The sequence below is a fragment of the Mercurialis annua genome, linkage group LG3 (genome assembly GCF_937616625.2).
Source record: "Mercurialis annua linkage group LG3, ddMerAnnu1.2, whole genome shotgun sequence".
Classification (NCBI taxonomy): Eukaryota; Viridiplantae; Streptophyta; class Magnoliopsida; order Malpighiales; family Euphorbiaceae; genus Mercurialis; species Mercurialis annua.
In genome coordinates this window covers 57984410-58128588 of record NC_065572.1, presented here as the reverse complement: position 1 = coordinate 58128588, position 144179 = coordinate 57984410, and the positions used below count along the sequence as shown (strand labels likewise).

The window sequence follows — 144179 nt, the reverse complement described above, 5'->3', positions numbered from 1 at the left end:
CTTTGAGAGAAGGTTAATTAATTAGATAGATTGATTAGGATCCTAATTGATGACACCATGAGAGTGGTTAGAGATTAGGAAACCATAGAGTGGATAGTTAATCACTAATTGGCTTGTTAATCATGTTTAGTGCCACGAGAGTGGGTTAGGCTTGGTTGGTTGGCTTGTTTGTGGTTTTGTAGCTCTTTGAGACTCGAGAGAGCGGGAGTTATGCTTTAGAAACGCATATATTCACTTATCTTCTAACTCATTAATCCATTCTTTTATCTATCCAAATTTATCCCCGTATCCTTACGAAGATCATTGGTTATCCTTATCGCAAGCATAAACATTCTTTACGATCTTCCAGACATGCTGATCCTTGTAAGCACTGTTATATTCAAATCTTGTTGCCATACCTGGTACTTTAAATCTCTTCACATCAACCTCCTTTCGATACTACTTCCTCCTTTTAGTGAGTTTCTCACTATACGCCTCATCGTTATCCATCTTTTGGAACTTCAATATTTGACTTTAGTATTAACACTTAGGTTATAATTGGCGTTCATCTCTTATTCACCTTTATCTTTTCTGATCTATATCCATCTTGTTCCTTTAGCATCTTATTGACATCGTTCATCTTTCGGTCGTCAATATGCTTTTAGCATCTATCGTCTTAATCCGCTATTCTCCATCTATTTCCTTTCTTCAATCATCAATCCTAGTTTGGTTACTAGTTTCCAAACTATTTCTTTTTTCTATCTCGTGGTTTGAAGTTCACTTTTCCTTCCTATCCATAGTCATACTATTCTCATTCATTGCGTCTTTCTTTGATCCATACTGTAGATGTATTTCTTCATAATCTTTCTTTGACTTCTTATTCATAATCAATCATTAGGGTTAGTAGTTTTGGTGCTATAATCCTACGAAGCTCCTTTTTTGTATTCCATGTCTTTACTCTTATCATATTTATCGTCCATCTCCTATTACGCTTCTTGTATTCATCTTCGTATCTCTGTTATTTCTTGTTTTAGCACTCATTACGTCAATCATCGATAAAGAGTTGTAGTCCACTTCACCTGACTTCCTCGACGTGGTGCATTCTCGGTTGCTTGCATATCGTCTTATCGTATTTTCACTAACATCTTAACTACCAGTGAAGCCGATCTTATATTTATATCATCTTTATCCCTTTTGTTTCTATGTGTCCGTACCCACATAGGGCTCGATCCATCTAATCTTCTCGTCAACTCTTCACGTGATTTTCTCTTTTCTCTCCTCGTTCGCTCTTATCGAGTTCCACGTGACATACGCAGGTTATTCAAACTTTCTCTATATTGATTGCCTTAACTGACTTCTTTACATCCTTTCACGTATTTTAATGCACGAAGTTTCAATCATATGTCAGATACGTTCGATGCTATATAATGCATCTTAACCCTCCATATAGTGTCTACGTCTTCATTCAAGGATCACTATTAATTCTCCATGTCGATCACACTATGCTTGACTCTTTATTGATCTAATCTGAAATTTAAGGTTCGCCACTTCACAAACATCCATTACATTTATACCTCTCGTGCTTTACTAACCCGCTTCATAATCGCAATCTTGTGCTGGAAGTTCCAACTCCTAATTCACTTATTGCAATATTTATCGTTTATCTCTTGACCTTTCTTTCCATTCACTTTTATTAGGGGTTGATGTTAGCTTTACATAGCTGGCCAGATCTTATACTTTAAACTACTTAATTCCATGCCCCACACTTCATATTATCCTCGCACGTCTCCTTGGCTCGTCGCTTTTACTCGCATATATCCATCATTGATTTTCTCATAAAAATCACTTCTAGTCCTTCGTTTGACAATCCCCACGGTCAATCCTCAAGTAACCGTCTTAGGAACGTCGTGTTCCAATGTCAAATCGATCCAACGATTCATTTAAAAGATATCCTTGTTCTACTAATTTGACGATCTTCTGATATGGCGTAAAACTTGCGTCATCCATTCGTGGAGACCATCTTCCATCTTTAACATTTAAGCTACGAGTTGATCATTATATTCAACTATCATCTTTCGTGCTCCTATTGTCTTATCTCATGGTGTCCTAATCATTTCATTAAAGATTCAGGACATCATAGTTCATCGTTCAATCGATTACACCGTGCTATTCCCGTACACATTCGATCTTTTGCTTATGTCCTCTTATACACTTTTCCTCTTATCTCGTAATTTGACATCCTTGACATCTCGGTCAAAAGGGAGTTTACGTTATAGCTTATCACTAAGCGGATATGCATTACTATCCGAACACATATGCTATCCTGGTCGTATTCTAGTCTGTTAAATCAAGGTTAAGTTCATATACTAGAAGCATAAATCATATGTTCTCGCGACTACACGTGTTCGTTCTTCTCGTGGCCTTGATCGTAGCTCACTCTCGAGCATTTCACTTCTGTTACAGAGTTCTGGTCTAGGTATACTTACATTAAAAGAGAAATTCTTGAAAATTCTCTTCAAATAAAACGATTCATTTTGAAATTTAGCCCAAAATTCCATTCAAGTTTTAGCAAAATTGTGCACTAGGGTGATGACATCTCTCATCCCCAGAGAGTTGTCATAGGTCACCTTTTCGTCGGAGCATAATGCATATTGTGAGCGTTCAATTTTACACTTTATAAAATTAAGTTTTATTATTAAATATAAATTAACAATGTTTATATGTGAGAATAATTGAACTTTTGTCAAATTACAATTTACTTTCTCATTTTTTTTTCTAATTTTTATTTATTGCATGCGTGAACTTATTGTAAGTAATAATAGTCATTTATTTTTGTTAAAAATAAGGGTCATCAAATATTTTATTAATTTCAAATTAAAAATACAATGAATAAAAAAACAAAAATTTTTTTTTGAGCCCAACAGGCCTGAGCCTATAGCCTAAATCATGGCCTGCTGCAGCCTTGCTCAAGCCCGGAAAAACCTCCTGCTGTATACACCAGCCAACACCTGATCCTCTCTCTTTAGCTCCTTAATCTGCAAGTAAATGAACCTAACTCAGCATCCAATCAGACGTTAATAACCGTTCCTATAACCAATCAGAAATCTCCTATTCCTCTATATAAGGAGCACAACCAATAGCAAGAAGGGGGAGGAGAAAAATAGATACTCCCTCCGTCCCGTTTAAGAAAGGACATTTTCTATTTTTAAATTCAATAAAAAACTTAATTTTATGAATAGTAAACCACCAAAGTTGCAAAGAGTATTAAAAAAGGGGGGGGGGGGGTGGGCATACGAGAATACACAGCTTCTAGGCTTTGAAGTTTGCTTCAATTCATCTGCTTCCTTCTTTAGAATTTATCAATTTTCTATTTTTTTGAAGTCTCCCTGTCCAGCTAACTCCCTATTCTTTTTTTATTTGATCGAGTCGAATCGATTCAAACCCATATATATGGGAGAATAAAATTCAGAAGAGACCCATAAAAATGAGCATATAATAAACGTATCAAACCCCTGGTTCTTGTCTAATTGAACTAAATCACCCCTTTTCGATTTGAGTAAATCAAACAGAATAGGCAACACTGAGATGAGAAAGCAAGAAGTTTTGATTTTTGATAAAAAATAATAAAAAAAGAAAATACCCTCTTTTCATTTCCATTTCTTTGAGGAAATGACACAATATACCCTCGTCTCTCCAAAGTTTGCATAAATACTCACTACAAAACTTTAATTTCAAGTGTGCTTCTTTTTAGTTTTCTTTTTTCATTTATACGCTATTTTTCATTTGCTATCTTCTTCTCCAAATGATAGCCTTTCTAATATATTTTTTGGTGCTTCCTCTTTAACCCATAAATAATTGAGCAGATCCATTCTCTCGGAGAAGCAAGGACCCATAAGCACTTTAAAAACGAAGATGAACGAGCTGTGGAGGACGTGAAAAACGATTAAGATGCCGCCGCTGACGAAGATGCCGCGCCAACAAAGATGCCACCAACGATGATGATGATATGAAGGACGATGAACCTCCGTTGCAAATGGGAGTTAAAAGTAGAGAGCAGAAGTAAAAAGAAGATCTATGAGATTTTAAAATAGATCTTAAAAAATGTTAGAAAGATGAGATTACAATTTTTTTCTCTCTTTCGATGTCCAAAAATGAGTAGTATGGTGATAAAGAAAATGTACACAAAGAGAATGGATTGTCAAACAAAGAAGATAAAGAAGTAAATATTGCTGGGTCTTTTTCTTCTTTTGAAGGCAAAGAGCTAGCTTGGAAAATCTAGTTTGATTTTTTTGCTTTGGAAATTTTAATTTATTTCAACTACTTGTGGTCATTAATTTTGTCAGCCTTCTTGTTCTATAATACAAATTTATTCTAAAAGCAATTGCTAGAAAAAAAAGTGCATTATCTTTTTCTTTTTTAGATGCAGCGATGCTAGTTATGTTCAAGTATGAAAAACAACTCTGAAAATATAGTGATCCACTTATCTTAGTTTTAAAATTTAAATAACATAGATGTCATTTTAAGGAAAAAAAAAGAAAAGAGATCAAATACATGAGATATATGTCCAAATTTAGATGATAAATTTTTATATGTGAAAAATAGATATCGAACAACCAATGATCAACTAACGAGCAACCAAAAACAACCAATAAGCGTCAAAAGAGCAACCAATCAGCAACTGGCGAGCAATAAAAAAACAATCAACGAGCAATAAAAAACAACTGACAAACTAAAATCAAATCAAATTTAATTTTTATACATATCTCTTTTTATATATTTTGTTTATATTTTATAAACTGTTAACTTTGAAATATATTTATAAATTTTATCTTTTAATTTGTTTAATTTTTTTATAGAAAAAACATTATATTTGAGACGAAAAACACAATTGTTTTATTAAAAAAATTTTCAAGAAGTAACCAATCAAAATAGGTCACTGTTAAAATTTGATTGATAATTTTTTTAAAGAGTAATATAACATGTATAATAAAATAGGAATAGGTTTGTTACATAAATGAAAGAGCATGTGTTTGGTAGGGCACAAAAGACAAACAAAAATAAAGAGTACCTTTATAAACTAAAAGAGAAAAAAAATGTATAAATGCTATCTTTTTATATAAGGCGTATCATTGCTATATAAATCCCCTTATTCAAGTATTTTCGACAAAAGCCCCATTTCTTTTACAATGAGGGCCTGGATAGGCCTTTTTCATTTATATAGTTAAGCCTATTGCCATTTTAAATTAAAAATTGTGGTATCTCCTCGTTTATATTTTTTTATATATACCGATGATAATTTATAATTGCTTATTATTATTATTATCATTATTAAATGTTTGTTGTAATATTGGTTAGTTTCTTTTCTTCCGTTATCTCTTCATTTTATCATATTATATTGTTATTATTATTAACGAGATCTAGGATTCTGGATTTCATTTTCCGCATAATATAAAAATAATTTTAACTATGTCATGGATAAGACATTCAAACGGTGAAATTTTAAAATAACAAATTTATTTTTCAAACAGTTTTTTTTATAGTCTCCACAAACTACGTGGGTTTCGACAAATCGGATACGTAGGCGTCTCAGAACACATACGAGATTAAAATCCACTTTTCAAAAAATATTTATATCTTTCTGAAATACAGTTCAAACTAGCTACGTGGGTTTTAATCCCAATACGCTGGGTACGTAGGCATCTCGGAACACAAACCGAGACTCAAATCCAATTTTTCAAACACTTGCTTTTTTTTTTTTATAAAAGTTCTCATTTGAACTACGTCGACTTTGATTCCGGCACACCAGATATGTAGGCATCTGGGGACCCAGATTCAAGTCTCGCCTTTTTAAATTTTATTTTATTTTCATAAAAATAATAATTTATTTTATTTCTCATTTATAATACAGATTCATATTATAATTGAAGGTAATTTTATTTCAATGTTCAATATATTTTTGCATTAATTTATATATGAGTTCTAATCCGCCCTTGTATAATTTTTTTTATCTCTCATTAATTTACCATAATGTTTTTATCTGTCAATTATAATATGGATTCATATTATAATTGATGTTGATTTTATTTTCATGTTTAATATATTTTGCGTTTATTTATATATGCTCAAATCTAGTGTTTTTATATTTAAGTTTATTTTAGCACTGAAATTATAAATTGTTTTAGTTTGCAATATAACACGGATTCGAAATATAATACGTGTTACTTTTATTTCTGGATTTAGTTTAGTTAGTCTAGTTTAGTTTATTTACTTATTCATTTTAACCTCACTAGTTACACACACTCACAAAATGGAATGGATGATCCATTCACCCTGTTTTAGGATAGACGAAAATGAGTACCATCATCTTCAAGGGAAGCTCGGAGCTCTGCGCGAAAGTTTTCACTCAAAACTAACTCCTATTAAATTCGGATACGATTAGTGACGGTATATTGGTTTTGAGACCCCTTTGTCTTAGAATGAAATCAAAAAGTTAACTCGTAATTATCAGTAAATAAACGATGGATTGAATAAAATAGTATTTCCGAACCCGAATCTCTGTAGAGGTGAAGATGGTTATAATGCTTTAACCGTCTTTTCCTTTCCGGTTAACCCCGGGTGGCGACTCCATATTTATTTTCACAATTCATTTGTTTTATACGGAATTCGCCAAAATCGTGTGAGCCCACATTAAAAATGCAAACCTAAAAACACATGCTGTCAATCACAAAGTGCTATCATATAGATAGACATTAAATAAACTCTGTTTATAGACTATTCTATAAACAATGCCTATACACTAATCTCAATATTCAACTTCTTGTTCGATAAATAATACTGTTCTCCGTATGACCCTATAGTCTATAGTCCTTTTAACATTAATTATTTTGATTAATATAGAGTTTTATTAAAACCTAACATTGTTTTAATAAACCGGCAATCCTCAAACGTCCAGGTTCTTTTTAACCTTTTAAACATATCAGCTTACGTTTGGGAAGTCCCTTGAATCAACAATTGAGTATACAACTCAAACTAAGACGAAGACGTCCAAATACCGGACCTCCGACTCGATGGGCGTCAAAGAGGGGCCTGTGTCTGCGCCCGCACAACCTTAGCCAAGGCTCTGCGCCCGCACAACGCACAGCCACATGGACACTCCCTGGGCCAATTCCGACGTGCTTACACGCATTAAACGCTCCGAACGACATAATATTCAATTCAATCCTAATCCGCAATTAAAACGTTTAATCGATTCGAATACGGTCGACAATATAAATTTAATTATAATCCAAATTAATAATAATCGACTTCAAATTAACGATTATTACCTCGAATATATGCGGATTATCGAAGAAATAGGAGTCGGAATCGCGAAACGGATCGCGCTGCGGCGGAACCTAATTTTACGCGCGTCCTCTGCTCCTCCTATACCTAGCAAGCACCTCAATTTTTACAAACAAAGGTGATTTGGGCGTACCTCCTCTCCTCTATTTATAGGAATTTGATTTGGCGAAAGTATCATTTGGTACTAACTAAATCATACACTTTAACTCTGATTTTTAGTATGCGTTTGTAGTCCAAACGGAGACTAAATCATACATTTGGCTAAAGTATCGTTGCTATATATAATTTTTATTCGCATCCGCCTTATATTTTACTTTTAATAAATCCTAGAAGATTTATTAGGTCCAAATCAATCCCACTTGAATAAAATTACTACGTCCAATTTTTTTAAAAATTTGACGGTAGCTTCATTTAAATTATTCTACGAATATTGACATCATATTTATTTGCTCGGGACTTATAAATAATTTTATATTAATTTGGACTAACTAATAATATTTATTAGTTAATAACTGAAAACTAATTGAGGTAAAAGTTTAGGGACTAAAACGTATATGTTTTTCAAATTTTTAATTTCTCCACACGCATACTCCACCGCCTCATCCATTTCTTTCTTTATTTTTATTTAATACACACACACACACACACACATATATATATATATATATATATAACTTATATTCGTTAATTACACGTCGAGATTTTTGAGTTTCGACATTTTAATTATGGAGTTTTGTCTGAAATAATAAATTCTCCAATTAGAGTGGTATTGATATATCAATTATCAATATATTTTTATCAACGACGTCCAGTCGTATTCTCTATTATATATATCCCGTTCATATCCCTTGATTAAAATTTAAATTCCCGATTTAAATTTTAAACTCATATTATTATGATACTTTTTTACGGATACGTATAAATTAAATTTACGTTTAAATTTAATTTACGTATTCCGACTTTATTAAATCACTTCTCGTGATTTAATTTAATAACCTTAAATAGTCAAACCTTACTATTATTCTTTGGCTATTAAACTTAGTCTTTCCAAATATTTTTATTAATATTCAAAACCTCAAAGTATTATTTTTAATATTTTGATTACACCAATTTGACCTCGTGGCATATTCTATACTTAAAATTACGGAGTATTACAGATAACCAATTAATACACATTGAATAGCTCTTGAATCAAATTTTAATCTCGAATCAGAAATAGTGGATGCATATGCCAAACAGCCAAAGGTTTTTAGATTATCAAACCTCGGATACCATATTAAGTTAATAAACTCTGATTCTCATTGAAAAGAAAATGGAGTACAAAGCTAGTATTTATACTAGTTACACTTAGCAGCTTAACACACAAGTTAAACATGTACAGCTCATACTAACAAACTATAACTAACAAACTCCAGCTCATCCATCCATGACATTCATCAACTATCCAATGAGAATAACCCATGTGTGCTCATGAGTAGAAGATGAAACATAGCTGTAATAAGAGGGAAAAGAAGAGGAATGACAAGGGTGTGCCCAGACAAGAAGGGGATGGAAATTCAGCTAGTGATATGCATTGGATCCCACCAGATAAAGGAGTGTTCTTTGCTAATGTTGAGCATGTGTTCTCTACTTGTGTAGTCATCAGGGATCATCAAGGTTGTAAAGGTGCCAAGCTGCAAAAGATATGAAGGAAAACCTGCGGTGAGTGCATGAGAAGCAGTGGCTATGAGGGATGGTTTTTGTAGAGCAATCAAAGAAGGTCTAACTCCTTTTATAATCTATTCTCATTTTAAAATTGTTATGGGTCTCTTCAACAACAAAGAGTTGGTCTACAATATTAGAATCTCAGAGAGAAAGCTTAGAAACCTTTATTGATCAAAATTTCAGATTAAAAACTCAAGACTCTTGAGCTATGAATTTATACTAAGCTAAGGAAAATAACTACTCTCATAACTAACTCACTAACAAATCTTATTGACTAAGTAATACACTATCAGCATGCTCACGCACGAGCAAATGATGTATCTTGGATTCCAGCCTTGATTGCTGACATGTCATATTCTGTTAAGAATAACTGCCTTCAGCTTCAGCTTCAGTAACTGCCTTTACTGTTTTCTGATAACTAACTTCACACGTGTCAGTTATAGGATTTAATATCCCCCCCCACAAGCTGGAGCATACAAATCAAGTAAGCCCAGCTTGAAAATAGCTGTTGAGAAAAGAGTAGGAGGTAAAGGCTTGGTAAAACAATCTGATCTGATGATGAAACAGGAAGCAAATGAATGACTTTCTGTTGTAGTTTGTCTCTAACAACATGACAATCAATGTCAATGTGTTTGGTCCTTTCATGAAATACTGGGTTGTGAGCCAATTGTATGGAAGATTGGCTGTCATAGTAGATCACAGCAGGTTTAGCAGGAATGACTTGTAAATCACGCAACAAATAAAGGAGCCACTGAATTTCACAAGTCAGTGTTGCAAGAGCCCTATACTCAGCCTCTGAAGATGACCTGGATACAGTAGTTTGCTTCTTTGATTTCCAAGATATTAAGGAATCACCAAGGAAAATGCAAAATCTGGGAACTGACTTTCTTGAATCAATACATGCATCCCAGTCTGAGTCTGCAAAGCTCTTTAAAACAAGAGAAGAATTACAAGGAAAGAATAAACCTTTTCCAGGAGAAGCCTTAATGTATCTGAGAACTCTATGTGCACATTTCATATGACAGTCAGTTGGACTAGCCATGAATTGTGATAGTTGCTGGACAGCAAAACTAATATCAGGCCTTGTAGTACAGAGATATAAAAGTTTACCAATCAGTTGTCTGTAAGTTAAAGCATCAGATAGAGGTATTCCATCAGTCTGACTAAGCTTGTTGGAATTCAGCATAGGTGTAGGAACAAGTTTTTCTGTCAGAAAACCTGATTCTGAAAGCAAATCTAAAGTGTACTTTCTTTGACTGAGATTGATTCCAGTTTTGGAACGAGCCACTTCCAAACCAAGAAAATATTTGAGTACACCAAGGTCCTTAATCTTGAATAAATTGTGCAGATATTACTTGACAGATTGAATTTCTGTTTGAGAATCACTAGCAAGAATAATGTCATCCACATAGACTAGTAATGCAATGAAGGAATCTGCAGTAGACTTTATGAACAATGAAGGATCAGAGGGAGCAGCTTTAAAACCAATGGAGAGAAGAGCAGTAGTCAACTTTGTGTGCCATTGCCTACTGGCCTGTTTCAAACCATAAATGGATTTGATTAATCTGCAAACTTGTGAGGACTCTGCTTTAAAACCAAGAGGTATTGACATATATACTTCTTCTTCAAGGTCTCCATGTAAAACAGCATTATTTACATCAAGTTGATGTAAATGCAAGTGTTTGATAGAAGCCATAGCTAACAGAGTTCTGATTGTACTCATTTTGGCTACAGGAGAAAAAGTCTCCAAGTAATCAAGACCAGGTTGCTGTGTGAAGCCTTTTGCAACTAATCTAGCCTTAAACCTCTCAACTGTGCCATCTGCTTTGTATTTGATCTTGTAGACCCATTGATAGGTGCATTTTACACCTATGATTAGGAGTTGTTTTCGCTTGCTTTTAGTATACTTTGAAGCGTTTTTCCCACGTATTGGTGTAATTAGTTTGTGTATTGGCATTTCAGGTAAAATGAAGCAACGTGAAGTGTTTTGGGCTTAAATAAGGAAGAAATCAAGCATCGGAATAGGAGCGAGTTGAAAGAGCGAAGAAACGAGCAAGATTTGGGCATTTAAAGGAGGGGCTCGATCGAGCCCTTCACTTATGAAGGAAGGCTCGATCAAGCCCTATGAAGAAATGTGTCCAGAAGTTTCTTGAAGGCTAAGGCTCGATCGAGGCCTCACTCTTAAGTGGATGGCTCGATCGAGCCCCTTAGAAAGAAACTCAGAATTTGAATTTCGAGAAAAGACAAAACTCAAGGGCTCAATTTCCTTTTTAGGCCCAACACTCCTTAGAAGGGTGTCCTTTGTTTACCTCAATTGTAACCCATATAGATAGCACCTTATCTTTTTTAGGTTAGAGGACAAGTTGTAGACATTTTAATTGTTCTCTAGTTTTTACCTTTTTAGATTAGCTATCATCTTCTTGGAGATTCCTCCATTGTTAGAGCTTGATTACAAGTTTTATTTCCTTTGTGAGAACAAGATCTTCATTTTTATTGCAAGTTTACTTATTGTGAATCTTCATTATCTTTATGGTTGTTTGCTCTACTTATTTAATCAAGGTAATTCTTCTTACTTTAATGTTCTACTTTTCTTATTCCTTAATTGCTTGTGTTAATCTTAGTATGTATAGCTAATCCCCCATGTTTGGGGGTTGAGATGATTTCTTTCATGATGTGTTAATTGGTATGTTTGATTGGTTAAATGCTTGTTCTAATTCTAGTTTCTAATGCTTGTGTTAGCTTAGATATCTAATGCATGATTTAGTATTTGCTTGACTCATTGAGAAATGGTTAGGTGAATAGACTTTGGAATTAGAAGCCTAGATTGTAATACCACGAGAGTGGGTTAGGATTTAGGTGACCTTGAGTTTGTTGATTAATTGATGTTGAGTAATTGGTTTTGTTTAGTATCACGAGAGTGAGTTAGGCATTAATTGATTACTTGATTATTGATTTTGTCGTTCTTAGAGGCTCGAGAGAGCGGGAGCAGTGCGTTAGGCACAACTCGGCCCTTGCTAGATACTGATTCATCCATTACTATGAATGCATGACCTAGGAATAATTTCAACCCCTAGACACCTTTTACTTATTGATTAAACTTGTTATTATTATAGTTGCTTGAATTGTTAGTTTAATTGTTTAGTTGTTTAGTCCCATATTTAGTTTAATTCTAAATTAGTAATCGGATACTTGAAACTTCAACCATTTGTGTTTTGCTAAACGAATTGAATCATAACTAAAATTCATTCTCATCAATTGCTCCTAATTCACTCCTTGTGGGTTTGATCTCGTATTTACCGAGTATTACGAGTTGGGTTTTTGCTCAACAAGTTTTTGGCGCCGTTGCCGAGGAGTGACGAGTATTTATTGATTGATCGAAATTAGTTATTGTTCGGTCGAGTTAGCTCTATTTTCTGTTTTTATTACTTTTGTTGTTTTTGCTTCTTTCCGGATTTACGCGTGGTTTGTTTGTTGTTGTTTGTGTAGGAGAACGACTATAGTGTATGCACAATACACGAAGGGCCAATCTTCCGCTAGAACCATTCCAAGACAACCTCGGGAGATTTGAAAGAAGTGTGAGAAGAGAGAATCGTAGACCCGTTATCATGGAACATGGGGAAGATAATTATGAGGAGGAGCAATATCACCCTCATGACGATGGAGTGAGGCAACATCCGCCTCCTCCACTCGATGAGAGAAATCGGCAAGAGCAACAAGGGGACAATAACCCTCAAGTTCAAGGCCATCAAGCACAAAGACAAACTTTGGGGGATTTCTTCCTCCCGGATGTGGATAACGCCACCTATGGGTGCTTTGCAAGGCCGGTCACAGCGGCTACTTTTGAAATCAAGCCTAGCACGATTCAACTCATAGAGAATCGGTGCCAATTCTATGGGTTACCAAGTGAGGATCCGAATGAACACATAGCCAAGTTCTTGGGAGTGTTGGACACATTCAAGCTCCATAATGTCACCGCCGATCAAATCAAACTTCGGATGTTTCCATTCTCACTAAGAGATAAGGCAAGCTTGTGGCTTCGGTTATTACCTAATGCATCAATCCACAATTGGCGGGATCTTGCTCAAGCTTTCCTTCACAAGTACTTTCCGATGGGGAGAACCGCAAAGTTGACAAAGGACATCATTGATTATTACCAATATGAGGGGGAATCTCTCTATGAAACTTGGGAGAGGTTCAAGGATCTCCAAAGGCACGTACCTCATCATCGACTTGTAAGGGAGCATGTGCTTCAAATATTCTATAATGGTTTGGGTGAGATTACAAGATCTACCATTGATTCGGCCGCGGGAGGTTCTTTGATGCAAAAGACGCTTGATGAGGCTAATGAGTTGATTGAAAAATTGGCTATGGTTAGTAGCACGTGGTCCTCGGAAAGGAGAAGACCACCGGCTCAAAAGGCATTAATGACACTTGACCAATCCAAGGAGTTTGAAGCGATGAAAGCCATGAATGCCTCTTTGCAAAGTCAAGTTGATGCCTTGAAGAAGCAAGTGGGTCCACGGAATGCTCCGGTTGCGTATGTCCAAGTAGGTTGTGAGCATTGTGGGGATTTCAATCATGGAAGTAGTGAGTGCTATGCCACGGGTCAAGCGTGGAGCGAACAAGTGAATTATGTGGGAGGTCAACGCCAAGGGAATGATCCTTATTCGAATACCTATAATCCGGGGTGGAGAAACCATCCTAACTTCGGATGGAGGAATCAAGAGGGCCAAGGCAATGTGCAAGCAAATCAACAAGCGGGTCCTAGTTTCCAAGGAGGAAATAGGCCCCAACAACAAGGTCCTTATCAAGGCCCTTATCAAAACCATCAAGGGCAAGGAAACAACTATGGTGGTAGACCTCAACACCCTCCGGGATTCCAACCACAAAAGAATACGGATGAGGGAAATGTGCTTTCAAGGCACTAGAGAAGTTAGAAAAAATGGAGCAAAGGGAGAAGAATCAAGCTTCTACTATCCATCATTTGGAAACTCAAATTTCTCAAATGGCGATTTCGCTTCAAGGAAGACCTCAAGGAGTTGCCATCCACTACGGAAAACAACCCTAGAGAGCAAGTTAAGGCGGTAGAGCTCTGAAGCGGGAGAAACCTTGAGAAAGCCAATGGGAAAAAGCATGTTGTTGAGGAGGATGAGCCTCGAGTGGTTGTTGATGTAGCAAGCTCAAGTCAAGAACTACCAACGGAATGTGAGGAAGTGGTTATCGAGGTTGAAGAGCCCTATGTGAGGCCACCACCGCCGCCACCGTTTGTACCACCGGTTCCATTCCCAAGCCGGTTAAGGAAAGCTCAAGGGAACGAAAAATTTCACAAGTTCCTTGAGATCTTCAAGAAATTGCAAATCAATCTAAGCTTGGCGGATGCGCTCCGTGAGATGCCACAATATGCCAAGTTCTTAAAGGACATCATTACCAACAAACGGAGTTGGGATAATGGCGCAACGGTTCCCATTCCAGAAGTGTGTAGCTCAATCATCTTGAATGACCTACAGACTAAGTTGAAGGACCCAGGGAGTTTCTCTATACCTTGTACTATAGGCACTATGAATTCAATAAATTGCTTATGTGACCTTGGCGCTAGTATTAATCTTATGCCTCTCACTCTTTTTAGGGCGTTGTGTGGAGATCAAACCGTGAAAAGCACCTCGATGGTACTCCAACTCGCGGATCATTCGTTGAAGAGGCCGTTTGGGATTGTAGAAGATGTTCTTGTGAAGGTGGATAAGTTTATATTCCCGGTAGACTTTGTTATCTTGGATTACGCAGTAAGGAATGCCCAATTATCTTAGGGCAGACCTTTATGAATACCGGGAGAGCTTTAATTGATGTACATGGTGGGAAATTGACATTGAGAATTGATGAAGAAATGGTGGAGTTTGATATGAAGAGAGTGATGCGGAATACCATCGAGGAGGAGGATTGCATGAGGATAGACTTCATTGATGAGATTGTGCAAGAACAACTTCAAGAAAATGTGCAAGTGTTGAATCAAGCAAAGGGGGAAATTTCTGGAAATTTTGAGTTGTCAAGCTTCTCAGAGGAAAAAATTCTTGCTTCATTTAACACTAAGGGCTCGATCGAGCCCTCCCTTTTAATGAAAGGCTCGATCGAGCCCCATGAGTTAAAGGGAGCAGAAAGTTTTTCTCAGTACATTTCTCAAGTTTCGTTTCATTCCGGGTCGGTGGATGATGAATACACTAGAGAGGATGAACCGAAGCCGGAAAGTTTAAACAAGAGCAATGGTGTGACTCCACCGTCTTCGTAGTTGCCCCCGAAGGTTGAAATGAAGCCGCTTCCGACTCACCTCCGGTATACTTTTATTGGAGAAAATGAAACTTTACCGATAATCATCTCAAATAAGCTTTCTAAGGATCAAGAAAGGAGGGTTGTGCAAGTAGTGAAAGAGCACATGCTAGCAATGGGGTGGCAAATCTCTGATATTCGAGGTATAAGTCCTCAAATTGTGATGCATAAGATTAATCTCGAAGACGAGTCAAAGAAATCAACTCAAAGGCGACGAAGATTAAATCCAAACATGAAGGAGGTAGTGCACAAAGAGATCGTCAAGCCCCTCGACGCCGGAATAATCTATCCGATTTCGGATAGTGAGTGGGTTAGTCCCATTAAATGTGTGCCTAAAAAGGGAGGTATGACAATGGTGGAGAATGAAAAAGGCGAGCAAATCTCCACAAGGACGGTAACCGGTTGGCGAGTATGCATCGATTATCGGAAGCTCAATGAGGTAACCCGAAACGATCACTTTCCGCTACCATTTATCGATCAAATGTTAGAAAGGGTAGCGGGACACAAGTTTTATTGTTTCCTTGATGGGTACTCCGGTTACAATCAAATATTAATTCTCCCGGAAGATCAAGATAAGACGACCTTCACATGCCCCAACGGTACCTTTGCATACCGGCGAATGCATTTCGGTTTATGCAACGCACCCGCCACATTTCAAAGATGTATGACCTCAATCTTTAACGATATGGTTGAGGATATCATGGAGGTGTTCATGGACGATTTCTCCGTGTTTGGTGATTCGTTTGAGGGATGTTTGGCAAATCTAAACCGTGTGCTAGCGCGATGTGTCGAGACTAATTTAGTACTCAATTGGGAGAAATGCCATTTTATGGTGGATGAGGGCATTGTACTCGGGAATCGGATATCGGAAGCGGGGATTGAAGTGGATAGGGCAAAAACGGAAGTTATTGAGAGATTAGCCGCACCAACTACGGTCAAGGGAGTCCGGGCATTTTTGGGCCATGCGGGTTTTTACCGGCGGTTCATTAAGGATTTTTCATCTATTGCAAGACCCTTGACGAGTTTACTAGTGAAGGATGCACCGTTTGAATTAACAAAGGAATGCCAAAGTGCTTTTGAGAAGCTAAAGGAGGCGCTTGTGACCGCTCCTATTATCTCATCTCCGGATTGGAGTTTGCCCTTTGAGCTAATGTGTGACGCTAGTGACCAAGCATTGGGTTGCGTGTTGGGGCAAAGAAAAGACAAGCGGGTGCATGTGATCTATTATGCTAGTCGGACTATGGCGGGCGCGCAACTCAACTACACCACTACCAAAAAGGAGATGTTGGCGGTTGTCTTTGCCCTCGATAAGTTTAGACAATATTTGCTTGGGTCAAAATGCATCATATACACCGACCATGCCGCCTTACGGTATCTTTTCACTAAGCAAGATGCGAAGCCAAGGCTCATTCGGTGGATTCTTCTCATGCAAGAATTCAATATAGAAATCCGAGATAAGAAAGGTACAGAGAATGTTGTAGCGGACCATCTTTCGAGGTTTGAAATTCCGGAACCAATTCCTATCGGTGAGGAAATCAAGGAGTGTTTTCCGGATGAAACACTCATGATGATTCGGGAAGTAGAAACACCATGGTATGCCGACTTTGCAAATTACCTCTCATCGAGAGTCATGCCTCCGGACTTGATATCTCACAAAAGGAAGAAGTTCTTATCCGATGTTAAAAGGTACTTGTGGGATGAACCTTTCTTGTTTAAAATATGTGGAGATGGGATGTTGAGACGATGTGTGGCTTTGGGGGAAATGATGCCCCTTTTGAGTTCATGTCATGAGACCGGACATTATGGTTCGGCAAGAACCGCCGCTAGAGTGCTTGAGAGCGGGTTCTTTTGGCCAACTTTATTCCGTGATGCCAAAGAGTTTGTTGACCATTGTGATCGGTGTCAACGTGTAGGCAATATCTCAAAAAGAGACGAGATGCCTTTGACTTCGGTGCAATAAGTAGAGATATTTGATGTATGGGGCATAGATTTCATGGGGCCTTTTCCGGTGTCATTCAAAAATCAATACATTTTGGTACGTGCGGACTACGTTTCAAAATGGGTAGAAGCGGAGGCTTTGCCCACTAATGATGCTAAAGGGGTGTTGAGTTTTCTTAAGCGGCTAGTGAATCGGTTCGGGACCCCTAGAGTGATCATTAGTGATGGCGGTTCGCATTTTTGCAATCGGCAATTTCAAGCTCTTATGAGGAAGTACAATGTGCATCACCGGGTCGCCACACCGTATCATCCCCAAACTAGTGGCCAAGTAGAAGTCTCCAACCGCGAGTTGAAAAGAATTTTGGAGAGAACGGTAAATGGATCCCGGAAAGATTGGTCCTTGAAGTTGGATGACGCATTGTGGGCATATCGGACGGCCTACAAGACTCCACTCGGCATGTCACCGTTCCGTATTGTTTATGGAAAGGCGTGTCATCTTCCTCTAGAGCTTGAGCATAGAGCGTATTGGACTATTAAGAAGTTGAACTTTGACTTCAAGAAGGCGGGGGAAAAGAGATTGCTTCAATTGAATGAGTTAGATGAATTCCGATTCATGGCATATGAAAATGCCAAGCTTTACAAAGAGAAAACGAAGCAATGGCATGACGCCCATATTGTTCCCAAGGTGCTAGAGGTTAGTTCATTTGTCCTTCTCTATAACTCTCGTTGAGGTTGTTTCTAGGAAAGCTTAAGTCCCGTTGGAGTGGCCCGTTTAAAATCCGAAACGTGGCAAATCACGGTGCGGTAGAATTGGAGAATTCTAAGGGTGAGACCTTCAAGGTCAATGGACAAAGATGCAAGCCATATCTTGGGCCATTGACCAATCGGGTGGAAGATGAAGTTTCTTTCACCACTCCTACTTGAGTTCACCGCGAGATAGTCGAGCTTTCGACTTTAAACAAGCGCACTCGGGAGGCATTCCCGAGAGGTTCAATTTTCTACCTTTTATCTTATGTTCTTAGCTTTCAATTTTGTGTTTTTATGTTGTTATTTTTTGTTATTTATGTTCGATTTGATGCCGGGTATGTTTCGTTTTTGGTGTGTAGGAATCAAGTGGAAAGGAAAAATTTTCTGCCCCCTTTTACACATAGGGCTCGATCGAGCCCTCCTTCTTAAGTGAAGGGCTCGATCGAGCCCCCTTTGTAATTGAAGCAGGGATTTTTCCCAACAAAGGGCTCGATCGAGCCCTCCACTAAAAATCAAGGGCTCGATCGAGCCAAGCTATTAAAGGAAGACATGGATTGTTTTATTTTGATTGGTTCAAAGGTGGAGGCTTGGATTGATGATGTGGCATGATCTCAAGCCATTAAAAGAAAACACATTTCACATGGATAGATGAGGTGGCTTCATCTTGAGCTTACAAATTCAAATTTTAAAATCAAAGGTGTTTCCCCCTCATTTTTACCATATATGTCCACATTCATTCATCTTCTTCCTCATTCTTTTTACCCCATTTAGAAAACTCCATAGCTTTCCTTCTCTTAACCAAAAATTCGGCCACCACCTTACCCCCACCACCCTCCGGCGAAACTCAAATTTGACCACACTTTCAAACACCCTTTCCCTTACTCTTCTAATGGGGAAATCCGGAAAATCATCCAAGGCCGCTCAAGAGCAACCACCTCAAGAACAAGCTCCACGCACCACCACCATCCGCTCTCGCCGGAAAACTACCGCCTCCGGAGCAAAAGAAGTAGGAGTTAACACTCCGGCTTCTCTCACAAGACGTTTTAAGGCGCCTTTCCAAATCCGTTCCGAAGAGGAAGGATTGCTCTACGTGAAACTCAAGGCAAGAGGAATCACAAAGCCATTTCAAATCGATTGGGACACCATGAAGCGATTGGGAATTGAAGCAAAGGTGAAGAAACTTCTAGAGCATTTGGATTTTCTCGAATTGGCGGAACTCCCCCATGAATATTGTGAAGCGCTAACCTATGAGTTCTTCACAACTTTGAAAACAAGTGGGGAATCGCTCACCAACTTTGTGTTTAGATTGAATGGCGAGGAAGCCGATTATGATTTGGATGAGTTGACATGGGATTTCTCAATGAACAATGAAGGATTGAAATGCATTTCGGGGGGTCGGTTTTGATGAGCACGCAATATGGAAAGAGCTCTCCGGGTTGGATCATTACAATTCCAATACCTCCAAAACCAATGAAGTGATGGATACCGCGCATGTCGTAGTTCTCAAATGGTTCGGTCACACCTTTTGTGGTCGAAACGAGTATAGTAAATTGGCAAAGGAGGATCTTTTGGCTTTCAACGCCATGCTACACCCGGAGGTGGAAGCGTACCGAGTCAATTCGGCTTATCGGCTCATGCGCAATATCGGTGAAATTCCCGAGCTAAGTACCAAGAAAATCGGTTTTGGGTGGTTTGTCACTATGCTTGCCAAGAGGGAACAATTAGAGATGGATAACTTCAAATGGAAGAAGCCGAAAATGCTCAACATGGAACACTTGCGGGCATCTTCATACGTCAAGAAAGGGGAAATTGTGCCTTATTATAGGAGAGCCGCATATGTAAGCCGACATGGTGCGAGACCACCAACTCCAAGTTGAGGCACCGAGCAAGAGCAAGAAGTTGAGGCACCGAGGCAAAGGCCTCAAAAAGAACAAGTGCGGAGGAGAGACAAGGGTGTAGCGAAGACAAGCGCTCAAGGAGAAGAGCAAGGTGCCGAATGGGAAAATTGGCCCGAAACCGAGTTCCAAGGGGCCCAAGCTAGTCACCAACAAGCCCAGAGTGACTTTGAGGCGGAACAACGCCAATTCATGAAGGAACAAAGATATATGATGAAATACCTTCGGGCTAGGCAAAGAAGGCAAGAGGAGAAATTAAGGGATTATCTCAACGCCCAAGGAGGGCCGCGCTACCCATCGCCTACACCATCTCCGTAACCCCCGACATTCGATTAGCAAGATTTGATTTCTCCAACTCTTACTTATTCAATTTCACGCTTTATTTTTCACTATTTCATGCTTCGGGACTAAGCTAGAAATAGTGTGAGGAGGATTGGTTGTGAAATTGTATCTTGCTTTTATGTCTTTCTTATGTTTATGCTTTGTTTTAGTTTAAGTATGTTTTAGTGTTTGTGCTAGTTATTTTGGGTTGTTTTGAGTCGCCTTAGGCACATAATCTTTAGCTTGAGTTTGTTGTAAGCATGATTAGTGGCCTTGGTGTACTTTTGAAATTTGTCAACTAATGTATCTCCCGATCGATGAAACCATCAAGTGTGTTTTCTAGTTTAATCAATCAAATGTTGATGCTTGCCTAATGAAATGCAATTTGTATGACATGCATCAATGAGATTAGGGTGAATTCAATTAGTTGGTTGTTGTGATTTTGACATTTTCGTAGTTACTTAATACGGATGCATGATATGTGCTTTAAGTTGTAAAAATTGTGCAATTTTGAAATTTTGGGCATGATTGGCATGTGTTCATAGGAGTTAAGTATTTGGCATGACACCACTTTTATTTGAGCGTTTGTTGAGCCTAATTGTTTTTGGTGAGTGTTGTTTGCATGCTAAATTCCTAGAACTTGCTTGGTGTCCGTTCAAGACTACATGGTTGAGTGTCAATAGCTAAATGAGTATGGCATTAGGACTACACAAATTTTGAATTAGACCACTTTAAAAGCCTCCCCTCACCCCTAGATTACACCACTTGAGCCTAAACCCTTCCTTGATACACACCAATTATACACCATTAACCTTCAACAATTTACCTCTTAAAGCACCCAAAAATTTGACTTGAATAACTTAATATTGAGAAAATTGTGACACTAGCTTGATGATTAGGAAGAAAATGTGAAAGTTCTCTAAAAGAAAATTTGTCTAAAGAAAAAGAAAATCAAAAGAAAGAATAAAGAAAAAAAAGAAAAAAGAAGAAAAAGAAAAAGAAAAAAAATGTGAATAAAGGCAATATAAAAAAAATAAAAAAATGATGATGAAAAGTTCACAAGTGTGGAAAAATCCGAGCTAGGTCAAAAGTGCATTATATGTTAGTTGTTCAAGTCAAGTTTTTAGCCAATTACCCAAATTTACCTACCCCTAACCCCTAGCCAAGTTACAGCCCTTACTCAAGTCCATATGATAGTTGTTGATTACCGAACTAAGTAGTGTAGTTCGGGACTAAGAGCAAGCTTATGGTGAATTTTTGCATATAGTGAGCTTATTTGTTTACCCGAAACACTTGTGTGTTGGAGTGATATCTTGTGAGAATTAAATCGCTTTTGCTTAATGTCTATGAACAATATGCCATGAATTGCCATCTCTTTTTTGGACCAATGTGTGCATGTCCCGTAGATGATTGTAACTTCGAAATTTCTTGAGATAATGCCATACCATTAGTATCCTCTATATCATTGGATTATGTCATTATAATTGCATTCGTCATTTGTTTGCATCGCTTGTGGTTGATAATGCTAGATGATTATATTTGTGTCTTCATTGATTGGGAGCTCGATCGTTGACATGTGTTCATACTCACCAAGGTTGTTAATGATGTTTTGATAGTAAGATTCAATTCTTGCTTGAGGACAAGCAAAGGGTAAGTGTGAGGAGGTTTGATAGGTGCATTTTACACCTATGATTAGGAGTTGTTTTCGCTTGCTTTTAGTATACTTTGAAGCGTTTTTCCCACGTATTGGTGTACTTAGTTTGTGTATTGGCGTTTCAGGTAAAATGAAGCAATGTGAAGTGTTTTGGGCTTAAATAAGGAAGAAATCAAGCATCAGAATAGGAGCGAGTTGAAAGAGCGAAGAAACGAGCAAGATTTGGGCATTTAAAGGAGGGGCTCGATCGAGCCCTTCACTTATGAAGGAAGGCTCGATCGAGCCCTATGAAGAAATGTGTCCAGAAGTTTCTTGAAGGCTAAGGCTCGATCGAGCCCTCACTCTTAAGTGGATGGCTCGATCGAGCCCCTTAGAAAGAAACTCAGAATTTGAATTTCGACAAGACAAAACTCAAGGGCTCAATTTCCTTTTTAGGCCCAACACTCCTTAGAAGGTGTCCTTTGTTTACCTCAACTGTAACCCATATAAATAGCACCTTATCTTTTTTAGGTTAGAGGATAAGTTGTAGACATTTTAATTGTTCTCTAGTTTTTACCTTTTTAGATTAGCTATCATCTTCTTGGAGATTCCTCCATTATTAGAGCTTGATTACAAGTTTTATTTCCTTTGTGAGAACAAGATCTTCATTTTTATTGCAAGTTTACTTATTGTGAATCTTCATTATCTTTATGGTTGTTTGCTCTACTTATTTAATCAAGGTAATTCTTCTTACTTTAATGTTCTACTTTTCTTATTCCTTAATTGCTTGTGTTAATCTTAGTATGTGTAGCTAATCCCCCATGTTTGGGGGTTGAGATGATTTCCTTCATGATGTGTTAATTGGTATGTTTGATTGGTTAAATACTTGTTCTAATTCTAGTTTCTAATGCTTGTGTTAGCTTAGCTATCTAATGCATGATTTAGTGTTTGCTTGACTCATTGAGAAATGGTTAGGTGAATAGACATTGGAATTAGAAGCCTAGATTGTAATACCACGAGAGTGGGTTAGGATTTAGGTGACCTTGAGTTTGTTGATTAATTGATGTTGAGTAATTGGTTTTGTTTAGTATCACGAGAGTGAGTTAGGCATTAATTGATTACTTGATTATTGATTTTGTCGTTCTTAGAGGCTCGAGAGAGCGGGAGCAGTGCGTTAGGCACAACTCGGCCCTTGCTAGATACCGATTCATCCATTACTATGAATGCATGACCTAGGAATAATTTCAACCCCTAGACACCTTTTACTTATTGATTAAACTCGTTATTATTATAGTTGCTTGAATTGTTAGTTTAATTGTTTAGTTGTTTAGTGCCATATTTAGTTTAATTCTAAATTAGTAATCGGATACTTGAAACTTCAACCATTTGTGTTTTGCTAAACGAATTGAATCATAACTAAAATTCATTCTCATCAATTGCTCCTAATTCACTCCTTGTGGGTTCAATCTCGTATTTACCGAGTATTACGAGTTGGGGTTTTGCTCAACACCCATTTACAACCAATGGGTTGTTTGCCAGTTGGAAGACTGCATAATTTCCAAGTGTCATTGTCTGTTAATGCCTTAAGCTCTTTAGACATAGCATCCTGCCATTCAGTGTGTTTTACAACTTCATTGTAGGTACATGGTTCTTTAAGGGTGGTTATTTTAGAAGAAAAGGCTTTATGAGAATCAGAAAGGTTTTTGTAAGAATGAACATTGGCTATAGAGTGTGGTGAAGTACCAATATTCTCTGTGAGAGAATTTGGTAAAGAACAATGATAATCCTTATGATTGGTAGGCAAATGTATTGTTCTTGTACTTCTTCTTAATACTGGAAAATCTGTTTCAGTAAAAAGAGGTATTTAAGGTGGTGCAGGTATTGGTATGGGTGATGTTGGATTGGGAGGAGTTTGTATTGAAGCTGTATCTGTCATTGGGTTTATGTTGATGGAAAAAGATGGCTGAATAGAAGTCATTTCAGCAATTCTTTTATCAACAGTTTTTAATAAAGGAAACTGTGTCTCATAGAAAAACACATTTCTAGAAATAAAGACTTTATTTAAAACAAGGTCAAAAAGTTTATAACCTTTGACATGAGCAGGATATCCAATGAAGACACATTTGATGGCTCTAGGATCAAATTTGCTTCTGAGCTCAGGTGTTGTTCCAGCAAAAGCTAAACAACCAAAGACTTTGATCTGCTGATAACTTGGCTGTTTCTTGAACAACATATTGTAAGGAGTATCATCTTTGATTACAGGAGATGGAATCCTGTTTATAAGATATACAGCATGTTCAATGCATTGATTCCATAAAGAAATCTTCAAGCCTGACTGAAACTTCAAAGTTCTGGCTACATTCAGTATGTGCTGCTGTTTTCTTTCAACAAGACTGTTCTGCTCAGGAGTGTAAGTGCATGACTTCTGATGAATTGTTCCCTTAGAATCAAAGAATTATGGCATATTAAATTCAGCACCATTGTCTGATCTCACAATTTTGACCTTTAGAGAAAACTGAGTCTCAACATAAGAGAAAAATTTTTTGTATGTAACTTCTGGCTTGAGATTTATTCTGCAAAAGAAAAACCCATGTGTATCTGCTATGACCATCAACTATAGTTAAAAAGTACTTATGACCATTAACAGAAGCCTTTTTAGTAGGTCCCCATATGTCCATATGAATCAAATCAAAAATACAATAAGTTTGTGATTCATTAACGGGAAAAGGGAGTTTACTTTGTTTCCCCATATGACAGATTTCACAAACAATTTTATTTGGACAAGTAATGATTGAATCTATACTATGAAGCTTCTTTAATCTCTTTTCAGAAGGATGCCCCATTCTAAAGTGCCATAATTCCTTAGTAGATAGAGATGCAGTTGTGCATGAATTGCGGTTAGAAGCAGGAAACATCTGCAACTCATATAATCCCCCTTTTTTACTAGCTGATCCAATCATCTTCGAACATGCCAGATCCAGAATGAGGCATTTATTTTGATATAACATTAAGCATAAGTGAGGATCATTGGTCAACTTACTAGCTGAGATGAGATTGAAACTGAAATGTGGCACATATAACACATCAATAAGCAACAATTGAGGAGTAATCTGAATATCCCCAATACTATCAACAGGAACCTGATGTCCATTTGGCAATTTTACAACCATGTTATTGATTGGTTTTGAGTTTTTAAACAACTCTGGTCTGCAGGTTATATGATCTGTTGCCCCTGTGTCTATAATCCATTCAAAAGACTTTGAACTATTAGACAATAAGCAGTAGGAGAATGTGTTACCTGAGTGTTCTTCTTGTTTAAAATGTGCAGAGATATGATTCACATGAGCAGTGTTGCCATTCTGCTGAATCATAGAAAAAAGTTTTGAGTACTGCTCTTTTGTAAAAGGAAAAGCTCTAGAATCACTTGTCTCAACTTGCTCATTTCTGTTGCCAGTATTATGACTCCTGCTGTAGTCAGATCTCTTATTGCCACTTTCATTTCTGCCATAGTACTCATTGCCATTTTGATTATCCATTCCAGCATCATCATCATTAGATTCTTACTGCATCTCAACTTGATTTGCTGAACTTGATCCTCCTTGAATGCTCTTTTTGTATTTTGACTGAAAATTTGGAGGGAAACCATGCTTTCTATAGCATATCTCAACTGTATGGCCTTCCATTCCACGAAAAGAATAGATAGGTTTCTTGTTTTGATTGTATATGAACTTTCTTGGCTTAGAGTTAAAGTTCATTCCTCCATTGTAATTCTGGTTTCCACCAAAATTTTGATTTCCTCTATTGTAACAAACACTTGATTCATATGTAGAATTATTCTCACAGTTATTGTAATTGATCCCTTTAGCAGCAAAAATCTGTGAATCTACATTTGCAGAACTCAAACCAAGTTGTCTTTCATGTTGAACCACCATAGAGAAAACTTTATTGATAGGAGGCAAAGGTTCCATCATAATAATCTGAGTTTGATAACTCCAAAATTATCATTCAATCCTTTCACAAAACGAATCACTTTATCATTTGAAAAATAATCCTTGATTATTCTTAATAAAGTGCAAGAACAAGCTGGGACATAAACACAATTAGGAATTGGTTTTAAGATTGACAACTCATCCCATATAACATTTTCAAATGAGTATAGTAATCATTAACTATCAAATTGTTCTTTTTGAAAGAGTAAATTTCTTCTTGAAGTTCAGAAATTCTCACAGCATCAACTTGAGAAAAACGTTCCTTTAAATCTTCCCAAATATCAATTGCATTGTCTATACAAGAAACACTATTAGCTATAGAATGACTTACTGTTGTTGTGAGCCATGAACTGACCATAGTATATCACCTTTCCCATGCTGAAAATTAAGATCATTCCTGTTTGGCACATTGATAGATCCATCAATGAACTTCAGCTTATTTTTCAAAATCAGTGCTTTCTTCATAGCACGACACAAGGAATGGTAGTTACTTCCAACAAGAACATTTGAAACGAGCAAAAGTGAAGGATTTTCACTAGGATGAACATAATACGTATTGGAGGGCTGATCTTCAGGTCTTAAGAAATTATCCGCCATTGTTGACTGAATCAAAAGCTTCTATTTATCAAGAATTAAAGAAAGAACAGAGATTGATTGAAGAAGACGATTAAGAGCCAAAGCTCTGATACCATATTAGAATCTCAGAGAGAAAGCTTAGAAACCTTTATTGATCAAAATTTCAGATTACAAAATCAAGACTCTTGAGCTATGAATTTATACTGAGCTAAGAAAAATAACTGCTCTCATAACTAACTCACTAACAAATCTTATTGACTAAGTAATACACTATCAGCATGCTCACACACGAGAAAATGTTGTATCTTGGATTCCAGCCTGGATTGCTGACATGTCATATTCTGTTAAGAATAACTGCCTTCAGCTTCAGTAACTGCCTTTACTGTTTTATGATAACTAACTTCACACGTGTCAGTTATAGGATTTAATATGCAAGGAGGCGAGCCTTATGATCAAAGACTGTCTTTTTTGAATGCGAGTAAGATGTGTAAAATTGTTTTGTACGGTAACAGGAAAACTAATAGGGTAGCCTATCTTTTGGCCACAAAAGCTCTTACTGAGACCTCGATTGCTAGAATTTTGAGAGAATCATGTTCCTCATGATATTCTTCAATTTATAATGGATGACATTCAACTTATGGATTAATGCATATCCATTATTTTCTTAAAAAAAATTCCAATTAGTCTGCTTCAGAGGCCGAGTAGTGTCCTAACTATCCCGACTCGGTTCAAATTCTTTTAATTAAAATTAAGCTTAATGTCAAAAAAATAAACTCAAACCTTTACAACTTGTTGCAATTAAAACCAAATCTTTTAATTTTTACAATAACAGTCAAATTGTATGTTTTTTATTGCAATAATAAACAAATCACACTTTTTATGTGATTTTTTTTGAGTTTTTGGCCACTTCTTGTAACTTATAGTATATTAATATACATTAAAAAATAATTGTTTGCTAAAGATTATCCCTAATTTTGATGATTCACAACTTTGATTAAGTAAACTTAATATTTTGCTTCTTAGTGTTCTTGAGAATTGCAGAAGCTAATCTGGAAGATAGCAGAGTCAGTTTCCAATCAGAAGGCTTTGGAATTAAAGAACCCAATCTAAAATATGAACCAAGTTGGGCCGTTAGTTAATACGGAATAGGCCTTTTTGTAAAGATATGTGGGTTTAATAAATTCCAAATTGAAGCCCAAAATGTTTTACATGCATCTAGAACATCCTTGTTTAAATTTTGTTAGAGGGTATTTTTGTAAAACCTACTGACATCAGCTTGATTGTCTTGTAGTCTGCACATGTGCAGAAAAGGACAAGCTGATTGTACTGGAGAGAGAAACTATTTTTAGCAAAAATTGAATTACGGTTTTCTCACATGATTTCTTTTCCTTTACTCTTTCTAATTGTTTCTTGAAGGTTTTGGCTTGTCTTGTAGCCCAATAAATTTGGATAGAAAGGAATCTTTTTGAGAAAATATCTTAGGGCCATTTTGGACCATTTGTTTTATAAATAGTACATCTTCTTCTTCATCATTTTTTAAGAGAGATTTTTCTGAGAAAAACTCCTTCAAGTGAGAGAAAGCTTTTCATACATTACTCCATCTTTTAATCACTATATTTATGAGCTTCATTCGTTGGTGTTTCTTAAACTCAAATACCTATTAGCTTATATGTATTTTTGAGTGTTGTTGAAAGGTTTTGTAAACACCTAGGTGATAAGTTTACTGGTTGTAGAGTTTCTGGATCTTGGGAAAACCAGGGGAGGGAAAATCAGGCTGAAAAGGGTAGTTTTTAGTGCTCTTTTTTCAAGGCTTTTGTTTCTATCCCGGAATAGAAACTGATAGTGGAATACTCAAGGTGGGGATACCTTGGGGAGTGGATGTAAGCGGGTGCTGAACCACTATAAATCTCTGTGTCATTTATTTTCCAGCACTTTACTTATTCTGCCGATTAGCTTATACTTTGTTAGTATTAGCTTCACATTTCTGGAATCTGTTAAAGTAAGTCTTATTAGTGTATTTTTCGAAAATCTCAATTCACCCCCCCCCCCCCTCTTGAGCAGCCTTACAGGACCAACAATTGGTATCATAGCAGGCTCTTCTTGCTTCTTGCTATTTTTAGCACTTTTTCAGAGTTGATCTATGGCTACTCATGGTGGAGCTTATTTCGGTGTCTCAAGCTTACCGGAAGGAAACTCTATTACAAGGCCTCCTTTGTTCAATGGGTCTAACTATGATTATTGGAAGAATAGGATGAAGAACTTCATTCAGTCTCAAGATATTGAATGCTGGAAAATCATCCTCAACGGAGTTAATCCTCCAACTAGACTCAATGTTGATGGAACTGAAGTTAGGAAGACTGAAGCTGAATACAATGAAGCTGATTGGAGAGTTGTTCAGACTAATGCTAAGGCAATCACTATGATTCATTGCTCACTCGACATTAGTGAGTACAACCGAGTTAGAAACTGCACGACATCAAAGCTTGTATGGGATAAGCTTCAGGTTACATATGAAGGAACGGATCAAGTAAGAGAGACGAAGGTCAATATGCTTCAAAGAGACTATGAGCTATTTCAAATGAAACCCGATGAAAGCATTTCAGAATTTAGCTCTAGGTTCTCTGATATTCTGAATGGGCTTAAGAGTCTTGGTGAAAGTCTTACGAATAAGATGTTGGTGAAAAAAATCTTGAGATCTCTCTCTGATAAATGGGAAAGTAAAGTCACGGCTATTATTGAGGCAAAAGATCTGAAGAAATATGGTTTTGATGATCTCATGGGATCTCTCATGACACATGAGATGGTCAAGTACAAAGAAAAAGAACTCTTATCAAGAAAGAAGGGAGAAATCAGATCTGGCTTTACGAATCAGCTCAAAAAGTGATGAAAACAGCTCAGATGAAGAATTAGCTTTGGTGACAAGGAAGTTCCAAAAGATGTACAGAAAAGGTGATCAAAGGTATCGGAAGAACATGAAGAATTTCATCAAAGGGAAAACAGAAAACAATATGGAGAATGTCGAAGGGTTGCGCTTTGGTTGCAATAGGTCGAGTCACTTCAAAGCTAGTTGTCCCAAGCTAAAGAGGACTACCAAAAGTGACAAGTAAAAGAAAGCCATGGTTGATGATAGGAGTAAAATTACTCCTATGTTCCGAGTCGTTTCTAAGCGTATTTAATCACTTTTATCGTATTATGCATACATTATTTAGTATTTTTATGCTTTATGGTGTGTGTTAGTGTTTCAAGGATTATTTAGTGATTATGGAACATTTTGAGCAATAAAGAGTATAAATCGTGGATTAGATCGAGGTCGTGAAGCTTGGGAATGAAGAAAGCACATTTGCACACATGAAAATCTGACCCCGGCGCATTCATTGGCAATTTTGGAGCAGATAATGACTTCAAATGACTTTATGTTCTTCATAAGAAATAAAGTAGACATCCTAAGCTTTCCAGCGGTTCAAGAACCGACTCATTTGGAGTTTTCTACATCGAGTTATGAAGTTTTGAAGTTAGTAGTTTCGCAGCTGAAATTGTGTCTCGAACGGGAAAGAGTGTCCCGAACGAGAGCTTTGCTCTCGGTTACAAGTTTTTCGAACGTAACCTACGTTCCCGTTCGAGACCATGTGAAAATTGGCTGTGTCTCGAACGGAACCAAGGGCTTCCCGAACGAGACAAGAGTAAAACACGCATGCTTCAGGATTTGAATTGGACTAAAATTCCTCCTCCAAATACAATTACAATTCCTATTACAAATTGATTTGTAATACGAATTAGAAGACTCCGGAACTTCTCCTACTATATAAAGACCTTGTACTAGACTCAATTTAAAATGTAGAATAATGTAGAATAACGTAGAATAATTTAGAATACATTAGTTTTAATTATTTTCTCTTAGATTAGCGTTTTAGTTTTCTGTTTCTCAGCAGTTTATAAGTAGTTTATAATTAGTTTCTGCAAGACGATTGTTGAAGATTTCAAGCTTAATCAAGACGATTCTTTCCGAAATTGACAACTCCGGTATTTATTGTTCTAATTATGCTTTCTTCTTCATCATCCTTCTTGTTTTGTTTCAGTTTTATTATGAGTAACTAAAACCCTTGTTCGAGGGTTGATATGAACTTATAAATTGGTAATTACTTGGATTGGATGGATTAGTTTTAATTCGTGTCTTAATTATTAATCTTATTGCTTGGATTAAATTAGCTACTTAGTTCATGATTTTGTGTTTAATTAACTAATTGAGAGATTGTTAATTAAATAGACATAGATAATTAAGAACTTAGAGAAAAACGCCGTGAGAGCGGGTTGGAATTTAGGTAGTCGTTGAGTTTGCTTCATAATTATAATTTGATTATTTAATTCAGTTTTAATATCGTGAGAGCGAGTTAATAATTGGTTAGTTAATTAGGTTGTGATTTTATTCGGATCTTTGAGGCTTGAGAGGGCGGGATTCGGTGCTTTAGAATAGCTCGATTCGCGATAAAATCACTAAGAAATCCTATTCCATAATTTTGCTTATTTATTTGGGATTATCAATCCTTGAACTTTTTAATCTTATTGTTTTAAACCCTATTTTATTATTTGTTTTCAGTTTATATTAGTTTAATTAAATTACAAAACTCTATTGATTTTTCTAGCTAGCCGATTAAAGAATATTTGAATTTAGTGATTAAGTCCATTGTCTCTGTGGGATCGATACTTGGTCTTCCAAGTTATATTACTTGAGCGATATCGTACACTTGCGATTATTTGCCAACAAGTTTTTGGCGCCGTTGCCGGGGAGAATTGTGTACTTAATAAATTAAGAGTATTATATTCTTGATTGTGTTAGCTTTTATTTTCTGTTTTTTATTTTTATTTTTTTTTCGTATTTATTGGATTTTACGTGGGGTGTTCTTGTTTTTGGGTGTGCAGGAAATTTGATATTTGTTGGTTTATCCTCAATTTGTTTTTGGTGTACCTATTTTGGAAAGAGTAATGGCATGGAATCAAAATTATATGCAGTACCAAAATTTTCAGTATAATTGTGAAATTTGTGGGGATTTTGGTCATACTCGAGCTGACTGTCATGTACTATATCCAGATTGGAATGGACATGCCAACTATATGGGTGATCAATGGCAAGCTAGTGAAACTTATGGTTGGAACGATACTTGGGAGAACTTCAATGAAAATTTGAACTTTAATTCAAGTTATCACCCACATAAAAACGAATGGGATTTCAATTCCAACTTTGATAATGAACCACAACAATCACCGGATTTTCAGCAAAATTGGAATGTGGATGAAGGAAGCAAGATTGACGAATTCATTGAGGAGATGAGAACCGGTTTCCAAAATCAAGCCGCGGTCAACCACCGTCTTGAGACGCAAATTTCTCATTTGGCTATTTTGATTCAAAATATAGCTCAAGATGGTCTACCATCTACAACAGAATCAAATCTAAAAGAGCAAGTAAAAGTAATTGAGCTTCGAAGCGGAAAATCACTTGACAATCCGCATGTTACGAAGGTGGTTCAAGTTGACGATGTGCCGATCAATAGTGAGGATGAGATGGCTGAAATTCCATATGTCAATGCTTTAGTTGGACATCATCCAACAAAGGTACATGTAGAGGTCGAAAAAGAACAGTGTGAGGATGGTGAACTTGAAACTCCGATTTTCCACCCAATTACAACATCCATGAGCTTAAATGATGAAAGTGGAGAGAAATTTGGTATTACAGTACTCTACGAGGAATTTAATAAAACCTTTGATTTCAAAGATCCATTCTTAGAAGGGTTTGATTCCGAGTATGATGGAAATAATACTAAATATATGAATATGCTTCATACTCCTCATGTTCCCTACTATAGAGTACAAGCATACTCTATATCATGCGAGTTTTTCTTAAAGGAGCCAACAAGAAAGAAAAGGGAGAAGATGCTACCAAGACGGCTTCCTCATGTTAGGTTTTATTTTTAGCAACCTTATGCGAAGAGTCTAGCTTTAGACTCTAACTAAAGCGCACTTGGGAGGCAATCCCAAGAGGTATTATTTTCCTTTCATCTTACACTCATGTTTTTCAATTTTTTTTATTTCATTACACTGAGGACATTGCATGAAATAGTGTGAGGATGGGGGAAAAACATATCGTTTAGTTAGGATTTTTATTTATTTTATTATTGTTTGTTTTCTTAAGTTTAGTTTGTGTTTTTTTTATTATTATTGTTTTTCTTGTGTTTTTGTGCTTCAGTAGATTGTATTAGGGTGTTTTAGGATATTCTTAGTTTATTTCAAGGTCTTGTATCGCTTTAAATCTTTGTCTTTTAAATATGAAAGTGTTAGTTGATTTGGTGTGTATCTTAATTAATTTGTCAATCTTAGATTTCCCCGAATCAATTGATTTGGTGTGTATCTTAATTAATTTGTCAATCTTAGATTTCCCCGAATCAATGAATGTATGAACGCGACTTCTTAATTCGACAATTGATAAGTGATGCTTGCTTCATGACTTAATAATTCGTTGACATAATCCGATGAAATAAGGGTGAATTCAAAATTTAGACTTGTTCAAATCGTTGAAACATAATTGAATAACTTGATGCGGATTCATGACATGTCGATTGTTTATTTGTATAGTCGTTTTCAAACTTTTGGTATAAGTAGCATAATTCTTGTAGGAATTGAGTTTATGGCATGACACTACACACTTTTGAGAGTTTTGAGCCTAATTTCCTTGTTGTGAGTGTTGATTTCATGTTTTATTCCTAGAACTTGCTCGGTGTCCGTTTAAAGTTACAAGATTGAGTTTTCAACAATTAGATGATTATGGCAATTAGGTATAACCTTTCTTTTAGACCACTTAAATAGACTACCCTTTATCCCTTAGATTACACCAATTTGAGCCTTAAGCCTTTTTATTATTTTTACCATATTTTACCCTTTACCGTTCTATGTTTTACCTCTTTTATTTACCTTATCGACTTGATATATTATTTGTTATGACTATGATGAATATAGGTGATTAAAAACTCAAGATTAGTGAAAAGAGAAAGTGAACTACATTGTGCTTAAAAGATTAAGTTTGCGCCTTGAAAAAAGATTGAAAAAAAAGAGATAGAAATTTGCAAGTAAAATCTCAAAAAGAAGAAAAATTCTGAGATTGTAAAAAGCAATAAGAAAAGCGTATTTCAAAAAGAAAAGAAAGTTAAAAGTTCACATAAACGCAAAACCGGAGTTAGATCAACCTAGAAGTTAATAGTAGTAATAAATAGTTTATTAAGTTGATATTTAGCCTTTATTTTGTCCCTTTTACCTACCCTTTACCTTAGCCACGTTACAACCTCAATAAAAGACCATATGATTTTTGTTGATTACCGAATCAAGTAGCGGAGTCCGGGACTATGAGCAAGCTTATGGTGAGTATTCATGTTTTCAATTGTGAGCTTTCTTTGTTATATACCCTACTTGTTGAAATATTGATGCCATTAGCTTAGTTTTTACTAAATTGTGCTATGATTTGCCTAAGTGAGAAATCGATTATTTTCCATGTCCCGCAAGTGATAGTAAAGCTTGAAGTGTGATTCAATTTGACCTTGTACTAATGAGTTAGTAACCGTTGTTATATTGAATTATGTCATAAAATTATTATTATTATTTGATTGCATCATTATTTAGTTGTCGGGTTTAGAAGTTTGTTTTTCATATTGTTCATAGGTTTGGGAATTTCTATTATTGATATATTTTCAAGATTGTGCTAAGTTTTCTAACATGTTTTGTAGAGTAAGATTTATTTCTTGCTTGAGGACAAGCAAAGGGTAAGTGTGAGGATGTTTGATAGGAGTAAAATTACTCCTATGTTCCGAGTCGTTTCTAAGCGTATTTAATCACTTTTATCGTATTATGCATACATTATTTAGTATTTTTATGCTTTATGGTGTGTGTTAGTGTTTCAAGGATTATTTAGTGATTATGGAGCATTTTGAGCAATAAAGAGTATAAATCGTGGATTAGATCGAGGTCGTGAAGCTTGGGAATGAAGAAAGCACATTTGCACACATGAAAATCTGACCCCGGCGCATTCATTGGCAATTTTGGAGCAGATAATGACTTCAAATGACTTTATGTTCTTCATAAGAAATAAAGTAGACATCCTAAGCTTTCCAGCGGTTCAAGAACCGACTCATTTGGAGTTTTCTACATCGAGTTATGAAGTTTTGAAGTTAGTAGTTTCGCAGCTGAAATTGTGTCTCGAACGGGAAAGAGTGTCCCGAACGAGAGCTTTGCTCTCGGTTACAAGTTTTTCGAACGTAACCTACGTTCCCGTTCGAGACCATGTGAAAATTGGCTGTGTCTCGAACGGAACCAAGGGCTTCCCGAACGAGACAAGAGTAAAACACGCATGCTTCAGGATTTGAATTGGACTAAAATTCCTCCTCCAAATACAATTACAATTCCTATTACAAATTGATTTGTAATACGAATTAGAAGACTCCGGAACTTCTCCTACTATATAAAGACCTTGTACTAGACTCAATTTAAAATGTAGAATAATGTAGAATAACGTAGAATAATTTAGAATACATTAGTTTTAATTATTTTCTCTTAGATTAGCGTTTTAGTTTTCTGTTTCTCAGCAGTTTATAAGTAGTTTATAATTAGTTTCTGCAAGACGATTGTTGAAGATTTCAAGCTTAATCAAGACGATTCTTTCCGAAATTGACAACTCCGGTATTTATTGTTCTAATTATGCTTTCTTCTTCATCATCCTTCTTGTTTTGTTTCAGTTTTATTATGAGTAACTAAAACCCTTGTTCGAGGGTTGATATGAACTTATAAATTGGTAATTACTTGGATTGGATGGATTAGTTTTAATTCGTGTCTTAATTATTAATCTTATTGCTTGGATTAAATTAGCTACTTAGTTCATGATTTTGTGTTTAATTAACTAATTGAGAGATTGTTAATTAAATAGACATAGATAATTAAGAACTTAGAGAAAAACGCCGTGAGAGCGGGTTGGAATTTAGGTAGTCGTTGAGTTTGCTTCATAATTATAATTTGATTATTTAATTCAGTTTTAATATCGTGAGAGCGAGTTAATAATTGGTTAGTTAATTAGGTTGTGATTTTATTCGGATCTTTGAGGCTTGAGAGGGCGGGATTCGGTGCTTTAGAATAGCTCGATTCGCGATAAAATCACTAAGAAATCCTATTCCATAATTTTGCTTATTTATTTGGGATTATCAATCCTTGAACTTTTTAATCTTATTGTTTTAAACCCTATTTTATTATTTGTTTTCAGTTTATATTAGTTTAATTAAATTACAAAACTCTATTGATTTTTCTAGCTAGCCGATTAAAGAATATTTGAATTTAGTGATTAAGTCCATTGTCTCTGTGGGATCGATACTTGGTCTTCCAAGTTATATTACTTGAGCGATATCGTACACTTGCGATTATTTGCCAACAGTTGACACATGGAGCGAATCAGACAAATCCAATTCATGTGATGAGGATAATGCTAGTGAAAAGGCAAACCTCTGTTTGATGGTTCTAGAAAATGGTGGATCAAGTGGTCAAGCTAAATTTGACAAAACAGAAGCTGATGCATCTGACAATAAGGTAAGCATCCATAAATCTCAAAATCATGATGAGCTTCAAAATGCTTATAATGATATGTTTGAGGAATTCACAAAGGTTTCAAAGAAATATGTTAAACTGAAATCTAAATATTCTAAAACTGTTGTTTCTGAAACTAAGTTGAATGTCCCTCAAACTAATTTTCTTGAAAAAGAAAATAAAATGCAAAAAGACTTTGATCAGCAATCTGAGAGATTGTTGAAAGCTGAAACTGAGATTTCATTTCTGAAAAAGGAATTGGAAACCTTAAAAAGTCTTAGAATCATTCTCTTGCAACAAAATGATGATTTGCAAAAGAAGATTGATCTTCTTGTCAAGGACCTTTCAAGTTTTACTAAAGGTAAACATAACCTTGACATGCTTTTGGGAAATCAGCGCCCTTATGGAGAAACAAGTGGTATTGGATGTCAAGAGTGTCTTTTTGAATAAGTATCTCAATGAGCAAGTCTATGTGGAACAATTGCCGACCTTGAAGAGAATGAACACCCAGATCATATTTCAAGCTAAAAACGGCTATGTATGAGCTAAAACAGGCGCCAAGAGCTTTGTGCGAAAGATTGAGCAACTTCATGCTCAGGAATGGTTTTACCAGGGGTAGAGTGAACAAAACTCTTTTTATCAAGAAAAAATTCAGAGACATACTCTTTGTGCAGATCTATGTTGATGACATTATTTTTTGGTTCAACCAAAATTAGCCTCTGCAAAGAGTTTTCTGATATGACAAAAAATGAGTTTGAGATGAGCATGATGGGTGAGCGAAATTTCTTTATGGGGCTCCAAAACAAGCAATGCCAAGATGGAATCTTCATAAATCAATCGAATTCAAACTAATAGCAAAAGTACCTTGGGAGCATGCAAATTTCTTGGACATTCACTAATTCTTAGTTCAGCACAAAGCCAACTTCAGTAGCTCTATCAACGGCTAAAGCTGAATACATTGCGACTGAAAATTGTGTGGCTCAAATTATTGAGATGAAACAAGAGCTAGAGGATTACAACTTAAGGTACACAAAAATTCCTATCATATGTGATAACACTAGTGCTATTATTTTGATCAAGAACCTTGTCATGCATTGTAGGACAAAGCATATTGAGATCATGCATCATTTCATTAGAGATCTTGTTCAAGCAATAATATTGAGCTAATTTTTGTTCCTACTGAAAAACAGCTTGCATACTTTTTCACAAAGTTACTCAATGAGGAAACATTCTGTAGAATTTGAAAAAGAATAGGACTCATGCATTTAGAACAATAAATGTCATGCATTGCATCTTTCTTTTATTTTTATGCATGTCTTTTTGTTTTTTGTTCAGATTAGCTTCTCCCTGGATTTTTGAAAATTGATATTGGTTTATTTGATCTTATCTTGTGCTTGATTTGCTGTTTATTTGATTCATGATTATCTATATCTTTTGCAACCGAAATACTTGTGTACTTAATTGTTTTTGAGATTTCAATTCGATGCAAAACTTTATTCAAGTGTTTATCTTTCTTGCAAAAATAAAAGAAGGTCAGTCTAATATGTTAACTTTTAGGTGGTATTAAAATCGATTCATGGTCAGACTCTTAATAATGAATAAGCTTTAATGACTTTAAAACTAATTTCATGACTTTATAAGCTAAACAGATTTTTTTATTTAAGGCAAAATAAAACAACTGAAGATAATTTTTGAGTACTCTCTTTGCCTTGTGTCAGCCTTACTTGTTTTATTATACATTTTGTTGACTTGTGCATGGATCAGCTTCTTACCTTGACATTATGATAAGATTTTCTTTTGATTCAAACCTTGAAAACTTCCTAAAAATCCTACGCATCACACTCTCGTATTCTCTCTCTCTAGTAACCCCAATTCAAACCCTAAATCTTCTCTGAAAATCTGAAAGCTCTATAACAATGGTTGAAAAGAGAAGGAAGCTAGTTGAAATTAGCTCGGATGAATCAGACTCAAAGAAGAGGAAAAGTGATATATATAAAAAAATTAAGAAAAAAGGGGAAAAGAAAAGAAAAGAAAAAGAATACTGAGAAGAGAGCAATTGAGGCAAATAGAGATTTTTGAAGTCAAAACAAAGCCCAGTTGGGGCTAATCTTAAGCAAGAAGATGAGATCACTCAGAAAAAGACCTGAACTGAAACGTTTACATAAGAGAAGACTCGATCTGAGTAAAAGAAGAACTTGTAAAAGGAAATGCATAAAGTGTTGATGAATCTACCAATGTTATTTGAAGATCAAAACTGAAGCTAATATGGAGAGCAAAAGAGCTAAAATCATACAACAGTTTGAGCTGACATTAATTCTAGTGCAACTGATTCTGCTCGACCATTAAAGGGAGTTTAAGAGATTCAGAAAGAAATAGGGGGAGGAAAGGCTAAACCAGAGGAAGAGAAAGCTGCTGATCTTGCACCTTTGACTAAAAGATTATTGAGGCTAAAATCAGTGACCTTGAAGCTGATAAAACATTTCAACCCGCTAGTCTCAATTTCTAAAAGACCAACCCATCCAAACATAAAAAATCAAACCTTTCGCACATGGCAAAGTGGGCTCTCAAGAAAAACGTGACGTAATTATAATTTTTTCTAAAATCTAAGAATCTTTAAGCTTATTTAGTTTTTGAACTAGTTTGCTTCTTTAACTTGATTTATTATTAGTTATGTTGACCATGGTTGATCTTTGATCTCTACACCTCCAAAATTATCTCTTTTTGATGCTAGACAAAAAGGGGGAGTAGATATGCTTGTCCTAATCTTGATTTTTTTTAATGTAATTCTTGATATTTTGCAGTAAGCTAATTTTGCCTTGGTTTAATTATTACTCGATCTACTGCAAGTTCTCTATCTTATTCAAAATTGCTGATTGACTTTGAACATTCTATGCTTCACTTTGCTATTTATGTATGTTCAAGATTATCTAATCAAGTATGCAGCAAATTGGTTCAAGAAACAGATTAAAGAAAATAAATTAGATTGGCACAAACTCAGGGGGAGCCGATTTGGCTAACAGTCAAGCTAATTTTTTAAAATTTTCTTTTATTATGCGTTTTCTGCATATCATGCATTCATAGTAAGCTTTACTTATCTCGCATTACTTCTCAAAGTTTTGTCATCATCAAAAAGGGGTAGATTGTTGGCTAAAGGTTATCCCTAATTTTGATGATTCATAACTTTGATTAAGTAAATTTAATATTTTGCTTCTTAGTGTTCTTTAGAATTGCAGAAGCTAACCTTGAAGATGGCAGAGTCAGTTTCCAATCAGAAGGCTTTGGAATTAAAGAACCCAATCCAAAAGATGAACCAAGTTGGGCCGTTAGTTAATACTGAATAGGCCTTTTTGTAAAGGTATGTGGGTTTAATAAATTCTAAAGTTTGAAGCCCAAAATGTTTTACATGCATCTAGAACATTCTTGTTTAAATTATGTTAGAGGGTATTTTTGTAAAACCTGCTGACATCAGCTTGATTGTCTTGTAGTCTGCACATGTGCAGAAAAGGACAAGCTGATTGTACTGGAGAGAGAAACTATTTTTAGCAAAAATTGAATTACGGTTTTCTCACATGATTTCTTTTCCTTTGCTCTTTCTAATTGTTTCTAGAAGGTTTTGACTTGTCTTGTAGCCCAACAAATTTAGATAGAAATGAATCTTTTTGAGAAAATATCTTAGGGCCATTTTGAACCATTTGTTTTATAATAAGTACATATTCTTCTCCATCATTTTTTAAGAGAGATTTTTCTGAAAAAAAACTCCTTCTAGTTAGAGAAAGCTTTTCATACATTACTCCATCTTTTAATCACTATATTTCTGAGCTTCATTCGTTGGTGTTTCTTAAACTCAAATACCTATTAGCTTATATGTATTTTTGAGGGTTTTATACACCGAAAAGAACAAACTGTTGTTGAAAGGTTTTGTAAACACCTAGGTGATAAGTTTACTGGTTGTAGAATTTCTGGATCTTGGGAAAACCAGGGGAAGGAAAATCATGCTGAAAAGGGTAGTTTTTAGTGCTGTATTTTCAAGGCTTTTGTTTCTAGCCCGGAATAGAAACTGATAGTGGAATACTCAAGGTGGGGATACCTTGGGGAGTGGATGTAAGCGGGTGCTGAACCACTATAAATCTCTGTGTCATTTATTTTCCAGCACTTTACTTATTTTGCCGATTAGCTTATACTTTGTTAGTATTAGCTTCACATTTCTGGAATCTGTTAAAATAAATCTTATTAGTATATTTTTCGAAAAGCTCAATTCACTCCCTCTTGAGCAGCCTTACAGGACCAGCAATAATAATTGCCTAATAAATTTTAATTCAAAACAACAAATTTGCCCATCAATTTGGCTATTATTGCAACAAAAAAATATAATTTGGTTATTATTGTAAAAATTAAAAATTTTGATTTAAATTACAACAAGTTATAGAGGTTTGGGTTATTGTTTACAATTAAGCCTTAAAATTAATATGTAATCAAAATGAATGGAATGTGTCGAGCTCCATTTGAAATGACAAAAATTTAGTTACATGCATGCAGTTCGATTAGGCAAAATAATGAAGAAATAGAAACGACAATATACACTTCAATTACATTTGCTTATAATTAAGCAAATATACAATTTAATATAAACCACATCAAGCTATGTTTTCCGATTAATCTGAGAATTAGTATTAAAGTTCCAACTTCAAGAAGTTACCTATAAATGTTAATAATCATTCATTCTTCAATCAATATACGGTTGTTGATCTACTCATGCTAGAGAACTGAAAATTATTAAAATCCTAATAATTATAAATAGTGAATCACACTCAAACTTAAAACTTAAAATGATAAATATTATCATTATTACACCCTTATTCAAACATATTTCAACAAATATTAACCCACAGATTACATAATTATTGAAGATTAAAATTGCAGAAATAATTATCGTACATCTGCAATAACACCCATTGAATAAATATATATTTTAGCATTTAGAGCTTTGGCTTCAAAAACTCTAATGGAGGGATTCTGGAAGGTGGAAGTTTCAAATACTTCCAGTCATCATCATCAATACCAGCAAAACAACGGTCCACCATTTCTTCGCTCACCAATTCTAGTTTTGATGGCTCCCACTGTTGTACAAAGTTCAAACTTCATCGTAAAACAAAACTAATTTATCTATTTTATTTTGGCTTAATTTTTCCAAAAATCACCAACTATTACGTGTTTTTAGTATTTAACTCCACTTTTAATTTTGGCATAAAAATACACTAACTATCTGATTTTTGTAATAATTACACGGGCACCATTTTGGACATTGTTTTTTGAAAAACAAAATGCAAACTTGGTCTTATATGCAAAAATTTGATACTTCATGTACTTTTATGCCAAAATTAAAAGTCGTGTTGAATACCAAAAACACGCGAAATTTTGTAATTTTTGGTGCATTTAACCCTTTTATTTTTAAGTATTCTATTTCTTTGCTTAAGTAATATTATAGATTAAATTTATATTCGATATTCCTTATTTTAATTTTTTATATAAATTACTAGTAGTAATTTACTATAGACTTACTCGTTAAAAATAAATTTTAGTTAAATTGATTTCATGATACAAAGTTATGGATATGTTGGGCATTTTGTTTTTGCAAAATTATACCTTAGTAGAAGAATCAACACGCTCCTAAATGTTTGTGACATGCATGCACAATATGGTGACTATGCTAAAAACATTTAAATATAACGAAAAAGTTAAATTTAAGTTTATAAATGGTTATTATCAAAGATGAGGTATGCAAGTGACTAACTTGTTAGAGTTTAAAGACATAAATGAATAATTGGTCAGTTTATTGAGGATTAATCACTCATAAATATCCACCTTTTTGTTTTTTTTTTATTTTGTTTATGCCCTCATCTTTTAATATTTTCAACTTTGGCTAATTTTTCAATATTCATTTTCAATTATAGCCAAATGTCCAAATTGGAGTGAAAAAAGTTCAAATATTTCGTTTATATTATTTCATTTGCTCTAATTTGCATTTTTATTATAATAAATTCTAAAAATGAAGCAATATAAGAGGTTTATTTGAATTTTTTTGAACTCGAACTTAGACAAAGGGCTATAATTAAAAGTGAAAATTGAAAATGAACTAAAATTAAATTTTTAAAAAATAAGGTCATCAACTAAAAGATGAGATATTTTGAGTGACTAGGCTATTTATTAAATATAATTTGTGTATTGGTTATCCTTTAAACCCAGCTTTACTCATAAACTAGGCTAATCCCCTGAAAAACCCCTCACCTTTCAATTTTCTTTCATTTGCACCCTCACCTTTCAAAATCCCCAATTTTACCCTAATTTCCACCTTTCACTTTCAATTACACCCTTAAATATTAAATTGACCTATTTTTACTGCAAAAAGTTCAAATTAATACTTTATATTTCAACAAATATTATAAATGGTATCTAATTTAATTAATTTTATGGAATTAAAACGGTAAAATTAAATAAAAGTGAATGTAAAATTTAGTAATTTTTGAAATATTATTTAGAGAAGATGCTTTTATTGTTGAAATTTTGACATTTAGTACTATTTAGAAAATGAGTAAAAATAAAAAATATTGATTCGAAATTTTTTGAGTGAAAAAAGGTTAATTTAATATTTCGAGGGTGCAATTGAAAGTGAAAGGTGGTAATTAGGATAAAATTGGGGATTTTGAAAGGTGAGGGTGAAACGAAAGGGGGTTGAAAGATGAGGGGATTTTTAGAGGATTAGCCCCATAAACTACTATCAAAGTATGCACATATATACATATACATACCTTTGGTTTTTTATCCTTATCAAATAGCATTGCCCTTGATCCCTATATTTAGCGAGCAATAGAAATAATGAAACATTTCTCAAAAAAATTAAAATGAAACAAATATAATTATATTAAAGAAAATCACAATTAAGATAACTAATCTACCTCATAAATATCCTTGCTAACAGTTGCTCTGATTATGTTGCAAAGAATTGTGTAATCACGAATTAAACATGGCTTTAGGTCCTGCTTTCCTGCTTCTTGTGATACCCCGTGTTTTCAAACTTGATTTGTCAGTTTGGTTATCCGTTACAAATTGGTTGTTTTCTTGCATTCATTATTATTTTGCATTTCAACATTTTTCTTGTTATGTTTCGAACTTGATTCTGAACTTGATTTTGAATGGTTATATGTTAGAAGTAACACTTGTGATACCTTGGTTGTGTCTTTTTGAGTGTCTTATATGTATCCCATGATCTCGTATGTGTTTGATGTTGATTCAATTTATTTTCGGGTATATATCAAAACAGCATTCGCATGTTTTCCAGAACTGTCCTGTTTTAGTAAAACGTTGATATCTCCCAATTGACATATCGGATCAGGCCCATTTTTTTATATGTTGTTCATAAGAGTATATTCTAGCATGTTTTAAATTTTCACGTTTTTTTGGATGCTTCTAACTCTCAAAATGATAATTAAATCGTGGTTTTTATCAAAGCCCATGTAAAGCCCGCATAAGTCTATAAGTAGACCCATATTTTCATGTGAGCAGTCCCCTTTTCTTTTCCACAAACCCTAAAACGAATATCTTCATATAAAATACACATTTCCTTTGTTCTAACAAGCCCGGATGCGATTCATTACGCTAAGAACTTGATTTTTCATCATACTCGCAAGATCTACGCGATTTCTACGTTGTGTTCTTCGCTGGTGGCTTGTGGATCCAATTGATTTCGGTCCAGCCCTTTGAACCTTGGGTTAATACATCAATTATAATCTTGTCCATCATTCTTAGGTAATGTTTTTAATCCTAATTGATTTATGGATTCGTTGTTGTGTGATTTTGCCTAGAAATGCATAATATAGGATTTTGATGGATTGAATCGTCGTTATTGATATGCTATGTTTAAACTACTGATGTTATATGATTAAATGATGGGTTATACATATATGATCTGATGTTATAAGTTTTGGAAAGTGTTTGGCATGATTCAATAACGAATTGGTGTAATTAAACAATGAATAGGCGATTTCTAGACTTGTGCGAATTGGATTCGTTTAATGAATTATTTAATGGTTGAATCCAAATTGATTGATTATTAAGTGTTCTTATATCAATAGCTACTGATATAAAAAGTTTTTATTTGTAAATGAGAATTGAAATTGGTTTGTGTTGTAAAATCTCTACGATTTGCGAAATTGACAATTCTACGAAAGTTAAACGCAACGATTGCAAAATGGTTTTCAAATGCTATATCTACTGATCTAATATTTTCTATATGATGTTTTTATGTTTTTAAATCAGTAGTAACATATTTTGGTTCATCGATTGTTGGTTTTGAATCGTTTGGCTAGTTTAGGCAATTTTCGGCAAAATTGCCAAATTTGATTATTTGAGTGCTTTGGCTTAATTTTGATTTTGATCAAATTGTTAATGGCTGGAAATACATTTTATAAACTATTTTGGACATTTATAAAATGATAGTTTACCTTGGGTCGTTTTAAAAATCAGTGGTTGTTATGGTATATAAGTTATGGTGAATTTTACAAAGGTGCTATGGCTATCTAAGTTAATATTTTAGATTTGAGTTTAAATCTTTAAAAGGTGTTTAAATCCTATTAATTGAATTTAAGATGGCCTTTTTAAGTGATGTATACCTTGGGTGAAACTTGTCAAGTGTTGGCAAGCTATATGATTTATTGCTTTTAAGGTTGGCATTGTTAAGCTATGGATTGAGTTCTTATTTTCAAATGACTTTGGTTTTATTTAAGGATTGGTTTTATACTCTGGTTTTCACTTTGGCTTATGGTTGGGTCGGGTTAGACTTGTGTCGCCCGACATGTTGTGTTGAGCTATACTGCAGTTAAGGCTAACACACTACTCTGGGAAACTCTTTGGTTTAAAAGAACTATTTAAGTTATGAAAAGGACTTCGGTTTTGTTTTTATGGATACGAACTCATCTAAGCTAACTTGCCTAAATTGTTTAAAGTGAATGATATGAATTCTTTGGTTTGTTTGATACATAGATGTTTACCTTACTTGTGTTGTACTTTGGTTGTGTTCAAGATGCTAGTCCTATGTGGTGTCTAGTATTCTTAGAGTTAGGGGTTGTATGGATTTTAACTTATACATTGTTTTAGACCCGTCGAATGCTCGTGCTTCGGAGTCTACGCAGGGTTAGCTGTTTGCCAAGATTTCACGTGGATAAGCAAGCAGTGAGTTTGTAGTGCTATTTACCACTTTATTAAGTACCGCATCATATTTTAATATTATAAATGCTTTTGAACTGTTTTTACGGATTATGGATCTGGATTGAAACGAGCTGCTCGATAGGCTTGTATCGAGACTGTGTGCACCAGTAAGTACTCTGGGATCGGCAGACTAAAGTCTTGCTTACGCTGGTATATGACGAGGATATGTTCCCGTCCACTCTGGGTTTATCAGTATGCTATGTCATACTTACGCTGGGATCATTTCAATACTGTTTTCCATAATCATATTATATTAGTATAAAATGTTTTGATTTAAGGGTTTTAAACTTAATAAATGTAAATAGTATTGCGAACTCATCTCAGTATATCTGACCCCGTTGTTTTTCCAAATTTTCCAAGTTTATGATTTGAAAGCTGGTCCACTCCGATTCTTGATTCTTGGAGGTTTTTATGTCAATAAAACTAGTCTGTTGTTTTAAACTCTTAGACCGCAGTAGCACTAGTATAGTGTTTGATTATTATACTTTGGTTTGTCGTAGTGGTACGACTTTTATATTATTATACTTTGGCATGTTACATTGGATTATTATATTTGAGGCATGATTCACAGTTTCGGATTATTATCAAGTTATGATATTAGAACTGTTGTATAAACTGTTAGACTTAGGTTGGAGTCTCGGTTTCCCCCGAGCAGTGGTTTTCTTGCAGGTTTATTTGTATATAAGGTTATCCGCGAGGCTTGCTACGGGTTTTGGTACGACCATACCCATACCCTAGCGCCGGTCGCGATCCATGAAATTGGGTCGTGACAAAGTTGGTATCAGAGCTTTAGTTTCGAACTAAGGCCAAATAATTGCATGTTATGCGTTTATCGCTTTGAGGCATGTTAAGTGTTTTTTTTGTCATGTCATAGGATCTACTGCGGAATTAGGATTCAAGTCTTGTCTTTTGATACGTCATCTTTTGTTTTTAAAATTTTCTACCTTCATCTATAGGAATGTCGAGGGTCGGTCTTATGTGTTACTGATGCTTTACTTTATAATGTTTATTGCTTAAACATTGGGTGATCCGTTGGCCGTTGTGCCATATATGAGATATACTTTGGATGATTTTTTGGTTGGCTGTTGTGCCTTATATGGTGTTTACTTCGGGTGATGCTTTGTTGGCTGTTGTGCCATATATGATGTTTACTTTGAGTGATTAGTTGTTAGCTTTTAGACCTTGGATGATTTTGATTATATTTGGGTTGCTTTCACCTCGTTGGTGAGTACATTTGTTTTGGCTGTGTTTGTTGGGTGCTAAATAGGTTGGCACGTACTATGATACGTTAGGCGTTGGCCTTATGTGGTTTTTAAAGGATTTTGTGATAAATCTTTAAGCATGTGTTGTGGCTACACGTTGTTTGGTCACGCGTTGGTTTTATGGAAAAAATATTTTGATTTGATTTGTGTTTTGACACGAGAATCGGAAGAGAAGTCTGGTTTTAAAAACATATGTGTGTGATTTTTTTTATTTCTTTTCAAGTAAAAAGAATTTTTCGTATCTTAGAATCTTACGTTTGACTTGGTGTTGACAAACGATTGTTTACAAAATAATATTATTTATGAGATTTTCCCACCGTATTGAAAAATTAATATTTTTGGATGTTATTTTACCATGTTGTGGTATGTCGACGTTTGAAGCGTCGTTTGGTCATATGTTTGGTAACTATGTTTGGCTTGCTTAGGTGCTTACAGAATGATTGTTTGAGATCAAATATTTTCTCACTTAAATTTTTGAGATAATTTTTGATACTTGGGTTGCTTGAGCTCTTATTTTGAAAAGATTGTGTTTTTATTAAAAAACGTTTTTCGGATTTACAAATGTTTTGGATACGTTTTATAAAAGATTATTTCGAGTTTAACTTGGGTCACCCAAATTTGGAAGTTGAGCTTGGTAGTTGTAATGACTCGGCTAACTTGATGGTTTTGTGGATTAAGATACACTGGAAAATTTTAATTAATTGGTTTATAGAAGGAAGTTTTCCGAAAATCAATTTGTTTTAAACCGTGGGGCTCAGTTAGACTTGAAACCTTTTGTGGGTGATTTTATATTTCAAAATGAATTTTAATACGTACTCTTGATCGATGATTTATTACATGTTGATAATATTTTTACGATTCTGAGTATGCTATGGCATGTTTTATTTTAAGATTTGAGATCTAATTAGGTTATATGGGTTTTGTATACCATGTCGGTAGATATATAATGATTAATTGGATGTTGCATGCTCGTTTCTTTTGATAGCATGTTAGTTGCCTACAATGTTTATGATTTGTTATATGGCAAGATGTTTGGGTTAAATACGGGTTAAGGCATGCTTGGGTGATTTATGATTAGGTGGAAATCACATCTTTTTTGTGTTGCTTCGTGTTAGTATGCTTCGTATATTGGCTAAGTTTTCTATGTTAGTTGTTTTATCTTGTTTGTCTCATTGTGCGGATAGCATATGAGGTCGTTGCTATCAGGTGTTTGTTTGGCGTAACCTCGATGTTGGTTTTTAATTGTGAGTAGGACCTTCGTTTAGACCCTGTATTGCTTTAGTTTCAGTTTCGGATTACGCTGGATCTAGTGTGTTGTTTTGTGGATAGAAGTCTTAGGGTTTTGATATGAGTAAGATGAAGAAAACGTTTCCTTGGTGGTTTTTGATTATTCTGAACAAGGAGGTTGGAAATCCTTATTCGAAGAGATAGATTGGTGTATTAATACACTGGTGTTTTTCGTCAAGATTGGATGATGCGATGCGGGAATTGGTGGTTTGTTTTGTAAAAACGTATGTGATGTATTGTTTTTCCTTGAGTTAAGTTTAAGCTTATTGGGAGTTTATTGTCTTATAAGAGATTTTATAGTAGTTATCGGTTTGAATTATGATGATAGTATTGTATGATTAGTGAATTGCGAGAATGGGGTTTGAGAAATATTTTGAGGCTATCGAGTGCACATCTCACAGAGGGTAATGTCTAGCAAATGTTTTATCGAGTAATTGATTTCATATGAATATTTGTTAGAGTATTTGAAATGTTTTTATCACGTAATTGTGCCCAGACATACCATGAACATGCATTTTTGTATGTCACGAATAGGGAATTACATTGAGCACAGAGTATGTTCAATAAAATAAAAGAAAATTAACAATTGATACATGCATAATAGTACATGCATCACGTGCATAGAAATGATTAGAGTAGGATGCAACTCTTTGGGGATGAGAGATGTCATCACCCTGGCGCACAATTATGTAAAAAGAGATTTTACCGATGAAATATTTTTAGAATAATGTTTTGAAACGAACTCGCGAGTCACATTGTGATAAAATTTATTTATAAAGTTGATGGATTTCAAATAGTATTAAAATTTACCTAAAGGTAGCTAGACAAATACTCTGTGATGATAGTGGTGAATTACGGACGATTGCGTTGCCATGATCAGTTTTATGTTATTTGAATAACTGTGTTTCATGGGAATTTGTATTGGATATAAGGTTGCGCTCGGTTATTGTTGCTATAAGTGTGGTAGGATTTTGAGGTCGGATTGGAAGGCTTACGTGTTAGCTTCTAATTTATGATTTGAGGATTGTTGGATTAAAGGATTTGGTTATGCTTCACGTGTGTATACGCCGTGATTTTAAAAAGTTTGTTTTTACATAGTCTACTTTGTTTAAATGTTTTGGTATTACTCATGTAAAATATTGTGTGAACAAAGAAATTTTCTTTATAAATATTTTTCCATTTTGACAAAAGGATCAAATTTTATCAAGTTTGAATTAAAGGGGATAGTAATTTTGTCAGTTGAACGAATTTTTTTTTTTTTGTAAACTTATTAAAAAGTAAGGTGTAACTAAGATATTGAAAATACAAATATTTTGAATGTCACGACCCAATTTCATGAATCGTGACCGGCGCTAGGGTATGGGTATGGTTGTACCAAAACCCGTAGCAAGCCTTGCGGAAAACAATTAAATATTTAAACCTGCAGAAAACTGCTCGGAGGCAACCGAGACTCCAACCAAAGCATAGCAATTTATATTACAGTTCTAATATAAATAATTTAAGTATCTGAAATATTCCACAGCATGCCTTAAATATAATAATAAAATATTCCAGTGTAAACATGCTAATAATAAATAATCAGTCTAATTGACAATCCTAATGTAATAACAAATGTAATATATAAACTAGTTCTACTGCGGTCTAAGAGTTTGAAAACAGAAACTAGTTTAATAACAATAAAACCTCCGAGGAATCAAAAGAATCGGAGTGGACCAGCTTTCAAATCATAAACCTGGAAAATTTGGGAAAACAACGGGGTCAGATATACTGAGATGAGTTCGCAATATTATTTACATTTATTAAGTTTAAAACCCTTAAATCAAAACATTTTTATACTAATATAATATGATTATGGAAAACAGTATTGAAATGATCCCAGCGTAAGTATGACATAGCATACCGATAAACCCAGAGTGGACGGGAACAAATCCTCGTCATATAAATATACCAGCGTAAGCAAGACTTTAGTCTGCCGTTTCCCAGAGTACTTACCGGTGCACACAGTCTCGATACAAGCCTATCGAGTAGCTCGTTTCAATCCAGATCCATAATCCGTAAAAACAGTTCACAAACATTTATAATATTAAAATATGATGCGGTACTTAATAAAGCGGTAAATAGCACTACAAACTCACTGCTTGCTTATCCACGTGAATCTTGGCAAACAGCTAACCCTGCATAGACTCCGAAGCACGAGCAGTCGACGGGTCTAAAACAATATATAAGTTAAAATCCATTCAACCCCTAATTCTAAGAATACTAGACACCACATAGGACTAGCACCATACCAAGTCTCGCATAAGCATAGCCAAAGCAAAAAGAACAATTAATGACATAATGACCCGAGTCAAAATACGATCCACCTTGAGTAAACACAATACCCAAAATTAATAAGTCAAGTCTATTGGGTTCCCGCTTTAAAATCTGTTTCGAAAAAATATTACTTAAATAATATTTAAATAATAATTTAAATCCATTTCCTCAATTATTAGGTTAGCCGAGTTACCAATAACTACCAAGCTACCTCACATGTCGGGTGACCCAAGTCTAACTCGACCCAAAATATTTTATCAAAATATAAACCAGAGTTTATAATTCCCAAAAATTACTTTGATAAAATAAATATAATCATATCCAATTATAAACCATATTTTATGATTATAAAATCAACTTTGATAAAATAATAAATCAATATTTAAAACGGAACTCAATAGCTTTAACTCCAAGTAACCCAAGTTACCACCAAATACTTAACTAAAATAAGTGAAGAAGAAGTCTTAAAAGTTAAAACGTAACTTTAGCCAAACTAGCACAACAAGCCATAATTCTCAAAAACGATAATTACCCAAGTAATTATTCGATTTTAAAAGATTAAAATAAATATCATTTCAAATATAATAATCAAATTAAAATCAAATCAATAATATTATTTTTATTTATAAAATAATACTAACTAATTACTAATTAAGAAATTAAAATGGTATTTAAAAGTTCGGTTTCAATCGTCAATTAAAATTAATCAATACCCTTTTTATAATTCAAAAAGAACAACTAATCAAAGAACCAAATCCATTTATGAAGAGCTAAGCAAATTAAGGGATTTAGATGGAATTTAACCCCATAAATAACACAGCAATTGCCCTAAACAATTGAACATAATCTTGCCGCCACTTTCAATAACAAACCCACCAATCATTAATCATGAAAACATATCAATCAATAATTAAGGCCTAATATGTTTAAATAGAACCCAAACCTGCCAACTCCTTCATCATTAACATGAGATATCGACAAACTTCTGAACCCAGACAATGAACAAGTTTTCAAACCAAACCCTCAAATAATAACATAACACAGAAACTCAAATAATCAATGTATCAAAACATTTCGGAAGTCACATAAGCACATCTTAGGATAATTTGCAGCGATTCACGCACAACGTAGTCAAGAACAAATCAAATGGTGAAGATCAACAATGGAACAAATCACAATTCTTAACGATTCAGATACGAACTAACAATAGGTGGGCTTATAGTCATCAAAACTCAAAAATCATAACAATGGTAAAAGTAGCAAAATCGGCAGAACTGAATAAAGAACAACAGCTTAGAAAATTCAAAACGGTGAAACGGCGGCGAACGAAACAGAAATATTTGCGTACCGTTTGGCGAAAACGAACATGAGAATCGTAGAGGCGTGAGTCTACTATCACGGGAACAAGACGGGTCTCAATTTAAAGCTGAAACGAATTAGAACTGATCAAAATACGATGGTATCGATTATTGAACTAAAGCTGAAATTACGTTTTGAAAACTTACCGAAATTTGCAAAGGATATTGAGAGGATTACTAGAGAATTTGAGATGTAAGATTTCAGCGTTTTGATTGTAAGTGAGACGGCTAGGGTTTAATAGAAAGCGATTGAATGAATAGGATTTGCTAAAAGAAACGTAACAATGTTGAGCTGCTACTATAACCAAAAGAAGAAGAACATAATTGTTATTTTTATTTTTTATTTTTTTTTGAATGGAATGAATAATATGGCCATTTACAAGCAAATGGGCCACCAACGTGGAAAGTTATCATACAAAAAATGGGCCAAAGCATTTTGCATGAATTATTCATACAAGACTTAATAATACTTATTTTTTCAAAATCAAACAAAATAAATGCTTAACATATTTTAATTTAATAATAATAATAAATTACCTAAACTTTGACAGAATGTAAAAATTAAAATTAAAATTAAAATATAATTTAAAAAAATTAAAAAGAAAAAATATGGGATATTACATTGAAAATGTTGATGTGTTTACAAACGGGAGGTTTTCCCAACAGTAAAAGTATTTTGGTTTTAAATATAAAAGGAGTTATAAGATATTAATGTCTTTTAAAGAGAAGAGTGAAGTTGTAATGTTTTGTAATTTGAATTATTTCCCGATAAGTTTGGTATTGAGCATAACCAGTGACCCGATTACTGGTGAATGTGATTTAGGTGATCTCTTGTTTGCAAGTTTACAGTTATATTTGGTGAAACAATATTGAGAATTTCAGTAGGTTCGGATTTATGAGTTAGCTGATTCGCGAATCGTGATGAGTAGGTTTCGACAATAAAGGTTAGTTGATCGATACTATTGATTGTGAATTTTTGTTGTTGAAAAATTTGATATCATTTTGTTTGGTTGTTTAAGCTTTTATGTGCGGCATAGATTTAGTTTGTGAAACAAAATTGGTGTATATTGGTATTTAATTACCTTAGGTAACTTTGGGCTGTATGCTTTCTTATGGTATGAGTGGAAGAATCTTTCTGAATGAGTCGGTTTGTATGTAACTTGGAGATTTCGTTATCATAGGTTAAAGTGATATATTCTTTGGAATGTCGGTAGGTGAGTATGTGTTTATTGATTCGTTAAGGTTGATGGTCTTGTCGAGCTTAGTACTTGTCGTGTGTACAACTCGATTTTCATAATGTTTTAAAGTTGGCTGATTTATATTGGCGAGAACCTTATCTAGTTAATTTTGACTAGACCGTTCGTTTACTATAACAAGTTTATTTATATATTTGATATGAGATACTAGGTGTAGAGATGTTAAGTAGGTGGCAAGGATTGCATGATGTTATTAATGGGGATTTCAAGGTTTTCATTTGAATTGTTAGATTTTGGTATTGTAAGATCTGTGATTTGAGTTTCGGGCTTGTCCTTGAACCTTCTTAAGGTTGTCTTAATAGCTATTAGAACTCGAACGAGTTTAGTAACCTTCCTTGTGAGCATGTTTAATGTTTATAGTTGAATAATTTTGGAGGTTTATAGTTGGAGTATTGAACTGTCGAATTTATAATTTTGCGCATACTTGGTGTATTGAAGTGTCGAATTTATAATTTTGCACTGTCGAATTAGACTTGATGTATTGAACTGTCGAATTTATAATTCTTAGGTAATAGTTGGAGTATTGAACTGTCGAATTTATAATTTTGCGCATACTTGGTGTAAAAATTTGAGTTGTTGTTTCATGTAAGTGGTGATTTGAATTATCATTCGAGGTACAACGTGTCGAGTTGTGGTTGTGCAAGTGCGTAGGTTGATGAGTGGAGGTATGCCTATGGTTTCAGTTTTATTCGGTTATATAGTTGGGGAGCATACTTAGGAGACAGAGTCCATTATGTGGAATTGTTATCTTTCATTGCTTGAGGTACGTCAGGTTTAGTGTTGCTTCGAATGTTCGATGCTATTTTAGTACTTTGGATTTGTGTTATATGTTTTACTTTGGTTGCTTTGTGCGCGTATATTGTGTTTTGTGTTTAATTCGAGGATGAATTTTTTTTTTAAGTTGGGGAGAATGTGATACCCCGTGTTTTCAAACTTGATTTGTCAGTTTGGTTATCCGTTACAAATTGGTTGTTTTCTTGCATTCATTATTATTTTGCATTTCAATATTTTTCTTGTTATGTTTCGAACTTGATTCTGAACTTGATTCTGAATGGTTATATGTTAGAAGTAACACTTGTGATACCTTGGTTGTGTCTTTTTGAGTGTCTTATATGTATCCCATGATCTCGTATGTGTTTGATGTTGATTCAATTTATTTTCGGGTATATATCAAAACAGCATTCGCATGTTTTCCAGAACTGTCCTGTTTTAGTAAAACGTTGATATCTCCCAATTGACATATCGGATCAGGCCCATTTTTTTATATGTTGTTCATAAGAGTATATTCTAGCATGTTTTAAATTTTCACGTTTTTTTGGATGCTTCTAACTCTCAAAATGATAATTAAATCGTGGTTTTTATCAAAGCCCATGTAAAGCCCGCATAAGTCTATAAGTAGACCCATATTTTCATGTGAGCAGTCCCCTTTTCTTTTCCACAAACCCTAAAATGAATATCTTCATATAAAATACACATTTCCTTTGTTCTAACAAGCCCGGATGCGATTCATTACGCTAAGAACTTGATTTTTCATCATACTCGCAAGATCTACGCGATTTCTACGTTGTGTTCTTCGCTGGTGGCTTGTGGATCCAATTGATTTCGGTCCAGCCCTTTGAACCTTGGGTTAATACATCAATTATAATCTTGTCCATCATTCTTAGGTAATGTTTTTAATCCTAATTGATTTATGGATTCGTTGTTGTGTGATTTTGCCTAGAAATGCATAATATAGGATTTTGATGGATTGAATCGTCGTTATTGATATGCTATGTTTAAACTACTGATGTTATATGATTAAATGATGGGTTATACATATATGATCTGATGTTATAAGTTTTGGAAAGTGTTTGGCATGATTCAATAACGAATTGGTGTAATTAAACAATGAATAGGCGATTTCTAGACTTGTGCGAATTGGATTCGTTTAATGAATTATTTAATGGTTGAATCCAAATTGATTGATTATTAAGTGTTCTTATATCAATAGCTACTGATATAAAAAGTTTTTATTTGTAAATGAGAATTGAAATTGGTTTGTGTTGTAAAATCTCTACGATTTGCGAAATTGACAATTCTACGAAAGTTAAACGCAACGATTGCAAAATGGTTTTCAAATGCTATATCTACTGATCTAATATTTTCTATATGATGTTTTTATGTTTTTAAATCAGTAGTAACATATTTTGGTTCATCGATTGTTGGTTTTGAATCGTTTGGCTAGTTTAGGCAATTTTCGGCAAAATTGCCAAATTTGATTATTTGAGTGCTTTGGCTTAATTTTGATTTTGATCAAATTGTTAATGGCTGGAAATACATTTTATAAACTATTTTGGACATTTATAAAATGATAGTTTACCTTGGGTCGTTTTAAAAATCAGTGGTTGTTATGGTATATAAGTTATGGTGAATTTTACAAAGGTGCTATGGCTATCTAAGTTAATATTTTAGATTTGAGTTTAAATCTTTAAAAGGTGTTTAAATCCTATTAATTGAATTTAAGATGGCCTTTTTAAGTGATGTATACCTTGGGTGAAACTTGTCAAGTGTTGGCAAGCTATATGATTTATTGCTTTTAAGGTTGGCATTGTTAAGCTATGGATTGAGTTCTTATTTTCAAATGACTTTGGTTTTATTTAAGGATTGGTTTTATACTCTGGTTTTCACTTTGGCTTATGGTTGGGTCGGGTTAGACTTGTGTCGCCCGACATGTTGTGTTGAGCTATACTGCAGTTAAGGCTAACACACTACTCTGGGAAACTCTTTGGTTTAAAAGAACTATTTAAGTTATGAAAAGGACTTCGGTTTTGTTTTTATGGATACGAACTCATCTAAGCTAACTTGCCTAAATTGTTTAAAGTGAATGATATGAATTCTTTGGTTTGTTTGATACATAGATGTTTACCTTACTTGTGTTGTACTTTGGTTGTGTTCAAGATGCTAGTCCTATGTGGTGTCTAGTATTCTTAGAGTTAGGGGTTGTATGGATTTTAACTTATACATTGTTTTAGACCCGTCGAATGCTCGTGCTTCGGAGTCTACGCAGGGTTAGCTGTTTGCCAAGATTTCACGTGGATAAGCAAGCAGTGAGTTTGTAGTGCTATTTACCACTTTATTAAGTACCGCATCATATTTTAATATTATAAATGCTTTTGAACTGTTTTTACGGATTATGGATCTGGATTGAAACGAGCTGCTCGATAGGCTTGTATCGAGACTGTGTGCACCAGTAAGTACTCTGGGATCGGCAGACTAAAGTCTTGCTTACGCTGGTATATGACGAGGATATGTTCCCGTCCACTCTGGGTTTATCAGTATGCTATGTCATACTTACGCTGGGATCATTTCAATACTGTTTTCCATAATCATATTATATTAGTATAAAATGTTTTGATTTAAGGGTTTTAAACTTAATAAATGTAAATAGTATTGCGAACTCATCTCAGTATATCTGACCCCGTTGTTTTTCCAAATTTTCCAGGTTTATGATTTGAAAGCTGGTCCACTCCGATTCTTGATTCTTGGAGGTTTTTATGTCAATAAAACTAGTCTGTTGTTTTAAACTCTTAGACCGCAGTAGCACTAGTATAGTGTTTGATTATTATACTTTGGTTTGTCGTAGTGGTACGACTTTTATATTATTATACTTTCGCATGTTACATTGGATTAATATATTTGAGGCATGATTCACAGTTTCGGATTATTATCAAGTTATGATATTAGAACTGTTGTATAAACTGTTAGACTTAGGTTGGAGTCTCGGTTTCCCCCGAGCAGTGGTTTTCTTGCAGGTTCATTTGTATATAAGGTTATCCGCGAGGCTTGCTACGGGTTTTGGTACGACCATACCCATACCCTAGCGCCGGTCGCGATCCATGAAATTGGGTCCTGACACTTCTCTTATCTAAAACATATACTTTTCATATGTTAGTTTTTTTTATAATTAATTTTTCGGTGACGGATTTCAACTTTTTACCAACAGAAAACTTAATTTACCAACGGATTTCAACTTTTAGACGGAAAAATCCGTTGCTAAAATGCTTTTTTTCTAGTAGGTTAACCGTAATATATCAATTCTTTGTTTTTTGGTAAATGATAATATATTAGCTCAACCACAATAGTGGGAGGCACAAAGTTTTGCAAGGCAAAACTAAACAAAATTACAGAAAGAATTCTAAATTTCTAAATATATCCACCGTAATATATCAATTCTTTTCAAAATATAATCAATATATCCACTTTTTTGGTTGTATGAAATTACTAACCGATCTTAAAGTAATTTTGAGGCTTGTAGGGCTGGCTGATTTCATGGACTTTATTGCTCTAATAACCCAATTCTCCTCTTTGTTTTTTGCCTCATTTTCCTGCCATAAAGTATATTTGTTTGAGTAAATAGATCCAAATCTTCTCTACTTTTTTCACGTCTAACCAAATTTGGTAACTTTCTTTATTTTAACCCAATTTAAAATTTAACAGCAACTTCTAGCCAATTTTAAAAATTACTTAAATACCACGTGATATTATGCATTAAAATATAGCTTTTTGAAGTTATAATAAAAACTATATAAATAAAATAAAGTTTTTTGATGAAGAAAAAAATACACTGGAGCTAGAAAATGCCAAGAAATGAAAGATCGAGCCTTTTATGACAAATTTTAATAATGATACTTAAATCGCTACAAATTCAAAATTTGTGATTTTATATGCAAAAAGCCCATAATTAATATCAATTTTTTTGTTAGATTTGTAAAAAGGTGAAATTGTTTAATTTTTTTTTTTCAACCATTAGACCTAAAATATTGAATAAGATTTTTTTTCAAACTCCATATGTTTTCTAAATTATTCCACAAAATCAAATAATTCTATAAATGATTTTTTTATTTAGTCCGAGTTTTTTATGAACCTTTTTCATATAAGTTTTACTATTCATGATATATATATGAAAGGAACCCATTTAAAAAATACCATGTGATCTCTTTTCTATAGTTTTGCTATAAATAAAATATACTTACAAGAGCAAGTAAGATGTCCTCAACTCTATCTTTGGAGAAACATTCATTAATTATCTCCAATCTAATTAACAACACACAAATTAGAACCCAAAATCCATTAAGAAAATGTAATCAATATATATTAATTCAACCACAATATATAAATTACAAATTACCTCTTATAAATGCTGTCTTCCTTAAGCTTAGGCCTTTGTGAAAATTTGTTAATAACTTCATCAATTGATGTATTCTCCGATGATATTAGTGTTTGGAGAGCATTTTCCAACGAAGGCAAATCCTATTCGCATTACAAGTTAAATTACATGAAATATATGCATAAGAAGTAAGATTACTAAAAAAATAGAATGGTTTCAAAAATATCTAAAAAAATATTATTGTTTTCATATAATGACCTCTAATATGAAATTTAATTTTTAATTCAAGGGATAAAAAAATTCACATTTTATTTAGAAAGTTTTCATATGATTTCAATTCGGGTTTCACATAATCCAAATTTCACTTTAAGATAATGCTATATTTTAAGAATAAAATTTTCCTCCAACCTTGGTTGTAAGAAACTCCTATAACTATTGACATCGCACCTTTTGAGTGGCCTCTTTAATATCATCTAGTATATTTAAAAAGTTATAACTTTAGTTCCTATATTTTGTTGAAAATAATATTTTACTTATCTAGAGTTTTTTTTCTTCCAAATAATAATTCTAAAACTATAATTCTTATTAACATTCTATTATGAATGAAAAATTAAATTAATAAAACTTTTCTCATATATAAATAATAATATAGTCTAAAATTTAATTTATTATTGTATTAATTATCTAAAATTATTTAAGTGTACCATAATTTTAAAAAATAAAAATGGATGAAGTATATGTTTATTTAAAATAATGTATTATTTAAAAAAAATTATTAATAAATTTTTTTAGTAGCTTAACTTATAATTAATTATTTTTAGTTAACTAATTTAATAATTTTTGTTAATTTCATTCCAACTATCATTTTATTATTTGCAATACTATCATTTAAGAAAACTAAAATATAGAGAAAGATTATCAATTCAAAATAAATAATCATACTACCGTCGAATTTGCAATTTTAGAAACCACAAGTTGTTTGGGCATGTTTTATGTAAAATATAGGAACTAAAAATATAATTTTGTAGATATATTAAATGTATTAAAGATAACCACTCAATTAATGCCATGTCAATGGTTGTAGGAGTTTCCTACAACCAAGGTTGGAGGAAATTTTTATTCATATTTTAATATGTGGTTTCAATATGAAAATTATATATAAAAAATACATTCAGACCTACTGAAATTGTATGAAAACAGACCTATAAACCGCAAAGAAACTTACTGAAACTATACTGAAATTTTGTTGAATCTAATTAAAAATCAAAACTACTGCAAAACTATTGAGAAAATCCTGGATACTGATTTTTTAACAAAACATAGTGAAAATACTAAATTGACATTCAAAATCTAATAAATTCAACAAAAAATAGGGGTATTTGCAAAACAAATCCCAACTTTCACTTGTGTGGCGATTTAATCCCAACATTTAAAACGTTACGAAACAAATGTCAACCTAACTCCAATCATTTTCCGGCAACTTTATGCATATGTGGCAGCCATATTGAATATATTATTAGCATATTAAATCCCAACGTTTCAATTTTTTTTAAATAAAAGCCCAACCTTTCGTGTTCTTACACTTTATAGTATAAAAAAAGTTAAAAAAAACTGCGGGAAAACTAATAGAGGCTACAAATTGCAAAAATAATTTGTTTCGTAATATTTTAAACGTTGGGATTAAATCGCTATAAAAATGAAATGTTGGAAAAAAAAATATTTCACCACTGTAATTATAAATTTTCTGGATTCAATCGGAGAATTATTACTCTGGAGAGAACAAAATGTGTAGCGAGGCCACATGCAAACATTTCTACTCCATTTAGTCTGGCTCCGGTAAGTCCTAAGTATTCTCCTGTATTACAAAATAAGATTAAAAGAAGCTAACTATTTTTATCATCTAATAACATCATGAAAAATAACTTAATTTATTCTATATATATATAGAAAAAAAATATATGATAAAAAAATAATATTACCAAAATGCCCTGGGAGCCTAGAAAGAAAATGTGACGCCCCAACATCTGGGAATAGTCCTATGGAAGCTTCTGGCATAGCAAATACCTACAAATATAAATGTTATTTGATTATGGCGAATCAAAATTAGTTTTATGCACTTGCTGATTATTCCCATAATCAAGTCACACAATTGTATAAATAATAAAATATAAAATAAACAGTCATATAACGAATTAATTATTTTAATGCATGAGGCAGAGAGTTCGACTCCCGACTCTCTCAAACTATGGTTTGTCAGTTTAAAAAATACATAATAGTACTAATTAATTTCTGTTTAACCACCGCTAACAATTAACATAGAATAGATCATATTTGATAAAAAACAAACTTAATAATAATTGAAATAAAATTATTTACATTATACTACGATTGATAAATTAAATATTTTAATTACCATTAATAAAAACAATAAATACTTGTTGTAAACCAAACTTTACCAGTTCCTAGATCAAGACTACTAATTTAATAAGAAAAGAAGGAATCCGCCTATTGAAACGGACTCTTTAGGACTCACCAAACAAAATCCGAGTCTCAAAGGGACTCTCCCATAAGGACTCTCCCATAGGAACTCTCTCAATTTTTGCATGAATCATTATATGCCGAGTCCCACGAGATCCGCCCGTTAAAAATGGATTCTCTATGACTCGCCGACCCTTAAACTTCCAAGTCTCAAGGGATCCACCCATTAAACTGGACTCTTTAGGGCTTGCCAAATATGTACCAAGCCCCATAGAACTCATCCCTTTAGGACCGAGTCCTTGTGAGCTCGTCCAACAAGAGACCGAGTACCAAAGAACTCAGTGAATATCGACACTCCAAAATACCAGCATAAGGATCTAATTCCAATACGGATCTACAAGAATCAAATGCAGCACCGACAATCTAGAAAGTTTTTAACTCATCTATAAGATAATTTTAGAATCCTAATCCCACTCGGATAAGAACAACTACAAAATAGGACTCCTAATCCTATCAAGAATCCCAGTCCTATTAAGAATTTATCAGGTACATCCTCACCAGACTACTATATAAGGAGTTTGGGGTATATCTGAAACACAACATTACATCGGGTAACGACAGCTCACGTAGTAATCTTAATAAAAATTATTAATGTTATACCTAACTCTTGCATTGAGTAGGTTAGAGTGAGAAACCCAATCAATTTTTCGGACCTTGATGGATCTGGTGAATCTACTATAGCGGTGGTCTTCCCACTGGCCGTATACCATCAAGCTTTGATGAAGATGATAAAACAATTCTAGAAAAATTTAGACCAGATGGCTCAAGAGGCCAAAGACGCCGCTAAAGCTGATGTGAAAAGCATGAACCTTCAAAGGGCAGAGTATGGGACTCCACCCCACTAATCGCCATAGGAGGAATTTTGAAGACTCATGAGAGAGACTACGGAGAAGAAGGAAGAAACCCAGAAAATCAAGAGAATGATACGTGAAATAATGGAGAGAAAAACGATGAGAGAAATGAAGTAAAAAACCCAGGCGTGATGAACATGTAGATGAATAGGATACTATTATAAGGGGCAAAAGAACGGAGAAGGGGCCATAAAATCGCACCCGAGGAAGGCAAAAAATCAAGAAGAAGACGAAAGAGAGTCCTCCGAGTCTCTCCTCAGGAGCAAGACCATGTATGTGGCTGAGAACGATTTGGAGGAGGAAATATCCCGTGCCTTGACAAATTCAAAGCAGGAGAACTTTATATTAACGAATTAAGGCTGAATGGCTCACCCCCTCACTGTTGAAATCTTGGAGGAAAAGATCCCCGTCAATATGAAACTACTCATTCTACCAATATTCAATGGAGAAGGTGATCTAGGGGACCACATCTCACGATTCTACGCAATAATGGAACTACTCAATACAACAAATGCAATCATGTACCGAGTCTTTCCAACTACATTAATGGCCAAATATTTAATCGTATGAAGTCTGGTTCAATTTAAAATCATACTGCATTATTTAACAAATTTTTGGCCAAATATTTGACTAATATACCAGCAAAATCAACCACAAGCATCCTTCGGACGTGCAAACAAAGGAAGGAGAAACTCTTCGAAATTATGTGGAAAGAATTAACAAAGAATTAAGTCATGAAGATTGATAATATAAATATGGACATAACAATCAAAGCTCTTCAGGAAGGGATTAGGTTCGGCAAATTTGTGGACAAGTTGTTAATCAATAAACCAGCAACATCATCAAATTTAATGCGGATCGCCCAAAAGTATTTTAAACTAGATGAAAGAAGAAGAACCATCTAAAAAGAAAAGAAGTAAATCCCATGTAAGAACATGATAAGAGCCCCATCATTCCATTATTTGGATAAGATGAAATGAGATAAGTTTGTAATTAAATTACATATTAATCAATCACATGCTAAATAAATATTAGCTCATAGTATTGTAATGTTCAGTGGAATACTACAATATAATATAATCATATTGGACGTTTTGGAGTTTATTCATTCTTATAAAGATTAAAAGCACAAATGATATAACACTCGACTTAATAAGAATCAGCCAAAAAAGAATAATCCAAATAAGGCTTCACCAAGAAGAAACTCGGCCTAAAAAGGCTTGGTCAAGAAGAATAAGCTAAAGAAGGCTTCACAAAGAAGGGATTCCGCCTAATAAGACTTGATCAATAAGAATAAGCCAAGAAGGCTTCACAAAGAAGGGATTCGGCCTAATAAGACTCGATCAAGAAGAATAAGCCAAAAAGGGATTCGGCTTAATAAGGCTCAATCAAGAAGAATAAGCCAAAACGGCTTTACCAAGGAAGGACTCAGCCTAATAAGGCTCGATAAAGAAGAATAAGCCAGGAAGGCTTCACCAAGAAGGGTCTCGGCCTAATAAAACTCGTCCAAACAAAATAACCCAACCAAGAAGGGTTTCAGACTCATAAGGCTCAACCAAGATGAATCATCCAAGAAGGCTTATCCAAAGAATATCCCAAAAGGAAAAAAGATATAGGCTTTACCAAACCTTAAATAAGAATCCCAAGAGAGAAAAAGAGATAGGTTCTCACGAATCTTGAATAAAAATCACAAAAGAGAAAAGGAGATAGATTATACCGAACTTCGAACAAAAACTCCAAAAGAAAGAAAAGATGATTAATTCCATAAAAAAAATCACGACCTTCACACTTTCAATTTAATCACGACCTATAAAAATTGGCATTTAAAGGCACAATCTATCATTTTGTTTCAAATTTATCACCAAAGTAAAATTTGATGTATTTTACTAATTAAAAATTACCAATCCTACATATTATAACTGAAAGATAATATATTTGGTGTTGATTTACAATTTGGTTCTTTCATTAATGGTTTAGTGGAGAACTTAGTCAACAAAAATACACCGAAATGATAGATTTGAAAAAAAATTATGATTTTCTATGGCAACTTTTAAAGGCCGTGATTAAAATACTTTATATCAAGATCGTAATTTTTTTATGGAATTAACCCAAGAAAAAAAAAACAGTGTCTTCCGAACTTTGAATAAAACCCTCAAGAGGGAAAAATAGATAAGTCCTCCTGAATTTTAAATAAAAACCCCAAGAGAGAAAAAGAGAAAAATTCTCATAAACCTTAAATAAAAATCCCAAAAAGAGAATTAAAATTTAGATTGACCTTAACAATCCTAGATTAAATTAACTTTAAGGAACTTGCCTAAATAAGGGAATAAAAAATTTAAATTAACCTTAAAATTCAAGAGTTTAAATTAACTATGAAAGACTTGTTCATATAAAAGAATAAAATAGGGTTCAGAATAATCCAAAATTTAAATTAATTCAAAAAATTCAAAAAACAATATATAAAGTCTTCGCACAAGGAGAAAGCAAAAAATGTAACTTTAAAATAGAGCATTATCGGGAAAAAAATTGTTATGGATTGCTCAAGAGAATAGCAAAAAAATAAATAATAAACCATAAGTGACCATATTTCAAAAAGAGGCATAATTACATTATGAAATAAATATACTTGTAAGGGGATTCGAAAAATTCATATTTGTCCAAAAAGAATGCCAAAAAAGTAAAACTCTTAAAATCAAAAAAATAATTATATAAAGAAAAATGAGAAAATTTATCTTGAAGAACAATTACTCATTAAAAACGTAAGCATGATTAGCATTCAAAGATGTTGACAAAATAATGGGTTATAAACCCGGAGATAAGATAAAAGCGACATTAAACAACCAGATAAGCAGGTAGAACGATGTGCCTAACATAGAAGACATGTTAAAATTATGACACGTGGAAAAGATTCAGTATGTCGAAAAAATTGACAATGCTTATGTTGCCCAAACCTGAGGATTCACTTATAGGGTTCACCCATTGAAATGGACTCATAAGCACTCACCTAAAGATGAGGGTTCGCTCAATATTAGGACTCTACACAACGATGAGGGTTTATCCAGTATAAAGATTTCACCCAAAGGTGAGGATTCTCCCAATAAAAGAGCTTCACACAAAGACGAGGGCTTCATCCAAGATAAAAGCTTCAGCCCAAAGATGATAGTTTCACTGTAATACCCTGTAAATTTAAATTGATAAAATGGCCATGCGTCCTATTTAAAGGGACTGGAATTGTAAAGATAAAAAAATATTGGCATTAGGAAAAAAATAAATTTTAAGTAGGTCGATTATAATTATCGAATTATAATAAGGAAATTATTATTCGTCAAAGCGGTTTGAAAAGGACTAAAAAAAACCCATAAATTGGAATAAAATAATTTATAAGTTCCGAGCTAATAACTTTTATGTCAAAGTCCATAAAATAATATTAAGAAAGTATCATTAAAATTTTATAAAATTTGAACATAGTTTATTTTATCAAGTGGGACTGAGCAAGATCTCGGAAATCGTCAAGAATTAATATAAAATAAAATATAAGTCTCATGCGAATAAAAATTATATTTTTATTTGTTTTACATTTCATAGAATTTATGGTTAATGTTTCGTGAAAATTAGAATTACCCTCCTTCAGTGTTACAGACGAATAATTAAAAAATTAGGTTAAAATGCATGATTGAGCGGTTTGAGCCAAAGTATATTTTGACCAGACCATATATATATATATATATATATATATATTAAAAATCGAGGAATTGGTATCAGAATACCAAATTTCACACAATTGCTCTCATTTCACGCACATGGGTGAATCAATTGGATTTCTTCGATTTAGCTCCGACGATTTCTTTTTTGATCTTTCAAGAATTATGTCATGCTTCATCATAGGGCTTCAAGTCAAGGTCTATAATATGATTTTTTATGTATTTGTGGCTGTTTGGAGTTAGGGTTTTTAGTTATTATTATACGATCGTATCGAACTATTGAAATCGTGCTGTTTTAAGCATCTTTACTATGGAATTGGATAATTTTGGTGTGTAATTAACAGAAAAGCATGTTGGTATGATTTTGGGACGAGGTACGGAGTCGAAAAGGCCGAGACGACCTGCTTAGGTCTCGCCCATGTTGGGCGCGACGTGAAGGTCGCCGAGAACCGAAACGCCATTCCCTACTGCGATAGAGGTCTTCCGGGGTTCAAATACAAGAAAGTCAAACTTTAAAACATAACCAAAGATGCTTCAAATGAGTAGAAACGTAATCGTAAAGAATTGTAATTGGTTTTCCAAACCAATTAAAGGAGTGTGTCGAGAAAGCTTTGGTCATGTAAGTCTATTAAAGAGCAATGTTATAAAAGTATAATGGAAAGTGAAAGGAGCGAGATAGTAAAAAGAAAGATGTTGTATCCGTTTTAGTAATTCGTCGTAGGGTTTATATCTAGGGTTTATTATTGGATATCAGGCGCATTTGGATATTGTTGCAACAGAGGACCCAATGAGCTACCGGACCGACGAGCTTGATTATCCAGGGGATCGATCGACATGTTCATTCTATAGATATTTGGATAGCGGTCACTGTTTGCAATTTACTTTGTTCATTATTACTTAAAGTTATTTGTTGTATTATAAGTAGTATTATAAACGCATCGCATATTATATAATTTAATTATAATGCTTATTATGTTATCGTTTGTTTAAAAGTATAAAAATCAGTGTGTGATCTGAGGGAACGAGCTACCTATTGCGTCAATAGGATTGCGTGATCATCGGTGTCAGGGTACGTCATAGGAGTCTTTCATATATTAGATACGAGGTTAACTCGGTGGAACTATCTCTAGACCTGTATCTAATGAGTAACTCGGTTGAACTATCGTGGGACTCACCTCGATCGTTGGATATAAGAAGTGGTAGCTGTAACTCGGTCGAATAATCTCGGAACTGTGCCACATGGTATCAGTTAACTCGGTTGAATTATTTCCGGACCATACCATAAGGACTAAGAAAGTCAATATCGTTAAATATAAATAATAACACATAGTCCAGGTTGTGTATGGGAATTAGGGTTTAGATCGGATCTAATGCTCATATTGTATTATGTTCTATATGTATTCTTTGTTTAATGCGATGTTATTTTATATAATACCATTAGTAACGTGTAAGTTCACTCAGCATTGTCTGATTCCCCCCCCCATAATTTTCTCCTATCAGGTTTATAGTATAATGAAGGGGTCGAGCTTAACTTTGTTCCGGAAGTCTCAATTTGAGTATTCATTGGAAATCTTTTGTTCCTTTGTAGAGTTGCAGTAGTCCATTGTGGTCGAACAGTCCGTGTCAAACGGTTTTATGGTTGTGTTTAACTCTGATGTGATTTTATAAATGAATAATATATACATATATTTTAGTAACCGTTTAATCGTTTATTTCGAAGTTATGATTTGTTTGAAACAGGGCAGTGTACCGTTATATGAAAGATTTGTAAAGATCTTGCTTTCTACGTTTATGATGATGGTTTTCAGATATGTATGACGAAGAGATTTCTGAAAACGTATTTTTGTATTCTTGTATTTTCGTATGTGTTATATCGCAAAAGGTTTATAGTGGTTATAGGCTTGATAGGGGTTTCAGAGCTAACACTTCCATTCCCTAGCACCGGTCGTGACTTGAGATTTTGGATCATGACATTCACCAAATATAATGGCATCGCTAAAATAAAAGGGAGCCAAAATAAAAGGGTTTGTTAAATGAAGATAAAGAAAAATGGCTAAATTCCAACAAAGGGCATAAATACCATAAGAAATTGGCATACTCGTGTCACGACCCGATTTCCACCTCGAAACTCGAGCCGAGACCGGCGCTAGGGAATGGGAATGGTTGTTCCGAAACCCGTAGCAAGCCTAAAACCTCTATAAATTTTTCGCCTCTTAAATATAAATATATATCGTACATCGCGTACGACCCGTTTTCAGAAAACACCGTTAAAACATTTTTCCGTTTAACGTGGAAAACACATTCTGAAAATATTCATATAGGCGATATCGCGCTTTCAGAAATGCTGGTTGAATAACCCTAGTTATTCTGACCCACGCGCATTTCTGAAAACCGGTGCGGTGGTACAGGGACTTGGCTCACGTGCCTTGCCTCGCAGGCAGCCCTGTTTCAAACCGCGCACCCGAACAATATGTTTAATAAAATATATCGAACACTTTCCTTTTCAAAGCGTTGTATCAAACATATTTAAAAACATGCACAGCAGGCACACAAACGTAAGGCCAGCTAAAACTACACACAGTGTCTTTGCAGACCAAAGACACGAAGCTTGGCCACCCGTAGGGGACACCATAAAACACCATATGCCTATTGAGTAGCCACTTATTAGAGCTAGACAAAGTCAGGTTCCTATCAGAGTATATAGACAGAGGAACCATGACGTGGCTACAGGCATATCGAACCTATATACACTATTGCAGCAGCTAAGAGTTTAAAGTGTTATTTACATAACAACAAGATAAGCTTCCCTGATGGAAAAGGGTGGAAGCTCGACCAGACCCGGTAGCTAGGTACCTGAAAATGATAAACAACAACGGGGTCAGAAATATAAATATTTCTGAGTGAGTAGATAGGTTTACAGTTAAATACCAAAATCGCGTATATACAAAATGTCGGTATATAAAAATATTACCAGTCCTCGATCCAAATGAAACCCTAATCCTGATTACGTTATAGTGCTATCATATATATAATGCATATGCACAACTCTTGTTTAATACAGGATGAGCTGTATACATATGTATCACAGCCATCTTGACTCTGTATTGGGTTGCTGGGCCGGAACTTAAATCACTGCCACCTCAGGACTACCCATTAGGTTTAAGCCGCTTTATAAGCATCTGGCTTAAAACCTAATCTCAATATGTATGCTTATAATATTTACCTCTCATCTAGTTCATTAACACCGGTGATCACACAGTCCTATTGTTGCCCAATAGATAGCTCGTTTCAGTGGATCTTCCTTGGCTAAGTTTCATACTTAGTGCGATTTATGATTTAAAAACAATTGAATACTAATATTCAAAAGTAAACAAATGAACTCACAAACACCGCTAGGTCTGGAACTTAATCCTGTGGTTGTGGTCAGACTGCTGGCTAGCTGGTCGGACTAAACACACAAAGCAAACAGGATAAAACACATCAATATATGTTTCCTATAAAATTTCTAGGTCCTTAAACCCAGATCTAGGTCAAACATATAATCATTCAAACACGTAACACTTATGGTCTGTTTTTTTTTAAAACCATATTATAAATTCTCGTTTTGAGAAAACGTTCTAACTTCACTCTAGAAGTTATTTTAGGTATTGAAATACCTAAAGAAAACCATTTATAGTATAGACCTAATTGTCAAAACAATTCTCGGTCATATACTAAGTATTTAGCAAAAGCGATTGCTAAATCTTTAAAACTGTTTAAACATTGACTTTAACTCTTTTAAAGTCCATTATAAACGTTTAACTTTACTTTTAAAATCTCCTTTTAAAAGTCTTTAGGTTTAGTATATAAAACCTTTTCAATTTCTTCTAACACAAGTTATCGTTTTAAAACGTTTTCGAATCAACGAAACTACGTCAAGTTCTTAGGGCAAAAAGCCCAAAAACAAATCCCTATCCGTCAGCGTCTCGGCACGGTGTACGATCGTGCACCTTGGGTGCATGATCGTGCACCCCAGGGCAGTGCACGATCGTGCACAATTGGTGCACGTTCGTGCACCCCAGATGGTGCACGTTCGTGCACCTTGGGTGCACGTTCGTGCACCCTCTCATGGTGCACGTTCGTGCACCCGAGTGCACAGCCCCGGGAAAGTTGATTTCCCGGGCTTTCCGACGTGCTTTAACTCCATTTTTCCGCCCCTAACACGTATACACATTCCAATCTATCCATATTCACGTTCGAAACGTAAAACTAATACGTTTACGTTCGATTCGATACGGTAACCGTTTATAAACGAATATATATTCGAAATATATCAAAATATATCAAAATAAACGTTTAATACGGGTATACTACCTCGATTACTTGAGTAATCGTTGAAGAAATGGAGTTAGAATCGAGAAATGGATCGAACGGCCAGAAACCCTAAATCGCCGAAGTTACAGAGAAGCAAGTAGCTGCTTCTTTTCTTTCTGAAGAAAGAAATGAAATGTTTGCTTGATTTTGGTTACCACTTAACATATATATACTTATTGGTTAAAGTGCGCTTTAATACTAGCTCAATCATGCACTTTAAACCAACTTCTAAACTAGTCGTTCGTAGCCAAAACGAAAACGACTTCCAAATTTCGTGAAAATTTTACCAAAAATCTAATAAAATATAGAAAGAATAAAAATATTATTTTTATTCCCATCCGACTTATATTTTATTCTTAATAAATCATTTTCGATTTATTAAGCCCGCATTGACTGCGCTTGATAAAATTTCTGCTTCCAAATTTTATCAAATTTTCACGATAACCTTTTTAAAATATTTCGCGAATATTAGCACCAAAAATATTCGCTAGGGACTTATGAATTATTCTGCACCCAATTCATAAATCCATATTCTCTCCGTTAACTATATAACTAATCAAATTTAAATTCTAGAAATTTAAATTTGCAATCCTATAGCCATATTAAAAATTTAGGGACACTTGTAAATTAAATTTATCCTTAAATTTAATTTACCTACTCCCGTCTAATAAAATATTAGACACGTGGCTATATTTTAACCCTTAAATTTCCGGGTTATTACATTCTCTCCCCCTTATATAAATTCGTCCTCGAATTTACATATACTTACTTTTCACTTATAATCCAAATTTCACTTATACCTAATCTCACTTCATGCTTTGAAAAGCACAGCACCATTTTGACTGGCATCCTCAATCATATCCCTCTTCCTCACTGTTGTTCTCATCATCTGTTTGAACTTCCGTTCTACAAACAGATTGTTCACTTTGTATACTCCTCTTGATCCTATAACTCGTATAGAATACCTTTTACTCCTTAGCTTAGCGTCTTGCAACCATTCCAAGGACTAATCTCTAGTCTTTCTTGTTAAGCGATCCAAGTAGGTTGGTATAAGTTAATACCATTTAACTTACTACAGGGTTATCATAAAACTAAATTACCATTGCTAGCTTCCGATAACTCCTCTTTTATATACCACCTTTGTCGCACATACGCATTTTACTTTATTTTTTTTGTTTTCTTTTCAACCTTAGTTGTTTGTTTATGGCTCATCTTATTATTGAGATGACTTTTAATATGTTTTATGATTACTGTTTCATAACTAACCACTCATCTTTTAGTTTTTTTACGTTTCTATACCTTGTATAGAATGTCCTTTTATTTACTCCTCAATCTATAGTAACTTCCTGTTACAGATTGGGTAACTGATCTCCTCTCCTTTCGGAATGTGGTTGCGTAGGTGTGGGTGTGGTTATTATCTAACTACCTCACTATGAAACACCTTCTAACGTCCTTTACAATCACCGCAAAACTATATTTCCATTACTAGTTTTCGGGATATCCAATGTTAATTAGACTTCTTAACTTCTTCTCCATATACATATCTTCCTTGTTCACAGCTAACAGTTTTCATAACTGTACTATAGCTGTTACTATCGTGTTTAATTAACTGACAATCAACTTTAGCTCCACTTTCAAACCGTTTTACATTAAAACCAAATGTTCATTAAATATTTTCTACTTTTAGTCGGCCATGCATTATGCATTTCTAGCTCGACACTTAAAATACATGTATGCCACACGTATATTCCGTTACCAGTCAGCCTAGACTTCACAGTCATATGGCCCGGTTCTCGGAATTTATTTTTTTGAAATTACTGTCTCAATACAGTTTTCAAATTCTTTTTATACATATATGGAGCTTATGTTGACAATTCCAAGCTAACTAAAGTTTATACTTACTATCGTGATCACTTGCGCTTTTGGCTCACTGCCAAAATTCACGCAAGTTTCACAGCATCACCTTCATCTTCAAGCATCATATTCCTCTCCGTTCGTCAATTGCAACGGTTAAAACTTAGATAACCGTACTGGGATTATCATATTCCAATATCAAACCGATCTAACGGTTCGATCGCTAATTACTGGGGTTTTACTATACTCTGTTAGTATCCAGATAACATCTGAAACTTACTCCTTTAGTTCACCGTCTTCATCTCTTTCTTACCTTAATAACATTTTCATCTTATGTTAATCCAAGGTTTATTATACTGTTTAAGTATATTATTTATTCTTTAAATAATTAATAATTATTTATTAATGAATACCTTGTTTGACACGACTTCACAAAGTCTGTCTGTCGTTAACATAATCAACGACTCTCTTTATTCAGATCAGAACTAGTAGTGTAACTACTTGGTTCTGAGTATTATTTTCCTCTTCATTATCTGTCTTTTAATTGATTTGTTGTTGTTTGTTGGTTAAGTGCTGAGGTTTACTTCTCTCAGACTTATGAGTTTTGGTTTATCTAACCACTCGTTTGGATTTAAGAGATACGTCCATTACTGACATCTACTCTGTCTGTAAGACCAATCTCAGATCCATTTTAATTAAACACATGCGTATGACTTTGTTCACCGACAGTTACTTGAAGTCAAACTAACCGAGTTGTGTTTAATTATATCCTACTCTCTCTTATCTTAATCGCAATTATCTTCTATTATCTACTCTTGAACTTTTATTTATCATAAAAGTCCATCACTAGACTTATCTCTTAGTCTATCTTAGAGTAAGAATGTAAATTCTCACTTCCTACTCTTCTCAATCCTTAGTAATTTCTGATGTTTCGGGATGAAACATTAGAATCCAGATCCTTATTGTTTATTATGAACAATAAAAATCATAACATCTTATCTTCGCTATCTTGTATCCTACCTTGACTTTATTACAGAGTTTTCGTTTGAGTATGCTTACATTTTAAAACAAATACAGTTTGTTTTGTAAATAAATTGTTTCTCAACAATTTATTTCACAAAAATTTTGTTTAATAAACAAATGGTTTCTCAAACCAATCGTTTCAAACATATGTGCATATACACATATTTCACCCACATATACAAGTATATGTGTGTACCAGCTGGATTTTTTTTTAAATTTATCTCTTCAAAACTGTGAATCTAACAATTCACATTTTAAAACTTTTGTACAATTGTGGCTCAGGGTGATGACATCTCTCATCCCCAAAGAGTTGCTATACAATCCTCTTTCTCTTTGATTTACAATATACATGATGCATGTCCTAACAAAATCATTTTATATAGGTATATGGAATTCAAGTATTCCATTTTCTATAGTGATTGTTGCAATATGCATTCATGATGCATCTGAGCACAATAATACATTCTTTTAAAACAAAACTGCAATACTCACTTTGTAAGCTTCTTTTAAACTACTTCTTCGTAACATTTCAAGTTTCTTAATCCTAATACTTTATCCTCACATTAGGATTATTATTGCTTCACATCATTTGGTTGTTTATCAATAATTATTGATTTCTATTTTAAGGATGCACGTTTTTAACATCCCTAACTTGTCAATTCTCATTTATCATTTATCTTTTAATGTTTATTTGTATGTGTATTTCTTTTTGTTTAAGAATATAATTTATATCTGTAGTTTATGTTTTCCAATTCTAACGTGAATATTGAAAACACATAAACAGACTAACTTAAACATTAAACACATAACTAAACATTACCTGACGATGATCGCGAAGACGGAAACGCCTCACGAATCATCGGGCCTTTACCTCGCCCTCCGCGGAATTTCAGTTTTCCCTTATCCTTTCCCCCTCGCGGAACAAAGTAGGGGTTGTAGTGCTTCGCGGGTCCAGAGTTTCCTACCCTAGGAAATGTAGCAGTAGGTTCTTCAGGTTTGGTGTGATAGTACGGCTGGAGGGGTATGTCATTCCTCCTCAACTTACTTTCTATCTGCTTCGCACGTCCAGCCAGATATGCTACAGAATCAGACTTTACCGCCATGAGTTCCTCGAACTCAGGCCCTAAACCTTTGACGTACCTACTTGCAACTTCCTCACCATCACGAACTAACTCAGGTACTTCTTCACATAAACGCATAAACTCAACAGTATATGCCTCCACATTCAAATCTTCCCTAGTATACTTATCCATATAATCCCTCAACCTATCCAAACTTTGGTTCTCTTGTACCTCCCACTCGCTCACGTATTCCCATGACTGATTCGGCGAGTGTCTTATTTGTTGTTGAACCCTCCTTAGATGGTCCACCTCAGCTAAGAACTCTTTTACCTTAAATCCCAGATAAGCTGATGTAGCAGTCGATTCAGACACAGAGCTATGGCTATTTCCAGTACTGTGTATGTCTTCATTCAACATTCTCTCTAATTCCTCTACTCCAATAGCATCCTCCCATATGTCCATGTCACATGCTGATGTTGAGTCAACAGCCTCTATGGGAACAGATGTATCAGGTATAACAGGCAAACCTGGTACATTATGTGGATCAGACCCCACATGCGTATGAGCTCTACTAGGCCCAGACATACTGAAACACATGAAATTTTCAGCATAAGTACCGTATGTAATAGTTATAGAAAAATCACATTTTCATATAACAGGTATCAACTATTAAACCTATATAAGCAAAACATATAACAATCACACACAATTCAGAGAAAATCTAACTATTTTCTCGAACAAATATTCAGAGGAAATCTTCGCTTTGTCCTGTGTTCAAACAGAACCATTCTCCTCAAATACTGGTCATCTGTTCTGACCATTCCGCTCCATGTTTGTAATGTGCTTCCAACTTAGAAACATCTCACATGTTCCATCAGTTGTAACGTATCTCGAACACAAGAACAACTCATGTGTTCCTGATCAATACATCAATACATATTACACACATGTATAGCTGCTATCTATAGCTGATTGTATTCAGTAACTGACAACTGATCAAGACATGACTCGAATCCTATGTTGCTGCAATAGTTCACTAGGAATTCTTATGACTTCTAGTACCTCTACTTAACATATATCAGCAACAATACTTCGGACATTCAAGTCCTAAAACATTGCTCTGATACCACCTTTGTCACGACCCGATTTCCACCTCGAAACTCGAGCCGAGACCGGCGCTAGGGAATGGGAATGGTTGTTCCGAAACCCGTAGCAAGCCTAAAACCTCTATAAATTTTTCGCCTCTTAAATATAAATATATATCGTACATCGCGTACGACCCGTTTTCAGAAAACACCGTTAAAACATTTTTCCGTTTAACGTGGAAAACACATTCTGAAAATATTCATATAGGCGATATCGCGCTTTCAGAAATGCTGGTTGAATAACCCTAGTTATTCTGACCCACGCGCATTTCTGAAAACCGGTGCGGTGGTACAGGGACTTGGCTCACGTGCCTTGCCTCGCAGGCAGCCCTGTTTCAAACCGCGCACCCGAACAATATGTTTAATAAAATATATCGAACACTTTCCTTTTCAAAGCGTTGTATCAAACATATTTAAAAACATGCACAGCAGGCACACAAACGTAAGGCCAGCTAAAACTACACACAGTGTCTTTGCAGACCAAAGCGCGAAGCTTGGCCACCCGTAGGGGACACCATAAAACACCATATGCCTATTGAGTAGCCACTTATTAGAGCTAGACAAAGTCAGGTTCCTATCAGAGTATATAGACAGAGGAACCATGACGTGGCTACAGGCATATCGAACCTATATACACTATTGCAGCAGCTAAGAGTTTAAAGTGTTATTTACATAACAACAAGATAAGCTTCCCTGATGGAAAAGGGTGGAAGCTCGACCAGACCCGGTAGCTAGGTACCTGAAAATGATAAACAACAACGGGGTCAGAAATATAAATATTTCTGAGTGAGTAGATAGGTTTACAGTTAAATACCAAAATCGCGTATATACAAAATGTCGGTATATAAAAATATTACCAGTCCTCGATCCAAATGAAACCCTAATCCTGATTACGTTATAGTGCTATCATATATATAATGCATATGCACAACTCTTGTTTAATACAGGATGAGCTGAATACATATGTATCACAGCCATCTTGACTCTGTATTGGGTTGCTGGGCCGGAACTTAAATCACTGCCACCTCAGGACTACCCATTAGGTTTAAGCCGCTTTATAAGCATCTGGCTTAAAACCTAATCTCAATATGTATGCTTATAATATTTACCTCTCATCTAGTTCATTAACACCGGTGATCACACAGTCCTATTGTTGCCCAATAGATAGCTCGTTTCAGTGGATCTTCCTTGGCTAAGTTTCATACTTAGTGCGATTTATGATTTAAAAACAATTGAATACTAATATTCAAAAGTAAACAAATGAACTCACAAACACCGCTAGGTCTGGAACTTAATCCTGTGGTTGTGGTCAGACTGCTGGCTAGCTGGTCGGACTAAACACACAAAGCAAACAGGATAAAACACATCAATATATGTTTCCTATAAAATTTCTAGGTCCTTAAACCCAGATCTAGGTCAAACATATAATCATTCAAACACGTAACACTTATGGTCTGTTTTTTTTTTAAAACCATATTATAAATTCTCGTTTTGAGAAAACGTTCTAACTTCACTCTAGAAGTTATTTTAGGTATTGAAATACCTAAAGAAAACCATTTATAGTATAGACCTAATTGTCAAAACAATTCTCGGTCATATACTAAGTATTTAGCAAAAGCGATTGCTAAATCTTTAAAACTGTTTAAACATTGACTTTAACTCTTTTAAAGTCCATTATAAACGTTTAACTTTACTTTTAAAATCTCCTTTTAAAAGTCTTTAGGTTTAGTATATAAAACCTTTTCAATTTCTTCTAACACAAGTTATCGTTTTAAAACGTTTTCGAATCAACGAAACTACGTCAAGTTCTTAGGGCAAAAAGCCCAAAAACAAATCCCTATCCGTCAGCGTCTCGGCACGGTGTACGATCGTGCACCTTGGGTGCATGATCGTGCACCCCAGGGCAGTGCACGATCGTGCACAATTGGTGCACGTTCGTGCACCCCAGATGGTGCACGTTCGTGCACCTTGGGTGCACGTTCGTGCACCCTCTCATGGTGCACGTTCGTGCACCAAATGGTGCACGTTCGTGCACCCGAGTGCACAGCCCCGGGAAAGTTGATTTCCCGGGCTTTCCGACGTGCTTTAACTCCATTTTTCCGCCCCTAACACGTATACACATTCCAATCTATCCATATTCACGTTCGAAACGTAAAACTAATACGTTTACGTTCGATTCGATACGGTAACCGTTTATAAACGAATATATATTCGAAATATATCAAAATATATCAAAATAAACGTTTAATACGGGTATACTACCTCGATTACTTGAGTAATCGTTGAAGAAATGGAGTTAGAATCGAGAAATGGATCGAACGGCCGGAAACCCTAAATCGCCGAAGTTACAGAGAAGCAAGTAGCTGCTTCTTTTCTTTCTGAAGAAAGAAATGAAATGTTTGCTTGATTTTGGTTACCACTTAACATATATATACTTATTGGTTAAAGTGCGCTTTAATACTAGCTCAATCATGCACTTTAAACCAACTTCTAAACTAGTCGTTCGTAGCCAAAACGAAAACGACTTCCAAATTTCGTGAAAATTTTACCAAAAATCTAATAAAATATAGAAAGAATAAAAATATTATTTTTATTCCCATCCGACTTATATTTTATTCTTAATAAATCATTTTCGATTTATTAAGCCCGCATTGACTGCGCTTGATAAAATTTCTGCTTCCAAATTTTATCAAATTTTCACGATAACCTTTTTAAAATATTTCGCGAATATTAGCACCAAAAATATTCGCTAGGGACTTATGAATTATTCTGCACCCAATTCATAAATCCATATTCTCTCCGTTAACTATATAACTAATCAAATTTAAATTCTAGAAATTTAAATTTGCAATCCTATAGCCATATTAAAAATTTAGGGACACTTGTAAATTAAATTTATCCTTAAATTTAATTTACCTACTCCCGTCTAATAAAATATTAGACACGTGGCTATATTTTAACCCTTAAATTTCCGGGTTATTACAACTCGTGGGGGAGCTAATGATGGAAACCTAACCATACTGGATTCTAGATCAAGACTACTAAGTTGATAAAAAGCGAAAGGATTTTCCTAATGAAGTGGATTTTATAGGACTCACAAAGCCAGAACTGAGTCTCAAAGGGACAATCCCACATGGACTCTCCCACATAGACTTTCCCTATTCCATATCAGTCATAGTATATCGAGTCTCACGAGATTCGCCCACTAAAATGGGTTCTCCAGGGCTCGCCAACCGTTAAAATGTCAAGCCTCAAAGGATCCATTCATTGAAGTGAATTCTTTAGGGCTCGCTAAATAGGCACTAAGCTCCATAGGACTCATTTCTCTAAGACTGAGTTACTATGAGCTTGCCCAGCAAGAGACCAAGTCCCAACAAACTTGGTGAATATTGACACTCCGAAATATCAGAATAAGGATCTAATTCCAACACGAATCTTATCCAAGCCTTAAAATTATAATCCAAATGCAACACCAAAAATTTAGAAGATTTTAGACTCATATAAAAGATTTGGAATTTCTAAAAGATAGTTCCAAAATCCTAATCCCACCCGGATAGGAACTATTACAAGATAGGACTTTTAATCGTATCAAGACTTCTAATCCTATTAAGATTCCTAGTTCTATTAGGACTTTGTCAAGTACATCATCATCATGTTACTATATAAGGTGTTTGAGGTATGTTTAAAATAAAACATTGCAATTACTTTGTAAATTTATACACACAAAAAACCGACTTAAACATCAGAGTGTTTATCAGAAAAAATGTCTAATCAGCATTCTAACCTCTATATTACAGGTTAATCCGTTGAAAAAACCGACTCCGTCAATACTCAAAATACAATTCAAATATAAATAAGCAAAATATTGAACTCACAGCTTTCTCGGTAACAATCTTAAACCTTCCATGCATGGACAATCCAACGCCACCTCCCATTACGATACCATCAATAAGTGGAATCTTCATTTTGTTTTCCAAAAAGAAAATAAATGAATAATTTTTGTAGAAAAATTGTATTTAACAATGAAATAAACATTATTTACAATATTAGTCGTATTTATAAGCTTACCAAAGGTTTCTTATATGTAGCAGTTAAATAGTCCAACTTCAATTGTTTCTTATAAAATCTTGCTCCAAAACTCCAATGTCCTGAATAATTTTACGAAAAATAAGTAATTAGAAAAAAATATTTTATTTTTTTTAATTTTTTTATTTATAGTCTAAACTTTCAAAATCTTCCATTCTAACTTACTTTTTAATTTTCAGTTTTAATTGTAATTATTTATTTAAAACTGAGCAATTTTTTTTTAATATGCTCTTTATATTACATCATATATTTGGAGTGCTTGATGGTAAAAAAATAAATCGGAATAGTACAAAACAATATAAAAAATATTTTTAAAATATTTTTTCTCCAATTTGAGCAAACAGTTGTAATAAAAACTAAAAATTGAAAACAGGCTAAATTCGATATTTTAATAGTTTGGCCATAAATGAAAAATGTTAATAATATGAGATATATTTGGATGATTAAGTCTTAAAATAATTATATTATGCTAGTAAATTGAAAGAAAATTCTCAGAAATAGAGGACTATAGCCCCGTTTGGCTCAGCTGTTTCTTGTGGCTGGTAGCTATTAGCTGTTGGCTGGTAGCTGATAGGCCTTACGTGTTTGGTGAGATTTGATTGACTGTTACTGTTTATATATAAAATGACTATAAAGGGCATAATTTTTATTTTTATTTATTAAATTATAAATATATTATATTATATAATATTCAATAAAAATATTAAAAATTATTTTTTTATAAGAGGCAACATTTAGTTTAAACTTATTTAAATATTTATTTTTTGATAAATTTATGATTTATTTAATAAAATTAATTAAATTATAGTTGTTTTAATATATATAAAATAATTTTATATAATTTATAAATAATTAGGGTATTTTAAAATAATTTAAATAACTTTATATAATAAAGAAACGATATACTTTAGTAAGGTTAATTTTGTCTAAATAATTAAAAATATTATAAAAGCTATCAGCTATTTGCAAAAAACTCAAAATGGAGTTTTTCCAAAAGTAGCTTTTGGACAAAAAGCTCCAAAAAACTTTTGAAAAATTCTTACCAAATGTTTTAGTGGAGCTTTTTGAAAAGTAAAAGATAAGAGCTCCACCAAAAAGCTCAACCAAACACCCATAATGGAAATGAAAAACAATTGACGAACAAATATTAAACAATCCGATGTAGTGAAAATTTTAATCAGAAAATTAATATACAGTAGAGCTCTAATAATAATACTCAATAAATTAATAATTCTAATAATTAATAAAATTTTAAGAAACCAATTTTAATATTACGTCTTATTTAACGTTCAATAAATTAATAATTTTATTAATAAAATTTTTAATCCACCATGTATATTAATTATTAGAAGGTCGACCGTACTGTATTATTGATAAAAGTAAATAATGAGTTAATCTTTTTCTTTGGAATTTGCAAATTATGTTGTCTGTGACTTTTTTTAATATTTTTTTTAATAATTAAAAAAAGAAAACGTTTATAATGAATTTAAACCCACAATCTAACAATTTATTTTTCAGTGTTTATGACGGTTGTACTATAACATACCGGTTTTCTAATAATAAGAAGATGATCCAACAAAAAAAAAATTCACCTTTCATCATGGAACCAACAATTGATAGAACGTCACCCCCAGCACAAAATGCTTTCCCATTTGCCTAACAATTATATAAAAGATTGCAATTATGAAAAAACTTTTATCGTAAAGACAAATATATGAATGTTATAAATTCTAAGATTTATTAATTATTTTTGAGAAAATCGTTATAATTTTTTAATATAGGCTTCCTCACTATAAAGTACTCCATTTTTTGAAAAAAATTTAAGGTTCAAATTTTGAAAATTTACAATTTTAATTTAGCTAAATCTATTTTGGAGTCTTTAAATTTTTATTGGACTTCCTCAAATCATTAAATTTTAATTTTTTATTTCATCAGGTCCTTCAACTTCTATTTGACTTCCTCAGATTCTTTAACTTTTGTTTTTTGGTTTATTGGATACTTAAATTTTTATTTTTTGGTTTATTGGGTCCTTAAATGAATTTCCGTTTACGGAACTAATGAACTAAAAAATAAAAATTTAGGAACCCGAGAAAGTCAAATAGAAGTTGAGGGATTTGATGAACTAAAAAATGAAAGTTTAGGGACCTGAAAAAGATACATAGAAATTGAAGAATCTGATGAACCAAAAATGTATAGTTTAAGAACCCCAAAATATGTTTTTTGTTTATCAGGTTTTTCAACTTCTATTTGATTTTCTCAGGTCCCTAAACTTTAATTTTTTTAGTTCATCGGGTCCCTCTCAGGTCTCTAAATTTTTATTTTTATTTTGTTCATTAGGTCTTTAAACGGAAATTCATTGAAGGACTTAATGAATCAAAAAATAAAAATTTAGACACGCAATGAACCCAAAAAAAATAAAAGTTTAAGAATCTGAGAAAATCAAATAGAAGTTGAAGAATCTGATAAAACAAAAAATCAAAAATTTAAGGACTTGAGAAAATCTAATAGAAATTTAGGGACCTGATGAATCAAAAACATATAATTAGAGACCCAAAAATAGGTTTAGCCGATATATTTTTAGATGATTAAGCCTTTAAATATTATACAAAAATTTATTTTAAAATATTAAGTGCTATAAATGAGAAACTATTTTTTTTCTTTTTCGAATTTATCTTTTTACCTTCAAAATCACAAATTTGACACTGGAATTCATCTCAAAGGCTCTTAAATTCCTTAGCATTTGAGAAACCTGGAAAATAAAATTAAAAATTCTAAGATCAATATCTATGATATTACAGCTATAGTCAAGACATGATATAGCTTAATTGGTAAAAGTTCCCCATCTAAATTATAGTGAGAATAGAAGTGAAATCTTTAATTCAAATCAATTGAATCAATAATTTATCATTCCTCTTGAATTGATTTCTTTAAGATAACATTATCCTCTTCGTCACAACCACCAATCTCTTTTCTTTGTTTTCTGTTCCAATTTTTATAGATTACAGTGGGAATGAATCTATTGCTGCTTAATATTGAAAGAGCAGAATGGAAGTTGGATAGATGATTTTATTGAGGTGATTACTAACGGTTTATTATCGGATTTTAATTTATTCAGGTGATTACGGGTTTTTATTGTTTATTATTTTACATAACTATATTGATACTCTATAGAAAGCACCAAAATGGTCTACGTGGGAGCAGGGAGGAAACAACTAACTCTCGCTAATTTCTCTTTTTTTTTTTATCGCCAAAGAGAATTATATTGAAAACTCAGAAATCGAAGCAATATCTTCGATTATACAATGTCGAACAGGATTAGGAACATCCTCCATAATCACAATATCCTCCGCAATAGATAAAGTCCATTTAGCTAAACAATCAGCCGCTTTGTTGTTCTCTCGAGGAGTATAGGAAAAGCTAATACTAATAAAACTCGGAAACAAGCAAAGAATATCATCAATCACTAAACCTTGGTGGGTCGGATAAGCTTTCCCCTTTTGAATCATCTGAATAACTCACAATGAGTCACTTTCAACCACCACAGAAGGGAAGCAACAAGCCACAACAACCTGGAGGCCATAAAGGATAGCCAAACTCTCACTAATATCAACCGACTGAACAACAGAAATATATCTGCCCGCAGCGGCGAAGACATCGCCATGATTATCTCTAAAATATTGCCCCCACCCCAGCTCCACAACCACCCGCAGGAACTGCAGCATCTGTGTTCATTTTAACCAGACCTGCAGTTGGGACTTTCCAACCATCACGAGCAGGATGCAAAACTCGAAGAGCTAGTTGAGGAGGTTCTTGATGCACTACACTGTTCTGACATCTAGTCAGCACTATCTCCATCGAATCAGCCTTCCCCTCATACACCAGAATATTACGAGAAAACCAGAGCTGCCACATTAAAATGACAGCAAATGCAAAATCATCCTTATTCAACAGTTTCAACAAGTTCTCAATCCAGACAAATATATTAGGAGCTGAGAGATATTTAACCCTCAGACCAAGATGAGAGGACATCCATAAACCTCTATCCCAGTCACACTCAATCAAGACATGCAAAATTGTCTCAACATGCAAACCACATCTAGGGGATAGAACATCCATATTAATACCTCTACTACTCTGTACCTGAAAAAAAAAAGGAAGAACGCCCTTTAAAACTCGCCAAAGGAAATGTTACACAGTAGGCATAGTTTGAATTTTCCACACCTTTTTCCAAAAATCAGAGCTTGAATATGCCGAGGCACCACTATCTTTGTCATAAAACCGCATAAGTTGATGAGCATGATATCCGGATCTCACAGAATAATGGCCATTTTTAGTATGGCACCAAAACACTTTGTCATTCGTCCTTCTCTTGCTGAGCACCATCTTCAGAATAATCTTGGTTCCAAAGGTCAGGAAGGAGGCTTCAATAACATCAGTCTTCCATTTTTGCAATGCATGCTCAATAAGACAATCCACCGTCGCATCAATTGGCTGGCAGATTTTGCATAACCAACGGTTTGTTTATGGATTCTCCACATATCCATCTATCCTTCCAGACCTTAATTGATTCCCCATTCCCAACTCTCCAACATTTTCCAGACTCGATCAACTCGAAAGACTCCCAAAGACTATGCCAGAAATAAATTGGCGCGAACCCTTCTCCTGCATCCAAAATAGCACATCGAGAATGATATTTTTCTTTGATAATCCTGTCGCACAAGGAATTTGGATTAGTAAACAATCTTCAAGTTTGGTTGGCTAGCAAAGCGACATTAAATGAATAGAAATTTTGAAAACCCAAGCCGCCTTCAGATTTTGGGAGCATAGACGATCCCAGCTGAGCCAATGCACTTTATTCTTATCCTCATTATTCCCCCACCAAAACCGACTGACTAAGCTTTGGATTTCATCACAAAAGGTCTTTGGGAGAAGGAAACAACTCATAACATAGTTGGGAATAGCCTGAGCTACCGCTTTGATAAGCACTTCTTTGCCGGCTTGGGATAGGCTTTTTTCCTTCCATCCCTTGAGTTTCTTCCATACCCGCTCTTTGAAAGTCCCAAAAATAAGCATTTTAGATTTACCAATAACCATAGGTAAGCCTAAATATTTAGGGAGGTGTCCGACTTCTTTAACCTGCAGCAGGTTTTTAATGCCAATTCTTCTCTCAGATGGGACCTTCGAGCTAAAGGATATCTCTGATTTGGATAAATTAACTTGCTGCCCAGATTCCTCTTCGAAACACCACAGGATGTCACTAATAACCCGACACTCTTCCAGGGTCCCTCTAGTAAAAATAATACAGTCGTTAGCAAAGAGTATGTGGGAGATAATAGGGCTGCCCCAACACACTTGGGCTCCGTGAATAGCATTTTGAGACACCGCTTGCCTAACAAGAGCCGATAAACCTTCAGCGCATAAAATAAACAAGTAAGGCGAGATAGGATCGCCTTGTCTGATTCCTCTAGTCAGTTGAATATAGCCTTTTACCTGACCATTGAGAAGGAAAGAAAAACGCACTTCATAATCAGCTTAGTAAAGTGTGTAGGGAATCCCATCTTAGACATAACCTGTTGTATATACGTCCATTCAACCATGTCGTACGCTCTACTCATATCTAGCTTCAAAGCCGCTACTCCTTTCTTACTTTTTATTCTATGCTTCAGGGAGTGAAAAATTTGAAAAGCAATTATAGCAGTATCTGTGATAAGTCTACCAGGAACAAAAGCACTTTGAAATTCGTTAATAAGATTCGGAAGAACCTTTTTCAATCAATTTGCAAGGACCTTTGAAAGTAGCTTATACAACACGTTACACAAGCTGATAGGGCGGAGATCTTTCATCGTTTCAGGAGCTTGGGTCTTCGGAATCAAAGTAATGAACGTATGATTGAGATTGGGCAGCATGATCCCAGTTTTCAGAAAATTAAGCACAAGAGCAGTAACTTCCTTACGAACCACATTCCAAAACTTAATAAAAAAACATAGTTGACATACTGTCGGGGCCTGGCGACTTGTTTGGATGTATCTGTTTCAAAGCAAAGAGGACTTCTTCAGCAACATAAGGGGCGGACAACAGTTCTACATCAAGGGCAGAAATAGTCGAATCCAGAGCTGAGAATGTGCAAGAAAAACTAGGCGGGTTCGTGGAGCAAAATAGCTTTTTGTAGTAGTCATTAACAATCATCTCAATATCTTCCATTTTAGTCTTCCACTAACCAGCTTCATCCTGAAGCTTTGAAATGGATTTTTGCTTTCTCCTATTCGAAGCTTTGGTGTGAAAAAATTTTGTATTACGATCCCCCTCTACGAGACACACCGCTCTAGATATTTGCCGCTACATTAACTCTTCGTTTTTAAGGACTCCATTCAGCTCGCTGTGTATAGCTCTTCTCCTCGCTGCAACTCGCTCAGAATTAGGGAGATTTTGTAAGCTCTCCAGCTATTTAGTTAGAGCCCTTTTTTTATAAATATTCCCAAAGACTTCGGAGTTCCAAGACTCCAGCCTTGAAGCACAAGCTGAGATCTTATCAAGGACAAGAATCCCTTGAGCATTGCTCCAGCTGCTTTTCACGACCTCGCCACAGTCCGGATAATTTAACCACATAGCTTCAAATAGAAAAATCCTCCTTTTGCTATCATTCCTTCTATGCACTTTAGAAGTCAAGACAATGGGGCAATGATCAGATGATACGCACTAAATGCGAAATTGAAACTTCCGAACACAGCTCTTTCCACTCCGAGGAAGCCGAAAATATGTCCAGCCGCTGCTTTATGTTGTTAACCCCTGATCTGCCATTATCCCAAATAAAAGGATTACCATTATACCCCAAATCCATCAATCCACAATCATCAAGAGCGAACCGAAAAGCCTCCATAGCTTGCAATGGTTTATTTCGGCCCCCAACCTTTTCATCACTCCTTAAGATCTCATTGAAATCACCAAATGCAAGCCAGGGGAGGGACGATTCCCCTTTCAAACTTCAAAAAGATTCCAATTCATGTATCTAAAACCCGTTTCAGGCCAGCCATAGACATCTGTTCCCCTCAACTTTCTTTCAATCTCCGGGCTATCACAATCCAAATCGATGTGATTCTTAGAGAAGCTTAAAATACGGACATCATACTTTTTTTTCTACATCAAAATAAGGCCTCCACCACACCCTCGAGCATCCACAAAAAAAAAATTAAAACTAGAAAACAAAAAATTAAAGAAATTAACTTCAAATTGACAAAGACGAGATTCCATAACAAAAACAATATCGGGGTTTTGATCATTAATATAATTCTTTAAAGCTCTAACCGTCTAAGGATTCTCCAAACTTTGGAGGTTCCAACTCTAGGTTTTCATAATGTCTGGCGAGACTGACTCGCAGTCTCTGCCAAAAAAGTAGAAAATTGATCCAGTCCAGCAACAGAGGCTTTTGACCTCTTGGAGCAAAGATCCTGCATCTCGACATCCTCCGACACCACATCAATCAACTGAAGCTGGCATTGGGGCTTTCTTTTCTGAGCCCGAGTTTGAGCCTCTTTGACAACATTTTTATCATCACTTGGCTGACTATTTCGGGCAGCAGCTCTTAAATTTTTCCCTCCCTTCTTCTTTGAACATGTCATCAGAATATTCTACACATTCCTCTCAGTCGCACCTGGAGAGAAAGAAAAAGACCCCAATTTAACATTCAAAGTAAATTTTTCACCCGTCAGAACTGTTCCTGACCTCTCCACATCAGTCTGGTTATTCACACCTTGTTGGGAAGGTAAGACCTGATTGTCAATCGGAAGTAAATTGGAGACCCCTCGAACTAAATCATTTATGCCACCTTCATCTTCAACATTTAGCCTAAGTCGGGTCTGAACACTAACATTATCACCCAGCTCCCCCCTATCTGACAAAAAGGATTCGTTCTTATTCTCATTAGCTCGAGATCCTACCACCCTACGAAACGGGGATGCACGCATAGCCGGGCTATACGGCCAAATATTTTCTTCAACACTCTCAGGAAGCAGTTCACAATCGTCATGAACATGTCCCAGTAGACCACACCAATAATAGAAATTAGGTAGCTTTTCGAAACGGAAGAAAACCCACACCTTATCACCTCTATTGTGCGAATAAAAGTCCCACGTTTCAAAGGCATAGTAGCATCAATCATCACTCTGACTCTAATATGCTTACCCTAAACAGTAATATCCTCCTCACGAATTTCCATCATACAACCCGCCCTTTCACTAATCTTAGTGACACTCACCTTATCTCTGCAATGCAATGGAACATTACATAGTCGAATCCAAAACGGGGAAGAATTCAGTTTAACCACAATCTGACTCCTCATCAGTTAACGTGAACTTCTTCCACAAATTCTCTAGTTCGTTTTACATATTAATAGGACTGGACACAACGCCAAAAACAACCAAAAAAAAAAACTACAACACCATCAAAAGGACCGAAAGATAAAGGACAAGCTTACTAGAAAGAAATCTATTCGAAAGATCGAAGGAAATCCACTTTAGGAAGTAAAACTGACCTAGATTAGAGAAACCCTAATTTAGGCATAAGAGATGCTCCATAGGAAACCCTAGGAAAATTAGATTAATTTACTCCCGCTAATTTCCACTGACCATATCTCTGATAAAAAAAATCATACATTTTTTAATTCATGATATTAATGTTCCAGTTTAATTTTGGACCTATGTTTTTATATTACGTTCCTTGCAATTCTATAGGTTTTCCACAACGGCGCTTCTACATAATACATATCCTTATGCTACATTATTTTAAACTTTACCGTATTATCAAGATCTTACAATTTACAGATGTCTTTGCCATCACTGGTTTTTGATCTTATACTCGAAATAAATTATTGCCCAGGTTTAAATTTTGCATTTTTCTTGGCTATATAAAACTTCACTAGGTATATATTCGTCATGATTTTCCAACACATATTAGATCAATAATCATAAAATTCTAAATTACTGAACTGATTAAAAGTCAAAATACACTTCAAAAAAATAAAGCTTACTTACCATTTCATAGTTCAAACTATTTAACTTGTTTGGTCTATTTAGTATCACCTTTCTGAAAACTGAGTCTCCTTCAAATAATACCTGTACAAAAATATAATGGCTTAATATATTATTTAACCCCTTAACTTTACCATTTATTCCATGCGACCTCTAAACTAATTTTTTGTTTCATTGGACGTCTTAACTATTTTGTTCGTTCTATTTAAACCCTAAATTTTACTATTTTGTTTCTTGTGACCTTTGAACAAATTTCGTGTTCTATTAGACCTTTTAACTATTTTTTATTCTATTTAACCCCTCAAACTATACTATTTGCTCTACTTAACCCCTTAATTATTCTTTTTGCCTATTGCACATTTAAATTTTTAATTTTTACTCAATTAACCTTCTCAAAAATAAAACTATTTAATTTTCAACCATATGATATCTAGAATAAATGTTTAAAAGCATATAAATTAATTTATATACAATGATATATGATTTTTTAAAAAATATATTATTTTAATAATATTTTCGTAAATTGTTGACGACGGTATAAATTAGAAAGAAAAGGGTAGAAATAAATAAAAAAATTTAACGTTGATCAAATAATTAAATGATATTACTTCTTGAACCTGTAAATGTTTTTTTATATTTCAGCAATGATAAAAGGAGTTTGTCTTTTTTGGTTAACGATATTTATAAAATACATAAATTTATTATACTTTAATAATATTAAATGAATGTTTAATTGTTTAAAAAAGTATAAATTTTAGTGTGTTTTGTAAATTTAACTCGAATTTCTAATTTTAGAAATTTTAAGATACCAACTTTAAATTTTTGCAATTTCAAACTTTTCAAATCAATTACGAATTCTTTAAGTTTGTGTTTAAATTGTAAAACACGTTAAAATTCATAATTTTTAAAGAAATTAATCCTTAAATGGATTTTTAAATAATATATAAAATACATCGTTCTTTATTTTAAATGTAAGAAATATAGTTTTATCTTTTTTGAAATTAATACATTGTGTGAGAGGTTAAATGGGTAAGAAAAAATTGTTTAGATGATCATTGGAAAAAACATTTAGTTGAGGGGTTAAATAGAACAAATAATATAGTTTTAGAGGTTGAATAGAACAAAAAATTAGTTAAGAGATCCAATGGAACACAAAATTAGTTTAGAGGTCGCATGGAACAAAATGGTAAAATTTATGAGTCAAATAGAACAAAAAATAGGTAAAAGGTACAATGAAACAAAATATTAATTTAGAGCTCGCATGGAATAAAGTGGTAAAGTTTAGGTGTTAAATATATTAATAGAAAATATAATTAATATTGATTAATGCATGTTCAAAAATATGATTAATTACTAATTATAATAATTGAGTTCAATGCAAATTAAATAATGAACTTTAGCGTGATATGTAATTAAAACACAAACTTTAAAATTTGGCAAGATCAGTCAACAATTTTCATGTTTTGGAACGCCAACCTATTTTTCGTAAAAAACAAAATGATGATTTGAACCCTAGAGTATATTGTTCCGACAGCCATACCAGCAATTTTTTTCAACAAAAAATAGTTCGGTGCTTTGATTTTGTGAAAAAATTAAAATTGATAATGAAACTTGCCACTTTTTAAAATTAGCGTTGTAAGACGCTAAAATTTATAATATTTCTGCAATTATCCCTTAATAATTATACAAAAATATAACTATTACTTGTAGGGGCGAAGTTAGAAATTATTTTTAAGGGGGGCACATTTTATAGTTTAACGTTAAATTAAAAAATAAGGGGGTCAATTTAGTTTAAAAAAAGAAGGGATTCCTACAAAAGTACCTAATATTTTGAAAATATTTATAAAAATACCCATTGAATTTTTTCATTTATAAAAATACCGAGTTGAGTTAAACTATTTATAAAAATACCAAAAAATGAAAATTATCTATAAAAATACGATATGTATAATGTTGTTATAATGTCGGTATATTAAAACGTATGAACCAGAGAATTTAAAAACAGTATTTGGTTTAATATTGGTATAATTTTAGTATATTTTTGGTATATCGATAATAATGTTTTATATATATTTTTTTTAGTTGATAACGTATACACTTTTTTAAAATATTTTTTCATTATAGTTGGTAGTGAACTAGAGAATTTGTATATTGTTGGTATAATTTTAATATATTGTTAATTTAATTTTTAGTATACGATGTGGTGTAATGTTGGTATAATTTTTATTTAATATTAATAAAATTTCAGTATGTTCTGATGTGTATACTCTTGGTATAATGTTGGTATAATTTTAGTATATATTGTTAATTGTTTTTTGATGAATAGTATATATTGTTAATTTAATTTTGTGTATACGACGTGGTGCAATGTTGGTATAATTTTTATTTAATTTTAATAAATTTTTAGTATGTTCTCATGTGCATGCTCTTGGTATAATTTTAATATACTTTTAGTTTAATAGTATACTGACATTATAACAACAGTATACACCGTACTTTTGTAATTATTTTTTTTAATATTTTTATAAATATTTTTAAATTTACTCGGTATTTTTATAAATAAAAAAAATCAATGGGTATTTTTATTTTTATTTTTTAAGTAAATGATGTGATTTCCTCAAAAAGAAATTTAATATATATAAATTAGCCAAATTAATACTCCCTCTGTCCCACTTTAATTGACAAAATATTGAGTTTTTGGTGTCCCATTTTAATTGACAAAACTAATATAACTATAATTTTTTTCTTTAATTTTCCATCTTTACCCTCATTTAAAGTCATGTCTTTTATGAAAAAATGGTGAATATTTAATGAAAATTTAACTAATATACTAATAGCATTAATTAGCTCTATTATCAATAGAAGGGTATATAAGTAACTCTCTATGTCATTTATTTGTTTTTATTGGTTATTGCAATTCAGTTATCTTAGTGTAACCCTCTCTGCAAGAGATGTCGTAATAATTTACTCTTTTCCTAATGTCTTCGCCATACTTCCTTTGTTCTTTAAACTATCCATTTATATATAGATGATACTTTAAACAATTAAAATGACTTATAGTTACATTTAAAAATTGTATAAGAATATTCTACGTCGAGCTTCTTATTAAAATCGTAATTTAATTCTTAAAGCTCACTCTTCACTAATGAATTTAACAAATATGGTTATATTGGTCTTAACATTTATAATTGTGATAACTACAATTACTTCCTCAAGTTAGATCATAATTACTGGTTCATACATAGGGGTGAGCTCGGTTCGGTTCGGTTCGGTTCGGTGTGTAAAATGTTAAAACCGAACCAAACCACCCCTACTTAAGTGGAAACCAAACCGCACTACTTCGGTGCACGGTTTTTTCGGTTCGGATAACCGAATTTTCGGTTTTTTTCGGTCCGGTTCGGTCGGTTCACACACTATTCAAAATTAATAATAAACTTTAATTTTTAAAAACTTTTAATATACAAATATAAATATACAGTCTGTTTTAAAAGGCCTAAGAAATATGTGTAAGGCCTTTTACCCAAAAAAATAGAGGGCCTATAAATATACAGACCTAAATATAAATACAGACTACAAAAAATACAGGCCCACAAAGTTTAATAAATTTTACAGGCCAATTAACAACTTGTATAAGTTGTACAAAAAATGGAACTAATCTACAAAAAATGGAAGTAATCTTCACTTCACTTCACTTCACTTCTTCTACCAAAAAATGATCTCATCCCACCAATTAGTTCCCAAAAAATGAAGCCAAAAAACCTGCAAAAAGAAAGAAGGCAGTGAATGAGAAATAAAAAGGAAAAACTGACTTAAAATGAAAGTATAAACTAGTAATAAATCAGAATTAGGCTCAGCTTGCATAAGTTAAGTCATTAGATTCACTCAACTTTCATAAAGGCAACAAATTACTTATGTCACACAATTAAAAGTTGAGCAATTCTAGACTTGAAGTGGAAGCTTCATCATTGCCAAAATGAAATGATATATTAACATAAGACAGAGAAATCAAACACAATATGCATTGACTCTAAATTGCAGTGACTACATTTTAGACAGATCTCATCAATGTCATTTGCTAATAAGGCTCAGATATGAAAAGTGCATTAAGTATAAACACTTAAGATCATAAAAAGGTGGCAATAATAAAATGCCTCACAGTTCATAACCTATAGTATTAACTTAAATGTGGAAGCATCATCATAGCCATTAGCAGAAACAGACAGAGAAATCAAAGTAAATCACAGCATAAACATCATACCAGCCAAGATTTCTACAATGTCTATATGCCAAATACCATTATTATGATGCAGCAAGGCAAGAATAGATATACTAAGCATCAAATATCAAAAATGCAGTAAGGATATCACATAAGCCAATAGGAGCTTCCAAGGATCAGGAATTCAATTCAGCAAGTTAAATAAAAGAGATTAAACAGTCAAAGACAAACTGTTAATCATTTTTAGCATTTGCTGGATCTTGAAAACCTGCAAAATAAAAATGAACAAGTTAGCAAACATTATAGAAAAAAAACAAAAATTAAACAGAAATAAGATATAGATAGATTTGATTTACCTGCTTCTAGCTCTTCCAATTCTTCCAAAGTCTGCTCAATTGAAACAGGCTTTGAGGGGTCCCTTAGCCAATCTTGAGTGCAAATTAAAGCCTCCACAATTTTAGGAGTTAAACAACTCCTAAAATCATCAAGCACTCTACCACCAGTGCTAAAAGCAGACTCTGAAGCAACTGTGGAGACTGGTACTGCAAGTACATCTCTAGCAATCCTGGATAGGACTGGGAATCTCTGAGAATTGTACTTCCACCATCTCAGAATATCAAAATTCCCATCATTAGGAGCTACTGCCTCACTTAAGTAAATATCAAGTTCAGATTTCTTGCTTCCACCCACACCACCAGTCTCCAACATTTGCTGCAAGAACCGTTCTTTTAACACAGAATTGGCTTGAGAGAATTGGCCCTGAGTTTCAGATGAGGAGCCAGTCTGGCCAGCAACAGCCATTTCTTTCTTGTATTGCACATCATAGTCATTAAATAACTCAACCAAGTCATCCATCACACACTTAAACAAAAATTTCCCTTCTAGGGCACCATACATCTCACTCAAGGTATATTCCATGTACACAACTCTATCCCTGGGATCTAAAATGTTAGCAAAAAAGATCAATTTGTTCATAACTATTGGATCACCCCAGTACTTATTGAACTTAGCTTTCATTTTAAGTCCCATGGCCCTCAGAGACACATCAGTAGAAGCAATCCAATCTTGGAGAATTGTTGACAGATCAGATATCTCATTAAAATGGTTGTTAGAGGTCACATAAAGAGAACCAGAAATTCTCAATGTCATTTTATAGAAACACTCTAACATACCACATAACTCCCTAACATTTTCCCAGTCACTACTACTAGGCACATCATCACCCAAGTCTTTCTTAAAACTAGACTCCACTTCCTCATACTCTTCAAACACCTTTTGATACAACAAAGCAGTACTCAACATAAGATAAGTTGAATTCCACCTAGTTGGGACATCTAGACACAACGAACGCTTACACACAGTTTCAGTTGAGTCTTTACATTCTTTAAATTTACTCAATCTTAGGGGTGAATTTTTAATGTATCTAACTGCCCTCCTAACCTTTTCAAATGAGTTACCAGACTCCTTTAGACCATCAGAAACAACAAGGTTAAGGATGTGAGCAATACATCTCATGTGTGCATATTTACATCTTACAGAAGTACACCCCCAAGTCAACAATTTTTTCATAAAGAAAGTCATAGCAGCAGTATTATTCTCAGCATTATCAAGGGTCACAGAGAAAATGTTTTTAAGCCCCCACTCTTGCAAACAAGTTTCTAATGCCTTAGCCAAATGCTCTCCTTTATGTTTAGAACAAGGCACAAAAGAGATGATTTTTTTATTAAGCTTCCAATCATCATCAATGTAATGGGCAGTGACACACATGTAATTTAGTCTTTGATTAGAAGTCCATGAATCACTAGTTAGACTAATTCTTTGTGTACTTGTTTTCAAAATATTTTTCAATTTCAATCTCTCTTCAACAAACATGGAATAACAGTCTCTATTCACAGTAAACCTAGAAGGGATTTTAAACAGAGGACAAGCAACACTCATTAGCTTCCTAAAACCCTGTTTCTCAACAAACTTAAAGGGCAATTCATCAACGATAATCATATATGCAACAGCTTGCCTAATTACATCTTGATCAAACTTCCATGAAGCAACATTAAACATTTCAGGAGCAGCAACACAACCATCATTCACAACAGGCTGAAAAGATAAAAGGGCTTGCCTAGTTTCAATAGTGTGTGGGTGTTTAGTACATCTAAGCATATGACCCCTCAAAGTAGATGTTCCATTTTTTTTGGCATGACAATTATAGATACGGGCACAGTACTTACATTTTGCTTGCAAGATCACACCCTTTGTATCTTTAATGGAATCAAAATGGTCCCATACCACTGATCTTTGTTGTGATACTTTTCTCTTTTTCTGATTTGCTTCCACATTAGCATTTTCCTTTTGGCCATCAGAAACAGGGACAGGGTCAGGTATAGCTTCTTGACTAGCATTTAATGCTTCCACATCAGCTTGTTCTTGGCCATTTGCAGGCTCAAGTTGGCTATCGATTTGATGAATCACCAAATCAGGTTCCATCTACAAAATTGATAAAAATGCAACAAAGACTCAGACAGCCAACCATTAAGAAATATACAAGCAGAACAGAACAGAAATCAGTACTCAGAGAGCCAAAACCAACCATTAAAATTATACAAGCAGAACAGAACTCAAAACTCAGAGAGCCAAAACCAACCATTAGATTCAGCAAAAGTCATATTACCTTAAGGTTAACGTTTTAAAGCTTCCACCGAAGACCGTTGGCCAAGTAACCTTCGAGAAGTTGTTCATGAAAGATAGAAAAACAGAAGATACTAAATAAGCAAATATAGAAATCTGATGGAGTACCAGAATGATAAACCCCATAATAAACAAAGAAAGCACAAAGTATAAAAGTTTAATCTCAAATATACCTTATAATCTGGTCTTTTTGGTAAGAAATGCAGGATCTGTACAAAATAAACAAAGAGATAAAAAAAAGTTAGCCCAAATTGTTTAAACCAATTTTAATGCAATAAATTAAAAAAAATTACAAATCGAACCTGTTTACCTTAAAGGTCTAGCATTTCTTCTCAAAATCACCAGAGATTTTATCAATTAAAATTCTGAAAACCGATTAGCAAAGTTGCAAAACAACAAAGTGAATTAGGGTTTCACTTTGATGTAATAGAGAAGAACGATGACTGACCAGGTCTCTAACAGCGTTCAACAAACATTGAATCCATTAAAGAGAAGAATATAAGCCGAGAGAAGAGTGTTTTAGGGTTTCATCGACTGAGACTGAAAGAGAGGGTAGAGAAGAAGAGAGTTGAGAGGACTCAGAGAGGAGAGAGGGGAGAGCGATAGAATTAGGGCTGCGAGTGTCGGTGTTTCTGAGTGAATTAGGTTTAGGAAAATTTTAAGGAGAGTATTTATACCCCCTAACCCCTAAAACAAAACGACGTCGTTTTGTAATTTCGGTTTTCGGTTCGGTTCGGTTAACCGCGCCCTAAAACCAGATCAGAACCGAACACCGCAGAAATCAAAAATCCCAAACCAAATCACACCGAGTAAACCGATTTAACCACTCCATAATTTTTTTCGACTCGGTTTGGATCGGTTTTGCGGAGTGGTTCGGTTTTTGCTCACCCCTATTCATACATCTTATAAATCATGTTGACCCCCTTCATTTAAGTATTTCAACACTTTCTCCTCCTTAATAATGCAGATAATACTAAAAGGCTTAACAATTAAAATAAAGTAAAAATTAAAATAAAGTTCATTTAGTTCTTTAACCTATATTAGTCTAAGATTTAAAAAAATTACATGCAATAAATTTTTAAATTATATTCTTTTTAATTTATGATCCATGGAAGCCTTATTTACGTTTGGTAGAATTATATTTCAATTAGAATGCGACTTCATTTAGCTTTAAACTTCTTAAACTGTGATTAATAATAATTTCAAAAAAATTAATGTTTTGTCTGTTGGGGGTATTGACTATAGACATTACTAAGATGTAAATATGAAAATATTCTTTAATTACATCTTGGGTTTAAAAAGACACTAAAATTTTCTTGTATTTTACAGGCTAGAGGCTAGCAAACTCTGTTTTCTCAAATTGCCATGGCATTCCTTCACTAAAGTATTTTCACCCATGATAGATAAAAAAGAACAAAGGGTCAATGCGCCCCCTGAATTTGTAACACGGGTTCATCTAACCCAATTTATACTTGTTTGAGCAACTAACCCCGAAACTCTTCATTTTTGGATCAAATAACCCCACAATTTATATTTTTATTTCAAAAAATAAATTTAGAATAATTATATCGCAACAATTAGGGAAGTATCTAATTATTTTTTTGCATTCATTACCTCCGATTTGTATTTTACGCGTTTTAAAAATATAATTATGGGATTATTCGACCCAAAAATGAAGAGTTTTGGAGTTCGTTGCTCAAATAAGTATAAATTGGTTTAGATGACCCCATGTCACAAGTTTAGAGAGCGCGTTGACCCTTTGTTCAATCATTTGTTGCTCCGATTTCTAAATTATGCACTCCAATATATTATGTACACATACCTAATCTTAAATAGTTACAAATATATATTGTTGTAGATAGTGTTACAAGTTTAACTAAATGCTAATTCTTCTTTTGTATTATATTATTTAAATTGATCCCTCCACTTTTATTTGGTTGTTCATTTAGTCAAAATTGTACATATTAAAATAGTGGGTGTTTTGTCTTAAATTATTAAAATAAATACAAATATAATCTTATTAGTTAATAAATGCATTGTAATTTGACTCAAGAGTTATTTATTAAGAAATGATAAATTTGAAAGATATAGGTAAACTCACATTAAAATTTTAAATAGACAATTAATTAGAAACAAATATATTTTGCTAAATGGACAATTAAAAAAAATAAAAGGAGTAGTTATTAGAAAGTAAGGTTATATTAGTAGTTGCTCCTATAATTTAAGACAAAAAGTTCACTTTCTTAATATGTAGTACAATTTTAATTAAATGGTTAAATAAATAAAAATTGAGGGAGTATATAATAAATTTTGCACCGGCAAATTAAAAAGATTTTCATGGAAAACTAAAAAAATAAAAAGTGTTTATCCCATGCAACTGTTGCATCATGTCATTTTTATATTAAATTAATGAGTATTTGTGATAGGAAATTTTTTAATTATCACTTATTTATTTTATTATTTAATTTTTCACATAACTAACATCTAACTGGTTTGTTGTATGAATGATCGCAGATCGTTGTATATTTACCCAAAAATTAAATATTGTTTCCTAGAGGTGGCAACGGTAACAATGGTCAATCGAACCCACTAAAGGGAAACTATCTAGTTTGGGTTTGATTAATGGCATTCGGGTGGATGGTTACTCAGAACCTGTTTCTATACTGCAGTTTGCGGATGACACATTGCTTTTTTTGCCTAATGATCTTGGTATGATAAGCAATTTACTCCGTATCCTTCGTTGCTTTGAATTGATCTCGGGTCTTAAAATAAATTTTGAAAAGTCGGCTATAACTGGTTTAAATGTTGATCACGCCTCTTTGTCTAATGCTTCAATCATTTTGGGATGTAAAATTGATACATTGCCGTCTTTATACTTGGGGTTGCCGCTTTCTCATACTTCGATTAGAGCAGGGCTATGGGATCCGGTTGTTAACTCTTTCAACTCTTAGTTGGCTACATGGAAGGGGAATTTGTTATCTCCTGCAGGTCGCCTCACTTTGATCAAGTCCTTTCTTTGCAGTTTGCCAGTTTACTATCTTTGTTCTTTCAATATACCTCAGTCTGTGATTTCAACTTTAGAACGTTCTATGAGGAGATTTCTATGGAATGGTTCTAACAATATTATGGGTTTCAGTAAAGTGGCATGGTCAGACGTTTGCTTGCCTTTTTCTGAGGGTGGTCTTAGTATCACTCCGCTGCGCATTTGGAATCAATCCCTTCTTTTAAAGTGGATTTGGAAGTTGAGAACTAATAGCAAATGCACCCTTTGGTATTCGGTGGTATCAAGCAGCTCGGGCATCTCGGAGTGGCATGATTTTGAAGGTATCAATACATCCAAACTTTCTCATCTTTGGAGAGGAGTGCATTCAATTTGTGTTAAAATGCAAGTGTGTGGAATCTCTTTAAAATGGGTATGTCTGTGAAGTTAGGAGATGGAGCTCATATTAGCTTCTGGAAGGATACATGTTAGGGGATCAATCCTTATTGCTGAGCTTCCTAAGGTTATTTTCTTTGACAGTTAACAAGAACTCGTTACTTTCTGATCTCTATGATTATGATAATAACATCTTTGTTCTTGGCTGGACTCGTCGTTTGCGTATTGGGGACCAAGAACTGGCAAATGAACTTCAGATGAAACTCGGTCCTTGTGAGCCTTCTGTTCATCAGCAGGATGCCTTCTTCTGGAATGGGAAAGTCTATACAGCAGCTGCAATGAGATACTGTCTTCAGCAGCGACGTCCTCCTCGCACATCTCAGCATCGCAACTCAGTTCCATCATCTTCAGCAGCTTTCTCTATGTTCTGGAAGATGAAGCTACCTCCTCGCATTTTATTCTTTCTTTGGTTGCTTGCTAGAGATCGGATTTCATCTAATGTGACTCTTGTCAATAGAGGTATTCTTGATTCAACAACTGCAGGCTGCACAATTTGTTCAAAGGAGGAAAACAGTTTGCACATTGTACTTCATTGTCACTTTGCATGGTTGGCTTGGAATAAGTTATTCGGGTTGTGTAATCTTTATATGGTAATGCCGTATACGCTTCTTGAGTTCTTATTCTATTGGGATTCAGTGGCTTTCAAACGTTATAGAGTTTTGTGGAGGACGATTGGCTTCTTTTGTGTTTGGAAACTATGCAAAACAAGGAACAAGAGGATATTCGACAATGAGCACGTTGAGGTGGATTCGCTTATTTTCAAAGTGATTTGCAAAGCGGTTCAATATTACAAGGATAATAATCATGGGTTTGAGTATTCCGGTAATGATGTCTATCGGAATTTAGCATTCTTTTGTAATTGTGATTAAACTTCCGCCTTCTTGCCTTTCTTAAAGAAAGGATGATTTTTCCAATCACGTCTTTGTGATTGAGCTAATATACCGATCATTTATCCAAAAAAAAAGGGACAATTTTGATTTCTTTTTTCTATAAATCATTGCTTCTTTTTCGGGAACACTAACATGGTTGATGGGTATGTGAGTTAGATGACAATTTCATTGGGAATAAAGGATCACTTTCACCACCGAATTTGCATCAAAATATCAAAAAAGTCTAAAACTGTAAAACCGGATGACTTTTACCTTAAACTTGTCAAAACTGGCTCAAAAAGCCCCTTATGCTGATGTAGAACCTTAATTAGAGAGTGAGTTTTTAATTAATAATTTTATCGTAATCAATCTCAATTAAAACGTAATTAATCACAATTAAAACCTAATAAATTACAATTAATCCCCAATTAATTTAGGAGTCTTTTTAGACTTTTTATAATTTTTTTTTTGTTTTTTTCCCGTTCCGGCGAGGAGGAGGAGCCTCCTCGCCTGAGTTGTTCTTGAGAGATCCTCGCCGGAGGATCTGTAAACAGACCCTCGCCGGAGGATCTGTAAACAGACCCTCGCCGGAGGATCTGTAAACAGACCCTCGCCGGAGGATCTGTAAATAGATCCTCAGGCGAGGATCTGTTCTTTGACAGAACAGATCCTCCGACGAGGATCTGTTTACGAACAGATCCTCGCCGAACAGATCCTCCGGCGAGGATCTGTTTCTTGAACATCATATCCTCACCTGAATAGATCCTCACCTGAGGATCTGTGACCCGCGGGTCTACAAGAATAGACCCGCGAGTCTGTATTTTAAGAAAAAATAAAAAAATTAATTTTTTTTGTGTATATTAAAAATTTAGGGTTAATTTGTTGATATTTTAATTTTGGAGGGTTAATTAGTTAATTCAGATTTTAAAATTTGGGGATTAATTTGTTATATATTAAAAATTAGAGGGTTAATTTGTTATTTTAAATTTTAGAATAATAGGGATTAAATTGTACATTTTTCTATCCAAAACCATCTTAGGCAACAAAACCACTATGCAAAATCGGAGAGTGTATTACACTCTCTTGGGTGAGAGTGGGAAGAGGTTTTTTTGACTTGTTTTATACAAGTTTAGGGTATAAGTGATCCTTTTTTCCAACTTTGGACTTTTTTGATAGTTTGACGCAAGTTCGGGGTGAAAGTGATCCTTTGTTCATTTTATTGGGATGTCCTTTTGCCATAAATATAAGGGATCCCACCATTTCAATTTACATACATGGCTATATATATTATTATTAAAAAATAAATTTTATGGTTTCAATTATTAATTTAATTATTTAAATAAAAAAAATATATCAAACATATTTTTTTCAAATAAATTTATATTTTTAATTTTTATATACATATTATATAAATTAAACAAATTTTATAGTTTAACCGGTTTAATAGCTCTTTAATTTTATGATTTCCGGTTAAAAAAGTTGAATCATAATTTTCGATCGAATCGGTCGAACCAACTTGTCAGGCTCAATTTTTTAACCATTGATTAAAACTCAAATTTATGATAAACTAATCTCATATTCAATTGAAAAATATCTACATCACATTCTTATGGATTTTTCACCAACATAATCTTGTTATATGTTTTTATTTTTCTTATTTCTCAAAAAAAAAATCTGATATTTGTTAATTTTAGAATAAGACATTTTAATTTATTGATTTTAGATTTAAAAATAAAAGTATTTTCTTTCACTTAGTTAAGAGCTGACAAATGATTAAATTTTTTAATTTGGAAAGAAAAAGTTATGCATTAATATAAGATTTAGGGCAGCGATTTATGCACTCCATGTATATTCATTTTTGGACTCCAAATTTTTAAATTGACTGTATTATCCTCAATTTCTCTTTCACTCTCTTCTTTAATGAACCTGAGAAAAAAATGTCCATTGTGAATAAATAAACATTTTCCTCCTTCACTTTTCTTCAACCTCCCTCACACTCTCTTTTTATATATTTTTATTTCAATGTCATTTTTTTATTTCAATTATAAAGTTTTTTTTTTTTTGCAAAATGATATTATTTCTTAACAACAATATCTTTTCCATTATCATATTTTACTTAAAATAAGTACTGACAATTCTAATTTATTTTCACCTTTAATTCTTATTTAAATTTTAAAGAACAAAAAATAAAAAAAAATAAATTATAGAAAATTTACCAACCTAAAATGATTAATCATTTGTATTTTTATCATTATTATATAAACTAAATGGTAATTATTTTAAAAATGAAACTATTTAGATGTTTATGGAGATTTTTTGTCACAAGATGATTGGCAAAAAAATATTTGATACTTATATTATTTATTAATCTTGATTTCAGGCTTTAGCTTTTATTTTTATTTATATTTAAATAAAAAATATTCTTATAATAAAAAATAATATATTACATGCATTATTAATGTAAATGCACTTCATTTTTATTTTTTTAACACTTTTATAATATGAACAATTGTTTTCTAGTTTTTATTTTGTCAAAACTAAGTCAATTAAATAAATTTATAAATTTAAAATATTATTTATTTAATTGTTTTATTAAGATAGATATACATATCACTCATTTAATAATCAAATTCATTAATATAAAATTAAGATAACATAGAACAATTATAGCTAAAAATATGCCAAAATTTATAATATACAACTAACTAAATTATTAAATTTATTTTTTTTAGTTGGAATATTTTAGGAATTTTGAGATAAAACTGTAATTGAATTAAACTACAATCTAAAAGTTAAATGCAACTAAATTAAATTATAGCGATTAAATTGATACTTTTTGATCCAAAATAAAACAATCTATTTTTCCTAAATGAAAAGATATTTAAATCCAGAATTTATAAATATACAACTAACTAAATTATTAAATTTATTACAAAAATTATATTTTTGATTGTTTTAGTTGAATATTCTAGAAATTTTGAAATAAAACTGTAACGGCATTAAACTATAATCTAAAAGTTAAATTTTTCTCAAAAAAAAAGTTAAATACAAATATGTTTATTAAACAGATACTTTTGAATCCAAATTGAAACCATCTATTTTTCCTAAATGAAAAGAATTATTTTTATCAAAATAAAAATGCAGGATTGTAATTTTAAAAGAAATAAAAGAACATGGTCTAAAATTAAAATTAAAATGCTAATACAATATGCCAAATATATATTTTTCCAAATTTCAACTTTAGCATATGCGGATAGATTGAGTGCATTAATTTAAATTTTAAACAAAGGAAAAAGAAGAAGGCATATTTAATTAATTGTTCATAGCTTTGGAAAAAAAACAAATACCGACATATTAAATTTTCCTTGTTTTGAGTCATTTATTCAACAAACTAAATTTAATGTCACGCATAGTTTGGTAGAAGCTTTTCCTCGGTCTTTTCTTCACCTCAACCTCTGGCTAACGATTGTGAACATCACTAAACAATTATACATTTTTTTAAAAAGTAAATTAACTTTCATTAAAAATAAAATTTCAAATTAATTTGTAATGATTCCTTATGATACCAAAAAATTTAAAATATAAAATGCCTATTCCAACTATCATTAGAGAATGCTAAAAAAACTGAAATAAAAGAGAGAAGTTTGGTACAGTTACCTGATTGAGTTCCCTATCAACCTTGTAGTGAGAAGCCATATTCTAATTCAGATTTATAGGATTTGTAAGTTTGGAGTTGAATGATATTGATAAGTAGACCATCTATTTATACCTGATTTTTTTACTGTAGTAAATTTTTATTTTCTCTTAAATTTATTGTGTGCTTAGTAAGGGCCTCACAATTACAACTTACAAGCCTCTTATTTATGACTACTGTATTTTTAAGAGATTTTTAGACAAATACCCTTGAAACACCTAAATATTCTCAAGATCACCTGCTGACTAAAATCTATTGAAATTTACGACTTGACCAAAATTTCTTGCAAAATTACGATTCCAGATGTTACTAAAGAAAGCATTCGGCCGCGACGAAAATGGGTTTTAGGGTTGGAACTCGTAACTCAATCCTCTGAACAAGAAAAAGAAGAAACCATACCACAAAATTCAACACTAGCGCATCTGAATCATAACTGACATCGTGTGTTAATTCTTTTCTCTTCATTCCAAAACTAATGCATCTGAACCATTCTCTTCCACTTTTTTTACTTTTTCTTCTAATGGGTCAGGTAATTTAATGCCTAAAACTGAACTTATCATTAAAAGGTTTCGTAATTATTTTCATTTTGGGTTAAGATTTTAATTTTCCATTCTAATTTCTGTAATCTTCTATTTTTTTCTTTTTTCACTCGCCAGATCTTATAATGTATTGACAGTGAGAGTTAAGGAGAGAAGAAATAAATTTATGTACAAATGATAAATTGACAATTATAATGGAGAATTGGGTTATGGATTTTTTGTAAATTGTAGGAATATGAAAGATGCACAACAAGTGTTTGATATAATGTCTAAGAGAAACTTCGTTTAACTGTGTTATGCCCATAATGAAATTTTTTAATCTTATTCCAATTTGATGCATAATATTCTTTTGTAAATTCCTTTATAAACAAAAATACATGTAAGAACAAACACTCCGTTCAGTACTAAAATGGCTCTCAGTTTAGTTTTTTTGCTTTAGCTTTTGTATTTCTAAACGGCGGTGGATTTTTACAAGACAATCTTGTTCCGGCCATTATGACATTTGGTGACTCGGCGGTGGATATCAGAAATAATGACTATCTTGCAACTATTTACAAGGCTAATTATCCTCCTTAGCCACATGTTATAGATTTACTTAAACATTATAAACTATTACAAGTTTACCATATATAAACCGATAGATTATCATGAGTTTACTTTGATGGAATATATTTAATACCCATATTACAAACATGTATGAAATTAATTAAGTTTCTTTACTTTTAGATTACTAAAAAACAAGTTTAATATGATTTAGTTAAAAAACAAATTTACTAAATGTTTAGTAACTTTCGAGTGTTTTTGTTATTTAACATACATTTTTAATTTTAGCATATTTAACATAAATTTTGCAATTTTGCAATTACGGATCACGTTTACTAATGGTCTATTATCGATTTAATTATAAATTTAATTACTATTTTTTAATAACCTATTCATGTTATAATAAAACAATAAACATAATAAAATATTATAGGTTTACTAGTTTATTATCGATTTACTGTTAGTCTACCAAAAATAAGTTTATTAGTAGTGTACTTTCAAATTATTTTCAATTTATTAAGAAATAAATTTTCAATTTAATTGTTCATTGTATACTTGCAAGTCTTTGATGACACCCACTAACAGTTTATTATCAGTTAACTAATAGGTAGTTAACTATTGGTTTATTATCAATTTACTAACGGCATACTATCAGTTAACTAATAGGTAGTCAACTGTTGGTCTACTATCAATTTACTAGCGGTCTATCATCAGTTAACTTATAGGCAGTTATTGGTCTACTATCTATTTACTATATTTGTTTATCCTTTACGATTGCGACTTTGCTGGCTATTTTTTTTACAAGATGGAAATAATATTTTGGTAAAAATATTCAATTTTTACTATCAATTTATTAAAAGATAAATTTATTGATTTGCTATCAGTATTATAAATATATACAAAATTGTTTATCTTTTGGTTTACTAGACGAGTAGTTAACTTACGGTCTACAATCAGTTAACTAATAGGTAGTTAACTATTGGTCTACTATCAATTTACTAACGGTCTACTATCAATTAACTAATAGGTAGTTAACTATTGGTCTACTATTAATTTACTATATTTGTTTTTCCTTTACGATTGCGACTTTACTGCTATTTTTTTTAAAAGATGGAAATAATATTTTGAAAATTAACTATAAATTTATCGACAGTTTACTCACGGTTAACTAACGGTGTACTATCACAAAATTTATATTAATTTCTTAAAAGATGAAAATAATATTTCTATTGGTGAATGTTAGGAAACCTATTAGCAAACCTTTTTAAAAACTTTTGTTAGTTTAATAGTAAAATGTACAATAATAGTACAAATACATAATATATTACTTATTGGTGAAAATTAGTAACCTTTGGGTAATCTATTTATAAACCTTTAGTAAACCTCAAGTTATCTTTTTTATTTCAACTTATCCCGATTTAACCAAGATGAGCATGCATTGATAATTAAATTCCGGGACACGAAGCTTACTAATGACACATTAAAGAGTTACTAATGATATACCAATAGGTTACTTATACTTCATAATAAATTTTAAAATAGATTTACTATTATTTACTATATTAAAGAGTTACTGATTGTAAAATATGCTTTATACCCAAATTTGACCAATAAAACTTCTTGTTAATGATTGCTTATTTTTGTGTTATCGATTGGTAACTATTTAGTAACTATTTCGTAAGCCTTTGGTTACCATTTATGAAATCATTTTACTTTTTAAAATTTCTTAATTTTTGATAATAGTAATAATGATAATAATAATAATAATAATAGTCAAAGATCGGGTTACTATAAATATATAAAAAAGTTCATTGTTAATTTTACAATCAGTTTACTAATATTTAACTATCGGTTTACTAAAAATTTACTAATATTTAAATTGTTTTATTATCAGTGAATATTAGGAAATCTATTAGTAATTTTTTTTTGGAAATCTTGGGTATTTTAATAGTACACATAATTTTTGCTAAATTTATTGGTGTAGCATTAGTAAATCATTAGTTAACCACTAATAAAATCATTACAGATACACAAGTGAAAAAAAATTACATAAAAATCAAGATTATCATTAAAAAAATAATTATAAATTTACTGATGGTTAACTGAAGGTTTACTAACGGTATGACTAAAATTAAATTTATTGGTATACTATTAGTAAACCATTGGGAAATCAACAACAAAATCATTACAATCATAAATTACAAAATAAAATCACAAAACATAGCGAAATCATTAATTATATTGATAAAATTAAAATGAATTATTACTTAGTTTACTAAAATTATTGGTGTTACGTTAGTAATCAATTGGATACCCAACAACAAAACCATTATAAATACACTAGTGGAAAAAAATGTACATAAAAAATTAGGAGCATCATAAAAAAAAATTATAAATTTACCAACGGTTAACTCAAGATTTACCAACACTATTACTAAATATAAATTTATTGGTATATTATTAGTAAACCATTGGAAAACCAACAACAAAATCATAACAACCATAAATTACAAAATAAAATCACAAAACATAGCAAAATCATTAATCATATTGATAAAATCACCACCCTAAAGCCACCGAACAAATCACCAATACCAAAAACAAAAGAATTGAATCGGTGGAATCAAAAAGTTACTTGTAAAGAATAAGATACAATGCAATAGTTGAAGAATGAGTTGTTTGCCATGCTTCTCATCTCAAGCAAAGAAAACAAGAAAAGAAAATAACACTAGAAAATCAATGGCTCATTCGCGGCCTACGTCTCCTCCTCGTCAACGAGAAGCACACGCCCAAGTTTTCTTCGAATTGAAGACCGGAGCTAAGATGCCGTCGGTTGGTCTCGGTACCTGGCATTGCTATCATTCAGCTGAAGAAAATATAATCAGAATCAAAAATAAGAAAACAAACAAGGTCCAACATAAAAAAACCCACACTAATTAAATTGCAATACTGTCCCATTGACATCTCCAACTCATATATATAATAGAACACTGCTGGAAGAGCTATAAAAATATATAGCATTTTGACATTTCAAAATAAGGCCAAATAATCAATAATTTCTATAAATTGCTTTACTAATTCTGATTATACAAGACAAACACCATAGAATTACATCATATCACATGCCAAACAAATTGGTCAATTGATGCATAAATCACATCACCTGCATTAAAGTACTTTTAAATTCAAAGGCATCTCTTCTTTGGTATCTGTCAAACATATGCATTAAGTATGAAAATGTAGTTTAAGAAACAAGCACTTTATTTCCATTTGAATACACTTTAATTTATAATTTATGTTGTAAATATAATGAAGCATATACTGAGTAATATTAATACATTCACCTGTTTTACAAATTTTAGACACTTGAAAGATAAATATTTCAAATTGAAATCAAATCAACTGAGTAAAAGTTTACCTCATTGTATCCCAATAAAACAGTAGTGTGCCTAACTTCATCTTTAAAATCTTCAATTATATCCCTAACTCTTGCCATTAATTGACAGACTATCAACTAGTAAATGCTACAATTGATTTTCTACTGAACCTACTGGAAAAAACAAGTGTCTCTAAGATCATTATAATGCATCTTTATACAATATACTAATAATAGTAGTAATTGTCTACTGGTTGTAATTGACATTTGGTAATCTATTGAAACACTTTGAGTAACCTATTAGTAAACCTATAGCAATGTTAAAGGAATGTAAAATAAGTTTTATTGGTTAACTTTTAAAAATTTATTAGAAAATTTTAGGGATATTTATTGGTTATCTTTGGATTACTTAATAGTCGAGAGAGTAACCTATTAGTAAAAGTATTTGGTAACAATTTAGTAAACCTTTAGTAACCTATTAACAAACGTAAATCAATACTATCCCGATTTAAATTGTTTTATTATCAGTGAGTATTAGGGAACCTATTAGTACACCTTTCTGAAAACCTTAGGTATCTTAATACTACACATATTTTTATAATATGCTAATACAAAATTGGTGAATCTTGGGATATCTATTAGTTTCCATTGGATAACCTGTTAGTAAACACTTAAAAATTCTATTAACAAATAGTAAAAATATCCTTACACAGTTTGATTTACTATTTTACTTTTTATAAATTCAGTAGTTGTTTAATAAACTGTTAAAGAATTTGTAATAAACTATATGTATTTTTCTTTATAAAAAATTATTAGTAACTATATGGTAACCTGATAGTAAACTTTTAATAAACCTTTATATAATATACTAACAAGAGTAGTATCTCTCTATTTCAATTTGTTAAACCTCTCTGAGTTTCACCATTAGTAAATTAGTAGTAAAGTTGTTTTTAAGTACCTATATGAGACTAACAGTAAAATTAATTTTTTTAAAGATAAAAATAAATAAATTAAAACTAATTTTAGTAAAAGTATTTGCTAATAATTTTAGTAAACCTTTAGTAACCCTCTAATAACAATTTGATAGTGTTAAAAAAACGGTGCCTTTCAAGTCAATTTCATATACGCAACCAAAATACTATCTTAGAGGCCTGTGATATTAGAATTAGTATTCTGGTTTAAGGGCATTATGTAGTGTAATGATGGTAAATAACGGTGCACTATCAAGTCAATTTAGCCATAGAAATTTCGGATTTAATGGTGTAGGATCTTAATTACGTAGTGAGGTTCATTGATTTTGATTTGCTTTTGTAAATCTGTTTCTTGTACTTAATTGATATGTTCATTAAACCTTTATGTACATCATTCAAACTATTCACATTGGCATTTCGTCAAACACTTGGAGTATATTCTTTAACTGCTAATATAGTACCATTATAGCCATTCAATTTTCAAATAAACTACGAAGCTTAAATGAAATTAAGCACATAATATATCTTACATAGAATTTGGAACAATAACAAAATTTCAAACTGCATAAATAAACTTACAAATTATCGTCATTACAATTCACAAGCTCATGAATAAAATGAACATTAATCAGTAAATTTTCCATCACACAACAAAACAAACAAAAAAAGTTAGTTAATTTAAAATTCAAAAAAAATCAAAAATTAGATCCAAAAAGAGAGAAAACTCAAAAACCACCGTTAAAAACGACAAAGTCAACAACAGTAAATCGACGGCAATCGCATTTGGTATAATTTCTTCATGAAATATCAACAGCTAAATCCACTAATTGACCTCTTTTCTTCACTTCCACCTCTCCTCCTCGACGACATTCTTTGCGGATAAATAAAATGAGAACGCCGGTGCGATTGTTGCGGTTGTTGTTAATGGAACCATATATAAAAATTAAAGAAGGAAGAAGGAATGTGAAAATAGTTCAGATCTGAAAGATTTTTGCAACTAAACATATTGCGTCGTATGTGTGAGAATAAAATGGACTTTAGCAGTGCTAACCCTAATTTCCTCTATTTCATATGGTGATTTTGCAATGAAACAATTTAATCCGTACCCGAGAGATTAATTAGGCCTTTGGTGGTGCTGGGCCTAATTTCCTCTAGCTTTTAAAGGTAATCAATTTGGCCAAATTAAAAATAGAGGAAATTAGGCCCAGCACCACCAAAGGCCTAATTAATCTCTCGGGTACGGATTAAATTGTTTCATTGCAAAATCACCATATGAAATAGAGGAAATTAGGGTTAGCACTGCTAAAGTCCATTTTATTCTCACACATACGACGCAATATGTTTAGTTGCAAAAATCTTTCAGATCTGAACTATTTTCACATTCCTTCTTCCTTCTTTAATTTTTATATATGGTTCCATTAACAACAACCGCAACAATCGCACCGGCGTTCTCATTTTATTTATCCGCAAAGAATGTCGTCGAGGAGGAGAGGTGGAAGTGAAGAAAAGAGGTCAATTAGTGGATTTAGCTGTTGATATTTCATGAAGAAATTATACCAAATGCGATTGCCGTCGATTTACTGTTGTTGACTTTGTCGTTTTTAACGGTGGTTTTTGAGTTTTCTCTCTTTTTGGATCTAATTTTTGATTTTTTTTGAATTTTAAATTAACTAACTTTTTTTGTTTGTTTTGTTGTGTGATGGAAAATTTACTGATTAATGTTCATTTTATTCATGAGCTTGTGAATTGTAATGACGATAATTTGTAAGTTTATTTATGCAGTTTGAAATTTTGTTATTGTTCCAAATTCTATGTAAGATATATTATGTGCTTAATTTCATTTAAGCTTCGTAGTTTATTTGAAAATTGAATGGCTATAATGGTACTATATTAGCAGTTAAAGAATATACTCCAAGTGTTTGACGAAATGCCAATGTGAATAGTTTGAATGATGTACATAAAGGTTTAATGAACATATCAATTAAGTACAAGAAACAGATTTACAAAAGCAAATCAAAATCAATGAACCTCACTACGTAATTAAGATCCTACACCATTAAATCCGAAATTTCTATGGCTAAATTGACTTGATAGTGCACCGTTATTTACCATCATTACACTACATAATGCCCTTAAACCAGAATACTAATTCTAATATCACAGGCCTCTAAGATAGTATTTTGGTTGCGTATATGAAATTGACTTGAAAGGCACCGTTTTTTTAACACTATCAAATTGTTATTAGAGGGTTACTAAAGGTTTACTAAAATTATTAGCAAATACTTTTACTAAAATTAGTTTTAATTTATTTATTTTTATCTTTAAAAAAATTAATTTTACTGTTAGTCTCATATAGGTACTTAAAAACAACTTTACTACTAATTTACTAATGGTGAAACTCAGAGAGGTTTAACAAATTGAAATAGAGAGATACTACTCTTGTTAGTATATTATATAAAGGTTTATTAAAAGTTTACTATCAGGTTACCATATAGTTACTAATAATTTTTTATAAAGAAAAATACATATAGTTTATTACAAATTCTTTAACAGTTTATTAAACAACTACTGAATTTATAAAAAGTAAAATAGTAAATCAAACTGTGTAAGGATATTTTTACTATTTGTTAATAGAATTTTTAAGTGTTTACTAACAGGTTATCCAATGGAAACTAATAGATATCCCAAGATTCACCAATTTTGTATTAGCATATTATAAAAATATGTGTAGTATTAAGATACCTAAGGTTTTCAGAAAGGTGTACTAATAGGTTCCCTAATACTCACTGATAATAAAACAATTTAAATCGGGATAGTATTGATTTACGTTTGTTAATAGGTTACTAAAGGTTTACTAAATTGTTACCAAATACTTTTACTAATAGGTTACTCTCTCGACTATTAAGTAATCCAAAGATAACCAATAAATATCCCTAAAATTTTCTAATAAATTTTTAAAAGTTAACCAATAAAACTTATTTTACATTCCTTTAACATTGCTATAGGTTTACTAATAGGTTACTCAAAGTGTTTCAATAGATTACCAAATGTCAATTACAACCAGTAGACAATTACTACTATTATTAGTATATTGTATAAAGATGCATTATATTAGATTACCAAATATTTACCAATAACTTTTTATTAAAAAAAACTGCAAGTTCACTAACAGTTTACTAAACAACTACTAAATTTATAAAAACTAAAATAGTAAATCAAATTGTGTAAGGATATTTTTACTATTTGTTTATAGAATTTTAAGTGTTCCCCAACATGTTATCCAATGAAAACTAATAGATATCCCAAGATTCACCAATTTTAAATCAATATACTATAAAAATATGTGTACTATTAAGATACCCAAGATTTCCAAAAATAGTTTAATACTAGGTTTCCTAATATTCACCATAAGTTTAATATTTTATAATTTTAAAAAATAAACAATAGTAAATTGTTTTTTAAGTAAACTGATAGTAAACCGTTGGTAAATTTATATTTAGTAAACCGATATAAACCATAAGTTTAATAATTTATATTTTTTTTAAAATAAACAATAGTAAATTGTGTTTAGGTAAACTGATAGTCAACCGTTGGTAAACCTATATTTAGTAAACCGCTATAAACCATAAGTTTAATATTTTATAATTTTAAAAAATAAATAATAGTAAATTGTTTTTTAAGTAAACTGATGGTCAACCGTTCGTAAAATTATATTTAGTAAACCGATATAAACCAAAAGTTTAATATTTATAATTTTTTAAAAAATAAATAATAGTAAATTATTATTAAGTGAACTGATAGTCAACCGTTGGTAAACTTATATTTAGTAAACCGATATGAACCATAAGTTTAATATTTTATAATTTTAAAAAATAAACAATAGTAAATTGCTCACCCTTAATTTGATTGAATTTATAAATTATTAGAAAAAATGATCATTTTATATATGCAAGCTATACGGAGTTTGCATAGGAAAAGAGTTTTATTTATGCAAGCTATGTAAAGGGGACGTTACTGTAAAATGGTCGCCTTATATGATCCTATTGTTATTAACCCTTGCTTGTGTCCTACTTGTGATGGTCACAGGTTAGTTTACTTTCATTTGGGTTTTGCTGGAAATAAATTATGTACTACTTTGATTGAACAATTTTTATATTTTCTCATATTTTCTCATCTGCTAAACTACACTTTAATGCTCGAGCATAAATTTATTTCCCTTAAGCCAATGCCATAATATTAGCAAAAATATATTCATTAAGCATGTGTTTCAATTGAGAAAACAACTTAAGTGCTAAGAAAGGTTATCTAATATGATCATAACTAGAAATCATAGCTGACCAAAAAAACAAAGTTCTTTTCAGACATTTCATCAAACACAAGACGAGCATGTATTATGTTTTCACAGTTTGTATAAAAGTTAATGGCATGGTTAGATACAATAGTGTCAGATATCAAGCCAGTTTTGAAAGCAACGGCATGAAGAGAAAATGAAACAATAGTGTCAGATATTAAGTACTCAATAGCTTCTCTGATCACAATCAACAAATTCCGATCGACGAAAATGAAACAATTTCATACCATCTTTCTATGTATCTCTCCATCTCTTTCTTGCATGTCATTGTCGGATTAGGGTTAATGATTTTGAAAGAAATTGTGGGTTTAATTGCAGATTTGGAGGTTGTGGCTATATCAACTCCTGCAGTTCTTCGAAATCATCCAATCGAAGTCGTATTATGTCAGAAATCAATCAAGTCGTACATTTCAAAATTGAAACTTTATTTTTGTAACATATCTTAATTAAGTCGTAAATTTCAAAAGATTTTAATCAAGAGGTGCTCTTCAGAATATTTATGTGTTTTGGGGGTATTTGTCTAAAAAACTCTAAAAGCTATTAGTATATTACTTCAACGGCATTAAAGAAAAGTACCCAATTTTTTTTGATAAATCTTATATGCTTACTAAATGTTAACAAAATTTAAATCAAACTAAAATCTTTAAATTGCCATAAATTTTGCTGAATCTTATGGGCTTACCTGAAATTTAACAAAATTTGAACTAAATAAAAATCTTTAAATTACCATAAATTTTGTCAAATATAACGAGATTGTTCGACAAATCAAACAAAAATTACCTTAATAAAATTTGTGCTTTTTAAAAATTTCATATATATATATTTTCTTTCTATATTTTTTTCTTAAAATCTCATGTTTTTTCTCCAACTCTAATATCTTTTTCAAACAATTATTTTTAATTTTTAATTGTTTCTTCTCATTAATTATTAATTTAGTTGATTAAAAATTATCCACTGAAAAAATATAAATCTTAAAAAAACACTGCCTATGGCCTCATTTTACCTAAGGCCGGTAGCAGAATTAAAAAAAATTCACATGTCAATTGGATATCTACATCCCATTGAATAAGATCAAAAACTCTTTATTTTTTTTTTATTTTGATACAAGAGAGTAGGCAAAGCCTAGAAACGATTACATACGGATAACACGATTATAAGAAACTCCTTGAAGATCATGGTCAAGCCAGTAAAGAAGGTTAGCAGGAGGTCTATCATGGTAAACAACACAGAAGTCTTCCGAAGCATTCAACAAGGCCAAATGATCAGCAGCGAAATTGGATTCACTGTAAATATGAGAGACATGGACATCCCAATCCCTATTTTTAAGAGCAAAAATAGCAGCAACAATATTAAAATTGCTACCTGGCGACGAAATCTTGTTCATCGCATCTGCAACGTTCTTATTATCCACTTCAACAAGGACTCTTCTGAAACCCCTGTGCCAAGCTAACAGCAGGCCATGATAAACACCTCTGAGTTCAGCTTCAAAAACTGATCCCTTGCCCAACGACATACAGAAGCTTCCCATCCAGTGACCTTCGGCATCTCTAATCAGCCCCCCAGCTTTAGCAACTTCAGAACTAGTAGAAAAAGCCCCATCTGTGTTAAGCTTAACCCAATTTGAAGGTGGGCAACTCCAATAAATTAGAGAGTTCTGATTACACCCAAGGGGATTGTTCAGTAACTTCGTTTGCTCCTTAGCCTTATCAATACTTCTGATTTGGTTAAGGATGCCAATATGCAGCTGAGCAACTGAAGAATTTTCAGCTTGAAAAACATGCTTGTTGCGCCAATTCCAGATAGACCAAACAACAATACCAAAGAAGGTATTCCATGTCTCCATATCTCAAAACATAGTAGGGTCAGTTAAGTTCAACATCAACCAAGAGTTAAGAGGCAGAGAGAAGAAAAGGCTCTGCTTTTGAACACTCACAACTTTGCACCAGAATTGCTTCACAAAAAAAAAATCTCGGAGGGCATGTAAACTGTCTTCATTTGTATCCTTACACCTACCACAAACACCGTCCGAAGCTAAATGTCTCCTAGCCCTTTCCATGTTCGTTAGAATTTTGTTATGAGCCAAAAGCCAGAGAAAAAACTTAATTCTTTCTGGACCATACCAAGACCACACAGTCTTCCAATCTTTATCATCAGTACTCCAATCGTGCTGAGCAATGGCTTTATAGGCTGAGCTAGTAGAGAACTTGCCATTCCGAGAAAAACTCCAGAACATGAAATCTTCACCATGGCTAGGATAAGGAGGGACAAAAAGAATGATCTTAGCTAAAACAGCATCTGGGAGAAGATGGGCAAAGGCGCTCCAATTCCATTGACAATCTAACCCAACATACTTGCTAGCAAGGGCATCAATCTCATTCAAAGGAATAGGTTGGGTTACCAAATTGCACAAAATACAATTATCTTCAAGCCAAGTATCAAGCCAAGAACAGATCGAGTTACCATTGCAGAGGGCCCACCGAATACCTTCTTGAACTTTTGACCACAGACTCCCTAAAGCACGCCATAAGTGAGAGGGGTTGCTACGATGCGGTAAACTTTCCATTCTACCATCAGGCACTTTATACTTAGCTTTAAGGACTTTAACCCAAAGAGAATCCTTGTTAATCATCAAATTCCAGTCTAGTTTCATCAAAAGCGCTTGATTAAAAAGATTCATGCATCTATACCCAAGACCACCATTAGCTTTCGACTGCCTAACATCACACCATTTAACCAAGCTGACTTTGATGGAGTTGCTGGATGACCCCCAAAGAAAGCTTCTGCAGGCTTTTTCCACATCCCTACAAAAACTCTTTATTTGGTATTGGTTGTTGAAACAGTATGTGAAAGAACAAATTTAATGGACGATATTGCTGGTTGAATCGGGCTTGGTCGTTTTTTTTTTCAAGACGTTTCACGGATCTGCTTTCGGGTGTAAATAGACTAATAACCACGTCGTCCTTAGAATTAAACAATCAAACTCCGAAAAGCATTGCACTGTACTAATTAGTCTATTACACTATCACGACCCAAACTCAAGAATCGCGACTGGCGCTAGGGAATAGGAGTGATAGCTCCAAAACCCGTAGCAAGTCTAGGGCCACTCTAACTTTTTTGCGGAAACATGTACAATACAATCATGCAAACATATAATAATGAAGACTCGTTTGCAAACACGATACGATACCATATACATAATCACATCATCGATGCCATATCTGTCACTATATTAATGGGCATTCAACTTCCGTAACTATCATACGTACTAGCCCAACTATCGATGTATACATACAAGCTGTTAACATAATATATCATCAAAAAGATCATAAGATACATCGTACCCTAACAAAAGATATATACAAAATAACAAGTACAAACATATGCATGACATGTAAAACCTTGTTATACTAGGCTACAACTGGTCACCAAATACTACTACAACTCTAAGTGAAGTCGTACTCTGTAAAAGTCAAAAGATCTTCCGGCACAAAAAGGGAAATGTATGTCTAATCCAACTATTAACACCTGAAAGGGGTAAACATCAACAGGGTCAGACTATGCTGAATGAGATTACACATTACTAATGATATTATACAAAAAAAAACATTGCATTCAAAACAAAACATATATATGAACATATAATATATTGCAAGTTTATCCGATCAAAACCCTAATCCCGTAAACAACCCCAACAAGGTAAACTTCTATCTGTAGGAGCGATTTCAAATCTTCAAATTCCTAATGGTACGGTCCTAGATAATTCCACCGAGTTAACCAATACCATGTGGTACAGTCCCGAAATAATTCGACCAAGTTACTGCTACCACTACTCAAATCCAAACGATCGATCAAGCTAGTTTTACCGAGTTAACTCTAGATATCGGTTCCGAGATAATTCCACCGAGTTAACCTCGTATTTAATCAAACGAGACGAGTAATCTACAAAGTTATCGAGACTATTCTATGACGTACCAGACACTAGTGATCACACAGCCTATTGACGCCCATTAAGTAGCTCGTTCCCCCAAATCATATACTAGTTTTCAATATCTAGATACTCGATAATACAATATAAAAATTCATATATAACGATAAAATAATATAATATACGATGCAGTTTAATACTCATGCTTATAATATCACAAAATAGCTATTGCATAATAATACACAAAAGTAATGGATAACTTACTATGACCGCTATCCACTCAAATGATAATTCAAACACGTCGATCGATGCTTTCACGGATGTTCTAACTAGTCGATCTCAAAGCTTGACGATACCTTTGTTACAATACAATAACAGAAATGTGTTTAAATCATAAACGCCAAACTTATATCAAAACCCAAGGTCCAGGGATAACCCGATATCAATACTTTCTTTTGTTTATTTGATCAACTTGTTGTTTTACTTAACAAATCAATCTCATGTACTTATACCCTTAATGGTCCATTCGATTATAACATTCTTATCTTTCATATCGATTCAATAATCTTTTATTAATCTTATCGATTCTCTTTATACTCAATCGGAAGGTCCGTGATAGTATCTTTATAGTCCGATTGGTTTAAAACCGAGTACACGAGTCAAGGGAGGGAGGAAATGCCCCAAATGGCATTACTGCCTACTGTGCGATCGTGCAATCGGCACTGTGCGTTTGCACAGCTTAGTGTGCGTTCACAGACCATGCTGTGCGATCGCACAACCTCGGGATTTGCATCCCGAGCTGCTTCTGTCATGCCAAAACGCTCAAAACTCAATCTAAAATCAGTATCCAAATCAATACCATCATAAAACGTCAAAATAACATCAAGACGACGTGATTATAACGTTTTCGATCCAACCGTATACATGAAACCTAAAACAGCCTCAAAACCCTTAAAACTCAATCTGAATTCAGCAATATTACATGATTTAATGATCTCAGATGATAGGGGACTAAAATCTTTGAAAGAACGGTATAAGGATCACTCAATTCAGATGAGAAACAAAGAAACCCTAATCGATCGAAGTTAAGCGGTGATGAACTGAGATGAGGAATAGCTTCTGGATTGTTTTTCTTTTGATTTCATTCCATATCAGCCTTCTTATATACTTTTGCTAACTTGCTCTTTTGGTTCCTCATCTTATTCTTTTAAACAATCAAACCTTTTATCTTTTCTTTTAACCAAACGATCAATAAACCGGTTTAACTCGATTACTTACGTATTATTTATAACCAAATAAATAATACGACCTTACGATACAATAATTCTCATCGATAATCTTTTATCTCTCGATTATTATTAATAATAATTAATAATACGGGACTTTAATTTTTTTTAGAAGAAAAGAGGAGCTTTATTAACTTGAAAAGGAAGTTACAAGATCACTAATAGGATAAGGAGCATATTCGTCATAACTACAATTTTTACCGAGAAACATACCCCATTTGGTCAAAGAATGAGCCACATGGTTTATCGATCTATGAATGTATTTGAAACTAACTTCTAAACCGGTAGATGCGACAAGACAGTCTTCGACGATGAGCTGCACTTGATCAGAAGCTTTACCAGGTTCATTAAGTCTGTTGATAACCGATAGGGCATCAGCCTAAACCATCACCTTGCTGACACCCAAGTTACTAACCATATTAATACCAAATCTGATGGAAGCAGCTTCTGCACTCTCTGCATGAACAATCCCATGCAACACTGATATCCCACAACGAACCACCCTGCCCATCGAATCTCTACAAATAGCACTAGCAACTGATAATTTACGCTCCACCAAAACAGCTGCATCAATGTTAACCTTCAACATCAGAGAAGGGGGAGGCGACCAAACAGCAGCAGGAACTCACCTTCTACTCAGCTGGTTGTTGGCAAATAATCGCAAGTGTACGATATCGCTCAAGTAATATAACTTGGAAGACCAAGTATCGATCCCACAGAGACAATGGACTTAATCACTAATTTCAAATATTCTTTAATCGGCTAGCTAGAAAAATCAATAGGATTTGTAATTTAATTAAACTAATATAAACTGAAAACAAATAATAAAATATGATTTAAAACAATAAGATTAAAAAGCTCAAGGATTGATAGTCCCAAATAAATAAAATTATGGAATAGGATTTCTTAGTGATTTTATCGTGAATCGAGCTATTCTAAAGCACCGAATCCCGCCCTCTCAAGCCTCAAAGATCCGAATAAAATCACAACCTAATTAACTAACCAATTATTAACTCGCTCTCACGATATTAAAACTGAATTAAATAATCAAATTATAATTATGAAGCAAACTCAATGACTACCTAAATTCCAACCCGCTCTCACGGCGTTTTTCTCTAAGTTCTTAATTATCTATGTCTATTTAATTAACAATCTCTCAATTAGTTAATTAAACACAAAATCATGAACTAAGTAGCTAATTTAATCCAAGCAATAAGATTAATAATTAAGACACGAATTAACACGAATCCATCCAATCCAAGTAATTACCAATTTATAAGTTCATATCAACCCTTGAACAAGGGTTTTGGTTACTCATAATAAAACTGAAACAAAACAAGAAGGATGATGAAGAAGAAAGCATAATTAAACAATAAATACCGGAGTTGTCAATTTCGGAAAGAATCGTCTTGATTAAACTTGAAATCTTCAACAATCGTCTTGCAGAAACTAATTATAAACTACTTATAAACTGCTGGAAAAAACTAAACTAAAAGCTAATCTAAGAGAAAATAATTAAAACTAATGTATTGTAAATTATTCTACATTATTCTACATCTTAAATTGAGTCTAGTACAAGGTCTTTATATAGTAGGAGAAGTTCCGGAGTCTTCTAATTCATATTACAAATCAATTTGTAATAGGAATTGTAATTGTAATTTGAGGAGGAATTTCAGTCTAACTCAAAATCTGCTGCACGCCAAATTCTCTTCTTTCCCGTTCGGGAAACCATAGTTCCGTTCGTGACATGCCCAATTTTCTTCTTTCCCGAACGGGAAACCTCTTTCACGTTCGAAAAAACTGTAGACCGAAAGCTTTAATATCTGATTCCTTCTTGAGTCCCGAACGGGACAAGGCTTTTTCGTTCGGGACTCATGCTCACTCTGCATGTTTTCCGTTCGTGAAACTTCTTTTTCGAACGGGAACAACCCCTTTTTTCCTCAATCTCGTTCGTGAACTTCAATTCCTTCGTCCGCAAGCTACGCTTTTTTACTCGTACACGCAATCCACCATAATTTTGCCCCAAATAGTCGGTTTTCACCTAATTTCCACTGAAACACTAACAAACACTATTAAACGTAAAAATGCCAAATAATGTATAAAAACAATACTACACATGATGAAAACCGAGTAAAATCGACCCTAAATATAGGAGTAAAATACTCCTATCAAACCTCCTCACACTTAACCTTTGCTTGTCCTCAAGCAAGAAATAAATCTTACTCTACAAAATATGTTAGAAATCATTAGCATATAACTTAACAATAAATCAATCAAAGAAATCCCCGACCCTATGAATAATATGAAAAACAACCTTCTAAAACCGACAACTAAATAATGATGCAATCGAATAACAATAATAATTTTATGACATAATTCAATATAACAACGGTTACTAACTCATTAGTACAAGGTCAAATTGAATCACACGTCAAGCTTCACTATCACTTGCGGGACATGGAAAATAATCAATTTTTCACTTAGGCAAATCATAGCACAATTTAGTAAAAACTAAGCTAATGGCATCAATATTTCAACAAGTAGGGTGTATAACAAAGAAAGCTCACAATTGAAAACATGAATACTCACCATAAGCTTGCTCATAGTCCCGGACTCCGCTACTTGATTCGGTAATCAACAAAAATCATATGGTCTTTTATTGGGTTGTAATGTGGCTAAGGTAAAGGGTAGGTAAAAAGGTTAAACAAAGGCTAATTATCAACTTAATAAACTATTTATTACTACTATTAACTTCTAGGTTGATCTAACTCCGGTTTTGCGTTTATATGAACTCATAACTTTCTTTTCTCTTTTTTTTTTTTTTTTGAATTACGCTCTACTCATTGCTTTTTTTTTTTTTTGCAATCTCATAATTTTTTTTCTTTTGAAGCTTTTTGCTTGCAAATTTTTATCTCTTTTTTTTCTTTTTCAATCTTTTTTCAAGGCGTAACTTTATCTTTTAAGCACAATGTAGTTCACTTTCTCTTTTCATTAATCTTGAGTTTCGAATCACCTATATTCATCATAGTCATAACAAATGATGTATCAAGTCGATAAGGTAAACAAAAGAGGTAAAACATAGAACGGTAAAAGGGTAAAATATGGTAAAAACAATAAAAAGGCTTAAGGCTCAAATTGGTGTAATCTAGGGGATAAAGGGTAGTCTATTTAAGTGGTCTAAAAGAAAGGTTATACCTAATTGCCATAATCATCTAATTGTTGAAAACTCAATCGTGTAACTTTAAACGGACACCGAGCAAGTTCTAGGAATAAAACATGAAATCAACACTCACAACAAGGAAATTAGGCTCAAAAACTCTCAAAAGTGTGTAGTGTTATGCCATAAACTCAATTCCTACTTAAATTATGCTACTTATGCCAAAAGTTTAAAAACGACTATAAAAATAAACAATCAACATGTCATGAATCCGCATCAAGTTATTCAATTATGTTTCAACGATTTGAACAAGTCTAAATTTTGAATTCACCCTTATTTCATCGGATTATGTCAACGAATTATTAAGTCATTAAGCAAGCATCGCTTATCAATTGTCGAATTAAGAAGTCGCGTTCATACATTCATCGATTCGGGGAAATCTAAAATTGACAAATTAATTTAAGATACACACCAAATCAACTAACATTTTTTTCATAATTGAAAGACAAAGATTTAAAACGATACAAGGCATTGAAAATAAACTACTAACACCCTAAAACAATCTACTACAATCTATTAAAGCATAAAAACACAAGAAAAACAAAATAATAATAAAACACAAACTAACCCTAATAAAACATAAGAATAATAAACTAAATAAAAATCCTAGCTAAACGATATGTTTTTCCCCCATCCTCACACTATTTCATGCAATGTCCTCAATGTAATGAAATAAAAAAAATTGAAAAACATGAGTGCAAGATGAAAGGAAAATAATACCTCTTGGGATTGCCTCCCAAGTGCGCTTTAGTTAGAGTCTAAAGCTAGACTCTTCGCGTAAAGTTGCTAAAAATACAACCTAACATGAGGAAGCCGTCTTGGTAGCATTTTCTTCCTCTTTTTCCTTGTTGGCTCCTTCAAGAAAAACTCGGATGATATAGAGTATGCTTGTACTCTATAGTAGGGAACATGAGGAGTATGAAGCATATTCATATATTTAGTATTATTTCCATCATACTCGGAATCAAACCCTTCTAAGAATGGATCTTTAAAATCAAAGGTTTTATTAAATTCCTTGTAGAGTACCGTAATACCAAATTGCTCTCCACTTTCATTATTTAAGCTCATGGATGTTGTAATTGGGTGGAAAATCGGAGTTTCAAGTTCACCATCCTCACACTGTTCTTTTTCGACATATGGAATTTCAGCCATCTCATCCTCACTATTGATCGACACATCGTCAACTTGAACCACCTTCGTAACATGCGGATTGTCAAGCGATTTTCCGCTTCGAAACTCAATCGCTTTTACTTGCTCTTTTAGATTTGATTCTGTTGTAGATGGTAGACCATCTTGAGCTATATTTTGAATCAAAATAGCCAATTGAGAAATTTGCGTCTCAAGACGGTGGTTGACCGCGGCTTGATTTTGGAAACCGGTTCTCATCTCCTCAATGAATTCGTCAATCTTGCTTCCTTCATCCACATTCCAATTTTGCTGAAAATCCGGTGATTGTTGTGGTTCATTATCAAAGTTTGAATTGAAATCCCATTCGTTTTGATGTGGGTGATAACTTGAATTAAAGTTCAAATTTTCATTGAAGTTCTCCCAAGTATCGTTCCAACCATAAGTTTCACTAGCTTGCCATTGATCACTCATATAGTTGGCATGTCCATTCCAATCTGAATAGAGTGCATGACACTCAGCTCGAGTATGACCAAAATCCCCACAAATTTCACAGTTATATTGAAAATTTTGGTACTGCATATAATTTTGATTCCATGCCATTACTCCTTCCAGAATCGGTACACCAAAAACAAATTGAGGATAAACCAACAAATATCAAATTTCCTGCACACCCAAAAACAAGAACACCCCACGTAAAATCCAATAAACACAAAAAAAAATAAAAATAAAAAACAGAAAATAAAAGCTAACACAATCAAGAATATAATACTCTTAATTTATTAAGTACGCAATTGTCCCCGGCAACGGCGCCAAAAACTTGTTGGCAAATAATCGCAAGTGTACGATATCGCTCAAGTAATATAACTTGGAAGACCAAGTATCGATCCCACAGAGACAATGGACTTAATCACTAATTTCAAATATTCTTTAATCGGCTAGCTAGAAAAATCAATAGGATTTGTAATTTAATTAAACTAATATAAACTGAAAACAAATAATAAAATATGATTTAAAACAATAAGATTAAAAAGCTCAAGGATTGATAGTCCCAAATAAATAAAATTATGGAATAGGATTTCTTAGTGATTTTATCGTGAATCGAGCTATTCTAAAGCACCGAATCCCGCCCTCTCAAGCCTCAAAGATCCGAATAAAATCACAACCTAATTAACTAACCAATTATTAACTCGCTCTCACGATATTAAAACTGAATTAAATAATCAAATTATAATTATGAAGCAAACTCAATGACTACCTAAATTTCAACCCGCTCTCACGGCGTTTTTCTCTAAGTTCTTAATTATCTATGTCTATTTAATTAACAATCTCTCAATTAGTTAATTAAACACAAAATCATGAACTAAGTAGCTAATTTAATCCAAGCAATAAGATTAATAATTAAGACACGAATTAACACTAATCCATCCAATCCAAGTAATTACCAATTTATAAGTTCATATCAACCCTTGAACAAGGGTTTTAGTTACTCATAATAAAACTGAAACAAAACAAGAAGGATGATGAAGAAGAAAGCATAATTAAACAATAAATACCGGAGTTGTCAATTTCGGAAAGAATCGTCTTGATTAAACTTGAAATCTTCAACAATCGTCTTGCAGAAACTAATTATAAACTACTTATAAACTGCTGGAAAAAACTAAACTAAAAGCTAATCTAAGAGAAAATAATTAAAACTAATGTATTGTAAATTATTCTACATTATTCTACATCTTAAATTGAGTCTAGTACAAATTGTAGGAGAAGTTCCGGAGTCTTCTAATTCATATTACAAATCAATTTGTAATAGGAATTGTAATTGTAATTTGAGGAGGAATTTCAGTCTAACTCAAAATCTGCTGCACGCCAAATTCTCTTCTTTCCCGTTCGGGAAACCATAGTTCCGTTCGTGACATGCCCAATTTTCTTCTTTCCCGAACGGGAAACCTCTTTCACGTTCGAAAAAACTGTAGACCGAAAGCTTTAATATCTGATTCCTTCTTGAGTCCCGAACGGGACAAGGCTTTTTCGTTCGGGACTCATGCTCACTCTGCATGTTTTCCGTTCGTGAAACTTCTTTTTCGAACGGGAACAACCCCTTTTTTCCTCAATCTCGTTCGTGAACTTCAATTCCTTCGTCCGCAAGCTACGCTTTTTTACTCGTACACGCAATCCACCATAATTTTGCCCCAAATAGTCGGTTTTCACCTAATTTCCACTGAAACACTAACAAACACTATTAAACGTAAAAATGCCAAATAATGTATAAAAACAATACTACACATGATGAAAACCGAGTAAAATCGACCCTAAATATAGGAGTAAAATACTCCTATCACTGGTCCCTATCTGCTACATTGTACCTAGGAATCCTGGAATACAATGGAATAAGAAAGGCGGAGGGACTCTCGGATTATCAAACACAAGATTATTTCTATCATTCCAGATAACCCACAAACTCAGCACAAAAATCACAGCGTCTTCACTCTTTAATGACCTGAACATAGCTGCAACCCAATCTGTCATCGAGGAGCAAGCTGATAACTTAGACCTGAGACCTAGTGGAGAAGTTAGCCACAGTCCTCGCACAATATCGCAGTCTTTTAGGGCATGCATGGCAGATTCCTCGGAGCGATGGCACCTTGGACACAAAGGAGAGACTCAGACTTTTTTCTACGCAAGCTTAACATTACAAGGGAGGGCATCGTGGCAAATTCGCCAAAGAAAATGCCTATCTTTAGGAGGGACTGAGCAGCTCCACACCTTTGTCCAGATTCTAGAGTCAGTGTTTACCTGAGAAGATGAACCAGGCTTAGTGCACTCCAACAACTTGCAAGCTTCGTAGTATCTGGATTTGACGGAGTAAATTCCATTCTTGCTAAGAGGCCAGTAAAGCTTATCAGGAGGCAACCGGGAACTAATGGGAATTTGGAGAATTTTCTCAACATCATCAGCTTGAAGAGAGTTTGTCAATCTATCCCTATTCCAATCCTTCGTATTATGATTTATAAAAATTCAACCTTACAATCAACAGGGATGTTTATAACACCTAACAGTTTACGGTTGTGACTCATAGGAATCCACAGATCCCGCCGAATGTCAATAGAACAACCATCACCAATTCTCCAAAGTAGACTGGAATCCATAAGCTCTTTCCCTTTCATGATGCTTTGTCATGCAAAACTGGATTGACGATGACGCTTGGCCTGCCTGAAATCTGAAGACAAGTGGTATTTCGCTCTAAAAACCTTAGAACAGAGAGAATCCGGAAAGCGAAGGAGTCTCCACGCCTGTTTAGCTAACATGGCGAGATTGAAAGCTCTATGGTTACGAAAGCCTAAACCTCCAACTTTCTTGGCTTTACAAATAGATTTCCAACTCACCCACGAAATCTTTCTTTTGTCATCACCACCATTCCACCAACACTTCACTGTGGACCGTTCTAACTCATCACAGAAAGTAGATGGAAGCTCAAAACAACTCATTATATAGGTAGGAATCGGATGGGACACCGACTTGATTAAAACTTCCTTGCCGGCTTTTGAGAGAGGCTTTTCCTTCCACCCCATTATTCTTTTATTCAGCCTATCACGAAGGAAAGCGAAAATAGGTTTTTTGGAGCGACCAATCATAGTGGGCATGCCTAAATATTTTTTGAAAAATTCGACTACCCTGATGCCCAAAACAGCAGCTAAACCAGTTCTGGATTCCAAGGGGACCCTTGCACTAAAAACCATCTCTGATTTATCAAGATTAACAACCTGCCCAGAAGTCGATTCGAAAAGAGTAATAACCCGCTTGAGCTCCAAGAATTCCTTCTCTGAAGCTTTTGCGAACCAAATGCTATCGTCGGCAAATAGGAGGTTGCTGATTCTAGGACCGCCACAGCAGGTCCAACCGCCGGATAAACTGCCACTCTGAGAACTTCGTCTAAGTAAAGCTGACATACCTTCCTTGCACATAAGAAACAAGTAAGGCGAGATGGGGTCACCCTGCCTAAGACCCCTCATCGCTTTAAGAGAACCATGTGATTTGCCTTTGATAAGGAAGGAAAAAGAAACCGAGCTAACGCAGAAAAACGACTCAGGAATACCCATCTTACGCATAACACAATCAATAAAACTCCACTCCACCCGATCGTAGGCTTTACTCATATCGAGTTTAATAGCTAGAGTACCCCTCTATCCTTGCGATCTTTTTGCCATAGAGTGGAATATCTCGAAGGCAACCAACACAATGTCGGTAACGAGTCTCCCAGGGATAAACGCGCATTGAGATTCATCAATAACGGAGGAGAGAACATATTTTAATCGGTTAGCTAGAACTTTTGAGATGACCTTGTAAATAACATTACAGAGGCTAATAGGGCGAAGCTCTTTCATCGATTCCGGGGCAGCAACTTTTGGGATCAAAGTAATGAACGTGTGGTTCATACGCTCTGACATAGCACTCGTATGAAAAAAATTCATGACACAGCGAATCACATCCTTACCGATAATTTTCCAATAAGATTTATTGAAAAGAACCGGCATACCATCAGGCCCCGGTGCCTTAAGCGGGCCCATCTGGCTCAAGACTCTGAGTATTTCTTCCTCTCTAAACGACATATTGAGCATATCAATCTGATCTTGGGAAAGCATTTTGTCAATGCACTGTACAACCTCATCTTGGTTTGTGGGGTTAGCTGACTTGAACAAATATGAAAAATACCCCTCAACAATTCGTGGGATGGCCTCGATACCCTGCCAGTAACCATCTGAGTCTCGCAGCCGAAGAATGCTATTGATTATCATCCTATTAGACGCTTTTTGGTGGAAAAATTTGGTGTTTCGGTCCCCCTCCTTAAGCCAATCAGAACGTGGCCGTTGCTTCCACTTGATTTCTTCCTTTAACAATAACGCGTCTACTTCAGATTGTAACTCTTCCACTCTATCATCTACCTCGTCCCTCCCGTCTCTAGCTTGAAATTTGCCCAACGCTTCAACCTTCTTCTTGAGCTGACCACGAATACTCCCAATATTATCATATGCCCACTGTTTCAAATTCAGACCACAAGCTTCCAATTGTCCCATAAATTTTGATCCACCGCTACCTGAACTGTCCCAACTCGACGAAACAGCTTCAGAGAACTTATCATATGTCATCCATAGCTTCTCAAAACGATAAGGCTTACCTCGAGTTGAGGTCGAAGAACAAGAGGAATTAAGAAGAATAAGACAGTGGTCAGACTTGAGTCTGGCCAAATGCAATACCTGGTAGCCAATATAATTATCCTGCCATCTTGAGAAAGCAAGAAAACGTTCGAGTCTGGCTTGAACCTTCTGGTCATCTGATCTCTGGTTTGTCCCAATAAAAGTATCTCCTACAAAACCCAAATCCGCCAATCCACAGTCCTCTATGGCATCTCTGAAACTCTCAGCTCTCTTTGGGCACAAAGTGTACCCCCAAGCTTCTCAGAATGATACAAGAAGAGATTAAAATCTCCAAAAATAAGAGTTGGACTACCCCCATTAGAACCCAATTGCCGAATAAGATCACAAGTGAGGTGCTTATTACCTACTTCCGGCCAGCCATAGATATCCAAACCCTTCAACGCAAAGGATCCCTCATTATCAGTCACATCAAACGATTTATGATTGTTTGACGAACTACCAATATTCACATTCAAAACTTTACTCCAAAACAAAGCCAGACCCCCTATTCTACCATTGGTGTCAACAATAAAAGAATTAAAAGACAGAAAAACTATTACGAATACTAACAAACTCATTACTTGATAACTTTGTCTCCATAAGAAAAAAAAAGCAGGGGAATTAGATTGAATAACATATTTAAGAGCACGTACCGTACAAGGATTACCCACACCTTGGAGGTTCCAGCTGAGGATTTCCATTGCTTCCGGCGGGACTGATCAACAGTCTCTGCCGATATCTCAAAGTTTTTAAACTGTAGCGCCAAACCATCCCTAGCCTTTTTAGAGAAAAGATTGCTCGCTCCCAAATTGTTGGCTCCATCCCCCAGGGGTCTTTTAGCTGCCCCTGTGCCTTTCTTTCCAACTGAGCCTACAGAATTAGCATGGTTTTTATTAAGCCGGGTCAAGGAGCCTTTTTTCCCTGACTTATCTTTCTGTGCCTCTTTGCACTGCTTATTCACCTCCTTAACTGAGAGATCAACAATCTGAGTTGAGTTGTGAACCTGTTCTACATTAATCTCAACAAAACCACACGAAGAGAGAGAAGTCTCTTTATTCACATCGCTTCTATTCCCCTAAACACTCTTTCCGGACAGCTCCACACAAGTAGTCCAACCTCGCCTTGGGTTTTAGTAACTACATCCAGATTATCTTTATTCAGATTCAGAACCCGTCTAGTTGCTAATGGAATTGACCGATGATCAGCACTACTCTCCGCTGCCCTATCTTTTCCTCCAGCATAACTTCCACTGACAGACTGCCTACCCCCTATAAGATTGCGTTTTCTGGGAGTTGCACGAATCATGGGACCACATGGCCATTCTGAAACATCTGTTTGATCGGGTTTAGAATCACAGTCTACAATGGTGTGATCAAGGTGACCATACCAATAACATAAGTTTTGTATGCGCTCATACTTGAAAGGAATCCATCACTGCTCCCCTAACGGATTAATGAATTTTGTCCCTCTGATAATAGGCTTGGAAGCATCCACAAGCACTCGAATTCTCTCAAACCTACCCCAGCTTCTGTCCTCTTCCTCTCCAACCTCAAGGGCTCACGGGACTTTAAACTTTATTCACAACATTTTTCTTATAAATTCCTTTGATCCCGATTTCACTTCTTTTTTCAAATTTAATATCCAAACCTTTTTATCAAAATCTTAAACCGACCTACTTGCAAATCTTATGCCGTTTAATTAGGACAGGTGCCCACTTTAATAACTTTTATTTACGGGGTATTATATTTTCCCACTTAAAAAATTTGTCCTCGATTTTTCTTACAAACTAAATTACTTTTGTAGATGAATATCTTTACCACTATCTATGATGGTTATGCTTTACTTATTTTACGTATTTTTCGGTGCGTGGAATCATTATTCCAACTCTTGCACTTCTAACGCAATAACATCAACTGCTATTGACAAACCTTTTTCTTGACACCTTCTTCCCTGACGTTATTAGCTGCATTTTTATGCACTTACGACTTTCCGTCCTTGATCTTTTTTCTTTATCCAATGAACATAGTTCTATCATCCTTTTTCCTCCAATATTTAACAATCTAAACCCATGGGGGCCAAAAAACTCTTTTAAGACTTTCAAGCACCAAAATGACTTTTAGCGCCCTTTTTCCTCATCATCAAACTAAAATCCTAATTTAATAAAGAATAATAGAAGTTTTAAAGATTCAAACTCTATTTCAAAACATAAACGCTTTAAATTTCATTAGGATTGCAATTAGGCAAAATAGCAATTAGCCAAAACCTTAGGAAACCCTAATTTCTTCTATAAATATAGCCTTAAGCTGACCTAGCTAAAGGTGGCACCAGTAAGTAAAAACCCTATAAAGTTAGTCCCCCTCTAGGAAAAAACCCCAAGTTGGCCGAATATACACTCTCTCACACACACACACCAAAATCATTCAATTCTAGTTTCAAAAACACCTAAGAACGCTTTGATTCTCTAAGAACATAAGTCCTGCACAAGAGTCGAAGCTGGATTCTGCATCCTCTCCATCATCGAACGAGTCAAGGACTCAGAATGGTACTTCTGAGGACCCATAATTGTCTTTTATCATATATACTACTGCATAAATTAGAACTTCTAATTTGTTGTTATATATGGCATGCTAGGTTGTTTATTGCTAATAAACTGTCATAAACTTCCATAACTGCTGCTTTTAATATTTTTGCCATGATTGCCATAAAAACTGACTAGGAAGCATGTTAATAGCTAGATTAATATGTTTTGTATGCTTAATTCCAAAAATCCAGACAATTAAACCACCTTGAATGCATATTTAGGTTTTTTTTTAAACTTATTTTGCATGATTTACTTAGTCTATAAACTGCTGCAATTGACTGATTTTGATGTTGTGAATCACCTATAAACACTCCTTACCTATCATATTTAGATTCCTTGTTTCGTTTTATGCGTTTTTGACTATTTTTGCACAAAAACGTAGCTAAAACGAGCTGAAACGGACTGAAAACGTCCAAAATAACTACTATAACTACTGCTGCTAATTGCCCCTGCATCCTCCGGCGGCCCTGCCGCTCTATGATGCTAGCGCCAGAAGTCATACCGGCGCCCAGTTCATCCCTCGCCTGCCTCCAGAACCAGCCTCCCAGATCTTCTAGACTTCAATCCCATCTTCCAGACGCGTTTTCGGGCTCGTTCGGGCTCGGAATCAGGCCCGGTTTGAACCCAGACGTAGCTAACTGACGGAACCTTACATTTATGCACTGCAATGGGCCAGAACCAATCTAATCCGTGCCCAGAAGCCCAAGTATGTAACATATAGCATAAACCGGGACCATGACCCCGTGACTAACAAACCCAGCCACTTCCAGGCCGAGTTCCGGGCCCACTAGAACTCGAAATGGACCCCGGTTCAAACCAATAGCAACTTGACGACGAGACACACAACTATTATGTTCAGCCTGAAAACCCGTTCTGACCAGACTGATGGTCAACTACCGCACGAATGCCGGATACTCAAAAAGTCAACGAGATTTAAAAGTATCTCCCACCCTGCATGTATAAACAACTGCCCATGTGCATGTCAATACTATTTACTGCTTTTTAAAAGCTACCCAAATCAATATTAACCGGCTAAAGGTTTAACCACGTAATTTATCTAAATAAAAGCAAATCCAGCCCATCACCTAGATATCTTAGGACTGCCACGAAAAAGTAGTAATGGTTGTATAGGTTATTCAAGATCACCTAAATAAAATCAATCAAATGTTTACATACGGTTCTTAGGCTTTGTGCATGTAAATCAATCCAGACCGGCCATTATTCATTTACTTGTTAAAAACCTCCAGGTTTAGATGTATGCTTAGGAATAAGTGCTATTTGCCTTAAATGTCAGTCTAGATTGAGTCATATGCGAGTCAAACTTGTTTACACGCTTTCATAAGTGTTTACTTTCCAGTAATCTATATCATGAACTGCATGAATGTTGAGATGAGATAAAACGAGTGCATCCTGTAAAATATATAAGTGACTGATAAGCAAAGTACACGCGTTTCGGTAGAATGTCCACAACCCAGGTTTTTGGTCGGCATAAGATAATATTACCCATAAGCGAGTAAGGTTATCTAGTCAATATGAAAGGCATTTCCTAGCTGAGCTAGGTGGCGACTCCATACTCTTTATAAACCTGGTTCAGAAAGAAGTCCTGCTATAAGTTTGTGCGAGCAGCCTCCTCTCTGCTCACAGTGGCGAATCCACTAGGGATAAACTAACTATTTTTTAAACAAAAACATAAAACATTTTCAATTGTTTTCAAAAATAGTTGCCATGGACATAACCTCTCGACTTTCGACTTATCAATCACTTTATTTTATCGGATGTATTCACACATGATGCATACCATTAGACATTTCTTTTTTCACCTACTCTCTAGGAGTCCATATCCAGCCCCGATACTCATAGCCACTCTCACGCTTTGGCGATGAACTCCAACGTCCAGAACGTCTTATGCGGAGTAGTATCACTCAAAGCCCAGTTCCTCGGTCGCTTATACTCGTGATTTAGGAAATCCGGAAAAGGTATATCAGTCAGTGGGAGCCTTAAACTGCTACTACTAAAACCCGATGACTCAGCCCACATGCATTCATCTTGGACACTACCCTCTTGGATCAACCAAATATAATGATTAATTTGAGGCATGCTGTCAATGTAATGATTCAAAATCCAAGTTTTCAAAAAAAAAACTACTATTTTAATCTCAATCTTAGGTCAGGCCTAACAACATTTTCCAGTTTCAAAACCAAATTTTCAAAAATCATGTTAGGCCAGACCTAAAAAGTACCAGATCCGATCAAGTGAAACTCCTTTGCTTGATCAAACCCCTAATAATCGGTCTAATAAGAACTCCTTTCACTAGCTGAAAGGCTAAATTACTCAAGAGTTTCAAAACAGACTTCCACATCCACTCTATATGTTTACACACCTTCCAGAAAGGGAAAAAAATTGTTACATTGACAAATATTGTCTATCTGCCATAGAACTGCTAAAGAGAGCTTGCAGGTATACGTCGACTCTTGCATTGCGATGCGAGAGTCCAGGCCAAAACACATAGTAATAAAACCTCGCCCGGAATACGTGTGTGGGAGAAATAAGGCTGGAAGGAACAATTTGTCTCCATGATAACAATTGTTCTATGCGCTAAACTCCTACTTACTATGTGCTAAATGTTAAAACTAACCCTTGCATATCACGCATCTCATGCATCTTGAATGCAAAACATCACATACTTACCCCTTGTGGCTGCATCCATATAGAAAATATAGCTATGACAGCTACTTGCAGACATATCCAAGATAACGCACTACGATAACCAGAACCAGGCCACCGCTCTAGCCGAGGCAATGAAATCTTATCAAAAGGTCGAGTCGATCAGCATCTCTTTGACTACTCTTTTGAAAACCCAGACGACATCTAGAATGTTAAGAATTAATCAATGGTTTGCTCAGTCCACAACATGGAAGAAACTAGAAGTCGAAGATATGAAGCAGATGAGGCAAGATCAACCTGACATTTCAGAATCAGCGGAAAGTGGGCTAAAAGTCAGAGGTGTGAAGAAGGGTTCTCGGATTCGATTAGAAAGGCGAATGATGAAGAAAAAGCGTTCTCAAAGTCCAACATCACAGATTCTGAAGAAGAGGGATGCATAAATTTTTCAAAATTGGGAAAAGCAATCACCCAAGAACTACTGGAGGATGGTCGTATAGAACCACTATCGACATACAAATTCTGCGAGTATCACAAGAAGTTTGGTCACTCTACGGAGCAGTGCATGATCCTGAAACATGCTATTCAAGATTTGATAAGGAAAGGAAGCACCGAAATTCCTACAAAAGCCATCGGCAGAGACGTTGTTACAAGGGAAGAATTAACAGTCATCAAGGCTGACATGATTACTAAGATGAATGAAATCGAGGGTATGTTCAGAACTATGAGCAAAAGACCCATTACACCAGAGCCTCTCATCAATGTACAACATGTTGTTCGAAAGAAGATCCAAAAAAGTTCAAGTGTGCCAAAAGTTACTAGTAGAAAATTCTCTAAACTCGAGAAACCCCTATCCATCATGTTTGAAGAGTTAAATACGGCGGACTTAATAAGGCAGTAACGGTAAAAAGGATTCCCAACCCGAGTGGAACGAGTTTCATTGCTAACACATATTGCAAACTACATTAGATCGAAGGCCATCACACGGATCATTGCATCACCCTCCAACATAAGATTCAAGACCTAATCGAATAAGGGACCATCGCAGTTCCTTAAAGCTACAGATATGACGATCTCGCCCGTTCTTGCGACATTAAGAGATATGTTCTCCTAATCAATTTATCATGTTTTCCATTTATTCATTTTCCGTATTTGAATATTTTTAGACAATTTCATTTATCTGATGCATTCGAATTCCAGAGTCAACGATGAAATCTATTCTGTTCATTTATGCGATGTCTTGTCTAATGGACATGTAATTTTCAACCATCACACGTGGATCACTGATAGAATCGAGCTATATATATAAACCAACATATTCAATGTATGGTATAGGGAAATGATAAAAGCAAAGTCCAGATATAACTCTATGTCAATAGAATCTACCCCTGAAAGGTGAGGGAGTAATAGCCTGTCGAGAGATAATCCACAAGAACCGCTTGGCCAAAAACTAGGGCAAAAGAAAAAAGGCGGCGCTCGAATTCAAATTCAAATTCCAAATCAAAATCAAATACAAAATAAAAAAGAAAGAAAAAAATGAAAAGGAGAGAAAATTTTCCTACCAATGGTGTAAAGCACCCGAGCGCCCAGAAAAATATAAAAATCCTCCAAGGGATTATTGCAAGAGAGAGGAGAAATGGTCAATCATTGACAATAGGGGTATGACCGCTTGTTACGGAAAATATCTCAAGTAATATACCAAAAGTTGAATGAGCCAGTAATATAGATCTTCTATCAAGCATGCATATTGGTTATTGACCAACACATGTACTTATAAAGAACAAACAAATGACCAAAAACTTGAAATTCAAAATTTTATACATCTCTTTCCACATAGAATTGTGAATGCATATAAATTGTCATAGGAACTACAGATCGGTCCGTCCAAAGCCGGATTATAAAATCTAGAATGTGCAAAGCAAGAGCAAGACTCTTCATTGAATCATCTAGCTCCTTACCAGAAAATTGCATGCTTCAATGAGGGGGTAATACAGAGTCCAGAATGGGCACAAGCACAGAAAATGAAAAATGGGGCCAATTTTTGCAAATTTGGACGCCCCAAACAGAATCAAAAGTCTCTATAATCAGAGTGTACTAGAAACTAGACGGGCAACAAGTCTCCACTCCAAAAGAATCTAGATAGAAGGGGACATCAAACACATTCATTAACAGACAACAGGGGGTAGAAGACTTCTTTAGCCAGACAACAGGGGCTAGAAGAACTCCTCGTCCAGAAAACTAGGGACTTAAGATCCACATCATCCAGACTTTGGAGATTTAAATTCCCCATCCCTTTAGAAGTACATCCGAACAGGCACCATGCCGCCACCATCCAAAGATGGAAATTTGGATAGCTGGGGGGGGGCATCAAAGTCCTCATAATAGGCTTCCGGGCTCTTACAGAATCAGCACAGGCTTCAAGCCTCCACAATCAGAATACACCTCAAGAACAATGTGTTATAAGTCTCTACAACCCCGAAACAGGCACTATGCCTCTACTATCCTGAGACCGAAATGCGGATAGTAGGGGGCATAGAAACTCTCGTCACAGGTTTCAGGCCTTCTACTCAGCTTAGGCGTTATGCCTCTATAATCCTACGAAGGACATCTGGTTAGGAAAGAGCATCAAGACTCTCAAAGTAGACTCCAAAGTCTTTATACTACTAGAAAGGCCCGAACATGCAACATGCCTCTACTATCCGGAGAAGGAAATCAGGGTGACAGCGGAAGTCAGAGTCCTCTCAATAGGCCTCTTGTAGAGCTTGAACAGACATGCCATTACTACCCTGAGATGGAAACCCATGTAGCAGGGGGCATTGAAACCCTCATCACAGGTTTTAAGCCTCCCACTCAGCTAAAGGCGATATACCTCTATCGTCCTACGAAGGACATCCGGATAGTAGGGGCATCAAAGACCTCAGAACAGGCTCCAAGTTCCTATACTCCATAAGTATTCAAGGCAAGCGGCGGGCCTCCTACTCCATAAGTATTCAAGTCAGGTGTCGGACCTCCTACTCCAGAAATATCCAAGACAGGCGTTGGGCCTTCCTCCAAAGGTATTCAAGACAGGCGTCGAGGCCTCCTACTCCAAAAGTATTCAAGATAAGCATTAGGCCTCTTCCTCTAGAATCAAGACAGGACTCTGACCTCATTGCTCCAGAAATATCCAAACATAGGCGCGATACCTCTATTATCTTGAGACAAAAATTCGGATATCAGAGGGCATCAGAACCCTCTCTATGAAAATGAACAAGCCTCTACTACCAGACAAAAGGGGGCATCAATAATGGGACTAAGGCCTCCCACGAATCAAACGCTTACGGGACTACGGGCTCCCCATGCAAGAATAAGCCTGATTCTGAGCAGAGAACACAAAGAGGATGGCTGCTCCTCACAAGAGAAAAAAATATAAATGACATACCCATAATACGCAAAAGTTGTACCGTCATGCAAAAGGCCACTATCAGGGGAATACACAAACTAATGCAGTATAAGAAGATACAATTTACTGGTCAGCGTCCAAATCCTATGATAACGACTCAGTGTCTCCATACTCGCTCCTAGAGAGCTTATCATCATCGTGCCCAACATGCGCCTAACCAGAAGAAGAAGCGTGGTCCATGCGTCCACCTCGGCCTCCGAGTCCATAACTAGAAGAAGAAGCATGGTACCCTCGTCCACCTCGGCCTCCGAGCCCACGGCCTTCAAGTCCACGACTTCCTTACCTACCTGGAAATCAAGGAGGAATATTATCGCTGTCAATAGAAGCCAGCTCCGCCCACTGCAACCTACGGCTCAAATCATCCACACAGTACTACAAAAAACCTGAGAGCAGTCAAGGTTGAAAAGTTGCATGCATGTATACATATAGAATAGATCATATTGCATTTTGGCATTTTTACCCCCATTTATACAGATATAATATACAGTTGATCTCTCCAATAGAGAATGCATCGGCCAAACTCTATGGCCTCAGACACTGGCACCTACAGAACAGGGGGTGAAACACTCATATAAGCGGGCAAGAGTTCTAGCAAGAACATAAACACAAGCACAGTGATCAGACACTTACGTGAGTATAGGCAGTAGGCACAAGTGAGTGCGTCATGTAAAAGAAATGGGGACGGAATCGTGCGTAGGTCCAAATGCATCATGGAAATGAGCAGATCTCTCCGCCTTTGTCTCAGAGAACCGAAAACTACACAAGTAGACGCATCTGGAACACTAGTAGGGACACGGCTAGGAGACCCTGGAACATCTATCCTAGCACTGGCAGCACGGCCTTCGCGCCTATCTCCTTCCTGTGAGACTAATTAGACAGAAGTCAGAAACACATTACTCCAGAAGTAGAAAAGACCAAGAAAGCAGTACATACCTGAGGTCTCACAACTGCACGTTGAGCCTGAACCTCAGTAGCGTCCGGAACCTGAAGCCTTGACACATCAACTAGAGGCAACCTACCCATAAGATAGGGTAACTTCAGACCGTCCAAGTAGCTCCATCAGGGAGCAGTTACGAACTCAGTCGCTAGATAACATCTGAGGTTCGAATCGAGGGCATGCGTCACAACATCCATACCACAAAGCATCAACATGGGTGGCTCACCTGGAACCACATGAACACTGGGTCGAACCCACTAATGGAGCATGAGCTCACCTAAGAACCAAGACCGGTAATTCAGTCTATGCATCAAATATCTCAATAGCGCCCTGTAGCCAACGAGGCCAATTCTCCCCCAGATTGATGTTCCATGACAGATGGATCCGCAAAATACTCCAAGTAAGTATACAAGTCAAATACAGTTCAAACACTAACCAATTTGTTGTATGTTGTGTACACCAATCCAGGCCAAATAGTTCAGCTTCTCTCTACAAAAAGCTCCCAAACTCCTAGTCAGAGTACGAAATGTATTTTAGAAACTCGACAACGTAAAACCTATCTCCGGTAGAAGGCCGAAATCTTGAAAGAATGCTAGATTGAATCACCCAAATCTGAAAAAGGGAAGAATACATGATCATGTTAGAATATTAGGGAAGATAGAAAGGACAATAAGAAGGGTCAAAAAAGAACCCACATGCATAATGTACCAAATCCTAAATAGACGAAAATCCAGATGGCATGGGGTATTAAGGTCCTCAAACACGGACAAAATATTAAAAGGAAAAGTAGCCATATAGAGAAAACATGGATAAAAGTGGATATGGATATATCCACTTTCCCCCAAGGCATTTATAAGCTCTAACCTTCCGTGGACGAGTTACTTAGAGCCATTCATTTCCCGATGAACCTAGCACCAAAAGGCTCCATAGTGAATTCACAGCCAGAATACTCCCCACTAGATCCGGCTAGACAAAGTACAAATCCACATAGGACTTTCTCCAAAGACAAGAGTCGCAATTCCAGAATTCCAAAAGGAACTAGCCAATGAGAAGAGTCACAACCTCAGAATACATGACAAGAGTTACCCAAAGGATAAAAATCACTCTAGAGGATCAGAATCACCCCAGAGGACCATATGCCCCAGAGGTTCAATCACGCCAGAGAATTAGAATTTCCCAGATGACCAGTCTCCCCGAGGATCAGATTAGAAACACATCAGCGCTAGAGGATAGGATTAGAAATACAACTTCCCCATAGGATCGGGTTAGAAACACATTCTCCCTAGAGGATCACATCAGAAACACAAACTCCCTAGAGGATCATTCCATAGATGATCCCTAGAGGACCAACTAAATAAATGCCCCCAGAGGAATGGATTAGAAACGTTGTTGCCCTAGAGGACAAACTAAAAAACTTCCCCTGAGGACCGTACCAGAATGTTGCCCAGAAGACGGGATTGAAACGACCAATAGTAGAAAGACATCACCATGACATCTGGTATACATAGAATGCATAACAGAGGACTAACCCTACATGACAAACTCCAGACATAGGAGCATCTAGTGCTAAGAAGACACACATATATTTTCTACAACAGTTCAAATAAACTTCAGACACCTCCGCTAAATGTGGAATAACAAGGGAACCTAGGCACCTATGCTTGGGACGGCCAAGGGGATGATGATCCCTCTACGAATCGGAAAGGATCCGAACAAGATAATTACCAAGCACCTACACAATAGGGTGGTTCTTGGGACAACCAACGAGATGTTGTCCCTTCTACAAACCTAAGAAGTACCAGACAGAATGATTACCAGGATCTGAGCCATTGGATCCATCTCAGGACGGCCGAGGGTTTGTCGCTTCATTCCACATGGCACACAACAGGAAGTTCAGGCTCAATAGACGACCTTCAAGATGGCTGAGAAGACCTACTCCCGGCCAGATGCAGAGTATAATAGAACCAGAGGGGCATGAAGTCAGAGTCATGCACCACGACAAGTAATGCTTAGGCTAGGGCATTACCATACCACCACTGAGCGAGTACCTCTAGTGGTGGGCATTATTTTTATCGCTTTTCTAACATCAAGTCACATCTTTAACAAGAATTGACCTACTTTGTCAATTCTTGTTAAAGAAGGGGCAAACCTTAGACACCTATTTTTCAGACAGGTAAAAAGTGATTAGGGACTGAAGCGTCCAATGATGATTTCCAAAGAAATTTGTCTGGGTGACGAGCTATAGATTTGCGTGCTGGAATTCAAGCAGGCGTAATCACTGCATGGCAATGAACTTGGAGGGTTAAAGCATGATTAGCCGTAAATAGCCTATAAAAATCCAAAGAGATTGTAGTCTAAGTCCTGAAATTAGAATAATTGCCATGTCTTAGAAGTTTATCGGCAAATTTGCAAGTTTGACGGACTAACATTGACCATATCTAAACCCATCAGGCCCTAGGAACCTTTTTTTAAGACTTTCACGCACCAAAAATGACCGTTAGCACCCATTTTCCTCATCATCAAGCTAAAATCCTAATTTAATAAAGAATAATAGAAGTTTTAAAGATTCAAACTCTATTTCAAAACCTAAGCTTTTCAACTTTCATTAGGATTGCAATTAGGAAAAATAGAAATTAGCCAAAACCCCAGGAAACTCTAATTTCTTCTAAAAATACAGCCTTAAGTTGACCTAGCTAAAGGCGGCACCGGAAAATAAAAACTCTTTAAAGCTAGTCTCCCCCTAGGAAAAACCCTTAGTTGGTCGAATACACTCTCTCACACACACACACCAAAATCATTCAATTCTGATCTCAAAAACACCTAAGAACGCTTTGATTCTCTAAGAACACAAGCCCTGCACAAGATTCGAAGCTGGATTATGCATCCTCTTCGCCGGAAAATGAGACAAGGACTCAGAACAGTACTTTTGAGGACTCATAATTTTCTCTTATCATATTTACTACTACATAAATTAAAACTGCTAATTTGTTGTTATAGATGGCATGCTAGGTTATTTATTGCTCATAAACTGTCTTAAACTTCCATAAATTCCGCTTTTAATATTTTTTCCATGATTGCCATGAAACCTGACTAGGAAGCATATATATTTAGGTTGTTATTGAACTTATTTGCCATGATTTACTTAGTCTACAAACTACTGCAATTGGCTGATTTTGATGTTGTAAATCACCTCCAAACACTCTTTACCTGTCATATTTAGAATCCTTATTTCGTTTTATGCGTTTTGACTATTTTTGCACGAAATATAGAGCTAAAACAAGCTGAAACGGACTGAGAACGTCCAAAATAACTACTGTAACTGCTACTGCCAACTGCCCCAGCATCCACCGACGCTGCCGCCTCTGAAACCGCCGCCGCCGCCAGGCTGAACCGATGGCGCGGCCTCTGCAAGCTTCCTACGCCGGTAGTCACACCAGCGCCTAGTTCGTCCCTCGCCGCCGAATCGTGGAGGAAGCGTCGCCCTAGGATGGTGTTATATGGTAGATCGATATCCACTACATTGAATTGCATCAAAAGTTCCTCGTCTTTCTCTCTTTTTCCAGTTTCATGTCTAGGAATAGTGTACCCACATGTTTTATGGGTGTTCCGCCAAATCCGGGTCTAGTCGAGCTTCCACCCTTTTCCATCAGGGAAGCTTATCTTGTTGTTATGTAAATAACACTTTCAACTCTTAGATGATGCAATAATATATATAGGTGTGCTATGCTTGTGGCCACGTCATGGTTCCTCTGTCTATATACTCTGATAGGAACCTGACTTTGTCTAACTCTACTAGGTGGCTGCTTAATAGGCATATGGTGTTTTATGGTGACCCCTATGGGTGGACCAAGGTTCGTGTCTTTGGTTTGCAAGCGCTGTGTGTAGTTTAGCTGGCCTTACGTTTGTGTAACACCCCGCATTTTTCTAACTTGTTCTGTTAAGCCTAAACGGTACCTTGGTTTTGTTTGAGTGGTTCGACCACTTAGATTTGCGTGTCAAAGGTTACAAACCTTTTAAAATGTGTTTTAAGATGTATTTGAAGTAATCTTAGAGTTTGAAACGTTTTCGATTTCAATTTCAAAATCTCAAATTTTCATCGGAGGCAGTAGCTTTTCGCGGGCGCGACATGCATGAATCACGGGCGCGATTCATGTATCGCGGGCGCGAAGGAAGTGTAGCGGGCGCGACGCGTGCACTGTTCAGTTCGCTGATTTCTATTTAAACTCACCTAATTAGACCTAATTTGATTTTACACTTTCTCTAAAACCCTAAAACGGCTGTAGCATTTCTCTTAGTCATTTTCTATCATTCCTAAGCCTATTTCCATCAATTGTAAGTATTTCTAATCCTCTCCTTATGGTTTAATCCATTATTTATCATTGCTATCGATTATAAATTCATTAATAATCGTATGGGTTGATTGTAGGTTGATTTTGGATCTATATTTTCTGAGTTTCTCTTGATTGTTGTTCTTAATCCATCTCAAGAGGTTAGTGGCTTAAATCTGTTGTTTTGATATGTAGAGATTGCTATTTATTCATTTGCTTCGATACCTTGGGTGGTTTGATTGTAATTTCTGTGTTTCTTGAATTATAGATTCTGGAAATCTTAATTTGATGTTATGTTAGTCTCTTGAATTTCATTTGTACTTTGGGTGATTTGGTTTTAATGTTACAATTGATAGACTTATCGAATTGCTAAAGATTTTGGGTTATAAACTATTTTTGATGCTTATTTAAAAATCTGAAAATTTCTTAAAAACTAATCTTAGGTTGTTAGACATCAAACATACATTGGGTGTGTTGGGGGAATCTTGTGAATGGATTTTAGTATCGTTTGATTAATGCTTTTGAGATAAAATTCAGTTTTAAGATTAAACTAAAATCTTTAAATTTCAAAGTAATGGATCATAGGGTATTAGATGCTAAACAATACATGGGGTGATTTTGAGAAATTGTTTAAATGGAATAGCGTATAGTTTGGTAAACATTTTTGAATTTAAACTCGTTTTTTTTTAACTTATTACTAAGGGCTGGAAATTGTTTAGAAGATGGTTTAAAACTTGTTAAAGGAATAATTAGATTATCTTAGGATGTGAATTGACTTGAATTAAATAATATAAGGCATACAAGGCGTTATATGTCATGTAAGGTTTCGGTTGAACTAGTTTAGCTTCAAGATGATACTTGAAAGGTGTTGGATCTTATTGATTCTATTTGAGGTGACATAATTAAATGTATTTGGAGGGCTACTTGCTAAGTATTAGCATGCTTAATTGTTTATGACATTATTAAGTTACGGCGTGGGTTCTTATTTAAAATTGACTTTGGTTTCATTTAAGGTTTGATTAAAGACTTTGGTATTAAACTTGGTTTATGGTTGGGTCAGGTTAGACGTGGTCTCCCGACACGTTGTGTTAAGCAATACTGCAGTAAGGCTAACACACTACTTTGGGAACTGTTATTTTTTTGAAAGATTATTTAAATATTTAAGACTTTGGTTTCGTTTTCAAAAATAAGAACTCACCTAAACTGAACTTGCCTTATTTGCTATTTGGTCGTATGAATACTTGTTTGTATTTTGGTTACCTTGTTTGACTCTTTGGTTGCGTTGTGAAGTGCTAGTCCTATGTGTAGTCTAGTATTCTTAGAGTTAGGGGTTGTTCGGATTTTGACTTATATAATGTTTTAGACCCATCGACTGCTCGTGCTTCGGAGTCTACGCAGGTTTAGCTGTTTGCCAAGATTCACGTGGATAAGCAAGCAGTGAGTTTATAGTGTTATTTACCGCTTTATTAAGTACCGCACATTATTTTAGTATATCAAATGTTTGTGAACTGTTTTAAGGATTATGGATCTGGATTGAAACGAGCTACTCGATAGGCTTGTATCGAGACTGTGTGCACCGGTAAGTACTTTGCGATTGGCTGACTAATGTCTGGCCTACTTTGGTAATCGACGAGGATATGTTCCCATCTACTTTGGGTTAAATACTTTGGAATTTATTTCAATACTGTTTTCCATAATCAAGTATATATATTAGTATAAAAGGATTTGTTTTAGGGGTTTTAAACTTAATAAATGTAAATAGCATTATGAACGCATCTCAGTATATTTGACCCCGTTGTTTTCCAAACTTGCCAGGTTTATGATTTTGAGAGCGTTGGTCATCTCCGATCTTTTGATTCCTCGGATGTCTTTTTATGTTATCAGACTAGTTTACCGTTTTACTTCTTAGACCGCCGTAGAACTAGTTGTCTCTATTATTGTGCTTTGGTTTGTCGTAGTGGTACGACTTTTATATTATTATACCTTGGTATGTTACATTGAATTATTTATAAATGAGGTATGTTTCATAGTTTCGAATTTCTATCAAGTAATTATATTAGAACTGCTATATAAGTTGTTAGACTTAGGCTGAAGTCTCGGTTGCCCCCGAGCATTGGTTTCTTGCAAGTTTATATTGAATATAAGGTTTTCCGCGAGGCTTGCTACGGGTTTTGGTACGACCATACCCATACCCTAGCGCCGGTCGCGATCCACAAATTGGGTCGTGACAAAGTTGGTATCAGAGCTTTAGTTTCGAACTAAGGCCAAATTTTTGCATGTTATGTGTTTATCCCTTTATGGCATGTTAAGTGTTGCATTTGTGTTATAGGATTTACTGCGGAAATTAGGATTCAAGTCTTGTCTTTTGAAACGTCATCATTTGTTTTCAAAACTTTCTACCTTCACCTTTAGGGATGTTTAAGTCGGTCTTATGTGTTACTAATGTTTACTTTGCGAAGTTTATGCTTACTTTGGAATATTATTGCCGTTATTTTGGTTAAATTGTTGATTTTTGAGCAATTTAAATTTCCTTTGGGTGTTGCCTTGAGGGCTGTGTTTTGAGAATCATTTGTTTCATTCTTAGGAATGAATACTTGTAGGCGTGCTGCAGCTCAGGCTGAGGCTGAAGCTGATGACGCTATGTCGATTGAGGTTGACCAGCATGAACAGGGGTTCAAGTTGGCAGGGGACGTGCAGGGGGAGTTCAGACTGGTAGAGTCCGAGCTGGCAGAGGACGGGGTGGTAGAGGACAGGCTGCTGGAGGCAGAGGTAGGGGACGTGGTGGTGCAGGCTTTCAGGCACCAGGTGTACCACAAGCTCCTATGGATCCATTTGATTTCACGATGTTTTTAGCTGGGATCACTGCACTCCAGAATAATCAAGTGCAACTGTAGGCGGGACAGACCGCCATGCAGAACCAGTATGCTATGCTGGGACAGATTGTACAACAGCAGGTGCCACAGGCTGGTGGTGTTGCAGTTGGTGGTGGCAGAACCACTAACAAATATTTGGTGTTGGCTTATGCAAGGCTAAAGTCGACTGAGTTTTCGGGCGACGAAGATGCCCTAGACTTTCTGGAGGAAGTTGAGCGGAATGCTCAGAGATTGCAGGCCACTGAGAGGCAAACTGTTATGTTAGTGGAAATGTCCTTGAAGGGTTCTGCAAGTGATTGGTTTCGTAGTGCCATTCGTGCTGAAATGGCTACTATTACTTGGGAGGACTTTGTGACTCGATTCAAGCCTT

General features: G+C 34.3%; 2 protein-coding genes, 3 long non-coding RNA genes and 1 other non-coding gene across 8 annotated transcripts; 1 reads left to right on the top strand and 5 right to left on the bottom strand.

Annotated features, from left to right (window-relative positions):
* Window positions 1-13148: 13148 nt before the first annotated feature.
* On the bottom strand, window positions 13149-13256 carry LOC126675986 (small nucleolar RNA R71). Its single transcript, XR_007640165.1, has one exon. It is a non-coding gene; the product is annotated as a small nucleolar RNA R71 (small nucleolar RNA).
* A 27618-nt stretch (window positions 13257-40874) lies between these two features.
* Window positions 40875-102527, bottom strand: LOC126673966 (probable 3-hydroxyisobutyryl-CoA hydrolase 3). Of its 2 annotated transcripts, XM_050368303.2 has the most exons (13): window positions 102426-102527; window positions 87569-87649; window positions 81223-81291; window positions 80135-80198; window positions 78525-78604; window positions 78332-78415; window positions 59910-59994; window positions 59700-59785; window positions 57952-58073; window positions 57797-57857; window positions 57050-57148; window positions 42854-42895; window positions 40875-41164 (listed from the first exon to the last, which is right to left on the bottom strand). In XM_050368303.2, the coding sequence occupies exons 1-13, from the start codon at window positions 102462-102464 to the stop codon at window positions 41024-41026; spliced, it is 1053 nt and encodes a 350-aa protein (XP_050224260.1). In that variant the 5' UTR covers window positions 102465-102527; the 3' UTR covers window positions 40875-41023. The 2 variants fall into 2 exon arrangements, with proteins under 2 accessions (XP_050224260.1, XP_050224261.1); XM_050368304.2 differs by lacking the exon at window positions 87569-87649 and having other exon boundaries at window positions 102426-102508.
* Window positions 49181-51953, bottom strand: LOC126673968 (uncharacterized). Of its 2 annotated transcripts, XR_007639421.2 has the most exons (4): window positions 51676-51953; window positions 51519-51596; window positions 49993-50066; window positions 49181-49589 (listed from the first exon to the last, which is right to left on the bottom strand). It is a non-coding gene; the product is annotated as an uncharacterized LOC126673968 (long non-coding RNA). The 2 variants fall into 2 exon arrangements; XR_007639420.2 differs by having other exon boundaries at window positions 49181-50066; window positions 51676-51950.
* LOC126673969 (uncharacterized) lies at window positions 53707-56355 on the top strand. Its single transcript, XR_007639422.2, has 3 exons — window positions 53707-54448; window positions 55796-55870; window positions 56266-56355. It is a non-coding gene; the product is annotated as an uncharacterized LOC126673969 (long non-coding RNA).
* A 3488-nt stretch (window positions 102528-106015) lies between the features above and the next one.
* Window positions 106016-107121, bottom strand: LOC126673967 (uncharacterized). Its single transcript, XR_007639419.2, has 2 exons — window positions 106963-107121; window positions 106016-106410 (listed from the first exon to the last, which is right to left on the bottom strand). It is a non-coding gene; the product is annotated as an uncharacterized LOC126673967 (long non-coding RNA).
* A 17026-nt stretch (window positions 107122-124147) lies between these two features.
* Window positions 124148-124959, bottom strand: LOC126672734 (uncharacterized). The gene is made up of 3 exons (XM_050366689.1): window positions 124828-124959; window positions 124527-124786; window positions 124148-124436 (listed from the first exon to the last, which is right to left on the bottom strand). The coding sequence occupies exons 1-3, from the start codon at window positions 124957-124959 to the stop codon at window positions 124148-124150; spliced, it is 681 nt and encodes a 226-aa protein (XP_050222646.1).
* Window positions 124960-144179: the final 19220 nt, after the last annotated feature.

Coding starts and splice junctions, on each gene's coding strand:
- LOC126672734 (XM_050366689.1), bottom strand. CDS start 124,959: ATGAAAGGGAAAGAGCTTATGGATTCCAGTCTACTTTGGAGAATTGGT. Junction 124,787..124,827: donor TAGGTGTTATAAACATCCCT/GTTGATTGTAAG, acceptor CATAATACGAAG/GATTGGAATAGGGATAGATT. Junction 124,437..124,526: donor TCAGTCCCTCCTAAAGATAG/GCATTTTCTTTG, acceptor TTTGTGTCCAAG/GTGCCATCGCTCCGAGGAAT.
- LOC126673966 (XM_050368303.2), bottom strand. CDS start 102,464: ATGGCTTCTCACTACAAGGTTGATAGGGAACTCAATCAG. Junction 59,995..78,331: donor AGATTGTTACCGAGAAAGCT/GTGAGTTCAATA, acceptor TTATATTTGTAG/GTATTTGCTATGCCAGAAGC. Junction 58,074..59,699: donor CACATTTTGTTCTCTCCAGA/GTAATAATTCTC, acceptor TAATGCGAATAG/GATTTGCCTTCGTTGGAAAA.